The following is a 136,895-nucleotide window of genomic DNA, read 5'->3' as shown; positions in this document are numbered from 1 at the left end:
GCGATAGTTGCAGAGAGAGCTGAGCCTCTAGGTGTAACTGCAATGCCCCCGTTGCTCCTAGAGACTCATTTGCATATAAGAAAACATCATTGTAAGAAATTAAGAATTATTGGAGGAAAAAGTGAAGATCTTTTGAAGAGTAATGGTGTTTGTAGTCTTGGCTCACAAGATAACCAGCTTTGATATCATCCCAGGATATCTCTACCGTAGAGGAAAGGACGCAAGGAAGGAAGGACACAAAAATATTTGGATTAATAGTACTACTGCATATAACTTTGTAGAGTGTGTTGTTTGGTTTTTTTCACCTTCTTAAAGTACTGGGCGGGCTATGACATCTGTCCAACTTCCTGTTTAGGATGACAATCATCTAGTAGTCACAGGAAGTTCTACCTGCTGTACAATACACTGCCTTTTCCGTGCTGCACAGACTTGTTTCGGTCTCTTCCTAAAAGGCAGTAGGAAATGAAACCGTAGAAGACTAACATGCAGGAATAAGAAGGATTACTTGCTATGTCTGTACTGATAAGAAGACTTGAGTGTGATCTTGTGTAACAAGTAGGCTTTGCTATGTTATGTTGATGATATTAAGTTAATATTGGGCTAAAGGCCTCAAAGGTTTGGTAGAAAGTCGCTGTTTAGTTGCAGTTGCCTTGTACAGCAGGTGCCATTTCCTTGGTCCAGTTCACATAGTTGTTCTATTTTCTTTTCTACCACAAACCCTCCTTTCAGTCTGTTATTACCGTCCTCTGAACGGATCTTCCTCTTGACGTACAATAAAAATGTTTGTGCTTGTCAACAACAGACTCGCTGTGATCTTCTTCTCTTATTAGACAATGCTGGTTTTGTATTCCTGCAGAATACACTGCGGGCGCTTCTTGTGTCAAAGGAAGCAATCGACAAATTGAAGTGGAGTTTTTAAAAAAAAAAGTACTTAGAAAGGCTCTAGAATAAACTGCAAAAGGTTTGACACTTTAAAAAAAAAAATTTGGGTTTAACAACATGAATACTCGGTTTCCTGGTAATACTGAGGGATAAATTATATATTTTGTTCCGTGTCTGATGGAAGATCTGAATAGAGGCTCCATGGTCACAGCTACGTAAGCAGCAAGCAGAAAGTCTTTCGAACTGTTGGTTATTTTCATCATTATGAAGGCCACCATTTGGGATACTAATACTCTCTTAGCTATAAACCAAGTAACCAAGTCTTTATTATGAGACTTGATTAGTTGATCGGCCAACCATCTCATGTTACCTCTTCTTAACACCACCATGCCTACCAGCCTATTCTTCCATTGACCATATCACTTACAAAAGAAGAACCCTCTTAGGTTAGGAAGCCAACTGGTCAAACCCCTTAACATCTTTTCACAGTATTAGGCTACGGTTAGATTTACTGGACAGTCTTGGAGCCCATGAGTGCAACCTAAAAATCACAGCCAACCATCTCCTGTTACCTCTTCCTAACACCACCATGCCCGCCAGCGTATTCTTCCATTGACCATATCACTAGCAAAAGAAGAACCTTCTTAGGTTAGGAAGCCAACTGGTGAAAGGCCTTAACATCTTTTCACAGTATTAGGCTACGGTTAGATTGACTGGACGGTCTTGGAGCCCATGAATGCAGCCTGACGTCACTAGGAACCTTAGTTAGTGCATCCAAGCATTTTGGGATGTTTGTAGAGCATTAATCTTATATGTGGACTTTACCACTAGATTTGAGTTGGCCATGAGTGGTACTCTTCCTTGATTCCCTATTTAAACTGTTCATCTATTACAGACTTTTATGGTGTATCAACTGAATATGGCATAACGATTTGTTGAATGGGGGGTCTAATCAGGGGAAATGGCAATGGTCAATAAAGGAGGACCAATGCCCAGTCCTAGTGGAGAAATGGGCATGAATGCACTCTGTGACCAATGCAAAAGTTAAAAAAACAATCACACATGGTTCATCTAATTGCTACCTGGACTCCCAATCTTCCATAAATATTATATCAAGGAGGGTTGCTGCTTTGAGTTGCTGGGTTGATCCTTTGGGCGAACTAGAGAAAAATATTCATCTTCCAGTTAGGGAGAGGAAGTGCTGTCCCCACTTCGCCATATAATGACAATTATCTCGTACCAGCAAAACCATAGACACCCATCAATAGACAGTACTATTTCAGGGTTTTTGCTCCTCATCAGTGAAGAGCAAGCTTCTGGTTGGCTGGATGAGAGGCCTTGAGGTACCTATACATCTTCAATCACACCCATACACCTTCAAACAGCTATCTCTCTTGACTCCCCCATACACGCCAAGCATATGTGTGTTCAAATCGTTAGAGAGGAACAAAATCGTGGGTTCAGCCGACAATAGCGTTATGTGTATGGGGGCCTTTAGATGCAGCTTGGAGTCAGGGGGTCTGTTGATAAACAGTTTCCTCATTGAGCCACATCTAAGGCCTCTTAAAACAGCCAACCAGTACCCTGCTCTGTACTGAAGAGGAGCAAAAACCCGAAACAGTGCTGTCCACAGATAGGTGTCTCTGGTTTGGCTGGTATGAGCTAATTTGCATTGTGACCATGAGAAAAAAAGTGAGCTAGACCCTCTTCTTTATGCGATCCCATTGCCGACACACAATAGAAGAATTAACCCCCAACAGCTATTCGTCCTCTACTCTCAGCTTCAGTTGGGGTTGTCCACTTGGTCTCTAGTGTGGCTTGTCATATATCTTCTATATAAAAAGAATCTTCATATGCAAAAGAGGATAAAAAAACATAAAAATTATATTATCCTTCGGGGCGGACATAAACACGCCTCTAAGTTCTTTTTATCGGGTATCTTAATTTGATTTGTGCAAGCAGTGAAACAAAGGGACAATTATATATGCAAAAATATATATTAGTTTATTATAAAAACAAAGAATATAAAAATCAATACAATTGCAAAACAAATGATGAAGTTACAAAATGATACCCAAAATGTACCACACGGTGATGTTAACACACCCCTATCTGATCAGCACAGTATGATTTCGTGATTTATGACAACTAGTGTCATACTTTTAACAGACTCATATGCCAAGAGAAACTTAGGATCTTCTGTTTATCAAACAAGCTATAACAATAAAACACGGAATCATACAGGAAAATAACTGTTATCCCTTGACTCTGTTTTCCTATGACCAATCAAAGATATATGATATTAATATGATAAAATATGCAGCTCGGCAATCAGACTATGGAAAATAACTTTCCAAGGGTTTTAGTCCTCTTTTCAAATAATGTCAGATCTTCCATTAACAATATGCATCTTTGCTAAGAGAATAATCAGCATTATGGAGGCACCTAACACTATATATTCCCACAGTATGGGAACTCTTGGCTATATACCGAGAGAAATATCTTATTAATATCATGAGTAGTAAACAAAATATACGTTACCGGGTCAAAGGTAGACAGAGTTCAGATGAGACCAGTTCTGAAGAACTTTCCTAGTAATCCAAAAAAATAATCCAAGTTTCTTCTGGTAAAGTTTTCTTTTTGATTGAATGAATGGATGGATGGATCTATGGATATATTGATCTATATGGATCTCCCTTGCTGCTCAGCACATGAGTATTTATTCCCCCCCTTATCTAAGAACCATCCCCTTAAGATTAGGGATTCCCAAGCAGGTAAGGTGGGTGTATTCACATGCTAATAACACCATGATGTCATATTAACTCCTAATATGGTATAGAACAAATAATGAAATAATATAATATTGTCCATCTGCCTCCAGATGGCACTGCGGTACTGCAGATGAACATCACAACTTTTAAGCATTAAAATCAATATCTAATAAAAACGTTCACATGACCTTGTTGACCTTCTTAATATAAATCATTGAGGAAGGTCTTTTCCTGACACTTTTAATTACCTATATCCTGGACTTGTTGGAGTTGGCTGTCTTCTCCTATCTTTTTGAAATATAGGTTGACTTGATGAAAATGTTATATAACGGCTTTGATGCTTGGCATCAGAATTTGTACATTTCACTTATCTACATCCATGAATAACTATTGTTTTGAAATAACATTTACTCTTCTCAGAAATCCAATTAACATAAACTTACTTCAATGTTTCTGTACATTCTAAATGATAAATACATGGTATAATATCTATATAAATCGATACATTGTTACACATAGATAACACATTATATGAATTATTGATTAAAATATGTTATAAACTAAATATACCATACAGAGATATATAGAATATAATTATGAATATATAAATTGAACGTCATACAGAAGGTGTGCCTCAAGGATATGAATCCTTATCACGTCATGGCTTATCCATGAAACAACCTTGTTCCCTCCAGACAGACATGTCTTAAGAAGTTGGTTTACTCCTTACAGATAATCCCATATCTTTAGTAATAACTTTTAAATACAATGTCCGTTCATGTTCACAATTATTTTTATATAAACTGAACTTGCCATGAACTCATCTTAGCTTCTTCAGCCACATAATAGAACTTTGGTTCAGGCTGATTTTATTCTTAAAGGCAATGAGATGAGCATTCATTTTGATTATAATGTCATTAGATAATATTGTATACGTATGAAAATGCACAACAGGCTGTGCCCTATTATGATGATAGATCCCATTGGAGGATCCTTTGGTCTGTCAACATCATTTTAATGTAAACTGGTCAGCTTTGGTAAGATCAAGAAGCCAGTTTTTCATTACAAAAATAATAAAAAATAACTTTTGATGGTTATCAAGTAATAGGAAATTCAAGCCACATCCTGACTAACAAACCAAGTTTTACACCAGTGGTATCACTAGCACCGGGTACCAGAAGCTTTTGCACCATACCTTTTATTTAGTGCTCCAAGGTGCTTGGCCCTGAGACCTCCACTCAGACTGGGATTGGACTGGTCCAACAAAACATCTTCTTGTTAGTCCAAAGGGGCTCAAATGGCTCAGCAGAAGACAACTCCATGTGGTGCTGTCTTATACCCATCACTTGCTGTTAGGAAAAATTCCCACTGGTTCCATTCACAAATAAGATCGATGCTACTCCACTGTAGACAGAATCAACCCTGTAGGGCAGGGGTGCACAACTTTTTTTGGTCTGAGGGCCACATTGCTATATTGTACCACTAAAGGGGAGTTGCAATCTGAGAAATATCAACAGTAACACTAGCAGTATACTCAAAAAATATCTGATTTCATATCTGGAACCTCCACTTGTGATAAAAATAGAGACCCGGGGGCCCATTTGGCTCTCTAGAGAAAAGCTAAAGAGGCCACGCATAAGCGTGGCTATCTCCATTTTAGTTTATGGTGTGAGGGGGGGTACCAGGGATGGCTGGGGACTGCACAGAATAGCATGGTGGGCACCTCTGCTTCAGAGTCTTCACATTCAGGACCATGATGCTACATGATAAGGTGTTACCTGGCCTAGGAATGGGGTGCAAACGGGCATGGGCCATGAGGGGACGCCAACAAGTCACTTGGGCCAAAACACTTGGAAACAGGGTGAAACTTTGCCCTGGGTGAAGGAAATCTTCTGTCTCTGGGTGTTGCATCCAAACTTCTTATGGAGGGATGTTCTACTCATATTAAACAAAGACATTGTAAAAAAAACAACAACATTATATTCCATATTCCTTCCCCCTCCCCCCTCCAAAATTATGTATTTTGACATAGGCCTCCCTGTATGAATACAGTCTGGGGTGGATCTCTTTGGTCTTGCTATCATCTAACAATAAGACAAGGCCCGGCCGCCATACTGTCCATCTGTTACCGGGCTCCTCCTTAGTAAATAAACCTTTTCTGCTTCAAAGATCTAAAATAAGAATCCCTGCAGGAGGCAGCTTCCGTCTGGGCAACAGATGGCTGCGGAGAACACAGAAGGAATATTCAGCTTTATGGAGGCCACGTCTAAGATCTGCAGGGCTTTTTATCTCATGGTGCTGTAATAAGAGGAATTTGAGAATCTAGGCCGTAAACACTAAGGTCACACAGACGTAGATGAGGAAAGAAAATGGATCCTTCTGCCTGCTGTGGGGACGTAAGACCTTGTGAAGACGTCTTACGTGGAAGGGGAACGCTCAGTATAATTATGGATAAGGCGGTGGATTGTCTCTCCTGGGCTATGTGAAAAGCTCTGTCAATTGCCATAAATCAGCCTGCAAATCCTTAATCTTATTTTGTAGAGGATAATCTGTGAATATTATAAGGATTAATGCCGAGAATTGTGGGCTGGAGGGAGGAGGGGACGGTTTTCTTTTTGTACATGATGATGTCCACTCTGAATCCAATTCCTGTGAAGTGTTTTTTTCTCGGCGGGAATAAAACTGGCCAAACATATTAGATCGATGGCAGACAAACCCACCGATTACAATGGGGATGTCCCGATTTTCTCTATATGAAGGATCAGGCTGTTCGATTTCAATATGCCTGATTTCAGAGGGGAAAAGCCACTACTCATACATCTGCCCATGTATTTCAGAGGGGGGAACTTGGGAGAGATCTAAAAGTGTATGGCCCATACAAAGCTATCGGACAAGCTATCTCTCCTGCTCCCCTCCCTCCTATACATGCATGCTCAGCCAAGCAGGTATGTGTTTTCAATGAGGAGAGAGGAGAAAGCTGTTGCCGGACGCCTCATCTCCCAGGAGGACAAATGGATCAGGCATTTAAAGGGATTGTCCAACAAAATATATTCAGCACCATGATCTGAATACTTTTGTAATTGGATGCAATTAAAATTTTTGGATAGCCAGTGAGTTATTCAATAAAATGCATCTGTATAGCGCCACCTGCTGTTTGCTCTTTCTTATTTCTCTGTCCTGCTCACTGAGAAGGCCGCACATGCTCAGTTTCATCCTTCAACTGCCTCCTGAGCTGTGATTGGGGGAGAGCTCCAGCAGAAAGAACACGCCCCCTGAGCTGCAGCAGAAAAGCAGCTTGATATAAATCTAGCAGAGTAATGAATGGGGAGATCTCTGGATCCATGTGAGGTACAGGGCTGGTTCTAGCTTTGTTAGAAAGAGATTGTCGGTGGCCGAGCCAGCATGGAGTGAGGAAGCAGGATTGCAGTGCTCCTACAAAATCCTGTGAAATATCCTTTATACACCTGGCATAATCGGGGTTTTTTGAGCGCATTCACTATATGTTGGACCCCTTCATACTTGGGGACACTCTGCCCGGAGCTGGATTGCTGAGTTTTGGCTGTGGTTCTGTGGATGCCGACGGATTGAGGGAGAGGAGCAGAGGGACGCAAACTGAGGAGAGTGTGGAGTGAGGCCGGGACACGATCCACCACAAGGTACACAGTGCAGGTACGGCTTGCTGAAAGTTGCTAACAACTTACCTTGGACTGCTGCCGATACCTGCTGGAATCTTGAGCCGAAGACCGAGGGGGGAAGAAGCCGCGCGGTGGGCGCCATCTTGCCGTTAAGTGTATGTGCAGCGGCGCTCCTCTCTGCCCCAGCAAACGGAGTGGATCGGCGAAACGCTCTGTATCTCCCTACTTCCACTATTATCCTGAAGTCCTGCAGTGGTAATCCTGTTAGGAGTCCTTATATATGAAAGCTGCAGAGTTCACCACAGTTTATATGAAAGTTTAGTGGTGGTGCTGGTGTACTTATCCCCCTCCCCCCTGAGGAATGTAAAGATATCTGGCAGTCTACTTGGCTGTGTGGCAGGACTTGCTGAATTTAATAAAGCCTCATCTTGATTTGCTGCATGAGTGACAAACCCCAGCAGATCTTTAAAGTGTCTGTGGACTATTTCTATGGGCCGCAAAACTTCTTCTGTGGCTCCATCATCTGTTAAACGATTCATGGACGCCATGAGTCAAACTGAACAGGAAAGTGAGGGGTCTCCTGTCCCTGGTTCTTCTGCTGAAGCCTCTCAAATTATGAAAGCTATAGCTGCCTGTCAAGCTGCTCTTACATCAAAGATAGACCATCTACAGTCTGACCTTAGCTGTTTGCGACACGATTTTGACAAAATACGTGAAAGAACATCTGCAGTGGAGCAAAGAGTGAGTGATGTGGAAGATGCGTCCAGAGCAGCTGTAAATGAAACCAGGCAGCTGCTGCAACAGGTCCAGATGCTGCAAGCCAGGGCGGAGGACGCTGAGAACCGCAATAGACGTAACAACGTCCGTATCCTGGGCTTACCGGAGCGAGCAGAAGGGTCTACCCCAGAAATTTTTGCGGAACAGCTCATAAAAGAAGTGTTACATCCCATCTCACTTTCCAGTTGCTTTGTTATAGAAAGGGCACATCGGATTCCAACCAGGCCCTTACCGCCGGGATCCCCTGCTAGACCTTTCATCATGAAGATCCTGAACTACAGGGACAGAGACGCTATTTTGCTAGCTGCTCGGCAGAAGGGGAATGTCAGCTATGAGAATGTCCGTTTGTCCTTTTACCCGGACTTTACCGCAGAGGTCCAGAAGAAAAGGAAGCAGTTCACTGAGGTCCGAGCGCGGCTGAGGGACAAAAATGTGAAATATGCCATGATCTACCCTTCTCGCTTGAGGGTGCAGGATGGTGAAACAGTCCGTTTTTTTAGTACTCCTGAAGAGGCTACTGAATGGATTGAGAGAAATCTAAATGCAAGGCCTCACCGCTGATGGTTTATACTATAGTGTTGGCAGCTGAAGCATATAATACATGATTAAATGTTAAATTGTTTTGCTGACAAGATGGTTGGGGGAGGGGGGGGGGGTATCTGGTTTAAATGCACCATTATTACTCCTGTTAGATTCCCTGTTCTTTGACTTTGTCTATTGATCAGATGTTTAACCCCATATTGGTATGCTGGGTGGCAACACCCAGTATGACTATGCAGTGTTGTGGGTAGACGTATATACTTGCTTCCTATCACCAACGTACCTATATGGTATATATGTTCTAATGAGTTAGGGTAGGTTATCGTACCCAGGAGTTGCTAGTTTGGGGTGTCAGGCTCAACCATGTTAGGAAGGTTTGGGCAGGGTGGGTTAGGGAGGTTGGGAATGGGTGGGTTGAAGAGAGTTTCTCTGTTGAGGGGTTCTTTGATGTGGATTGTGTGTGTGCGTGAATGTGCCTTCATTGGTCGGAAACTATGGAGATGTTATCTTTGGAAGAATAAATGGCGGTAATTAAGCTACTTTCGTGGAATGTTCGGGGTCTAAGTGATAAGATTAAACGGTCTTTAGTGTTCAATTATCTGAAGAGGTATAACCCTGACATAATGTTATTGCAAGAAACGCACCTGCAGGGCCAGAAAGTACTAGCTTTGCGGCGCCCATGGATAGGCCCCACATATCATGCGGTTTACTCAAACCACGCTAGAGGCGTGTCTATTTTAATTGCTAAAAGTCTTCCATTTCAAATACTATCTGTGCAGCTAGACCCTTATGGTAGGTATGTGATTTTACATGCTTGTGTCAGAGGCCTGCAGTACCTATTTGTGGGACTATATATTCCTCCGCCATTCCGCAGGGAGGTCCTAGACTTAATTACAGCTAAAATAGCAGGATTTCCAGCAATACCTTATATTATTATGGGTGACTATAATGCCACTTTAGATCCTATACGGGACAGAAGGGTTCCCCAGGCCTCACACAACAATGTCCTATCACATTGGGCTAATACTTATGATTTAGTAGAGACGTGGCGCTATTTCCACCCCACAGATGCGCAATTCTCTTGCTATTCAGCTTCTACTGGCTCACTCTCTCGTATAGATCTGGCCTTTGTCAGCAGAGACTTATCCCCCTATATCAAGTCTAGTGATTATCTACCGAGAGGAGTTTCAGACCATGCCCCCCTCCTTCTGATACTGTCACAGCCGCTGGCTTCGACCGATAAGCAGTGGCGGTTAAACCCTATGTGGCTCGAGGTATTACCCGTGGTGAGCGAGAGTCTAGATGCAATGGGGAACTACTGGGCAGAAAATGAAGGGTCTACGAATCCTCTGGTAGAATGGGATGCTTTCAAATCAGTAATGAGAGGGGCATTGATTGCTGCTATTGCAACTCATAGAAAGGAACTGAATATCAAACGGATAAAACTAGAGACGGAACTAGCTGATAAGGAGAGGTTATATATACTAGATCCGTGCCCTGAGAAGCAGACTTTGTGGCTTGAGGCGCAACGTAGGTTTACTTTGCATTTAACTGAATATACTGAGAAGAAACTTTTAAATCAGAGGCAAACAATTTTTTCAGATGGTGATAAGTGTGGCAGGGCCTTGGCGTACTTGACTAGATCTGAGACACAGCAAACGGTGGTGGCGGGAGTTCTGAATGACCAAGGGATCTTATTGAGGGAGCCTAGAGATGTCTGCCGACAGTTTGCCTCCTATTATGAGACATTGTATGCCCCCAAGATCACGTGTACTTCGGAGGAAATTGTCAATTTCTTAGCAGGTATTAATATTCCTTCTTTGGACAGAGATGACAGGGGAGCCCTGGCGGCAGACATATCTGACCTGGAGATTGAAATGGCCATTAGTTCCTTAGCAACCAAGAAAACCCCGGGACCCGATGGATTTCCTGCTGAATGGTATAAGCGATTTTCTAAAGACCTGGTTAGTAGATTTGGGAAGCTGTTGAGGTATGCACTGGAAAGTGGTTCGTTGTAACCGTCCTTTCTGGAGGCAACGATAGTAGTGTTATGGACTATTAATACAAAATGGATACTTGCTTGTTGAGGACTATGTTTAGCTAAGATGGCGGCCAGGCATTCAGCCAACACCTATAAACTAGAATCTTACTTTGTGTTTTATCATGTGTTTCTTTGTGGTTTCCGTTCAGCTCAAGCAAGCAGTTACAAAGAGGTTTCCGTTCAGCTCAAGCAAGCAGTTACAAAGAAAAGAAGAAGTAACGGTTTCTCCCACGAGCAAGGGGGGAGGGGGGAGGAATTTCTTCTGGCCGTCAAGGTTACAGAAAAGTACAGAGTTTGTAGCCAATAGAAAAGATATACTCTATCTTTCACCCCCCCCTCCCACTTCTTCATGTCGTAAAACCTATGCTGTTTTCAGAAATAAACCAGAGATCCTGTTTAACTCCTTGCTGTGGGTTGTCTCAGTCTGATCTCTCCGTGCACGTACATTAATTAATTTGGAGCAGTACATCAACCGAACTGGCAGCTTGGCCAGAACCAGAACAATTTTGGCGCCCAACGTGGGGCTCGAGGATTGGACCCTCTGTTCCCGTACCCCCAGAGACCAGACGAGGAGAGGCGCACTAACGGACACCGGGATCGCAACCCGTGATATGAGGTAAGAAAATTGAGTCATCTTGCCCATAAAGTGTCCCCTGGTGTAGCCTCTTGGAGTTCGTCTGAGGGAGGGGTGCGGAAGCAGTCTGGGACGTCCTCGAGGGCATGAAAGTAAGAACCCCATATGTTTTTTTAAAGTCTTGATGTACTGTGTTGTGCCTATAAGTTGTGAAGACCCTGTTGACAAGTATCACTGACTGAGACACGGAGTTCTCCTGTGTGCCTGTATCGGAGTTCAGCCCGGCGTCTGACTCAAATCTCCATAAAGGGGACGATCACAGATGGGTGGAGAGCGGTTCGGGGTAGCCCAGAGTGTGCTGCCGGGACTCAAAGGTCTTCACGTCCAGTGATTACTCTATACAGAGGTCTTTAGGCGGCTCCAGTAGGTGCGAGAGACGATTAGACAGTACGCAAGGGTTCTTCCTTGATGTATTGTGGTTTATTGTTTTTAATGTGCGACCCTTTGTAATGGAAACACAGACTGATAGAAACCCAAAGGTCTCCTAAAGTGCCTGTGTCAATCGGTCACCCTGGTGTTGTGACCGAGAGGCGACAGAAGGGAGGAGACCGGCCAGTGTCTACCCAGAGTGTGTGGGACATTAGGCTCAACGTGTTATATCGGGTTTCTGTGTTGTCCAGAACAAGGTGAAGGATCCAGAAGATTTGAAATGAGGAAAGTGTCCCGAAGGGCTACTGTTTACCCGAACAGTACGTGGCGGACAGGAGAAGCAAACGTTTCATAAAAGGATTAACTAAGTTGGAGAAGAGTTATAGTGTCTGTAAAGGAGGCATCCTTTGTAGTGCCACCTGGCAAGTGTTATTAAACGAGAAGAGGGGGAAGTTAGAAGATGATAAATTGACAGACATGGTCCGTGTGTGGTTGGACTGTAGTAAAGAATTTGAACAGACGGGGGGGAGAACAAAATTTTGATGAGAAAAGACAGAGATATTTCTGTAAACCTGGTGTTGCATTGATACATGACTTGCCAACACCCTATAATGGCGCCGGGAAGAAAGCAGGTGGGTGGACCTGCAAAACATGTGGTCAACAGAATCCCTCCTCCCGAAATACGTGCCTTGCCTGTGGGGCTCCCCACCCACAAAACCACACCTTGGTAACTACTCCCCGGCACGTCCCATCACTTCCCGTGTTAGCTACAGCGCCATCTTGTCCCCAGCCAACGCCCATGAACGGACCTTTAATATCATTCGGTCCGGACCCACCCGTCACTCCTATGTCACCCTTGCCCCTTCCTACTACCTTGTACCCCATGGTTAACCCGGACGGTACATTCATGCTACCACACTCACCTGCCACCCTTACTCCTATAATGGTAGGGGGGCAACCTGATGAAGCAGAACAGGGGGATGCAGACGGTGCTGCAGAATCCACAATGGGCATACAAAATGCACCGGGTAATATGCAGACTCCTTCGCGGGGTACCCCGACAGACTACGGTGATCCGCCAACTTTATCCCTGGCACCACAGTGGACTGTGCCCATGGTCGTGCGCCCATCACGACGTTCACAAGATCAAATACTGCAGGGTCAGATTACAGAGTTACAAAAGAACTTACAGAAAATTGAGCAGGGAAACCTTGAGACACTGAAAGAAGCCCTAGCACTTAACCGGCCACAGGGACCACCAAAATATGTGTCTTTCACCCCACAACAGTTATTCACCATAGTGAATTTACTGCCTGACCCTGAGACCCATCCCATGCCCTTTTTCAGGAAACTGTCCCAAGTGCATCAAACCTATGGGTGCACATGGTCGGACCTGCAAAGTATAGTGGAAAACAAGACAGGTGAATACTCCACACTGATAATGGATCAAATCCACATCCCTGAACTTAAAGGTGCTAACTTTGACCCCCGGGATCATGAGTCTGGAGAATTCTTTATAGAACAACTGCAGAAATGGGCGAAAGCAAGATTAGCAGATCATTCCACCACATTGCAGGACAGCTACGGGGGATCAGTTGACCCCCACCTTTTTTCTTTTCACAGAAATGTTCGTTTCTGTGTTAAGATCCTCTTTCTGATAAGAAACTGTCTTGCTTCTTGGTCTTTGTGGTTTTCACTCAAATTATGTGACACCCACGGCTGCTGGATGTCTGACAATAAAATTCTGCACTGATTCATATGAGCAAGGGGATTCGCTGCAAACCATTTTGCACCTCATCCCCGATACTCTCTGGGCCAGAGGACCCCAGGATATCGGATGCCTCAATGTCCTACCAGTCACTGTGACCCTGAAGGATCCCAAGGTTCTGCCATACAAAGCGCAATATCCGCTTTCTATCTCACAACAGGATGCTATTACCCTCCAGGTGCAGGCCCTCCTGCAGAATTGGGCAATCAAGATCACTACTTCTCCCTGTAACTCACCCCTTTACCCAGTACGGAAGAAAAGGGAGAAAGGACAGCCTCCAACGTACCGCATGGTGCAGGACCTCCGAGCTGTCAATGAGGCTACTGTTCTTGAGACACCTATTGTCCCCAATCCGCACACACTCCTTGCTGGCATTCCACCCACTGCCACTACCTTCACTGTCATTGATCTGGCCAATGCATTCTTTTCTGTTCCCTTACATGAGAAATGTCAGTTTCTTTTTGCTTTCACACATGCAGGCAAACAGTACACCTGGACTGTTATGCCTCAAGGGGCTCAAAACAGCCCTTCCTGCTTCAGCAAGGCTATGTCCTCTGTTCTGCAACCCTGGCAAGCAGATCACCCGGATGTGGAACTCCTCCAGTATGTGGATGACCTTCTCCTCTGTGCGCTCTCTCCCCAAATCTGCATGACAAAATCTGTCTCACTTCTCCAGTTTTTAGCCTCTGCTGGATGTCGAGTCTCACAAGCCAAACTACAACTGTGTCTCCCCAAAGTTGTCTTCCTAGGTCATTGCATCTCTCAAGGTCACAAGCACCTAACTGAGGCGAGGAAGAAGGCTATCTCTGACATCCAACTCCCGGACACTCCTCATCAGCTGCAAACCTTTCTGGGACTCATCTCCTACTGCAGGCCTTGGATATCTGATGCTTCTGTCCTCATGCAGCCGTTATATGACTGTATACCTCGTAATGCTGCTACTCCTTTCCAGATGACAATAGAGGCCGGAGAAGATTTTCAGTCATTGAAGGCCGCCATTGCATCTGCCCCTGCTCTTGGCCTCCCCAACTACAACCTTCCTTTCCGGCTGTATGTCATGGAACGCCAAGGTCACGCCACTGGAGTCCTCACTCAAACTCATGGTGGCCGCAATCGACCCTTGGGTTACTATTCTAAGCGTCTTGACCCGGTAGCCAGAGCTGCCCCTTCCTGTGTCAGAGCTATCCATGCTGCCAGCTCTCTTCTAAACGTCACATCTGACGTTGTGCTGGGTCATCCCCTCACTATTCTGGCTCCCCATGACATTTCTGCCATCCTCCAGCAGACTCAACCTAAACACCTCACTGCACAGCGCCACCTCCGGCTTCAGTGTAGTTTGCTTCTGCCAGATAATGTCACCATTCAGAGGTGCCACATCCTCAATCCTGCTGCACTCCTTCCTCTTCCAAGGGGGGAGTATAATGGAGATTCTGAAGATTTTATTGATCTACATGCTGAAGAGGATCTTCAGGAAGAAGAACTATGGGCCTCAACCGACTCTCTTTACAAGGAACAAGAACATGATTGCATCACAATGATGGAAGCTGAAGTAGGGACACCACCATCAGTCCAAGACACTCCTCTGACAAACCCTCATTGGATTCTCTTTGTGGACGGCTCAAGGTACGCCGATGACAAGGGGAAGTTCCATACAGGCATGGCAGTCACAAGTGAACATGAAGTGCTGTGTGCAAGACAATTGCGCCCAGACCAGTCAGCACAAGAAGCTGAACTCATTGCCCTCACTGAAGCCTGCCTCATGGCAAAAGACTCTACCGCCAATATCTACACAGATTCTAGATATGCCTTTGGAGTGGTTCATGACTTTGGACTAATATGGAAGGCCCTGGATTACATCACAGCTGCAGGAACCCCGATTAAGAATGCTGCAGCAGTAGCAGCCCTAATGGCAGCAGTACTCCTGCCCAACCAAGTGGCAGTGATCAAAGTAAAGGCCCATACTCGAGCTGACACCCCTGAGGCCAGAGGAAACGCCCTAGCTGACCAAGCGGCCAAGGAAGCAGCAGTGAAAGAGGAAAGAGTCCAGTCAGACCAGATTATGATAACACAGGAAGACCTGGAACAAGAAGAAATCACATGGGACCTACTGAAACAAATGCAGAAACAGGCCACTCCCAGGGAAAAGGAAATCTGGCTGAAAGAATCAGCCCTCGAAGAAGAATCTGGACTCTGGACACAAGGAAAGAGAGTCTGCCTACCCAGAGCTCTTTATCCCCTAATAGCCTCAGTGGCCCATGGGCCCACCCACCAATCCAAAACCATCATGAAAGAACTAATTGACAAAATATGGGTGGCCCCAGGGATAACCCCTGTCCTGGTGAGACATACCCAAGCGTATCTCATCTGTGCAGAGTGTAACCCCGGCAGAACCGAGCCCACTCCCAGAAAATGTCTCCCGAAAGCCTTATATCCCTTTCAGAGGATACAAATCGATCATATCCAGATGCCAATGTGCCAAGGGTTTCAATATGTGCTAGTAGTGATAGACTTGTTCTCTGGGTGGCCAGAAGCCTACCCCGTCCGAAACCAGACAGCAACCACTACTGCAAAAAAACTGATGCAGGAGCTTGTCTGTAGGTTCGGAGTACCTGAGGTCATTGAGAGTGATCAGGGCCCAGCATTCACTGCTAGTCTGACCCAAGAGGTCTGGAAGATGGTAGGGTCACACCTGGCGTATCATACCCCATACAGGCCCCAAAGCAGCGGCAAAGTCGAAAGATTGAACGGGGTGTTAAAATCTAAAATGCTGAAGATGACCAGGGAGACAGGGCTTAATTGGGTTCAGTGTTTGCCTATAACCCTCTTTTCAGTTAGGCATACACCAAGGCCCCCACACAAACTAACCCCATATGAGATCTTATTTGGAACAGGGCCAAGAATGGGACAGTATTTCCCACAACAGTTACAAATGCATTATGAATCTGTTGCAAAATATGTGATAGCCTTGAGCAAGCAATTGTCTAATATACATGCACAAGTTTTCTCTTCCATTCCAGATCCTAACTCCCTGGAGGGAAGCCACACTCTCAAACCTGGAGAGTGGGTGGTGGTCAAGAAACACGTCAGAAGCACCCTCGAACCACGATACGAGGGACCTTACCAGGTGTTGCTGACCACCCCAACCTCTGTGAAACTCGAAGGGAGACCCACCTGGATCCACGCTTCACATTGTAAAAGAGTGAAGGCTGTCCCACCGTCCCAGGAACCATAAGCCATGAGGATTCACATACTGATCATGACTTTGACAGTGGGCATATCTGCAGTATTCACGCCACTGGGTGATGAATGGGACAATTCACTGATACGGCACCATCAAATTTTAGTCCAGGGGTTGAAGGAGACTGAAACTCTGAGAGATTGTTGGATCTGTACCCACAGTCCCGTGAGTTCAACCAGTATGCCTTATTTTGCAATACCCCTGGACCTTTCTGAACTGATTGACCTGTCTAATTCTACCATCTTTCTCACTAGTATACACCAAGTTAAATCCAGTACAAACAAGGACAGGGAAGTAGCCTTACCTGTTGCAGGGTGGGCAGATGCCCCATGGCTCATGATAAACAGATCAGGACCCTCGGTAGATTATAGCTCTACTCCTTGGCAAGAGGGACACTGGGCTAATGTCACATGTTTTCCTAGCTGGACACACTGTTATTGTCTCCAAGTACAAACCAAAGGTATGACATTTAGTCCGCACATACACTCAGGTTGCAATGATTCAAAAACGGACAGCCACGTGCAGTGTATTGGTGTAGATGCTGTGAACGGAAAGGATCTGCCCTGTAACAACCGTACTGTACAGGATCTCCGGACAGATATATTAGCTAACGACACCGAAAGTCAGTCAAAAGGATATGAGTTGGCGAAAGGGACACAATTAGCCAAACTAATTACCCGATTATTCAATGGCACAGCAGTAGCAGTTCCAGACGACATATACTTAGTTTGTGGACACAAAGCATACAAATGGTTATCCGAGAATGTCACAGGACTGTGCACCATCGCCAGGCTTACTCCTGCTACCTTTATAGTACCACACTCTGAAATTGACATAAATGCAGTACCTAAACACACCTTGTATCGTAGGGCCAAAGATAACACACCCAGACCAAATGGCAAGCCACATGTAGTAGAGATGAGCATTACCAACAAAATTGTTAGTTCCATCTTCATATATCCCATGATAATGCAGATGTGGGATCATCTGGTAGTAGCAACAGACTACCTGGATGACCAAATATGGGAGGTGATGAGACTTATGAATACCTCAAACATTGTGCAAAACCAGTTAATCATCGTCACCAACCAACACACATTAGTTCTAGATTATGTTACAGCTAAAGATGGAGGTATGTGCCAGGTTGTGGGACCCTCTTGTTGCCATTACATAGACCCGCAGGGTAATTTGCAAGTTAAGGTGGATATAGAGAAGATGGCGGATTTAAGAGATAAATGGCTGGATGCACATAAAGCTGATAAAGATACATGGTGGTCTGATACCTTCTCTTCCCTTAACCCCAATAACTGGTTCAAAAGGTATTGGGGGTTGGCTCATGGGAATTGTCCAAGTAATATTGCAGGTAGCCCTAATAATATTGGTGATATATGTAGTGATTAAGCTCGTTCTTATTTGTGTGACCCGCTTTTCAAAAAGAATGAAGAAAACTGATGAACGACCTATTATGCTCCTCTACGATGAGGAAGGACAGAAGGAAACATCGTTCAACACAGCTCCCCCTCCTCACAATGATGCCTGGCTGAGATAGGGTGAGATGAATCCCAGGGTATTACCACAAGTCCGAGCAACCGGGAGCCTACCTATAAGGGGTAGGTTGTCGCCACTGCGGGTGAAGAGGATACGAATGGTATGCCCAGGGGATTCGCTAGGCGAAGGGAAAGTCTACAATCAAGTTTCCAAGGGGGGACTGTTATGGACTATTAATACAAAATGGATACTTGCTTGTTGAGGACTATGTTTAGCTAAGATGGCGGCCAGGCATTCAGCCAACACCTATAAACTAGAATCTTACTTTGTGTTTTATCATGTGTTTCTTTGTGGTTTCCGTTCAGCTCAAGCAAGCAGTTACAAAGAGGTTTCCGTTCAGCTCAAGCAAGCAGTTACAAAGAAAAGAAGAAGTAACGGTTTCTCCCACGAGCAAGGGGGGAGGGGGGAGGAATTTCTTCTGGCCGTCAAGGTTACAGAAAAGTACAGAGTTTGTAGCCAATAGAAAAGATATACTCTATCTTTCACCCCCCCCCTCCCACTTCTTCATGTCGTAAAACCTATGCTGTTTTCAGAAATAAACCAGAGATCCTGTTTAACTCCGAGCTGTGGGTTGTCTCAGTCTGATCTCTCCGTGCACGTACATTAATTAATTTGGAGCAGTACATCAACCGAACTGGCAGCTTGGCCAGAACCAGAACAGTAGTGATTCACAAGTCGGGGAAGCCATCTGACCAGTGTAGCTCTTATCGACCTATCTCACTTCTGAATCTTGACGTCAAAATCTTTGCGAAGGTACTGGCATTAAGATTGCGGGGGGTAATTCTCTCCTTGGTTGGGGTAGATCAATCGGGTTTTATGCCAGGGAAAACCACAGATATTAATTTAAGGCGATTGTTCACTAATCTTCAGGTCAAACATGATAACAGAGGTATGAGGGCTCTTGCGTCCTTAGACAATGAAAAAGCATTTGATTCAGTAGAATGGGAATTTATGTGGGCAGTGCTGACTGGGCTTTCCGGAGAAATTTTTGTGCTGGTTACAAATGCTTTATAGATCCCCTTCGGCGAGAGTCAGGGTGAATGGGTACACATCGGACTCCTTCCCCTTGGGTAGAGGCACTAGACAGGGCTGCCCCCTCTCCCCCCTGTTATTTGCATTAATTATGGAACCTTTGTCGATACTCATATCCTCTAATTCAGGTATAGAAGGCTGGGAAATAGCTGGAATATCAGAAAAGCTTTCATTATATGCTGATGACATGCTGGTTTACCTAGCAGATTCAGGGAAATCCTTGGATACCCTTTTAGGTGTTGTTGATCAATTTGGGGGTTTCTCGGGTCTCCGTGTGAACTGGGCTAAGTCTAGTCTATGTCTGGTTGATGATGTTGACCCAGCTCGCATTTCGGTGAACAATAAGCTTCAGATTGTGGAGCAATTTACATATTTGGGGATTATTGTTCATAAAGAAGTGGCAAAATTTTATGATTTGAATGTTGCTCCTACAATGCAATCCATTACTCGAAAGCTAGAGGCTTGGGAAAACCTTCCTTTAACTCTGATTGGGCGTATCAATGTGGTAAAAATGATTCTTCTCCCAAAATTGCTATACTTATATAGGGCTGCCCCAGTGTTACTCCCCAAGAGACATTTTGCTACTTTGGATAGAATAATCGCTCCCTTTCTATGGAATAAGTCTTCTCCCAGAATAGCGAGATCCACCCTCCAGGCGTCTTACCTGCGGGGGGGTCTTGCCTTGCCAAACCTGTACATGTACTATGTAGCGGTGCAGCTGAGCTATGTGGCGTGGTGGGTACGGGCTGACTCAGGTAACCCGGTGGTAGTGTTGGAGGCAGCTTTATTGGGGTCCTATGAGGCACTTACGAACTTGGCGTATAGGAGGGGGGCTAGGTCTACAATACACTACACCCAATCGATGGCTGCTGCAGTACAGATGTGGGTCAAATGGGGTCAGAAATGTAACCCTGATGAGAATGATATTACTTGGTCGCCATATTTGCCTTTGTGGAGAAACAGAGTGCTTCCGGAGCTGTTCTCATTACTGGAGTTTGAATTTTGGCCTCAGAGGGGGGTGCGCTACCTTACCCAACTATATGATAAGGGCCTATTTAGAACCTTTAATAGTTTGAAACAGGAGTTTAATTTGCCCCAGCGTTGTTTGTACAGATATCTTCAACTCAGGCATGCCTGTCAGGCTCAGTTTGGTAGAGAACCTTTAAAGCTGGAGTGTGGTACAGTTGAGGCAGCGATTAGGAGGGTTCCGTTGGTCAAACCAGTGTCGACCCTGTATGCGTCGTTGATGGCGTTGCAGGACTCCCCCCTAGACAGGGCATTTGTTAGGTGGAAAAGGGACATTGAAGGTTTGGAAGATGTTAATGTTAAAGAATCTAGCTGTACATGGAGATCTACAGTGGTAAGTGCTAGGGATCAGTTGATTCAAGTTAAATGGCTTCATAGGATTTATTATACTCCTGTGAGACTATTTAAAATAGGTAAATTGCCGAACCCTCATTGTACAAGATGTGGACATGAAAACGGTTGTCTTATACACATGGTTTGGCAGTGTCCGATTATTCATGGCTTCTGGGAAGAGATCCATAAATATTTTAATGACAAACTAGGCTTTCCTAACGTCTGTACTGAACTCACTAGTCTGTTGGGAGTAGCCAACGAGATTGTTCCAACCAAATTTGGCAGGAAGCTGTATAGAATACTCTTATATTATGCTAGGAAAACTATCCTTCTCAACTGGAAACCTCCTAAGAATCCTACTGTGCAACAATGGGTACATCTAGTTAATGCTGATCTTGAATTATACAAGTATGTGTATGAGAGAAGAGGGACCCCTGATCGCTTCATGAAGATATGGGACCCCTGGATTGGAGCCCAGACTCTAGTACCATAGATGACTGAAAGACTGTTCTGACCAATGAAGGCGTGTGTGAATGTGTGTGTGTGTGCAGTACTTTTAATCTTCCTTAGGATTGATATGTTGGGTACTGTTCATCCTGAAAGTGATATCTTTTTCTTCTGTCCCAAACTTGGGTCATGAGGAACTGTTATGATTGATCCCATGTATTTGATTTGTACTGGACTCAATTGATGATTGTCTGTATTTGATGTGTTTGTTATGCTTTTTGCTAAATTAATAAATAAAAAGATACTATTAAAAAAAAAGAAAGAGATTGTCATGTACTATGTGAAGTGCTGAAGTGCACTGAGTAGCTAGGCCACACCCCTTGGTGCACTCAAACCCTCATTTGCATGAAGAATAAAAGTCATTTTTTTTTGTCCAGAATCTAGTCAGTTTTTTTTTTTTTTTTTTTTTTTTTTTTTACTAAACAGCGCCACTCTTGACCCTAGGCCGTATCTGACACTGCAGCTCAGCCTCATTCACTTGATTAGGGCTCATGCACACGACCGTATGTATTTTGTGGTTGGAAAAATCAGTGTGATGTCCATGTTGCATCCGGTTTTGGATCCATTGTAACAATGCCTGTCCTTGTCCGCAAAAACGGACAAGAATAGGACATGTTCTATTTTTTTTGCGGAACAGACATGTGGACATACAGACACAGAAGGCACACAGAGTAAGGGCTCATGCACATTACCGTATGTATTTTGCGGTCCGCAAAAAACGGATCCAAAATATGGAATGCACACGGATGTCATCTGTAGATGTCATCTGTATTTTTTGCGGATCCATTAGTACAGTACAGTAGAACAGTACTATCCTTGTCCGTAATGCGGACAGTAATTGGACATGTTCTATTTTTTTGCCGAACGGAAATACGGAAACGGAATGCACACGGAGTAACTTTTTTTTTTTTTTTTTTGAGGACCATTGAAATGAACGGACACGGAAAGAAAATGCGTTCGTGTTCATGAGCCCTAATTTCCATTTTTTTTCCAAGCTCCATTGAAGCGAATGATTCTGCATACGGACCTGTAAAAAAACGGGAAAAAAATACGTTTCTATGCATCAGCCATTAGGCTAAGCTGCAATACCAAACACAGCCCATGGACAGGAATGGCGCTGTAGACCCACCCTCTTTTCTAATCCTGGACAACCCCTTTAAGCGTAAAGGCCCTTTTAAACAGGCAGCCGATCGGGAACAAACGTTCGTAGGCATGTTCGTTCAGCTGATCATCAGCAGGACTAAGAAGCCGACAAACAGCAAATTCTGGGGAGGCCTCTGAGTAATTTGAGCCCCTCATTTTACTTTATTCTCCAAGAAGTCAATGCACAGCTATAGGCCTCATGCACACGACCGTTGTTTTATTCCGTGTCCGTTGCGCCGTTTTTCGTGATTTTCAGCGGACCCATTGATTTTCAATGGGTCCGTTGAAAACTCGGCTAATGCACTGTTTGTCATCCGCGTCCGTGATCCGTGGTTCCAGTCTGTCAAAAAAATATAACCTGTCCTATTTTTTTCACGGAAAACGGTTCGCGGACCCATTCAAGTCAATGGGACTGTGAAAAAACGCGTAGGCACACCCGATTGACATCCGTTTTATTTCTATCTTTTGCCATGGCAAAACTGTCTGCCAAAACTTGAAAAAAAATATATATATATATACAGGAAGTTTAAGGTCACAGGTTATGCTAATTGCTAGGCACCTGTGCCAAAAATCAGTAGTGTGGTGTGGCAGTCATTGCTGATCTATTTTCTGTCAAAATGCCACGCTGGAAAGTCGAAAAATTTATAAATTTGGTACAGGAGAGGCCCGAACTATGGGACACTCCAATTCCTATCAGGACCGAGTCCGTAAGGAGGCTGCGTGGGAACAAGTGGCCCGTACCATGAGACGGGCCGAATGGGCCAAAGCAGATGGCCAAGGCCGGGCAGATTTAGGTTAGTGCTAGCAATGTAGTTGTACTGTCCTTGCCCTGTGTGTGCCAAAATGATGTAGCTAAAAAATTCCATATATTTTGTGGCCCAGCTTCATTTTGCATAAAGGCCTGTACATGGTTTTTAAATGAGTCGTGCACTAAATACCATACCCCACCATTTCTAACTTCAAATGCCTGTCCCTCCCTTTGCTACAGCATACAGTACTCATGTATAATAACATGTATGGGCACTTTTTATTTGGTGACACATGTGTCCCTGTTGTAATTGAGCATCTTATAGTTGTCACCCTCACATATTCTAAAGTATTTTAGTACAAATGGCTTGCACGACTCGTCTCCTCCTTCCTGAACTTGTACACACCTGCAGTCCTGTACCATGTGCTGTATAATCTGGCCAATTCAGACATTTCTCTCCTTGATCTAGGTTAACATTTGCACTTTTGTTATTTGTCTAGATTTTTTATTTTGTTTTTGATTCTATAAAATTTTTAGCAATTTGTATATTATGTCATTTATTTACAGTCAAACAGACTAAAACCCGGTGGTCTAGTTGCCGGGATCAATTTCGTCGGGAGGTTACAAACAAAGGCCGGAGTGGGGAAGGAACCTAAAAAAAAAAAGAAAGGCCCTATCTGTACACTGCCCAGTTGCAGCTTTTGCGACCAGTTATGGATTTGAGGCCGTAAGTATTTTTGATGTTTTATTTTTTTAAAATGTTGGTTACAATTAGTTTCTAATCTTGGTGAGCAATAGTGGAAAAGAATGGAATGGGTTGTGTTGCGTTGTACTATTGATGACCTATCCTTTGTGTAGGTCAGGCATGTCCAAACTGTGGCCCTCCAGCTGTTGCTAAACTACAACTCCCAGCATGCCATAATAGCTGTAAGCTATCCAGTCCTGCTGGGAGTTGTAGTTGTGCAACAGCTGGCGGGCCACAGTTTGGACATGCCTGGTGTAGGTGATCTCCATCAATTTTGTGGGGGAGTCCCACCAGGCACCACCGCTGATGAGCTGTATGATGAGACGACACGTGGCGCCTCCCCTCTCTCTTTTTTTCCTGTGAAGCAATATTTTCACGGTCAAGGAACATAGATGTTTGCAATCAGAGCAGGAATAGAGAAGGGAGATGGCACATGCTCACTGCACGCATTGTCTCCTCATACAGTTGATCATCGTGTTTGCCGGCTGTTGGTCACACACCAATATAATCTTGTGTACCTATCCTGTGGATAGGTCACAAATCTCAAAAGGTTGGACAAACCCTCCTTTTTTTGGGAGGGCCTGAATAGTATAGCTATTTGCGTATGTTTTGGTTGGTTATATATTTTTCCTACATACCTGCTATCTTACTTTTGTCTGTTTTAGAATTTGATACCCATTCTGTAATGTCATTGTCATTTACATAGGTTAAATGGTATATTACAAACCACAACATGGATTCCTAAAAGTTCCCATATATAAAGTGCCAATTACATAATCCAATGATAATGGAGTATAATGATGCTCCAACTACGTCCGATTTTAAACTACTACTCCCACCATGGGCAAGTGTTGCCTGGTACATGTTGTTTCTCAGGAAATGATGTTCTATTAGGTTTACATTACATCAAGGATGTCTGGATGGTGGAAGCAGGCCACATACAGACGAGATGGACTGAATATCAGCACTGGTTTTGGTCCTTGAATGAGTAAACCTCTTTTGGTGCTGGACAGCTCAAAACGCCAAACAATGTATTCCAAATAGTTTCACATTAGGCCTTTACATCAAATATCAAAATGTTTTTTAATTTTTTTAAATATTTTTATTTTTATTTAGAAAAATTCACATCGAAGGTGTTATTCCTTGTTAATATTTAAAACAAATATGTGATGTATGCAGCCTCACCGTATATATTGTACACACACGGCTGTTTTAACTTAGTAAAAATGATGTACTTTTGCAATGAGGTAGTCAAATGATTTAATATATTTTTTCTTGTTTCTTTCAAATACAGTACTGTGGACAGTCTGGATGCCTCAGATGACTCCGAAACGGCGGGAAGTGAGACACCGGCTGTTTTTTTCGCCCGCAACAAGTCTAGCCCCAACGCCAGCGGAGGAGCCTGAAGAGTCGTCACTGGCCCAGCCCACCCTAGCAATGGCGAGCCCAGAGAGAGGCCAGCAGCCGCAGCCCAGGCGTCGCCGCCATGTCCCTCCCTCTTCCTCTGGGCAAGCGAATCGTGAAATGATTGATGCACGAGTCATAGAATTCCTTGCCCAGAGAAGGAGTGATGGCATGGAGGAGGCAATGTTAAGGGGACTAGGGCCATTAATGAAGCAGGTCACGCCGGAAAATTACCATGAGTGCATGGCTTCTCTGGCTCTAGTCATTAAAATGTATTCCTCCCCTTACCAGGGAGACATACACTCAAAAATACATTTATTAAAAAATGAAATATTAAATTCTGCTCAGCAGCTGCAAACGCGCAGCTACCACCAGCCTCCCCAACCAACTCAAGGGCCATCTTTCCCCCCCAACCACCATACCACCATTCCCAAGACCCGACACAACATGTGGGTCAGCCAAATTACCCGGCCACTTTGGCAACTGGGGCCACACAACAGGCCCATGTACGGCCACGCTCTTCATATGGTCCTGGGTCATTTACCTTTGAACTTTGAGATATGTTTCAAAATGTTTTCTTAGCACTTTTTGATTATGTGTTTATTATTTATGTACTTTGGTATGGTTTTTGGATTTGTGATCCACATATTTTATTTAAAGTTTGTTTGTGAAAAAACATTTGGACTTGTGTTAATTTATTAAATACACAGATCATTTATTAAATACACATCGACACGCACTACAGCTCACAAATCAACACTTTATTTTGAAGAACAACATCTGTATTTTTGGATAATGTGATCATGAGGTATTAGAATTTTTTTTGGACCATATAGGCAAAATACTAAAGATGTTAATGTCAATTAACATTTTGTAGAAAACATCTTTAATATTTATTTATATGGAGTTTATACCACTCAACTACCACAATAAATTTTGATTAGCTATCTAGAAAAAAAAAAAAAAAAACTAACGAGGCCAGAAGATATCAAACACTGCCACGAATAGCGTCCCTCTGCCATGGCAAGGACCCCGCTGGGCTGTAAAAGTAGTCTGCATAGAGTTGCCGAACTGCAATGCCTGCAGTCCCAGGTCGTCTATGCAGGGTCCTTTCCAAACCCAAATCTGATGACGTAGGAAAATCTTCCATGTCAACAGAAGAGGAAGCCTCATTAATCCTGGTGAAGTTGTGTAGAACAACACAAGCTTGAATCCCCAGGGTAGCATTCTCCGGATCCATTTGTATGGATGACAAAAACACCCTCCACTTGCTAGAGAGTATCCCGAAAGCGCACTCAACATACCGACGGGCACGAGTCAACCGGTAGTTGAAAATACGCCTCCTGACATCCAAACCACGCTTTGGAAAGGGCCGCATAACATGGGGAGTCAATGCAAACCCTTCATCCGCCACGATGACAAATGGAGCAGGCGGACCTGCATATCCGGGCAGTCTTCTGGACTCGGGCAGGGCAAGCTGGTTGGCACGAAGCCGCTCACCCATTCTAGAAGCACTAAAGATGCGAGCATCCGCAGTGCTTCCATAGGCCCCGATATCAACCATTATAAACCGGTAGTTACTGTCAGCAACAGCCATCAGCACTACCGAAAAATAGTGTTTATAATTGAAGAAACGTGACCCTGAATGAGGAGGCTTCTTCACACGGATGTGCTTGCCATCCATTGCCCCGATGCAGTTTGGAAACTGCGCAGAAATATTGAAGCCCTCAGCGATCCGAACCCAATCGTCCGCCTTGGGCTGCGGCATCACCGTCTCTCGAGGTTCCTAAAAAAAACGTCGAGGTTCCTAAAAAAACCCTCAAAATGCAGGGATGCAAAAGAGTTCCCAGTTGCCAGGAATCTGTAGGAAAAAATAAAAATAAAAAAATCTTTAAGCAGCAAATCAAAGGGAACATCAGATACATGATTCGCCTATAATGTTGTATACAAGACATGATTTAAAACTATCTATGTCCATTGTCGATAAGTAATTTTTGTGTGTATGAACCAAACACTACCAGCTATTGGGGTGTGGGCAGTACTACCACAACTAAGTTACAACAACTGTGTTTAGACCCTTGACATGCTGAAGGTTATGGGCGACTTAAGAATGATGTGAACATTATGCATGATGATGACGTTAGCTGAACACAAATTGCAAACCTGCTAAAAAGAAACGACGAGCTTTAATATTGCCATGTTATGTGTCAGGGATTCTAGTTAAAAATAAAAAAGGACATAACAATGTTCGCAAAATATGGTGCCATATGATCAATTACTTAACTAGAACAAATATTCTCTAAGGCCCCTTTCACACAGGCGAGTATTCCGCGCGGATGCGATGCGTGAGTTGAATGCATTGCACCCGCACTGAATACCGACCCATTCATTTCTATGGGGCTGTTCACATGAGCGGTGATTTTCACGCATCACTTGTGCGTTGCGCGAAAATCGCAGCATGCTCTATATTCTGCGTTTTTCACGCAACCCAGGCCCCATATAAGTGAATGGAATTGCGTGAAAATCGCAAGCATCCGCAAGCAAGTGCGGATGCGGTGTGCGATTTTCACTCATGGTTGCTAGGTGACAGTCTATTCACTGTATTATTTTCCCTTATAACATGGTTATAAGGGAAAATAATAGCATTCTGAATACAGAATGCTTAGTAGGTGATCAATTGAGGGTTAAAAAAAAATAAAAAAAATTAACTCACCTTCTCCTCTTGATCGCGTAGTTCCCGGTCTCTTCTTTACTTCTTTAATGATGAACTACCGGCTAGGACCTGTGGTGACGTCAGATCACATGCTCCAATCACATGGTCCATCACCACGGTGATGTACCATGTGATTGGAGCATGTGATCTGACGTCACCAAAGGTCCTTTAGCCCACAGCTCATCATTAAAGAAGTAAAGAAGAGACCGGGAACTACGCGAACAAGAGGAGAAGGTGAGTTAATTTTTTTATTTTTTTTAACCCTCAATTGATCACCTAACTAAGCATTCTGTATTCAGAATGCTATTATTTTCCCTTATAACCATGTTATAAGGGAAAATAATAACATCTACACAACACCTAACCCAAACCCGAACTTCTGTGAAGAAGTTCGGGTTTGGGTACCAAACATGTGTGATTTTTCTCACGCGAGTGCAAAACGCATTACAATGTTTTGCACTCGCGCGGAAAAATCGCGGGTGTTCCCGCAACGCACCCACACATTTTCCCGCAACGCCCGTGTGAAAGAGGCCTAAAGCTTAACGTAACTAAAATAAAACCCCAAACCAAGTTGTGGTGAAAAATTGGCCGTGGTCCTTTATTAAGAGTTACATAATATAATACTGCTGATAATAATAACCATAAATAATTAAATAACCAATCAATACATACTCATTAAATATTTATTAAGTCCACAATTGTCCCCCCAGCAAAGCTGGGTGACTAACCCCCCTCTAATCCAGGACCACGACTTCTTACAAAGGGGGAGGGCGGGAGGGGCGACGTCCTCTTCTTCCAGGCTCCGCGGCGGACAAGCTCCGGACCTGATGAGACCGTCCTTAACCACTTCAGCCCCCCTAGCTTAAACACCCTTAATGACCAGGCCACTTTTTACACTTCTGCACTACACTACTTTCACGGTTTATTGCTCGGTCATGCAACTTACCACCCAAATGAATTTTACCTCCTTTTCTTCTCACTAATAGAGCTTTCATTTGGTGGTATTTCATTGCTGCTGACATTTTTACTTTTTTTGTTATTAATTGAAATTTAATGAAATTTTTGCAAAAAAATGACATTTTTCACTTTCAGTTGTATTTTTTTTTTAAAAAAACGACATCCATATATAAATTTTTCTCTAAATTTATTGTTCTACATGTCTTTGATAAAAAAAAAATGTTTGGGTGATCAATGACAGGGGGTGATCAGGGAGTCTATATGGGGTGATCACCCCCCTGTAAGGCTCCATTCAGACGTCTGTATGTGTTTTGGGGATCCGATCCATGTATCCGTGGATCCGTAAAAAACATACGGACGTCTGAATGGAGCCTTGCAGGGGGGTGATCAATGACAGGGGGGTGATCAATGACAGGGGGGTGATCAGGGAGTTTATATGGGGTGATCACCCCCCTGTCATTGATCACCCCCCTGTAAGGCTCCATTCAGACGTCCGTATGTGTTTTGCGGATCCGATCCATGTATCTGTGGATCCGTAAAAAACATACGGACGTCTGAATGGAGCCTTACAGGGGGGTGATCAATGACAGGGGGGTGATCAATGACAGGGGGGGGATCAGGGAGTCTATATGGGGTGATCAGGGGTTAATAAGGGGTTAATAAGTGACAAGGGGGGGGGTGTAGTGTAGTGGTGTTTGGTGCTACTTATTACTGAGCTGCCTGTGTCCTCTGGTGGTCGATCCAAACAAAGGGGACCACCAGAGGACCAGGTAGCAGGTATATTAGATGCTGTTATCAAAACAGCGTCTAATATACCTGTTAGGGGTTAAAAAAATCGCATCTCCAGCCTGCCAGCGAACGATCGCCGCTGGCAGGCTGGAGATCCAGTCGCTTACCTTCCGATCCTGTGAACGCGCGCGCCTGTGTGCGCGCGTTCACAGGAAATCTCGCGTTTCGCGAGATGACGCACGGATGCGTCCAGGAGGAATGAATCGACCGCCTCCAGGACGCATCCGTGCGTTAGGTGGTCGGGAAGCGGTTAAATACTTAAATTTCCCGCCCAAGAACATTATTCACCAATCAGCCACTGGCAGAAAACAGGTACCTCAGCAACAGGTAGGCAACCAGGTACCAATCAGAATCATTTGTCAGAATTACCTCAGAAACACTGAAAAAGAACACACGTTAATATAGAGAAAAGGCGGGAAAAAAGGGGGTGAGGGAAAAAATGGAAATTAAACCCACGATACTCAATGCCACCATGGTGGGCCTTCAGTATACACTTCCGTGCCCACTATCATTATGGGCAAAGAAAGGTTACTTCAGCAAACAGTAGCGCAAGTCTAACAGCAGCCATTTCCAGAAACATGTTCCTCCTGACAGAAGCAGGGCACATTACTGCTGAAACTAGAAACGTAAAATATTGCTTACCTCAACGTGACGATGAGCCTTTCCTCTGGAGAAATGCTGCGCCTCATATTGGTGTCCATGAAGGTAAGAACAGTACGAAGAGACGACAGCAAGCGATCAAATGTAGTCACTGACATCCGACAGAAGGAAAAATACTTCTCAGGATGCAGGCGCAGATCTTGGTAGAGGGTATGAAAGTGTCCTTTCCGGTAGCGTTGTGAAACAATCGGATGGACCCAAAATCGCCGCCTTCTACTAGGTTCCTCGTCCAACAAAAGAGCACGCTGCCCCCATCGCCAAGAAATAAGCCAATGCAGTACGACCTCTTCCTCGGAGTCATCCGCCATGGTGAAACAGCAAAGACAAGCAACCAAAAGAACCTCTGTACCAGGGCTTTTTTTCTGGCGGAACGCACCGAAACGGCGTTCCGCCACCTTTTGACATCGCAGCCTGCGATGTATCAGCGGGGAGGGACTGGGAGGAGAAGCTGGGGGCCGATGCGTTCACTGTGCTCCGGCCCTCAGCTCCAGTACAGTTATAGAATGTGTAAAATGAATAATGATTCTATTCATGAGGCCCCCTCTGTAGTAGAACATTCAATATATCCATCCTACTCACAGGGCTGTTATCGTAATGCAGGCCGGCCGGGCAGACGAGCGGCAGCGTCACTGACTGACGTCACGTGCCTGCCCGGCCTACTTTATGAATGAAGCAGGCGGCGCAGGCACGTGACGTCAGTCAGTGACGCTGCCGCTCGTCTGCCCGGCCGGCCTGGATTACGATAACAGCCCTGTGGGTAGGATGGATATATTGAATGTTCTACTACAGAGGGGGCCTCATGAATAGAATCATTATTCATTTTACACATTCTATAACTGTACTGTAGCGGCAATGGGGGGGGGGGGGGGGTCTGTGGATGGCAGTGTTAAGGGGGGGTCTGTGGATGGCACTGTTATGGGAGGGGGGGTCTGTGGATGGCACTGTTATGGGAGGGGGGGTCTGTGGATGGCACTGTTATGGGGTGGGGGGGTCTGTGGATTGCAGTGTTAAGGGGGGGTCTGTGGATGGCACTGTTATGGGAGGGGGGGTCTGTGGATGGCACTGTTATGGGGTGGGGGGCTGTGGATGGCACTGTTAAGGGGGGGTCTGTGGATGGCACTGTTATGGGGTGGGGGGTCTGTGGATGGCACTGTTATGGGGTGGGGGGGCTGTGGATGGCACTGTTAAGGGGGGGGTCTGTGGATGGCACTGTTATGGGGTGGGGGGTCTGTGGATGGCACTGTTATGGGGTGGGGGGGTCTGTGGATGGCACTGTTATGGGGTGGGGGGGGGTCTGTGGATGGCACTGTTAAGGGGGGTCTGTGGATGGCACTGTTATGGGGTGGGGGGGGTCTGTGGATGGCACTGTTATGGGGTGGGGGTCTGTGGATGGCACTGTTAAGGGGGGTCTGTGGATGGCACTGTTAAGGGAGGGGTCTGTGGATGGCACTGTTAAGGGGGGGTCTGTGGATGGCACTGTTAAGGGGGGGGGTCTGTGGATGGCACTGTTAAGGGGGGGGGGTCTGTGGATGGCACTGTTATGGGGTTGGGGGGTCTGTGGATGGCACTGTTATAGGATGGGGGATCTGCGGATGCTATCCCCAGATCCCCCATTAACAGTGCCATCCCCAGATCCCCCATTAACAGTGCCATCCCCATCTGGGGGGTTTCTTTGCTGGGCTGGACTTTTATAGCCCCCCCAAATTTTACTTGCATCCCTGTTCTCTAAAGGGGCGGTTTTAGGGGGCGGTCCTAGGGGTGGGTAGGGGCGTGGCCAGGGGAGGGGGCTGAGTTCCACCACCTTTTCTCTGAGAAAAAAAGCCCTGCTCTGTACCCTGTAAAGACTACAGAAAATGGCCACCAAACCAAACTCAGGTGACCTGCATATATACCAGTATCCTGGGTGGAGATATTAAAATAAAAATTTTTACACCCTTCCTTGCTTTCTGACGGTCCGCAAAAAAAAACGGAAGACACACGGAAACACAACGGAAGCAAAAACGGACACAGATCACGGAACAACGGAACCACATTTTGCGGACCGATAAAAACAATGAGGCCATAGAGTGAGAGTGGCAGTGAACTGGCACAAGAAATGAGACAGTTCCCTTAGGCCTCATGCACACGACAGTGTTTTTTCACTGTCAGTGATTTGGCTTCAGTGGTCCGTGTCCGATTTTGTTTCAGTTGTGTTTCCTTGTGTCTTCCTTTTTTTTTGTCTGACAGGGGGGAAAAAAAGCAAGGTTAATGAAAAGTGTAATTTTATTGCACCAAGGTCTTGTAGAAAAAAACGGACACGGACGCGGACACGGATGACATACCAGTTGTACATCCGTTTTTTTTGATAGACCCTTTGACTTGAATGGGTCCGTCCTCCGTTTTCCACTGACAAGGATAGGACAGGTTATATTTTTTTGACGGACTGGAATCACGGATCACGGACGCAGAGAAAAAACGGAGGACTATCAGTTTTTTTCACAGCTCCATAGAAATGAATGGGACCTCCGCTAAACTGGGAAAAATAACGGAACGGACGCGGATGCACACAACGGTCGTGTGCATGAGGCCTTAGCACGAGATTTCATAAATTCTGCAACTTAAAGGGGTTGTCCCCATAATATTCTACAGTTTTCAAACCAGCACCTGGATCTGAATAATTTTTTCATGAAATCTATCTGTACAGCGCCCCCTGCTGTTTGCTCTTTTTCTAATTTCTTTGTCCTGCTCACTGAAAAGGCCGCACATGCTCCGTTTTGTTCTTTAACTGACACTAGTTGCTCGCCCTCTGAGAAAGGACACCCCCCCCCACCCCCGAGCCTCTAGCTTGAAATCATTCTAGCAGAACAATTGGAGCAATGAATGGGGAGATCTCTGGATCCATGTGAGGTGCAGGGCTGGTTTTAGGGTACTTTCACATTAGTGTTTTTCTTTTCCGGCATAGAGTTCTGTCACAGGGGCTCAATACTGGAAAAGAACTGATCAGTTTTATCCCCATGCATTCTGAATGGAGAGTTAGGGCCCTTTCACACCTGCGTTCTTTTCTTCCGGCATAGAGTTCCGTCGTCGGGGCTCTATGCCGGAAGAATCCTGATCAGTTTTATCCTAATGCATTCTGAATAGAGAGAAATCAGTTCAGGATGCATCAGGATGTCTTCAGTTCCGGACCGGAAAGTTTTTTGGCCGGAGAAAATACCGCAGCATGCTGCGCTTTTTGCTCCGGCCAAAAATCCTGAACACTTGCCGCAAGGCCGGATCCGGAATTAATGCCCATTGAAAGGCATTAATCCGGATCCGGCCTTAAGCTAAACGTCGTTTCGGCGCATTACCGGATCCGACGTTTAGCTTTTTCTGAATGGTTACCATGGCTGCAAGGACGCTAAAGTCCTGTTTGCCATGGTAAAGTGTAGTGGGGAGCGGGGGAGCAGTATACTTACCGTCCATGCGGCTCCCGGGGCGCTCCAGAGTGACGTCAGGGCGCCCCACGCGCATGGGTGACGTGATCGCATGGATCACGTCATCCATGCGCATGGGGCACTCTGACGTCATTCTGGAGCGCCCCGGGAGCCGCACGGACTGTAAGTATACCGCTCCCCCGCTCCCCGCTACTACTAGGGCAACCAGGACTTTAATAGCGTCCTGGCTGCCATAGTAACACTGAACGCATTTTGAAGACGGATCCGTCTTCAAATGCTTTCAGTTCACTTGCGTTTTTCCGGATCCGGCGGTCACTTCCGGCAAATGGAGTACACGACGGATCCGGACAACGCAAGTGTGAAAGAGGCCTAATCCGTTCAGGATGCATCAGGATGTCTTCAGTTCAGTCATTTCGACTGATCAGGCAAAAGATAAAACCGTAGCATGCTACGGTTTTATCTCCAGCCAAAAAAACGGAAGACTTGCCTGAATGCCGAATCCGGCATTTTTTTTCCATAGGAATGTATTAGTGCCAGATCCGGCATTCAAAATACCGGAATGCTGGATCCGTCCGCATGCGCAGACCGAAAAAAAGGTGAAAAAAAAAATGACGGATCCGGCATTTCAATGCATTTTTCAGACTGATAAGGATCCTGATCAGTCCTACAAATGCCATCAGTTGGCATACGTTTTGCAGGATCCGGCAGGCAGTTCAGGCGACGGAACTGCTTGCCGGATCTCTCTGCCACAAGTGTGAAAGTAGCCTTAGCTTTGTTAAAAATAGGTTGTCGTGGACTAGAGCAGGGATCAGCATGCTTAGGCACTCCAGCTGCTGTGAAACTACAACTCCCAGCATGCACAATTCCTTGGCTCTTCTTGTAACACCCACAGAAGTTAAAGGAGGATTCTGGAAGTTGTAGTTTTAGAACAGCTGGAGTACCGGAAGTTGCTAATCCCTGGACTAGACTATGTATGATTTTCATTTTTTACATTAATCATGGGATATCCCCTTTAATTCATTCCTATAGGTGTAACCACTGAATGACGCTGGATACCACTGCTCCTATGGAGGTGTGTGTGCAAAATGCAAGCAATGGCCTCTCCCACATGATAAAGTGCTTAAAACGTGTATTTTTCATTTAGGCAAATACTAAATCTGTGATCATCTCAATTATTACAAAATCCATGGTAATGCTGCAATGTTCTTTTATAACATGAAGTTCAGCAGTGTGTCCACCAGAGGGCAGCAGTTCTCTATCTAATGCAGGGACACTAATGGAGCAGAGTATTTCTGACACAGGACATGGTCCATGTTGTCACCTATGCTGCGATAAAAAATAGGCAAAATTATAATTCGCCATTTCACATTTGATCTCATGTTGAGCATGCTACCTACATCTCTTTCTATAGGAATACACATGCTTTCATATGTCAAGGGACGCGCCAGAAAATTATATCTAAGGCATACTGGCGAAAATGAGAATTAGGCAGGTTGGATCTCAACCTATCCAATCCTATTCCCTGAGATAAGCGGCGCCAACTGTCTCTTGTAAACGCTTATCTCCCTATGTAATTGGGAAGAAAGCTGCAGATTAAACGTTGACCATAGTCCATGGTCATGGCATGTATTCTGACATGCTCTGGGTCTGTAGGGAGTGCGAGGGATCATGTGATGATTGTATTTGATTAAAGGCATCTGTTCAATGTGTCTTCTGCACATTTGGGTGACATCGATAAGTGGCGCAGGGCGGAACTGCCTGTAATTGCACATTTAAAGGGGTTTTGGGAGCTGAGCTGTAGTAACCAGGTATGGCCACTACACTTTGAACAGCGCTATGCTTCCAGTTCCATTCCAGGTGCTAGTTCCAGGCGGGGTGCTGACCCTCACTGATTGGATATTAATGACCTATTCTGATGATAGGTCATCAATATCAGGAGCCTGGAAAACGCCTTTAATCATATCCATTGACTAGCAGTGTCACTACTTACAATATCTGTCTACATAGCTAAAACCATTACCTGTACGGTAAGATAAAGTACATATAGACCGTACATGACCGATGCTAGATTATCAAATATTCTGGAATATTAGGCATACTATCGACATAAAATGCAAATATAAATCTTAGGATTCGAGACTTATACATTTTGGTCGGCTTCACACAGGGGTTTGGAGTACAAGTACATCAGTTTTTGCACATACTTGTTTTATGGAAGTTGACAATTCCAGAACTAATCACCTGCTTGCTGACAGGTCATGGTACAGACCATTAAGAATTAACAATATTTTCCATTTACAAGTATTAAAAAATGATCCATTGAAATTATGACATTTACTTACATAGTATGGCACCACCTGGTGTTCAAAGTGTGCAGCAACGTGCACGTCCACCTAATAAGTGGAGTGCTAGTGGACATGCATGCTCAGTCAGCCGAATCCTCATGCCTATTATCAGCGTAGTGAGCTTCGGGTTAGTGAATAGTAACTTATTCAAAGTGCTTGTACCCTGCTTGTCAGAAAAGGACCAGGACTTCCGCAGTTACATAGCAATTTTCTGGGGATCGACACGTGAGTAGCAAATGCTATTTATTTGCAATGCCCCAGTCTCCATGGAACAATGAGTATTTATCTGCAAGGGACTTACTGGGGACTATATTTATTGTTGCCAGAAGGGGAAGGAGATTGACTAAGTAATATACTAGGGGCTATATTGACAGCTACTAGAAGAGGAAGGAAACTGACTAGGTAAGGCTATTTTAACACTAGCATTAAAACTATCCAGCAGGCTGTTCCAGCAGGGAAGCAGCTTGCCAGAGATCATCGTATTAGGTCGGAGCACTGCCAGGCCCCGATGACTATAATGGGACCCAGTGGCGGTCTGGACTATTTCCAGAGTTATTGGCGAGATTCAGCAGGACAAAAAAACGATGCTTGCACTGCTGGCTGAATCCCAGCAATAATGCTAGAAACAGGGCCACATACTGGGGACTATATTCAGATCTACCAGAGAGGGAAGAAGACTGACTAGGAATTTATTGGGGACTATATTTACAGCTGTCAGAGGGAAAGATGTCTGGGAACTTTCTGGGGTCTATATTTACAGCTGGCAGAGGGGGAAGGAGGCTGATTGGGAATTTACTGGGGACTATATTTACAGCTGCCAGAGGGGAAGGAGACTGACTGGTTGTGATGTGAAGCAGGGGGTAGTGAAAGACTTGGCATCAACATTTGAACTCTGCATGGACACCCTGTTATGTGACCAACAAGAACACATTGATAGGAGAGGAGGTCACGTGACAGGACATCCGTGTACAGAATGGTCAGCTTGCCGATGCTGCCATGGCAAACATTTGGAGGTCACACCCCCTTCTATAGAAAAATGGATTAGATAATAAAATAAGATTACGTAATCACTATTTATTCCTGTCATATCAGCGCAGACAGATCCCTTTTCGACTCTATAAAGTGAGTTGTTAAATAAACCTCCCCACAACCGTCTGCGGCGTGACTCACATACCAGGAGGGCAGGCTCGGGCAGCGAGCAGATTTTGTATAAAATGAAGGGTGTGGTCGCCAAGGCAGAAAATAAAGTAGCCCAGGTAGGAGGGATGTAACAGCTCAACTGAAAACCAGATACAACGCCATAGAGAGAGGCAAGATTCGATTTCCGTAATGTCAAAAATGGTTTTAAGATGAACTTTCCCTTAGGTTTAAGTTTTTCTCAAGACCCGATGCAAAATGATTGGGAGTGAAGGACCACTTCGATGATCGTTCGTCCCCCATTTACTTTGCTTAGAGTTGGCGGCACATCCGGTTACACAGGGGAAATGGGCTGCCGAAAAACGGCGATTTTAGGTGCCACATGAAAGATGCGATCCCTGACAAATGATTGTTTCTTCAAGTGATCGGTGGTACCTGTAGGCTGTTCACGCCGTGGTTTATGCTGCCTGAATTTTGTTACTTGCACATTTTGTCGCAAATATGCCCTAGTTCTCCACCTTTTGCATTGCAAAGGGTGAAATCTGCACGGAAAATCCGCAGAAAACGGTGACATGCTGTGGATTTCAAAATCCGCACCGCAGGTCAATTTCCCCAAGGAAAATTTTTTGAGAATCTCATCTACTTAGCTGCCACTGTTTACACGAAATTCAGATCGTAATAAGCACTGGGTGAACATATCCTTAGAGTCAGTGTCGGACTGGGGTACTTAGGGCCCACCAGTGTAACTGATTCTGGGGGCCCATAGAAATCATTGGGCCCCATAGCAAGAATCTGAATTGGGCCCCCCTAACTCTGCCCACTACCCACCCCAGCCCATCCCACCACCCCCGTTGTATTCCTACTGACCCAGAATATGAAGGGCACAGGTCAGTTTTTCCACAAAGGGAACACCGTAGGAACAAAACCCATAAAACGGTGGAGGAATTGTTTTGTTTTTTTCAATTCCACACCATTTGGAATTTTTTGCCTGCTTCCCACTACATTGTTTGCCATATTAATGTACAACTTGTACCACAAAAAATAAGCCCTCATATGGATATGTGAACGGAAAAATAAAAAAGTTATGGCTCAAGGAAGATAGGGAGGAAAAATGAAAATACAAAAGATGAAAAAACCTTCGGTATCTTAACCCCTTAAGGACTCAGCCCTATTTCACCTTAAGGACTTGGCCATTTTTTGCAAATCTGACCAGTGTCACTTTAAGTGCTGATAACTTTAAAACGCTTTGACTTATCCAGGCGGTTCTGAGATTGTTTTTTCGTCACATATTGTACTTCATGACACTGGTAAAATGAAGTCAAAAAAATTCATTTTTATTTATAAAAAAATACCAAATTTACCCCAAAAAATTAAAAAATTGCAAATTTCCAAGTTTCAATTTCTCTACTTCTATAATACATAGTAATACCTCCAAAAATAGTTATTACTTTACATTCCCCATATGTCAACTTCATGTTTGGATCATTTTGGGAATTATATTTAATTTTTTGGGGATGTTACAAGGCTTAGAAGTTTAGAAGCAAATCTTGAAATTTTTCAGACATTTTCAAAAACCACATTTTTAGGGACGAGTTCAGGTCTGAAGTCACTTTGCGAGGCTTACATAATAGAAACCACCCAAAAATGACCCCATTCTATAAACTACACTCCTCAAGGTATTCAAAACTGATTTTACAAACTTTGTTAACCCTTTAGGTGTTCCACAAGAATTAATGCAAAATAGAGATACAATTTCAAAATTTCACTTTTTTGGCAGATTTTCCATTTTAATAATTTTTTTCCAGTTATAAAGCAAGGGTTAACAGCCAAACCAAACTCAATATTTATGGCCCTGATTCTGTAGTTTACAGAAACACCCCATATGTGGTCGTAAACCACTGTACGGGCACACGGCAGGGCGCAGAAGGAAAGGAATGCCATACGGTTTTTGGAAGGCAGTTTTTGCTGGACTGTTTTTTTTGACACCATGTCCCATTTGAAGCCCCCCTGATGCACCCCTAGAGTAGAAACTCCATAAAAGTGACCCCATCTAAGAAACTACACCCCTCAAGGTATTCAAAACTGATTTTACAAGCGTCGTTAACCCTTTAGGTGTTCCACAAGAATTAATGGAAAATAGAGATACAATTTCAAAATTTCACTTTTTTGGCAGATTTTCCATTTTAATATTTTTTTTACTTTTACAAAGCAAGGGTTAACAGCCAAACAAAACTCAATATTTATGGCCCTGATTCTGTAGTTTACAGAAACACCCCATATGTGGTTGTAAACCGCTGTACGGGCACACGGCAGGGCGCAGAAGGAAAGGAATGCCATACGGTTTTTGGAAGGCAGTTTTTGCTGGACTGTTTTTTTTGACACCATGTCCCATTTGAAGCCCCCCTGATGCACCCCTAGAGTAGAAACTCCATAAAAGTGACCCCATCTAAGAAACTACACCCCTCAAGGTATTCAAAACTGATTTTACAAGCGTCGTTAACCCTTTAGGTGTTCCACAAGAATTAATGGAAAATAGAGATACAATTTCAAAATTTCACTTTTTTGGCAGATTTTCCATTTTAATATTTTTTTTACTTTTACAAAGCAAGGGTTAACAGCCAAACAAAACTCAATATTTATGGCCCTGATTCTGTAGTTTACAGAAACACCCCATATGTGGTTGTAAACCGCTGTACGGGCACACGGCAGGGCGCAGAAGGAAAGGAATGCCATACGGTTTTTGTAAGGCAGATTTTGCTGGACTGTTTTTTTGACACCATGTCCCATTTGAAGCCCCCTGATGCACCCCTAGAGTAGAAACTCCATAAAAGTGACCCCATCTAAGAAACTACACCCCTCAAGGTATTCAAAACTGATTTTACAAATGTTGTTAACTCTTTAGGTGTTCCACAAGAGTTATTGGCAAATGGAGATGAAATTTCAGAATTTACATTTTTTGGCAAATTTTCCATTTTAATCTATTTTTCCCAGTAACAAAGCAAGGATTAACAGCCAAACAAAACTTAATATTTATTGCCCTGATTCTGTAGTTTACAGAAACACCCCATATGTGGTCGTAAACAGCTGTACGGGCACACGGCAGGGCGCAGAAGGAAAGGAATACCTAATATGTATACTTTTTTTTTTATGTAAGTTTTACACAATGATTTCTTTTTTGAAGCAAAAAAAATCATGTTTTAGTGTTTCCATAGTCTGAGAGCCATAATTTTTTCAGTTTTTGGGGGATTACCTTGGGTAGGGTATGATTTTTGCAGGATGAGATGACGGTTTTATTGGCACTATTTTGGGGTGCGTGTGACTTTTTGATCGCTTGCTATTAAACTTTCTGTGATGTAAGGTGACAAAAAATGGTTTATTTAGCACAGTCTTTATTTTAAATTTTTTACGGTGTTCATCTGAGGTCATGTGATATTTTTATAGAGCCGGTCGATACGAACGCGGCGATATTAAATATGTATACTTTTTTTAAATTTATGTAAGTTTTATACAATAACAGCTTTTTTAAAACAAAAAAAATGATGTTTTAGTGTCTCCATATTCTGAGCCATAGTTTTTTTATTTTTTGGACGAGTGTCTCAGGTAGGGGCTCATTTTTTGTGGGATGAGGTGACGGTTAGATTGGTACTATTTTAGTGGGCAAACGCCTTTTTGATCGCTTGCTGTTGTACTTTTTGTGATGTAAGGTGACAAAAAAATTGTTTATTTAGCACAGTTTTTATTTTTTATTTTTTACGGTGTTCATCTGAGGGGTTAGGTCATGTGATATGTTTATAGAGCCGGTCGATACGGACGCGGCGATACCTAATATGTATACTTTTTCCCCCCCTATTTTTTCCCAACTTTTTTTTAACTTTATTTGGGGAAACTGACGTTTTTGTTTATTTTTACTTGAAACTTTAAATTTTTTGGGGGGAAAACTTTTTTTTGTGTTCCGTATACGGAACCATTCATTTCAATGGTTCCGCAAAAAAAACGGAATGTACTCCGTATGCATTCCGTTTCCGTATTTCCGTTTTTCCGTTTTGTTGAAAGATAGAACATGTCCTATTATTGCCCGCAAATCACGTTCCGTGGCTCCATTCAAGTCAATGGGTCCGCAAAAAAAACGGAACACATACGGAAATGCATCCGTATGTCTTCCGTATCCGTTCTGTTTTTGCTGAACCATCTATTGAAAATGTTATGCCCAGCCCAATTTTTTCTATGTAATTACTGTATACTGTATATGCCATACGGAAAAACGGAACAGAAACGGAAACACAACGGAAACAAAAAACGGAACAACAGATCTGTGAAAAACGGACCGCAAACTGAAAAAGCCATACGTTCGTGTAAACTAGGCCTAATGGAGCAATTTACATCTGATAATTGTAAGTTGTGTTCCACTTGGGGGACCTAACAAAAAGTAAAAAAAAAATTAAAAAAAAAAGTTTAGAAAATATAAAAAATACCTTCAAAATTAAAATCACCCCCATTCCCCAAAATAAAAAGAAACAAACAAAAAAAATAGCATTATGGGCATCACCGCATGCGAAAACGCCTATACTATTAAAATATTTTAAAAAAGTTAGCCATATGGTGAATGGCGTGACAGAAAACTATTTAAAAAAAGGCAGATTTGCATTTTTTTCATCACTTTATCGCCCAAGAAAATTGAATAAAAAGTGATCAAGTCATACACACCCCAAAATGGTATTGTCAAAAATGACAGATCGTCCCACAAAAAATGAGCCCCCATACATCTCCGTAGACATAACTATAAAAAAGTTAAGAGGGTCAGAATATTGCGATGAAAAGAAAAAAAAAACTTTTTATGAAGTGAGTCCTGTGTATTTAAGTTTTATTTAGACTCTATTTTTAAAATGTTTCTGTGGGAATTTGAACTCACAACCATCTACATTAAAGGCAAGAACCTTAACCACTGGGCTATAGAGCTCGTGCTAAGTCATTGCTGAAAAACCTCATAGAAGTTTCTCTTGTAAGACACAAGAGAAACATCTATGAAGTTTTTCAGTAATGACTTAGCACCCTTGCTAGTGGTGCTGTATATTTCCCTTTATAAGATGCACTGCATCTTATAAAGGGAATACTAGTGAGTGCTTCTATAATGAATGCTCTCACTAGTCTGCAGGAGGAGGGGGAGAGAAGGGCTGTGAGCGCTGTACAGTACTTACCCCTCCTCCTGCTCGCTCTTCGCGGGGCCGGTGCTGCTGTGTCCTGGCTGCCTGCATAGCGTACATAGCGCACTCTGACCTGACGCTGCAGGAGGTCAGGTGACTGCAGCGCGGGATCTGAGAAAAGATGAGAGCCCAGGAGACAGCCTGACCGGAAGAGGAGCGGCAGAGCAGGAGAGGTAAGTTTGTTTATTTATTTTATAGTCTGATCTGAGGTCTGATATGGGGGTCTAAAGGGTCTGATTGGGGGTCTGAAGAGTCTGATTGGGGGTCTGAAGAGTCTGATTAGGGGCCTGAAGGGTCTGATTGGGAGTCTTGAGGTCTAATGTGGGCCCGATTGGGGGTCTGGAGGTCTAATAGGGGTCTGAATGGGTGTCTGGAAGTCTAATGAGGGTCTGATTGGGGATCTAGAGGTCTAATGGGGGTCAGATATGGGAGTTTGGAGGTAAAATGGGGGTCTGGAGGTCTGGTTTGAGGTCTAATGGGGGTCTGGAGGTCTAATGAGGGTCTTATATGGGGGTCTGGAGGTCTAATGGGAGTCTTATCTGAGGTCTGACATTGGGGCAGCATCTGACATTGAGGTCTAATGGGGGTCTGATATGGGGTCTGACAGAGGTCTAAAGGGGGTCTGGTCTGAGATAGGGGGGTCTTATCTGGGGTTTAATAATGGGGGTCTGATCTGAAAGGTAAGGGGGTATTTTTTTGTACTGTTTCCACAGTATAGTTTTGGGGATTTGGGGGGGGGGGGGTGTAGAATGGGGTGTTGAGAAGGTGGGAGGATGATGGAAAAGTAGGAAAGTAAGATGTCTGTTTGTTAAACTCTGCAGAGACGAGGCACGGCTGAAAGAAGTCACCATGGCGGTCTGGTCTGATGGAGAAGATGAGGAAAGAGAATATCTACATCAGAGGAGACATCACTGGATGTAAGAGGTACAGATGTGTGGCTGTATTACCCTGTATGTTCTATAGCGCTGTATGTAATGTTTTCTAAGTATGTCTTTAAAGGGGTTGTCCACTTTATTTTTCGTACGAGCGCTGCCTTCTCTGCTCTGTTTACCTGCTCACCACTGCAAATGCTGCGGTGAGCAGGTGCATAGAGCAGAGAAGGCAGCTCTCATATCAGCACTGCCCTCTCTTCAAACAGCTGATCTCTCGGCACACCTGCCCGGTCTGATACTAGTGACCTATCTTTAGGATAGGTCGTCAGTAGTAAAAAGAGGACAACCCCTTTAACAGTAGGACTGGAGAATTTGGCATGGGGGATGGGGATGTTTCAATTTTTGCCTCGGGCACCAGAAAGGCTAGGTGCACCCCTGCCCCTTGCCATAGAGCACTGAGGGAAGGTGGTGGTGGTGGGGGGCCCAAGCTGACCTCCTGCACCAGGGCTCATGAGCCTTTAGCTACGCCCCTGGGTTTCCAGTATCCATAAATCACGCGCCCAGTTGCTCGCTATGGACAAAACATCTGCGAATGACAGCGGTGATCACCATGGACATAATATCATAGTGAGTGCAAATTTGGCGCTAAGGGGGCCAGAGTGGAATCTTCTGCAAAATGGAGACATGGGTGATGAATAGGGTGTCATTTCGCTAGAACCTCGTCTTATCCTATGACTATCGGTTACTCGTCGGTGCTGCCATTATCTAAGGTTACATTACATCAGAGAAATCGGAAATGACTGTCGATTCGCTTGCCGTGTCACAGCTCTGCACGAGGCGGGAATATACTAAACGTCCAGACATATGAAGAAGCCCTGAATTCTGGGGAATGGCCTACGTAATCTTCCTGCCAGACAGGACTGACTGTGCAAGGCATCTTCCCCCGGAGTCTCCTCCTGCATCACTTACATTTTTTATTTTTTTTTGCATTTTTCCCCTTGAAATCACATAACTGTGGTTCCTTTCCTCAGCCTCTACCCCTTTTCCCATCTCTCTATCTCCTCCCTATGCTCACCGCCTGCCTCACCCCCCCTTCGCTCTCCTCCTCCTCCTCCTCCCCCCTCTCTGCTCAGCACAGCATAGGAAAAGCAGCCAGGAAAGCGAGAAGAGAGAGAGAGAGAGAGAGAGAGAGAGCGGCCTGTCTGTGTACTGGTGTGAGGCCCCTCATGTCTGGCCAAAGAGAGCTGAAGCCTCCTGTGTGCACCCCTCACCACCAAGAGAGGAGCACCCCAACCTGCTGCATAGACAGCAAGCGACCGGAAACCAGGCACTGAAGCAAAACCCTAGCAAGAAGAGGGATCCAGAAGGGGGAAAAAAAGAGACTGCAATTAACATCTAGCACCCTCCAAAAAAAAGAAGGCAATAGCTTCATCCTTTTGGTTTTTCTGCATTGACTATGTCTGGCGTGTCCTGGGAATACTGGAATATTTTCCTATGAAAGATGGACCCCCCACTGCCCCCCCTCCTTCCCAACGTGGATGGAATATAACATACATTATTGTCTCCCTCAGGGTTCACGATTGAACTGCTCCTAAATATTTCAGGAGGAAAGAGATGATCTACTGCAGGTTCCTCGGTGTCTTCTGGCGTGTCTTTGCTACACGTTAATGTATGGACTGCATTGCCTTACTCTGGTGTGGTCCGTCTGCATCTGGAGATATCTGCTTTCCTGAATGACTGTATTTAGCTGCCAGAACAGGGAGACAGGAGAGGCTACTTTGCATGGAGGCGCAAGTGAGTGCTACCTCAGGCAGGCTGGAAGCTGTCAAAACCCTTCTGTTAGTCTGCAGCTAAAGGTTAGGAGGGGGCGGTAGTGTTCCTGGTGGAGGTGGTGGTGGTGAAGGGGGTGTGAGGTGGAGAAAGGAAGAAAAAAAAAAAGTCCCAGGAAAACTATATATCGACAATATGGCTTCCCCTGTGAACCAGCAGCTGCTGCATCATACGGAGGTGAGGTGTGATGGCAGCGGGGACAATACTAGTGTAACTGTGAAAATTAATAGGCAGCACCACCAAGCACCTTCAAGGCGTTGCAAATACAGCATATCATCCAGCTGCAGCTCTGGGGAGTCTGGAGTAAAAAAGGGTGGAGGAGCCAGGGGTGCTCGAAAAAAGAAGAAGCTCCCTCAGCTTTTTGAAAGGTCTATGTCCAAGTGGTGGAACCCAAAATTCGATTCCAGTAACCTGGAGGAAGCCTGCGTGGAGAGATGCTTCCCACAGACGCAGCGCAGGTTTCGCTATGCTCTACTGTACCTCTCCGTGTCTGGGCTCCTGTGGAGCATCTACTTCGGTGTCCATATGAAAGCCAAACTTTGCTACCTTGTACCAACCCTGTGCTTCCTTGTGGTGTGCCTAAGCTTTTTCTTCTTTACCTTCACCAAATCTTATGCTCGGCACTGCACGGCCATCTCCTTACTTGTCACATTGCTGGTCTTTGCCTTGACTTTGGCCTCTCAGTTCCAGGTTTTGACCCCTAAAACTGCCCACCATGACCTATCAAACCTTACTTCCCTCCGAGCTCCAGCTTCAACTTCTTGCATGTCCCAAGTTGGCAGTTTCTCAATTTGTGTGGAGGTTTTGCTCCTTCTCTACACAGTAATGCACTTGCCCCTGTACCTCAGTGCCTGTCTTGGGGTAGTTTACTCTATACTTTTCGAGACCTTTGGATACCACTTTCGTGACGAAGGATGTTTCGCTCCTTTGGAAGATAGGATGGCTCATTGGGAACTACTAAGCAAGGCGCTATTGCATGTCTGTATTCATGCCATAGGAGTCCACCTTTTCATAATGTCTGAAGTCCGATCACGCAGCACTTTCTTAAAGGTTGGCCAGTCCATCATGCATGGCAAAGATCTGGAAGTGGAGAAAGCCCTCAAAGAAAGAATGATTCACTCTGTCATGCCAAGGATTATTGCTGATGACCTAATGAAGCAGGGGGATGATGAGAGTGAGAATTCAGTAAAACGCCATTCGGCGTCAAGCCCCAAAAGTCGCAAAAAGAAGTCCTCTATTCAAAAGACGCCAATTGTCTTCAGGCCCTTCAAGATGCAAAGAATAGAGCAAGTAAGCATACTGTTTGCCGATATTGTAGGATTCACCAAGATGAGCGCCAACAAGTCTGCCCATGCCCTTGTGGGACTTCTCAATGACCTGTTTGGCCGTTTTGACCGGCTCTGCGAGGAGACAAGATGTGAGAAGATCAGCACCTTGGGTGACTGCTACTACTGCGTGGCAGGATGCCCCGAACCGCGGGCAGATCATGCCTACTGCTGCATTGAGATGGGCCTTGGCATGATTGAGGCCATTGAGCAGTTCTGCCAGGAGAAGAAAGAGATGGTCAATATGCGTGTCGGTGTACACACTGGTACAGTGCTATGCGGCATCCTTGGCATGAGAAGGTTTAAGTTTGACGTGTGGTCAAATGATGTCAACCTCGCCAATCTCATGGAGCAGCTTGGAGTTGCGGGCAAAGTGCACATATCTGAAAAAACGGCAAAATATCTGGACGATCGCTACATGATGGAAGACAGTTTGGTGGTGGAACGCGTTGGACAGATTGTAGCGGCCGATCAGCTGAAAGGTAAGACCCGTCCATCGCATTAGTTGTTAGGCCTATATCTAAATCCTATGATCAGAAATGATCACTTTATGTACAGCCATGTGAATTTAGAAACAAAAGTGACAGCGGGTCACCTGGCATCCGATTATAAGGAAGCCAAAGCTACCACAATCATAATTGAATTACCAAGGATTATTTTTTTATGGCTTAGATCTTAGACAAACTTCCTGTAGTGTGACGATAAGTTCTCCCTTTGAACGTTGACACTTTTGATGTTCATAATTTGCTGTGAGGAGGTCATGGAGGATTAGATGTCTGTCTCGTGCTGCCTGTCCTGTTCATTTGCATTCATTAGATGTTATGTAATATTCAGCACCGTCTGATCCCATCCTGATAATAAGGAGGTCATTATGTATTACTATAACTGCAGCTGGGAAATCGTGATATAATCATTTATATTGTTTGACAATGATTTATTATACGACCTTCTTACTCTCCGTGAAGGCTCCTCGGAAAAAAATGGGAGACCTCCCAGACTCCTGGAAGAGTAGTCTAGTCATCCAGGTTTCCAGTAAAGACATAAGTGGTGCAGGGAAAAACAGGCCTATGCTTCCATCACTAAACCACTGATGACATCATGCCAGCGGCCCCAGGGGCTCGGTGGCTGACACGTATAGAGATGGTGTCGGTTCTAGCATGTGAACTGGGTCTGTTGCCTGGTGTTCCTGATCTCTTGGCATCAGTGATCAGCAGATTCGGTGGTACCACTTGTGCCCCTGGTATCTTGAGAGTCCACCAACACCCTTGGTGACTGGCACTGATATAGTGGGCACTCATGTAAAGGAAGACAAGCATACCTTTTGTGGAGCTTTTTTTTTTTTTTTTATCAGGAGTAGCGTAAATAAGAATTCTATTCTGCCAGATTCTGCTCCTGCAATTGCCCAGGAGGCAGAGCTTCACTGTGAAGTGCTCTCTGCTTTGACCTGCTTCATAGCCCCTCCTCTTAGCATCCAACCAGGGGACCACTACTGCTGTCACTTAAAGCCAAGGGATGGGGCTATGAAGAAGTCAAATGCAGATAGCACTTCACAGTGAAGCTCTGCCTCCTGGACACTTACAAGAGCAGAGTCTGGCAGAATAAAACTTCACATTCTCACTACTCCTAAAAAAAAAAAACTCCACAAAAGGTATGTTTGTCCCGCTCTCTCCCCAGCTCCTATCTAGGGCTGTCAGCAGTTTATCATGGTTAAAACTGCTCACTCACTCCCTTTAACCATATAAGTTCCTGGAACTAATAAAACACTGCCTGTTAACCCACGGTATGCAGACTGCAGCAAAAAATAAAATAAAAAAAATACTGGCATCTATGCCAATAATCTGGCCGAACTCATCATAGTCAGGGATGTTGAATCAAGTGATTCCGTTCTTTGGCAAGTAGAGAATACTGGAATTTTGGTGCAAATGTGAACTTAGCCTTAGGCCCCATGCACACAACTGTATTTTGTATCATGTCCGAGCTGCATTTTTTTCCGATTGCACATGAACCCATTTATTTCTATGGATCCGCATCTGTATGTCCGTTCCACAAATTATAGAACATGTCCTATTGTTGTCCATGTTGTGAGCAAGAAAAAATCAGGGGTGCCCCTAGCCTTTCTGCTGCCTGAGGTGAAAACTGAAATGGCGCCCCACTCCCCAATGCCAATTTCTTAACCTAATCCCTTTGCCACAATGGAAGCACTCATTGCCCGTGGCCCTTCTGCTGTCTCCCTCTTGCCCTTATGTGGAGCTGCCTGAGGCGATCGCCTCACCTGGCCTCATTCGTGGTGCACACCTGGGAAAAATGCAGATTGCACACGGAAGGCTTCCTTTTGTGGATCCGTGGTCTACAGACCACAATATGGACACGGTGGTGTGCACCAGGTCTTAAATCGATTCAGCAGATTACTACATATTATATAGATGGCTAGAACTAATACATTATGATCGGGAGACTTCTTTATATTATGGTACCTCTTGATAATCTAATTATATAGAATGGGTGATCCTGCCTGGTAGTCAACAGTACATTATAGGTTACTAGAACTGATTGCTGCAGATTCGGAATCCAATGAAGGTTATCACAGTATATTAGGAGTTTATAGATCAAAGTACACGGGTGACAGAAGCATAATATGTATGCCAAAAGTGGCACGTGCAAGAATTTTCCTTGTGCTGTTGGGTGGCAGGGTGGGTGGTATGGAGGTTGTGCAGCTCTGGCGCTGCTGAGTCACATCCAGAGCCCAGCTGCACCAACTGCTCTCTTCCTGCCACCGTCCATCAGACCACAGTGATTACATTCTTCCTCCCAGGTACTGCGCCCCTCAAGGGATTGTATTATCAATGTTGTGGGGATTCTGCGGCTGGTACTGTTTTTAGGGTCTCATGGCTATCACTATTATGAGGGTGCTGTGGCTGGCACTGTTATGAAGGTCCTGTGGACGGAATTGTTACGACAGTCCTGTGGCTGGCACTATTTTGAGGGTCCTGTGGCTAGCACTGGCAGTGTTATGAGGGTCCTGTGGCTGGCAGTGTTATGAGGGTCCTGTGGCTGGCAATGTTATGAAGGTCCTGTGGCTGGCAGTGTTATGAGGGTCCTGTGGCTGGCAATGTTATGAAGGTCCTGTGGCTAGCACTATTATGAGGGCCCTGTGGCTGGCACTAATATGAGGGTCTCGTGGCTGGCACTATTAGGAGATTCCTGTGACTGGCACTATTATGAGGATCTTGTGCCTGACACTGTTTGAGGGTCCTGTGGCTGGCATTATTATGACAGTCCTGTAATTGTCATTGTTGTGAGGGTCTTTTGGTTGATACTGTTTTAAGGTCCTATAACAATCGCTGCTATGAGGGTCCTGTGGCTGTGGCTGGCACTATGAGGGTCCTATGGCTGGCACTATGAGGGTCCTGTGGCTGGCACTATGAGGGTCTTGTGGCTGTTGCTGTTATGAGGGTCCTATGACTGGTACTATTATGAGAGTCCTGTGATTGTCATTGTTATGAGGGTCTCGTGGTTGATATTGTTTTAAGGTCCTGTGAATATCACTATTATGAGATCCTGCTGTGGCTGGCATTGTTATGAGGGTCCTGTGGCTGGCATTGTTATGAGGGTCTTGTGGCTGGCACTATTATGAGGGTCCTGTGGCTGGCACTGTTATGAGGGTTTTGTGGCTGGCACTGTTATGAGGGCTCTGTGACTAACACTGTTATGAGGGTCCTGTGCCTGGCACTGGTATGAGGGTCCTGTGCCTGGCACTGTTATGAGGGTCCTGTGCCTGGCACTGGTATGAGGGTCCTGTGGCTGGCACTATTATGAGGGTCCTGTGGCTGGCACTGTTATGAGGGTCCTGTGGCTGGCACTGTTATGAGGGTCCTGTGGCTGGCACTGTTATGAGGGTCCTATGACTGGCACTATTATGAGGGCCCTGTGGCTGGCACTGTTATGGGGGTCCTATGACTGGCACTATTATGAGGGCCCTGTGGCTGGCACTGTTATGAGGGTCCTATGACTGGCACTATTATGAGGGCCCTGTGGCCAGGGGTGCACCTAGCCTTTCTGCTGCCTGAGGCAAAAACTGAAACGGCACCCCAAACCCCCAATGCCAATTTCTTAACCTAACCCCTTCCCTCCAGCCCTACTGTTAAAGCCATACTTGGAAAACATTACATATGGAGCTACAAAACATACAGGGTAATACAGTGCCACATACTGTGCCCATTGTGCTTCCCAATACTATACTGCAGAAACAGATAACCCCCCTTCGGCTGCCCCCCTCTTGCCCCTACCTGGTGCTGCCTGAGGCAATCGCCTCACCTGGCCTCATTGGTGGTGCGCCTCTGCCTGTGGCTGTTATGAGGGTCCTATGACTGGCACTATTATGAGGGTCCTCATGATGTGATAATATTCTAGATATCAGACAATCCCCACATAGAGCAAAATGATATTAACTTTAAAAAGCTGTAATTCTGCCATTCAGTGCCCATGTAATACCGCACACCAGCTGAGACTAAGACAGTACCCGGAGAAAAGTTTAGATATGGTTGTGTGCAGTGAGTACAGGCTGGCGGATGCCCCCAAGTCAGTGAGGTGCCATTAGGTGCACTTTGGGACGGTGTAAACCGGATCCACCTTAGCACTGGGCATGTCATGTTAAAATAGTGGTGAACGGACAGGGTTAAACGTCCTGCGAGTGCTTCACGTCTCGTCCATCCCGCGCTCTATGTATTTAGCTCCAGTGATCTCAGCTCTCACAATCCCTTTACTTGTGGTTATACCGCAAGTTATATATTTTATGTTTCTCGTCCGGGATTAGCAGGATTTTAAAGCAGAATATTTCTCAGATGGCGAAGACTGATTTGAAATTGGTATGAGGAGGTTCTATTTATAACGAGCACTGTATGGCGGTAGTATTGTGTGGTATTTGTGAACTATATGGCAGTTTTTGAAGGGCAATAGTTGGCACGAGGATGCAATATTTTGCATAGCGGGCTTCACAGTGATCATATCCAGCCAGAGCTAGATGATAAGTGGCTGCCATACACGTTTGTTGCCTCTTATCTCAGAGAAATTTGTGAAAATCAATCTAGTATGTTCACACGTGGCAGATACACTGTGGATTTTCTGCCACGAAACAGTGTATAAGTGCATGTTCACCTGGTGGACTTTTAATGAGCATTTTTCATGTCAAATTACACAAAAAAAAACACCTAAAACTCTCATCATTTTTTTTATGGGAATCTGATATTCTTACGCAAATGGGACTGAAATCTGTGCAATGGATCTGTCCGTTATTGCCACGGATTTCATCCTGAAACCACGGCCGGTGGCCACATTGAAATCCTTGTGCAGATCCGCGATGTTTCCAAATGCAAATCCCCAGTAGAAATCCTCGGGACAAAAACCTCAGCTGCGTTAAAACGCCCTCACCAGCAAAGAGGGTGCGATTTTGCAGAATCTCTCCCACACACCGCAGAAAAATTCACCTACCGTGCGGATTTTAAAGGCGTTTCACCTTTGTGGAGCTTTTTTTTACAGACCATCCAGCGTGGCCAGACCTGCAGTGGTAATCATACTTACCTGATCCCTGCCGCTGGGTTCCTGCTCTGAACATCCGGTTTGATGCCGCTGCCGCCAATAACTGTCCACAGCAATGACGTATCACCTATGCATCAGGTGACCCAATAACATGACACATGGGTGACACCTGACCACTGCCACTGGTGTCACACCAGATGTTTACGCGTGAAGACCCAGGACCTTCAGAGCCGGCGGGGCAGAAGTGGAGCCAGAACCCAGCGGTGAGGATCAGCTAAGCATGTGCAGCGACGCAGTCCGCAAGGGCACGGTAGGCCGATGGGGGTAGTAGTCAATTTACTCACGGTTAGCGGAGCCTCCCTGGGCCGGCGTGCAGTGATGGGAAGGACAGCACCAGTTCCTTTGGGGCACTCTCTGTTTGTCCAGGGAATCCCGCCAGATGGTGTTTGAGGTGCCCTGAGCGGAATGGGTTTTTGTTAGAGTGCCTTGGCGGCAGGGTCCCTGGTGTTCGTGACGCCAGCACCGTTAGGTCCAGACCTTGTGTGAAGTTCAATAACAATTTTACTTTGGATAGACGTTTCTCCAACAGTTTACAGGCTTTATCTTGGTTCCAGCAGGCGTTAGCATTAACTCTGGCAGGCAAACAAACTCAATTCTGCTACATCTGTTGCTCTCTGGCTCTGCTGTGCTGACAGGCTGAAATGGAATCTTTGCTTTCTGCTTTAGGCTGCAATTTCTCTCTCTGTAGTCTGACTCTAGATTAATCCAGGGAACTTTTCCTACTGGCTTCAGAGGCTTCAGGCGTTGGCCTCTGTGTCCAGCAGAGCTGAAGGTGCTCTAGCTGACTTAGGCAGGACACGTCCAGCAGGGACGTGCTCCTGCTGCACACCCTACCTTGGCAGGTGTAAACTAAGACTGACCCTAACTAACTAGTCCCTCCTCTCTTCCTTAGAGAGGGAGTGTAGAATGGAAAGAAGGGTTCCATCCTCTGCAAAGTAGCACTGCCATGTTTGCTGCCACCTACTGGTGAACCAGGCACATTACATGAACAATAACAGTTTCAAACATAGGAATGCACATTGTGAAGGACCTGAAATAAATACACAGATGACATGGAATTAGCCTATAGGAGACAGTAGCGGGGTGCGGAAGTGGTAATGGCACTCTGGGTCATTACATATGATTACCACCATAGGTTCGGCCACGCTGTGGGGTCTGTAGAAAAGGTCTTCATTCGTGAACAACCCCTTTAAATCCACAGATTTCCATGACGGATTTCATCCTTTGCAAAGCAAACCCAAATGTAACGTGCAGATTTTGATGCAGATTTGTGGCTAGTTTCACTGCGCAGAATCCATTGCGTGTGACTGTACTCTAGGTATATAAACATACGACATGTACGTGTAGCGGACTCCGCGGGGGACGCTCAGATTTCCCCCAAGGAATTTTCTGTTTCTTGGACGTCCTATGGCAGCACAGCTTTCTTCGTGACTGTGCTGCCTATGGACTACAGGAAATAAAAATTTCAGGTAAATCCATTTTTGTTATTCCATGACGATTCCGTGTCGATTCAACAGGGCTAGCTACTGGCTGCAGTTTCCAGAATACGAATTAAGAAGGGATAGGTCATTTCTTTTTGGGAAGACACATCTTGTCGGTGGATTTTGCGTGGATTTTGGCGCGGTATACGCCTGTGTTTCATGTCAGATTCCGTAGTGAATTCCTTCGGTGCTTCCGCTTCTTAGGATTTTCCACACCTGACTCTATCTTTATGTTACCCTTTTCCGGACCGGAGAAATTGCGGGAGGAAGTTATGGACGCAAATAGCAACCTTCTTGCATTTTATCACTTCACCCGCCATCTTGTGTATCATCGGTTCCGGTTTTTCGCCTTTGCCATGGTTTCGTTAATTTTTTTGTTAAGTGTTATCACAACACAGAAGTGATTTCCATAATTGCTGCCCGGGTTTAGGAAACAAGCGGCAGGCAGCGGCGCTCTGCACAAATAAGGCTGCGAGCGCGCCGTCTGTTTACCCAACATGTCACACTTAAAAATGTACCTCGAGTGATGTGCGAGGAGAAGGGACTCTCAAGACGCCCGTGACCTTGCGCCGTGCAACTAATCTTACCGGTTGTATTGTTTTGCATTTCCATTGCGATATTTTACAAAAAGGATATCTTAAAGAGGAACTCACTTTCGGCTGTTCCTCTGTTAATCCTCCTGGAATTGAAAGGTTATCTCGGTGTTACCGTTCGCCTTGTCGAGAAGGTTTGTCCTTGATCGGTTTGGCAGCACCGACTAGACAATATCAGACACTTTAAGGGGAAGGCTAACGCACAGTCAGCAATTGAGTTATACTTTTCCCAGAAGTACTGCACAATACATAGTTCTGCTGCAGACGGTCACGCAAATGTACGACGCAGAGGGAAGCCACAGATGGTCATACAATAGCCAGATGAATGGGGAATAAGCCGCTGCCAGGCGCCTCAACCGGCAGCTGATCTCCCTTCAGAACAAAGGATCAGGCATATTCAAGTGCAACATGCCTGACCTTTCTGCTGATATCTGGCATCAGGCCAGAGTCGGGAGGTCCTCATACACATTAGAGGGTGAGCCAGTTGTGCTCAATGCAGCAGGTTTGGCTGGCATTTTGATAAATGGCACAACGGATAAATTTGTCGTACTTGAAGATCCAAGGGGCCCCAGTGCAAAATCTATAACAGGGCCCCCACCTGCAGCTGCTGAAGAACCTCTTGTCAAAGGGATTCTGTTCATTTCATATCAGTCAATCACTTATTGGAGCAGGAATTTTTGCGAAAGTGATCTGAGAAGTGAACTTTTTTCCTGTAGAGATAAATGGCGCCGCTTATCTCGGAACGATCTGACATCAGCATTGCTGACGGACATTCAATTGGAAACCCGTGTCATTTTTCTTGTAGCCTCTGCCTGTTCAGATTAAGGCCCCATTCGCGTAATCGCAGTGCCACAAACCGCGGGTCCGCAAAAACACGGGCACCGGCCTTGTTAACTCCACACCACTGACTTCAATGGGCCAGCGATCCACAAGATGCGGTGAAAGGTAGGACATATTCTATCTTTTGCGGCATGGAGCCACGGATCCCGAAGCCCACTGAAACATATGGAAGCCCTTCCATGTGTTTCCGTGCCTCTGCGATGCAAAAGATAGAATATGTCTTATCTTTCACCGCATCTTGCGGATTACAGACCCATTGAAGTCAATAGGTGCTGGGTTCAAACGGTCGGTGCCCGTGTTTTGCGGGCCAATGGTTTGCGGTCTGCAACAAAGGCACGGCGTCGGCGGCACTACGGTCGAATGAATAGGGCCTTAGGGTATGATCGCATGGGGAAGATTGTCACTCAGTTCTGCAGAATCCGAGCTGCGCCCTGGACATAACAAAAGGGCGAGATCCGTGGAGGAAATCCACAGCGTAAGTGGACATGTTAGGGATTTAAAATCTGCACCAGAGGTCCATTTTTGCGAGGCGGAAAATCCGCAACATATCCGCCGCAATGCACTAAGTGATAAAAGTGAATGATTCAGCATGAGGCGGTCGGGGGAGCGCCGTGCCGCCTGTTTTCGTGCTCTCTTGCCCAATGTCGTAACCGTGAACACATGTTGATATTTTTCTCCCGGCCAAACATGTCTGTTATCTGAACCTGTCTCAGGGGCCGTCACGTGAGCTATAAAGGGTGAGCTCACCTTTGATGAACCTATCTGTCCCTCCAGGGATACAGTAAGTCTTTGTGATCCGTCGCCGCGTCCGTTCACGGCTGGATGGGGCACGCTCGTTCCTCTTTTCTGTATTTGTGTTGTGGTTTGGAGGATCAGACCTGATCTCTGTTATTGCTGTAAACATAGGCAAGGAGGGTCAGCGCTCTGCTTGTTGTGTACCCTGGCTGTGTGATAAAGTATACAGCACCTACCTGCTGCACCTACCTGCTGCACCTACCTGCTGCAATATGTTTTGGTTGTCAAGAAGATTCCAAAACCTACATCATGCATCATATCCGGCAACACCATGTGCAACTTCTAGAACCAGGGTCCTCTTATGGGACATAAAAATGTCTGCCATACAGTATAGCACCAACATGACAGTAAATACCATCATACAGTGCTCATATAAACCACCATACAGTGCTCATATAAACCACCATACAGTGCTCATATAAACCACCATACAGTGCTCATATAATACCACCATACAGTGCTCATATAAACAACCATACAGTGCTCATATAAACCACCATACAGTGCTCATATAATACCACCATACAGTGCTCATATAAACCACCATACAGTGCTCATATAAACCACCATACAGTGCTCATATAAACCACCATACAGTGCTCATATAAACAACCATACAGTTCTCATATAAACCACCATACAGTGCTCATATAATACCGCAATACAGTGCTCATATAAACCACCATACAATGCTCATATAATACCGCAATACAGTGCTCATATAAACCACCATACAGTGCTCATATAAACAACCATACAGTGCTCATATAAACAACCATACAGTTCTCATATAATACCGCAATACAGTGCACATATAAACCACCATACAATGCTCATATAATACCACAATACAGTGCTCATATAAACCACCATACAGTGCTCATATAATACCAACATACAGTGCTTATATAATACCGCAATACAGTGCTCATATACTACCACCATACAGAACTTATATAATACCCCAATGCAGTGCTCATATCATACCAACATACAGTGCCCATATAATACCAACATATAGTACTTATATTCCACCATACAGTGCTCATATAATACCAACATACAGTGCTTATATAATACCAACATATAGTACTTATATTCCACCATACAGTGCTCATATAATACCAACATACAGTGCTTATATAATACCAACATACAGTGCTCATATAAACCACCATACAGTGCTCATATAATACCAACATACAATGCTCATATAAAACCACCATACAGTGCTCATATAATACCGCAGTACAGTGCTCATATACTACCACCATACAGAGCTCATATAATACCCCCATGTAGTGCTCATATAATACCACCAGTGCTCATATAATACCAACATACAGTGCTCATATAATACCACCATACAGTGCTCATATAATATCACCATACAATGCTCAAATAATATCAACATACAGTGCTCATATAATACCACCATAGAGTGCTCATATAATAGCACGATACAGTGCTCATATAATACCAACATACAGTGCTCATATAATACCATGCAGTGCTCATATAATAACACCATACAGTGCTCATATAATACCAACATACAGTGCTCATATAATACCAACATACAATGCTCATATAATACCACCATACAGTGCTCATGTAATACCACCATACAATGCTCATATAATATCAACATACAGTGCTCATATAATACCACCATACAGTGCTCATATAATACCAACATACAGTGCTTATATAATACCACCATAGAGTGCTCATATAATACACCATACATTGCTCAGATAATACCACCATACAGTGCTCATATGATACTACCATACAGTGCTCATATAATACCACCATACAGTGCTCATATAATACTACCATACAGTGCTCATATAATACCACCATACAATGCTCATATAATGCCACCGTTCGTTGACCACATAACAGCCCCACCATCAAATAACCTAATCAAAGCACTACACAAATAATGTTAAGACTGTAGGTGGTCATAAGATTTGGCTGCCAGGCTGATTCGCCCCCCGGGGGGGAATATACAGGCTGCATACCCCTAAGGCCTGATTTGCTCTCTGGATGCAAAAGTGACCTTTACATTCACTATAGTCAATGACCTCCTTGACAGTGTTGACAAATCCCTGACATACACCGTAGATGTACGATTGGCAGGAGGGGGTCAACTGCATGGACCAAAAACATATCACTTTGACTAGGGCCAGCCTTAAAAAGGAGGGGTCAGCCCCTTCCCCTTCCTATGTAATAACAGTTCTGGAGCATCTATTCTTCTGGTTCTATGATGTGCCATTTCTCTATTATTCATGCTATAAGTTATGAAAGAATTGCTAGAAGATGGGAGTTGCCGGTTGGGGTGTGTCCCTGCACAGTCTGAGACTATCCAATCAGTGTCAAACTGTGCAGGGACACATTCCCAACTGGGAACACCCCTCTGGACCTTCATTGCAAACTGTTAGCAATTTATTCATAACTTCCAGCAGGAATAGTAGAGGAATGGTTCAACATAGCTTCATAAGAACAGATGCTCTAGAATTGTTATTACATGAGGAATGCAAGTACTTTCTAAAGCAGACATGTCAGGAGAGGGGACGCTGGCCATACACATTACAGGTATGTCTGCCCTATGATTTTGGTTCTCCATCTAACGTGTATGGCCGGGAAGCTCAAACTGCGGCTCTCCAGCTGTTATAGAACTACAACTCCCACCATGCTCTGCTGTAGGTTGATAGCTGTAGGCTACCTGGGCACGCTGGGAGTAGTTTTGCAACAGCTAGAGAGCTTTAGGTTGGGCATCGCTGGTGTATGGCATTCTTCAAACTTCCAGGGAGATAAAGGTTGGGCATGTTGGATTTTGACCGCCCGATCCATTTGTTCTAAGGAGATAATCATCTGCCAGAAGTGTAGTTGCCTTTTCTATAGGATCTTACAAAAATGGAGGTGTGTGTGCGAGGTTAAGGTCAGTGCCAGTGGCACCTCTTCCAGTAAACACAGATGATGCGCCGCATCCAACCGCGCAAGCCACAAGCCCCTTAAGCCATTAGTCACATTTAGGGTTGCAACTATTAATCAAAGTTATCGATAATATTCGATAACGGGATTTGTTGTCGACGAATCCCGTTACCGAATAATCGGCCGATTCGTTGCTATGCGGGCGGGAGCGGGCGGTCAGGCGCTATGCCTGCGGGTTATTAACCAGCAGTAGCTTTTACTTTAACTTTAAATCAGCGCATCTTTATTACCTTACAATGAAGCTTCAGTAACAGGCAGAGCGGGCGGCGGCGTAACGTCACTTACTCACATGACGCGCCTGCTCCGCCTGCTTCATTCATATAGGGGGCGGAGCAGGCGCGTCACGTGAGTAAGTGACGTTACGCCGCCGCCCGCTCTGCCTGTTACTGAAGCTTCATTGTAAGGTAATAAAGATGCGCTGATTTAAAGTTAAAGTAAAAGTTACTGCCGGTTAAGGAATACTGCTGTGAGCGGCGGGGCCGGGGCTGTTATGGGGAGGGGGATCTGTGGATGGCACTGTTATGGGGATCTGTGGATGGCACTGTTATGGGGAATCTGTGGATGGCACATATAGCATAAGATGCTATATAGTGTCATCCATAGATCCCCCCCATAGCATGGTCATCCACAGATCCCCCTCCCATAACAGTGTTATCCACAGATCCCCACCCATAACAGTGCCATCCACAGATACCCCTCCCCATAACAGTGCCATCCACAGATCCCCCTCCCATAACAGTGCCATCCACAGATCCCCCATAACAGTGCCATCCACAAATCCCCCATAACAGTGCCATCCACAGATCCCCCATAACAGTGCCATCCACAGATCCACCCCATAACAGTGCCATCCACAGATCCCCATAACAGTGCCATCCACAGATCCCCATAACAGTGCCATCCACAGATCCCCTATAACAGTGTCATCCACAGATCCCCATAACAGTGCCATCCACAGATCCCCCATAACAGTGCCATCCACAAATCCCCCATAACAGTGCCATCCACAGATCCCCCATAACAGTGCCATCCACAGATCCCCCATAACAGTGCCATCCACAGATCCACCCCATAACAGTGCCATCCACAGATCCCCATAACAGTGCCATCCACAGATCCCCCATAACAGTGCCATCCACATATCCCCCATAACAGTGCCATCCACAGATCCCCCATAACAGTGCCATCCACAGATCCACCCCATAACAGTGCCATCCACAGATCCCCATAACAGTGCCATCCACAGATCCCCCATAACAGTGCCATCCACATATCCCCCATAACAGTGCCATCCACAGATCCCCTCCATAACAGTGCCATCCACAGATCCACCCCATAACAGTGCCATCCACAGATCCCCATAACAGTGCCATCCACAGATCCCCCATAACAGTGTCATCCACAGATCCCCATAACAGTCCCATCCACAGATCGTCCATAACAGTGCCATCCACAGATCCCCCCATAACAGTCCCATCCACAGATCGTCCATAACAGTGCCATCCACAATTTGTTTTAATATGGCCTTTGAACATAATTTTTCAAGTAAAATCTTATAAACCCCTTTTTTTGTCATTTTGGTGTTTTTTCCCGATTAATCGATGAAATTATCGACAACTAATCGATTACTCAAATAATCGTTAGCTGCAGCCCTAGTCACATTAGTGTGTGGCCATTGGATAAAACACAGGACATAGGAGGAGTTTCATCAGAAGTGGGGCGGGGAGGAGAAAGGAGTGCCGTTGCCAATAGCAACCAATCACGTTGCTGCTTGCATTTTCCAAAGCAGCCTTTGTAATATGAGAGCTGGAATCTGATTGGTTGCTATGGGCAACTACTCCACGTCTGATAAATCCACCATAATGCATTTTACCTTCAATCTATGGGTTTACGTTGTGTTTTTTTTACGCCTTTTTTACGCCCCCAGAGCCCTGGGTATTAATTACCCTGCGTTATTTGGCGGTGCTGATAACCTCTCACATCCCCGCTATCGTACGCACATTACCTGGCCACAATCTTGTATGTTTAAGATAAACCATATCGTCTTTAACTGGAAGGCAAATTCCAAGGCGGCAATCTGTATACTTCAAGTGGCCAGACTTGTATGACCTCGATTATGGTGATGACCTACCTTAAAGGGAAACGCCATCTTAAAGGGGGGTGGGGGGTGATTTATCAAAACTGGTGTAAAGGAAAACTGTCTAAGTTGCTCATAGCAACCAATCAGATTCCAGCTTTCATTTCTCAGAGCTCCTTTGGAAATTGAAAGGTGGAATCTGATTGGTTGCAAGGGGCAACTAAGCCAATTTTCCTTTACAACAGTTTTGTTAAATCTCCCCCTTATAAGCACATGACCGTTGGATGTTTTGCGGTCTGCAAATTGCGGACCCAGAAAACACGTATACCAGCCGTGTGCATTGCGCAGTTTGTGGAATGGAGTGGCCGGCATCTAATAGAACAGTCCTGTCCTTGTCTGTAATGTGGACAATAATAGGACATGTTCTATTTTCTGGCAGAACGGCCATGTGGACATGGAATGCACACAGAGTAATTTTATTTTTATGGCCCCATTGAAGTGAATGGTTCTGCATACAGGCTGCAAAAAAAAAAACAGAACGGACACAGAAAAAAAATAAGTTTGTGTGCATGAGCCCTAACTGTCCCAAATCCTTCACTTTGGATTAAAATTGCAAGCGATTTCCCTTTTATTCCTGTCTAAAGCTGGATTCCATTGCTTCCCGTTACCAGCGAGCAGTGCATTATGGGAAAGATAAGACGTTAGGTCACATGAACGACAGCGGGGTGGAGATAAAGTCTTGTCTGTTTCCAAGGGCAACCAGTAAGATATTTAATATTTTTCCTTTATGTATGGAGAGAAATTAAATTAAATTAAATCAAAATTGGTACAAAAACAGTAAAACAAATTATTTTATTATTATTTATTATTATTATTATTATTATTATTATTATTATTTTATAAGTTCAGAGATTTTTCAGAAGGTTTAAAGAGGCTGTGACAATACCTGATATAAAACGGACACCCCGTGATAAGCTGGGAAGGGGTGGACATGTATACAGTTCTTATGCAGCGGCCCAATGGAGGCCCAGGTCCGAGAAGGGGAGCAACTGGTACTTATCTCAGTAGTCACAAATTTTGAGGAAAGTGTCCGATAGATAGATAGATAGATAGATAGATATGAGATAGATAGATAATAGATAGATATGAGATAGATAGATAATAGATATATAGATAGATAATAGATAGATAGATAGATAGATAGATAGATAATAGATAGATAGATAGATATGAGATAGAATCTAACCAAGGACAACATCTGCATGGAGTTTGTATGTTCTCCCCGTGTTTGCGGGGGTTTCCTCCGGGTTCTCCGGTTTCCTCCGGGTTCTCCGGTTTCCTCCGGGTTCTCCGGTTTCCTCCGGGTTCTCTGGTTTCCTCCCACACTCCAAAGACAGACTGATAGGGACCTTAGATTGTGAGCCCCATTTGGGACAGTGAGTGACGCTAATGTCTGTACAGCGTTGCGGAATATGTCAGCGCTATATAAGTGAGTATAATAAATAAATAGATCATATTTAGATAGATAGCCGTGCTGTGTTTTCACAGGAATTACCTAATTGATTTGATGTACGGTAAGTATTTCGCCCCTGCTCTTATGAAATGTCTTATTACACAGCAGCTCTGTCCTGGAAACCAGTGGCAGACGACCGCACCTTCTGGATTATCAGAGGCCGGATTAGGGAAATATTACCCTATAGTGAAGCAATGAGATATAGGCCGCTCCTGTGATGGGACAGTGCTGGGTCAGTGGACACGGACTCTCAGTTTGCCAATGTTTCCGGTGATTTTAGCTGAAGGCGGCAGTGGAGCCCGGTGTGACTGCGGCTCTTCACTTGAGAGCAGACATCCTCTTCTTCTTTGGCTCTCTTCTCTCTGTTTAAAGAACCTGAGTGTCGAGTTGTTTATGGAAGGCTGCTCCTTGGCTGCACCTTACAGGGCGGTGCCTGTACGTAGATAGGGTGATAGCTGAAGTGCTGCCAGTTATATATCTATCAGATTCAGCCCAAGTGCTTCAGTAACGCAGGTCGTGTGAGCCGCAGCCAGCGCCAGCGCGCCTCGTCACATCTCAGCCGTGAAAATGGACGACTACGGCACCACGCCCTCCCTGTAAGAAGTGATACGTGTACAATCTGACCGTCAGCAGACAATGTGAATAGCACCAGCCGTCTTATCCCTCGCCGATGTAAGATATTTAGGAACACAGCAGTGTGGGGGAGGGGGGGGGGGGCGGTATTTTGTGCTGCACTGTGGTATCTGGTTCTGCGGGGGTGGTATTTTGTGCTGCACCTACTTCAGTTGCCCCGCCTTCTGTTAATTTGGACCTGCCTACAACATGGGGCCACTTTTAAATTTTTTGTCCAGGGACACTGCAGTCTTAATAAATTCCATCCTTTGTGTTTCACTTCAGATCCCTGTTTGCTGTCAGTGAACAGAACAAAAAAAAAATTCACAAAGAAAACTCCAGTCTAATGATCTCAGTTCTGTTACAATGTATCCAGTCCTCACAATCCTGAGAAATCTCACTGGTGTCCTGGGGTTTTGATACAATGTATCAGCGGAGGTGAACACAATGTATTAGTCTGTAGTTCAGATTGTTCAGCTCCACATAGATTGGTTACTAGAACTATCAGCTCTGGAAGAGTTTTCTACCCCCTCCATGGCATATGGGGTGCCCTAAATGGGGCACCTGGATGGGGGTTTGTATGGATGAGACCCCCCTCCCCCCTTTCATGGCGGACACGTGCTCTTCAGGACTGACGTTGCCATGTAGTCTTCAGTAAACTGTTTATCACCTTCAGATTTTCCTTCTTATGACCCTGAATCCATCCGCCTTGGCCTGACAGACAAAATACCAGAATAATGATACAATGATTTCCCGCCTGCTCCCGCTGGGTGGTGACCGATGAGAATTTGGAGGATGTGCCACTCATTACAAACCAATGACAATTTATTGTTTTTAAAGGAACACTCCAGAAAAAACGAATATGCTGTGTTATACATAGTGCAAGGCCTAGGGGGTCAGTATATGACATCTCTTTGGTGTTCCCTGTATCCCTGGGTCATGCTACGTCCCCTCAGGCCCTGCAGTAGGTATAACAGAATCAAGTGTTCTTTTAAAACCTTACTGACATCATGTGAAGCTTCCAGGTTTTGCTCCACTGCATCACCAAGTGCACTTCTCACATACTCCACATCTCCGTAAAGTGCTTAAAATCCTGAAGGAGGCTGGGTCACCTGGATCAACCCTATTAAAATAAGCATATTCACTGGTAAGGTTGATTCAGTTGAGTAAAACAATATATTTTTTTTATTTTTTTTGTGCAGCCGTTTTTGAGAAATGTACACTTTTATTTTTATCCAAATGAGGCACTGGAGCACCAGGAGGCGGGCTTATGCGGTCTGAGCACCCCTTCAGCAACGCCCCTGGTGCTCATTACATCGCGTGCACATGACATGAAGTCTAGCGCTGTCAATCTAAGGGAGAAGGGTGTGTTTTTAGCAATGGAGGCATCTGTACTGAGCACAAGGGGCGTCGATGGAGGGGTGCTCAGACCACATAAGCCCACCTCCTGGTGCTCCAATGCCTCATTTGGATAAAAATAAAAGTGTACATTTCTCAAATCCATCTGCACCTAAAAAAGAAAGAAAACCATTATTTTACTCAGCTGTATCAACCCTACCAGGCTATATGCCTGGTTTAATAGGGTTGATCCTGGTGACAGAGCCTTTTGAACAGATGAACTGTACAAACTGGTAAAGACCAAATTAGTTCCTTTGTACCAACGCATTCAATAAAATACACTGCTCAAAAAAATAAAGGGAACACTTAAACAACACAATGTAACTCCAAGTCAATCACACTTCTGTGAAATCAAACTGTCCACTTAGGAAGCAACACTGAGTGACAATCAATTTCACATGCTGTTGTGCAAATGGGATAGACAACAGGTGGAAATTATAGGCAATTAGCAAGACACCCCCAATAAAGGAGTGGTTCTGCAGGTGGTGACCACAGATCACTTCTCAGTTCCTATGCTTCCTGGCTGATGTTTTGGTCACTTTTGAATGCTGGCGGTGCTTTCACTCTAGTGGTAGCATGAGACGGAGTCTACAACCCACACAAGTGGCTCAGGTAGTGCAGCTTATCCAGGATGGCACATCAATGCGAGCTGTGGCAAGAAGGTTTGCTGTGGCAAGAAGGTTTGCTGTGTCTGTGAACGTGGTGTCCAGAGCATGGAGGCGCTACCAGGAGACAGGCCAGTACATCAGGAGACGTGGAGGAGGCCGTAGGAGGGCAACAACCCAGCAGTAGGACCGCTACCTCCGCCTTTGTGCAAGGAGGAACAGGAGGAGCATTGCCAGAGCCCTGCAAAATGACCTCCAGCAGGCCACAAATGTGCATGTGTCTGCTCAAACGGTCAGAAACAGACTCCATGAGGGTGATATGAGGGCCCGACGTCCACAGGTGGGGGTTGTGCTTACAGCCCAACACCGTGCAGAACGTTTGGCATTTGCCAGAGAACACCAAGATTGGCAAATTCGCCACTGGCGCCCTGTGCTCTTCACAGATGAAAGCAGGTTCACACTGAGCACATGTGACAGACGTGACAGAGTCTGGAGACGCCGTGGAGAACGTTCTGCTGCCTGCAACATCCTCCAGCATGACCAGTTTGGCATTGGGTCAGTAATGGTGTGGGGTGGCATTTCTTTGGAGGGCCGCACAGCCCTCCATGTGCTCGCCAGAGGTAGCCTGACTGCCATTAGGTACCGAGATGAGATCCTCAGACCCCTTGTGAGACCATATGCTGGTGCGGTTGGCCCTGGGTTCCTCCTAATGCAAGACAATGCTAGACCTCATGTGGCTGGAGTGTGTCAGCAGTTCCTGCAAGACGAAGGCATTGATGCTATGGACTGGCCCGCCCGTTCCCCAGACCTGAATCCAATTGAGCACATCTGGGACATCATGTCTCGATCTATCCACCAACGTCACGTTGCACCACAGACTGTCCAGGAGTTGGCAGATGCTTTAGTCCAGGTCTGGGAGGTGATCCCTCAGGAGACCGTCCGCCACCTCATCAGGAGCATGCACAGGCGTCGTAGGGAGGTCATACAGGCACGTAGAGGCCACACACACTACTGAGCCTCATTTTGACTTGTTTTAAGGACATTACATCAAAGTTGGATCAGCCTGTAGTGTGTTTTTCCACTTTAATTTTGAGGGTGACTCCAAATCCAGACCTCCATGGGTTGAAAAATTTGATTTCCATTTTTTTTATTTTTGTATGATTTTGTTGTCAGCACATTCAACTATGTAAAGAACAAAGTATTTCAGAAGAATATTTAATTAACTCAGATCTAGGATGTGTTATTTTTGTGTTCCCTTTATTTATTTATTTTTTCCAAATCTCTTTATTGAATTAAGAAATCACTTGTACAATAGTGGGTTTTAAAACTATACAATACAGAAAAATTGTATCAAAGCATATTTGTGCATACAGTTTTGAAAATATGATTACTCAATTCACATTTTACCTTTTTATGCCCCAACTCCCCTCCCTTCCCTCAACCCATAACCCTATCCCCCCCCCCCCCCTCTGAACACCAATCTAAGACTTTCAGACTTGAAGTGACATCGGTACAGTGCCTCGCCCTCCACCTTGAGTGATTCGCTCACCTAAGAGCTGAATTAACAGGCCAGTCTCCCTAACCTATCTGCCAGCTGAGCCTCTAAATACCACCCAGTAAGTTTGAATGGGGCTATGAGTTCCTGAATTTCAATATCAGAAAGTTGTTTCTCTATAAACCTCCTCCATTTTTTAATAAACTTCTCAACCAAGCGTTCCTTATCCTGTTCTACCTCCAGTCTTTCCAAGTAAAGAACATTTTTCATCATCCCTATGACCTCCTCCCACACTGGTACTTCCTTCTCTAGCCAGTGTCGTAGGAGAGACTTCTTAACCGACATCAGTAGGAGATGTATACATGGCTTAGCAACCAACGATCCTATTTCCTCCTCCTGGTTTTTAGGTATATAGTGGAATATGCATTGCTGTGGTGTGGTACCCACCGTATCTCCCCAAATGTCATCAATAGATTCTATGGCCTGCTTCCATAACGGTTGCACTTTAGGGCATTCCCATATGGCATGTAATAAACCTGCTTTCGGGAGGCTACACTTAGGACATTCACGTAGATAATGGGCAGGGGCATCATGATAGGATAAATTAAAGGCATACGTCGCTCTATGCATGAGTCTTAATTGTGTCTCTCTCCACTGTTCATTATATGTCGCCCGTCTGACCAATTCCATGCCTTCCCTCATCTTTTTTGTTATATTTGGGTCAGATAACTCTCTCTCCCAGGGTTTGTAGGCCCCTTTTACCAAGCCTATTGTCTGAATGCTATGGAGTCTACGTTGTAATTCAGACAGGGGCATGTGAGAGCCATCATTGCCTAGCAAGGCCGCAAACCATGCTAACCTATCAGAATCACCAACGGAATTTGCCTGAGCATTACAATACCTTTTAATTTGCTGATAGGGAAGATAGTGAGCATCTTGAAAGTCAAATTGTGCTTTGACCTGGTCCCAATCTAGCCAGTGGAGACCAGAAGTTTGTAGTAGATCTTTGAGTCTCAATATATTTTTTTCCCTCCACGTCTGGAACATACTATTCTCCCTACCTTAATTCCCTTTATTTTTTTGAGCAGTGTACTATTCTCTCTTTAAAGGAGTCATCTGAGATTCTGATATTGAAGCTTAACCTCAGGATAGATCATCAATATTAGACAGGACCCCCGCCAATCAGCTGTTTGAGGAGGCCGTGGCACTGTGTTCAGTGCTGCGCCCTCCTCTCAGCTTGCCAAGCACAGCGCTGTACATTGGATAGTGGCTGTGCTTGGTATTGCAGTTTAGCCCCATTTAAAGGGAGTCTGTCATCAGCATTTCACCTTTGTAACCCTTCCCATAGCATCCTTACAGTTAATAAAAACATTACCTTTAGCATCAATCCTGGACTTATAAAACCGTCAAAAAACATCTTAGTAGCATATGCAAATGAGGGCTCGCAAGTGCCCAGGGTCGGCGTTACCCTCGTAGGTGCCCTGCTAGCTCAGCCTTTTCTTCGCTTCCCCCCGCCCCTTCCTTCCCTCCGCCCGCCCATCCTTTCCCTCTGACCGCCTATCTACTAACTTGTTGTTTCGCCGAGATCCCGTGCCTGCGCACTCAGTTTGTTGGCCGGCGCATGCACACTGCGATGCCCATTCCATGTACGGCATCACAGTAATTAATGCGCATGCGCTGATGGACCGCCTCCTTTGTGGTGTTTTCGCGACGTTAGCCGGCGCATGCTCAATAGTTACTGTGATGCCATACAAGGAATGGGCATCGCAGTGCGCAAGCGCCAGCCGACGAACTGAGTGCGCAGGCGCGGGATCTCGGCGAAACAACAAGTTAGTAGATAGGCGGTCAGAGGGAAAGGATGGGCGGTCAGAGGGAAAGGATGGGCGGTCAGAGGGAAAGGATGGGCGGGCGGAGGGAAAGATATTTTTTGCCGGTTTTATAAGTCCAGGATTGATGCTAAAGGTAACGTTTTTTATTAACTGTAGGGATGCTACAAACCTATGGGAAGGGTTACAAAGGTGAAATGTTGATGACAGACTCCCTTTAATTGAATGGGACTAGAGCTGCGCCTAGGTCATGTGACTGATGGACATGCCATCACTGGCCTAGGAACGGGCTGCAGCGCTCACTAGAGTACTGCAATCTCTTCAAGCAGCAGATCAACATTGGTCTGGGAGTCGGACCCCCACTGATTTGATATTGGTGACTTATCCTGAGGAAAAGTCATCAATATTAAGCACTGAGACAACCCCTTTAAATATTTGAATTGGTTTAGAAATTCAATGTAATCAGTCCATGCTCGTCTGTCACTGCAGGACCTCTAGGCTGCCCATGTACGAATTAGATTTTTGGAGGATCTCACCCCAAACATATACTGTATCTAATGTGTGTATAACAGTCCCATTGTTTTAGCAGAACGGTACTGGGGGTTCTGTCAACTGGCCTGTTGACTATTTCCAATAACAACAAGCAGAACTGTGAATGCAGCTCTGGAGTATAATACGCAGGATCAGTACAGGATACGTAATGTAATGGGGATTGCTTCCTTTTATGACAGGATGTAGCTGAGTGACCTGCAGGGGATCTGTGAAATTCCCAGTAGCCATGTAGGTTAGTAGCATTTTTATTAGTGATCGGGCAGCAGCATTATATTAGTGAAATACTTTAAAGGAGTTCTCCGGGAATTACGAAAATGAAAATACTTCATTATAAATATATTACCAAATACCTTACACTAGTTATAATGACTTGTTTTGTCTGGGGAGCAATGATTAGGAGAAACAAAATGGCCGCTGTCCTATTATTACACATAAAACCTGTCCTGATCACACAGCAGGAAAAGTTACTTCACAACACTGAGGTAAAGAGCTGCCTCATCCTCCTCTCTGCTCTGCTTGTCAGGGATTATGATCCTGAATACAGGTGATAAGATCTTTAGCTGAATCTCTGTTGGAATAAAGTTCATGAGCAGATGTGGCTAATGAGCAGCAGCACTTGTATGCAGTCTCCATTACCGCAGTCCGTCCTCTCTGTACTTCGTGTCTCCTCATGAACTCCATTCCTACAGAGATTCAGTTAAATATCATATTAAACTGTATTCAGAATCATAATCCCTGACAAGCAGATCAGAGAGGAGGATGAGGCAGCTTTTTACCTCAGCGTTGTGAAGTAACTTGTCCTGCTGTGTGATTAGGACAGGTTTTGTGTGTGCTAATAGGACGGCGGCCATTTTGTTTCTCCTAATGATTGCTCCCTAGACAAAACGATCCATTATAACTAATGAAAGGTATTTGGGAATATATCTATCATAAAGTAATATTTACATGTTTTCATTTTCTTAATTCCCAGAGAAACCCTTTAAAGGGAACCTGTCACCTGGATTTTGGGTATAGAGCTGAGGACATGGGTTGCTAGATCACCGCTAGCACATCCGCAATACCCAGTCCCCATAGCTATGTGTGCTTTTATTGTGTATAAAAACCGATTTGTTACATATGCAAATTAACCTGAGATGAGTCAGAGCTTGAAAATATGACTCTTCTCTGGTCACACAAGTAAGATATGACTCTTTTATGTTAATTTGCATATGTATCAAATCGGTTTTTATACACAATAAAAGCACACAGAGCTATGGGGACTGGGTATTGCGGATGTGCTAGCGGCCATCTAGCAACCCATGTCCTCAGCTCTATACCCAAAATCCTGGTGACAGGTTCCCTTTAACTACTGGTTATTGCATGATAAGCGATTCCGTGTATAACGATGTTGTAATCTCTGCAGACAACTGTGTACAGAATACAGGCGTCATTTACAGCAGCTTGTATTCTGTAAAGGGCGCTCCCATAGGGGGTCACCACCTCTGATGATGATGCAGCAGCTTCTGTTAGCTCATTATTGTGCAATTTGTCCTTAAATTTAAGAATTTAAACATAAAATTATATTCTCGGGGATAAAATATTTTCTGAATGAAAATAATAGCACAGGTCATTTTTCAGCTCAATGAAAGGCATCATCTGGACCCTGGAGGGGGTCGACCGGTGGAGCACATGCTTAAAAATAAACCGTTGTGTGACAGGACTGTATCCGCTGCTCTATTCCAGGGCAAGGAGATTTTGGCTTCACTCCTGTCAGGGAGACACCAGCCAGTCATTCCTCTACTATTCCCCCAGTTATTCGTCGCAACGCCATAGGTCCATTGGTATGATGTAAGGCTTCTATGGTAAACATAGTTCACCATGTCTGTTCCTGGGAAAGATGGGTGGCAACTAATTTGGTCACAGATACAGCTCCTGTAAGGATTGTCATCATGCACTCTCAAATGGCAAATTTAGGGATTTACCGGAGCTTTAATGGCAGCCATTGGTGGTCACCCAGCTTTCCCAGATACAGATAGAACTCATAGATTTCGATTTTGATGCTGATTTTTCTTATTTTTGGTTGACCCATATCAGACATTAAAGGGGTTATCCAACCCCTATAATGCCCCCCAAAATACCAGGGCACCTCATACAGGTCATACGTACCCCGCTCCCCGGCACCGTGTCACTTCTGTTGGCCACACGGCCGCCGCTGCATCTCCCCGTCGTGCAGATCAAAATATCCGGCGACGGGGTGGGGGTGGTCATCCGATAGCAGGCCCGCAACGGGAATGAGCCTCCCTAGCGTCACCATCATGGCTTGCTATTGGCTACCCATTACCGGATGTTTTGATCCGCGCAACAAGGAGATGCAGCAGCGGTCATGCGGCCAACAGAAGTGACGCGGGTGCCCGGGCATTTTGGGGGGGGCATTATAGTGGTTGGACAACCCCTTTTATGGCGTGTCACTAGGATATGCCATCCATCTCTGTGACTTGCTCCTATTTCCAGAACGGGTCCCTAAAGTAAAGAAGAGCGCACTGCGCAGGCGCGGCGTGCTCTCTATTCACTGCTATGGGAGTTCCGAAAATAGCCAAGCAGTTATTTTTTCGGAAATCCCACGGTGGTGAATGGAGAATGCACCACGCAACCCACGGCCACCGCTCCATTCAGCGTTATGGGACTGCTGGAAATAGCGGAGCCAGCGTTCAGCCATTTAAAAAAACTCCCATTGCAGCAGCGCTTGCGCAGTGCCCTCTTCTTAACTTCGGGAGGCCTGTCCTGGAGACAGGAGTGTGTCCTAGTGATATGCCATTCATGTCTGAGATGGGAAGACCCCTTTTAAGCCTGTTGATATTTCAACCTGACTAGGGAAATATGTCTGAAAGCAGAAGGCAAGGACTGTGATGAGTCAGTTGGGGAGTGCCTAAGTCCCCCTTCCCCCCCATAGTCTTCTCCGCCGGGCTGGAATGTGGTGCTGAGGTATATTTAGAAAACCCTGCCCGCTCACCCCGTGGGAGACAGGGCCCTTAGAGCTTGGAACCCATCCTGCAGAGCCTAAGAGGCTCATCCATGACTGTAATGATTCCCACGAGAATCTTTAACCTCTTCTCGCCTGCAGAATTGCATTTTTATTTTAAAAAATATATAAAATCTTCATTTGCGTCATAGAGAGTTGTTCTCGACCGCCCAGTTCCGGGTCTGGCTCCGACTCGTCTCTGACTTTTAATACTTCTCTCTTCCCTAAGTCTCCACACCATGTAGAAATAGTAGCAGAGCTGAATTTGTCGTTGAACTCTTTGGGGTTGTATTGTACCGCTGTGATATGATTATGAGCCTGGTCAAAATTATAAACTCGTTTCTGCTGCTTCTGTAGGTTAAGGGAAACAGTTTACGCGCCCTGCTCTCCGTTAATCTCCGGCTCTTCCTTTGTATATAAATATATAGTGAATATTGGACTTTATGTATAGTCTATTCCTCTACTACGTGGAATAGTGAGACAGCCACGATTAATATGTCTGACATAGTGTCTGGAAGGGGAATACCTTACGAATGAGAGGAGACCTTTATGAGAAAACTGCCTAGCGCCATACATTATATAGTGGCTGTGCTTGGTATTGCAGCCCAGGCCCATTCACTTGAATGGGACTGAGCTGCGCCTAGGCCACGTGACCACTGAACGGGACGTGAATGCTTTGGAAGAGAGGCCGCAGCGCTCAGTAGAGCACTGCGGCCTCTTCAGTAAGCTGATTGACAGGGGTGCCAGGAGCTGGACCCCCACTGATCAGATATGGATGACCTAAATAACACAGCAGCACAAAGTATTTAAGGAAATGATTGAGCCGAGCTTGTAGGAGGTGGTCCATTCACATGATTGGCATGATACGAACCATTTTTCGGTCGCACGCGACACCGATGATTGCTACGTCGATAATTGGTCCTTATTATGGGCGGCAGTAAACCATCGGGTTGATCCTGCTGATTAAAACTATATCTGTGTTGTAAAAATTGTGGTTGTACTGCGGGGGGGAAAAAAGTATTATTTATGCAAATGAGGGCTTCAGTGCACTGAAGGGCAGTTTTCTAGTGCTGGCCACATCACTCGGTGCACTGACGCTCTCAATGATATAAAGAATAAAAGTATTTCTTTCTCAGGAACGCCACAGACGATTTTCACAAGATATGTATAATTTTAATCAGCAGGGTCAACCCTATGTCTGGTTTAACAAGGCTGATCCTGCAGACAGGCGCACTTTCCATAATTAGAAACAGCGCCACTTCCGTCCATAATAACCTATTGCAGCTTGTATTGCAGCTCAGTCTCATCAGCGCCAGAAATTAAGTGGCGTCTCTCCTGCGCAGCAGCTTTGCCGGATCGGCTTTCGACGTGACATGGTTGCGGCAACATGTTGAATTGAGTATTCTCAATACCCTGGAGCAGGATGTAAATAAAAGATTAGACACGACTTATGGTAACTTATCCCGGCGTGAAATCGCGGGATCTTTGTGTGATGAACAGGATAGAAGTGATCTCATGGCTGTGAATCCCGGCGCGCAGAGCTCGCTGTGAGGACTGACAGCCATTACCCCCAGGCACATGGGCCTGTTCTCTCTGCACATGCGTCTTATAATGACCTAGATATCTTCAGAGACATTTACTTCTCAAATATTTATAACATATTATAATTCACCCTAATTTATTACGCAGAGCAAGCCACGTAAAGAAAAAAACGTACATTCCTATTCTCCTACATCCAAGAGTCTTCCACAGCAGAGCCGATCACAAAATCTACTGGCAGCCATCACTGTATATGTATAAAGTGGGCACTAGTTAACCCCCTAGCAACTTAAAGGGGTTAGCTCATCTCATACATTGGTGGCATATCTTGGGCCCCTCTCCTTCACTTTGCAGGCTCCATTCCAGAGATACGGTAGGTGTGGGTCCCAGACATTGGGGTCAGCCCCTTTAAAAGTATCCATCACCTCTCCTGACACGTCTTGTTTTAGTAACTACTTGCATTCCTCATGTTATAACAATTCTGGAGCATCCTGTTTTATGACTCTATGTTGTGCCATTCCTCTATTATTCTTGCTAGAAGTTTATGAATAAAGGTCCATCTGGGTGTTACCAGTTGTCTGATCAGTGCTGCCAGTGTAATACTGTGCAGGGACACAGCCCCAACTGGTGACAACCAGAAGGACCTTTATTCATAAACTTTTAGCAGGAATTAGGCCCCTTTCACACGGGCGAGTATTCCGCGCGGATGCCATGCGTGAGATGAACACATTGCACCCGCACTGAATCCGGACCCATTCATTTCTATGGGGCTGTGCACACGAGCGGTGATTTTCACGCATCACTTGTGCGTTGCGTGAAAATCGCAGCATGCTCCTCTTTGTGCGTTTTTCACGTAACGCAGGCCCCATAGAAATGAATGGGGTTGCGTGAAAATCGCAAGCAAGTGCGGATGCGGTGCGATTTTCACGCACGGTTGCTAGGAGACGATCGGGATGGGGACCCGATCATTATTATTTTCCCTTATAACATGGTTATAAGGGAAAATAATAGCATTCTGAATACAGAATGCATAGTACAATAGGGCTGGAGGGGTTAAAAAAAATAATTTAACTCACCTTAATCCACTTGGCTCGCGCAGCCGGCATCTCTTCTGTCTTCTTTTTTGCTGTGTGCAGAAAAAGGACCTGTGGTGACGTCACTCCTGTCATCACATTATCTTTTACCATGGTGATGAATCATGTGATGGACCATGTGATGACCGGAGTGACGTCACCACAGGTCCTTTTCCTGCACACAGCAAAAAAGAAGAGATGCCGGCTGCACGAGCAAGTGGATTAAGGTGAGTTAAATTATTTTTTTTTAACCCCTCCAGCCCTATTTTACTATGCATTCTGTATTCAGAATACTATTATTTTCCCTTATAACCATGTTATAAGGGAAAATAATACAATCTACAGAACACCGATCCCAAGCCCGAACTTCTGTGAAGAAGTTCGGGTTTGGGTACCAAACACGTGCGATTTTTCTCACGCGAGTGCAAAACGCATTACAATGTTTTGCACTCGCGTGGGAAATTAACGCATGTTCCCGCAACGCAATGGCACAACATAGAATCATAAGAAAGAATGCTCCAGAATTATTACTTGAGGAATACAAGTAGTTACTAAAACAGACACATCAGGAGAGGAGATGAGTCCTCTTTTATGTCTTAAACACATGGCACTATAAGTTCTCGGCAAAAACGGATTTGTGGCATGTACCACCCTTTATATGGCAGCCGGTGAGAATACAGCATAAGAGGAGCGTGACCCCCTTTTTTCCCACCATTCTGCACACTTTAAAAAAAATATCTGGGACGCAGTGGATCTGGCAAAGCCATCTTAATGACATAGTACGCACACATAGGAGAAAGTTTGTAATATACTAAAAATTCTGAAGTTGAATAGATCGGCCTCTCAGGAACCCAGTCACGTGAGGCTTATCTTCTGAAAGTCCAGCTTCTGCTGACATCACGTCCTTTACCAGGTTTCCAGCCGGAGCTATGGACGGGATGTCACTCCCGCTGTGGATGAGGCCAGAACTATTCCTCTCCATGGTGCATGCGCAGATGAGGTGGATTCAGGAGTTTGTGCATGCGTCGGGGAAGGAATAGTTCTGGCCCCATCTACAGCAGAAGTAAAGTCTCCGTCCATAGCCCAGGCGGGAAACACAGTAAAGGACGTGACGTCCTTTCAGAAGAGGAGCGTCACATGACTAGGTTCCGCGTAAGCTGATCTTCACAACTTTGGAATGATAAGTATATTACAAACTTTCTCCTACAAGTGTGTTATGTGTAGTTAAAGGGGTTGTCCTACGAAAAATATTCAACGGTTTTCAAACCCGCATGTAAATCTGAATAATTTTGTAATTGCGTGTAATAAAAAATGTATTATAGCTACTGAATTATTCAATGAAATCGATCTGTACAGTGCCACCTGCTGTTTGCTCTTTTTCTAATTTCTTTGTCCTGCTCACTGAGATGGAAGCACATTCCTCAGTTCCATTTTTCACTAGCTGCAGAAGAAAGGACACACCCCTGAGAAAAGCCGTGCCCCCTGAGCTATGATAGGGCAGGGGTAGCGCTGCAGCAGAAAGGCCACGTCCCTGAGAAAAGACATGCCACCTGAGCTGTTATAGGGATAGAGCTGCAGCGGGAAAGGCCACGTCCCTGAGAAAAGACATGCCCCCTGAGCTGTTATAGGGATAGAGCTGCAGCAGAAAGGTCACGCCCCTGAGAAAACACATGCCCCCTGAGCTGTGACAGGGATAGGGCTGCAGCAGAAAGGTCACGCCTCTGAGAAAAGACTTGCCCCCTGAGCTGTTATAGGGATAGACCTGCAGCAGAAAGGACACACACCCCGGGAAAGGACAGGTTAGGTTTGGTCTTGGAAAACCCTTTTAACATTCATCATGCCCCAGGTAAAACAAAGAGCTTACCTTCCCGCTGCCATACTCTATGATGCCATTTTCCTTTTACTGCCCTGCTAAAACTACTACTACTCCTAACTTGCTTTATCATGCTAGGCCCCCCCTTACGTCTTTTCAGGCTTATTCCCTCTTCGCCAATCAGTTATACTGCTCCTGTCACAGATGGTGTTGCAGAAAACTGGAAGTTATAAATAAACATCCGACTGACTTGATCCCAAACTAAGGAACATATGGATGAGCCCTATAAAACCCCTAGAGCTCTCCCTGACTGCTATGCCCATGCAAAGGTCTTTATGGTAGACGATTGCACTTAATACGGATGGAGTCAGGGTCACCTAGAATCAAGCCAGCAAGGAAACACAAATAAAGGAAAAAAAGACTTATCTGAGGAATCAGCAGTTGCAGCCTCCAGCAGTGAACACAATCCAGGAAGTAATATAAACCGCAAAGTGAGGCAGTATGGGAGGGAATATAAAGGGAGGCAATCAGTGTAAATAGATGAGACTGGGAGAAGGAAAGGAGATGACAAAGTGAAACCAAAACAAAGAACATCATGCAAGAGGTACAGAAGAACATCTGCCAGACCTTCTCAGAGAGCTGGCAGTGACAGCTCCATTCGACTTCCATGCAGTGAGCTCCCCCTAGTGGCGGCTGCTGCCAGATATAATTTTATCCTTAATGGCTGGATACATTGCAACAAAACCGCAGCTGTGAGATGTCTTTCTTTTCACAACAATGTTTTTATTCACTGACAACAAGCATCTCTACAGATTGTAACTGGTCAGATGCGACATTGCTCAGCGTTTTAGCTGCTCTTTGCACCCTTATATTTTGCTGGAGGGCACGCCCCATGAAGCTTCGCAAGCCGTCTAAGGTTTGGCATTCCTGCTGGGGAACTTCCTCAATACTCTAGTGTTTCAGGCGGGCCTAATTTGTCGCACGTATTGCTTGGCAACTTCACAGGAGATTTTACTGACTGATTGTTGACATTGGAGGTAGTTGAAAGGCAGATTTGGGAGAATGAGGGAAAGTACACGTATGTGCTGGTAAACCCGCACTGTAATTAAAAGTGAACGTTTTACCGCCCTATAAATGTATTCCAGAATGCACATCCTCTAAAAGCTTTGGCCTCCAGCTGCCCGGAAGTTGCAAAACTACAACTCCCAGCATGCACTGACTGCCGCGCAAGTTGTAGTTTTGCAATTGCTGAAGCACCACGGGTTGGAGGCCATTGCAAAATCACCACAATGTTAATAAAGTTTATTGAAGAGATGACAGGACGTGGTCACACTTTGTATAATAAAGGACTCCAAGATGTCAGCTCAGGAAGGGGGGGGGGGGGGGGGCGGCGTTGCACAGTATAGCTATGGATAACAGATGGCAAACATGGCACCCTATAGCTTCGTACATGTTTTTCTATGCCCCAGAGAATCCCTTTAAGGAGCCGCCACAACCTAATGCTATATTCACACATGGGTTGGCAGTATAAGTAATACCAGTGTTGTGGATTATCATTTGGTGGGATGTAAAAGTGACAACTCCATCAGACTGGCATTTTGAGTGGTTGTCAGCAGTGAGGGGTACCGTGCTGGTCTGGACGCCCATTCGGCAAACATTTCTCCCTCCGGACTCCGACGTACATGTGCCTCGGCCAAGCATACATGTATTTTCATTGTGGAAAAGTATGAGCCGTTGTCATCTCTGTCTGCAGCTTGTCTCTCATGAAATTCAGCATGCCCGATCCTTTTTTTCTCCTGAATCTGTTAGGACACCCCCCACACATGACAGCCATCTGGTCACCTTGAGAAGACGGGAGGGGGGGGGGAAGGGGGCTCCGTCATACAATCTGCTGCTCCTCGGAGGAGGAGGGATCGGTCACCTCTCAAGCTGTCATGTCTTTTTTAATAACGACTAATAACAACTCTGGAGCATCTTTTCATTTAACTCGTTGCATCATTCCTCTAGTATTCCTGCTAGAAGTTATGAATGAATTACCGGCAGAGTGCCATAAAGGTCCAGCTGGGTGTTACCCGTTGAAACAGTCTGACACTATCCAATCAGTGCTCACTGTTCAAGGACACGCCTCCCACCAGAAACACCCAGCTGGACCCTTCTAGTAGGAATAATAGGGCAATGGCACAACATAGCGTCATAAGAATAGATTATATGCCAGGGATGGCTAACCTGCGGCTCTACAGCTGTTGTAAAACTACATTTCCCACCAGTCAGTCTGGGCATGCTGGGAGTTGTAGTTTTGCAACAGCTGGAGAGCCGCAGGTTGGCCATCCCTGTTATATGCAGTACAGTAGGGCCCCCGTAGGTGCCTTATTTGGGTACAGAACAATATGAAGGTTAGACAGCGCCGTAAAACACAGTGGTGGGCATGGGTGCTATTAACCCTATAAATCCTGTAACGCTGATAAAAGTAGAGCTCCCCTTTAAATGCTCCTGCAGGGAGCTTTTTTACTCTCATTGCGGAGGTTTTCTGGAAATCTGGGCCCCCATACATAGTTTATAGAAATGAATGGCGGTGATGGAGGAGTGCATATTTATATACAGGGCTTGGCGGCCACGTATCCGTATATACCAGGGATACGAATTCCATGGAGGCCTGCTTCTCCCCATAACCATAAATTAGGAATACAATGTGGTAGCGCCTCTCCGGGACCAGGTACATATTTGGAGAGGAATTTACATCTGTATATACTTTGGTGTGTGTCTTATAAATCAGTATATAGCTGGTCCTTACCCAGAATTCCTGGCTGTCAGGTATATACCGCACTGCGTGGCAAGGGCTTCGGCCTAGTAGAGCCTACAAGGGCATAGGGTATAGGGGGTCCCTGATTACTCTCTGGAGGGGGGATGATATTAAATGTGGGCGGAAACTGGCAATGCAGAGCATCAGTCTAATCCCTGCACGGCATCACCACCAGCCATGTCTCCACCTCATCGACCCTATTGATTTCACATAAGGGGCTAATAATGACCCCATATTTCCGGAGAGATTGATTAATGCTCATGCCTTCACATCCCTAATGATCCCATCTTTCTGATGACCCCTCCATGTGCCTGCAGCATCCTTCCTCTATTAACCCCCGCACTCTCCTGCTGCAGAATACAGGGATTTTCTCCGACTCAGGCAGGAATCGCAGGGTGTTAAATAAAATGGTGGACTCCCCCCGCCTTCCCAATTCCTCATCCAACTCTGCGTTTCCTCCTCTCACCTTGACATCTTGGGCCATAAAAGGCAGAGCGGATCCTTTCCTGCAGCTGGTGAGCAGACTCCCTCTATGGGGGGGGTTCCTCTCAGCCGGATGGGCATGTGCGAAAATTAACTCTTACCATGCAAAGCGAAGAACGGACTGTATCGGAGACTTCGACAAAAATTAACCCTTATTAACTTTTTGCATATACATACATGTTTGTACTTATGTTCTGTACACTGTGTACAGAATTATTAGGCAAATGAGTATTTTGACCACATCATCCTCTTTATGCATGTTGTCTTACTCCAAGCTGTATAGGCTCGAAAGCCTACTACCAATTAAGCATATTAGGTGATGTGCATCTCTGTAATGAGAAGGGGTGTGGTCTAATGACATCAACACCCTATATTAGGTGTGCATAATTATTAGGCAACTTCCTTTCCTTTGGCAAAATGGGTCAAAAGAAGGACTTGACAGGCTCAGAAAAGTCAAAAATAGTGAGATATCTTGCAGAGGGATGCAGCACTCTTAAAATTGCAAAGCTTCTGAAGCGTGATCATCGAACAATCAAGCGTTTCATTCAAAATAGTCAACAGGGTCGCAAGAAGCGTGTGGAAAAACCAAGGCGCAAAATAACTGCCCATGAACTGAGAAAAGTCAAGCGTGCAGCTGCCAAGATGCCACTTGCCACCAGTTTGGCCATATTTCAGAGCTACAACATCACTGGAGTGCCCAAAAGCACAAGGTGTGCAATACTCAGAGACATGGCCAAGGTAAGAAAGGCTGAAAGACGACCACCACTGAACAAGACACACAAGCTGAAACGTCAAGACTGGGCCAAGAAATATCTCAAGACTGATTTTTCTAAGGTTTTATGGACTGATGAAATGAGAGTGAGTCTTGATGGGCCAGATGGATGGGCCCGTGGCTGGATTGGTAAAGGGCAGAGAGCTCCAGTCCGACTCAGACGCCAGCAAGGTGGAGGTGGAGTACTGGTTTGGGCTGGTATCATCAAAGATGAGCTTGTGGGGCCTTTTCGGGTTGAGGATGGAGTCAAGCTCAACTCCCAGTCCTACTGCCAGTTTCTGGAAGACACCTTCTTCAAGCAGTGGTACAGGAAGAAGTCTGCATCCTTCAAGAAAAACATGATTTTCATGCAGGACAATGCTCCATCACACGCGTCCAAGTACTCCACAGCGTGGCTGGCAAGAAAGGGTATAAAAGAAGAAAATCTAATGACATGGCCTCCTTGTTCACCTGATCTGAACCCCATTGAGAACCTGTGGTCCATCATCAAATGTGAGATTTACAAGGAGGGAAAACAGTACACCTCTCTGAACAGTGTCTGGGAGGCTGTGGTTGCTGCTGCACGCAATGTTGATGGTGAACAGATCAAAACACTGACAGAATCCATGGATGGCAGGCTTTTGAGTGTCCTTGCAAAGAAAGGTGGCTATATTGGTCACTGATTTGTTTTTGTTTTGTTTTTGAATGTCAGAAATGTATATTTGTGAATGTTGAGATGTTATATTGGTTTCACTGGTAAAAATAAATAATTGAAATGGGTAGATATTTGTTTTTTGTTAAGTTGCCTAATAATTATGCACAGTAATAGTCACCTGCACACACAGATATCCCTCTAAAATAGCTAAAACTAAAAACAAACTAAAAACTACTTCCAAAAATATTCAGCTTTGATATTAATGAGTTTTTTTGGGTTCATTGAGAACATGGTTGTTGTTCAATAATAAAATTAATCCTCAAAAATACAACTTGCCTAATAATTCTGCACTCCCTGTATAGCTATATCTATCTCATATCTATCTATCTATCTATCTATCTATCTATCTATCTATCTATCTATTTTACCTTCCCTCCTTTCTTTCTTTCTTTTCATTTCTTGGCATCTATCTATCTCATATCTACACTGAACAAAAATATAAACGCAACACTTTGGGTTTTGCTCCCATTTTGCATGAGCTGAACTCAAAGATCTGAAACATTTCCTACATACACAAAAGACCCATTACTCTCAAATATTGTTCACAAATCTGTCTAATCTGTGTTAGTGAGCGCTTCTCCTTTGCCGAGATAATCCATCCCACCTCACAGGTGTGGCATATCAAGGTGCTGATTAGACAGCATGAATATTGCACAGGCGTTTCAGAGAATTTAGCAGTACATCCAACCGGCCTCACAACCGTAGACCACGTGTAACCACACCAGCCCAGGACTTCCACATCCAGCATGTTCACCTCCATGATCGTCAGCATACGCACCGGACATGTCACCCATTGAGCATGTTTGGGATGCTCTGGATCGGCGTATACGACATCGTGTTTCAGTTCCTGCCAATATTCTGCAACTTTGCACAGCTATCGAAGAGGAGTGGACCAACATCCCACAGGCCACAATCAACAACCTGATCAACTCTATGCGACTGAGATGTGTTGCACTGCGTGAGGCAACTGGTGGCCACACCAGATACTGACTGGTTTTCTCAAGTAAGGGAAAACTGTGCACATTTCAGAGTTGCCTTTTATTGTGGGCAGTCTAAGGCACACCTGTGCAATATTCATGCTGTCTAATCAGCACCTTGATATGCCACACCTGTGAGGTGGGATGGATTATCTCAGGCAAAGGAGAAGTGCTCACTAACACAGATTTAGACAGATTTGTGAACAATATTTGAGCGTAATGGGTCTTTTGTGTATGTAGAAAATGTTTCAGATCTTTGAGTTCAGCTCATGCAAAATGGGAGCAAAACCCAAAGTGTTGTGTTTATATTTTTGTTCAGTGTATCTATCTATCTATCTAATATCTATCCATCTCTCTCATATCTATTTATCTAATATCTAATATCTATCTATTTTCTTTCTTTCTTTTCATTTCTTGGCATCTATCTATCTATCTATCTATCTATCTATCTATCTATCTATCTATCTATCTATCTCATATCTATCTATCTATTATCTATCTATTATCTATCTAGATATATATCTATCTATTATCTATCTATCTATCTATCTATCTATCTATTTTCTTTCTTTTCATTTCTTGGCATCTATCTATCTATCTATCTAAAAGCAGAAAAATGGCAGCACCAGAATGAAACCGAAAAAACAACATAAGTGCACGCCTAAAGGGACAAGACTAGTGCCCAAAAGTTAAAACTGCAAACAGGCAGCACTGTAAGAAAATGGAACCATTATCTTTGAGTGCTGCCTGTTTGCATTTCTATCTATCTATCTATCTATCTATCTATCTATCTATCTATCTACCTTCCTACTGCAATGTTGCTCCCATTTAAAGGGTTTATCCAATTCAAAAAATGCCCCCCACAATGCCCGTTGCCCCTCCTATAGATCATACTTACCCCGTTCCCCTGCACCCACGTCACTCTGGATCCCTGCAAGTATGATCTATAGGAGGGGTCTGGGCATTGTGGGGGTCATTTTTTAGAATTGGATAACCCCTTTAAGTAAACGGGAGCAGCCCTGCAGTAACCAGTTTTGTCCTCTACACAAGAGCTGGAGCTACTCTTAAACAGCTGATCATCCTCACCGCAATTGTAATGTTTAGGGTCCAGAGGGTCATTTTCATAAAGCGTCACATAGCATTTAGTATCCTTCTAGATATCTTCTTTAACCACCATTATAACAGCTAGCCACTGACTATCACTTTTCAATAAATGCCCACCCTTTTTTTGGATTACAGTTTTTCCAATACAGACCCCAAGATACTAGGCATGGACATAAGAGATACAATTCTGACTTCCTACAGCCACCACTAGAGGGAGCTCACTGCATACAGCTAATACACTAAACTCACAGTATGCAGCAAGCTCCCCCTAGTGGTGACTGTGGGCAGATAGGATTCTATCATTTAACAAGCTCTATATTAGATCCAAACACTATGAAGACTTACTAGGAAATGAAAGAGCAACAAACTCTGGGTTTGGCGTTAAACGGCGGGCGTTCATATGTCAGTACTGCAAATAAATTTCCACTGGCACCAATGGCAGGCACGTTACTTGTTGATCTGATTTAATTAGGATATCAGTCAGCATCCTGCAAAATATGACCCAGAGGCACGGAAGATGGAATACCCCTTTAAAGGGCTTCTGTCACCCCACTAAACCGTTTTTTTTTAATTTTGTTTACTAATAATCCCCACACTGCGAGCTTTGCATACATAAGTTAAATAATCATTTTGGTTCAGTAGAATTTGATAAAAAGCTATTTTTAAAATATGCAAATTACCTTGCTACCAGCAAGCAGGGCGGCTACTTGCTGGTAGCAGCCGCATCCTCCGACCCTAATGACGCCCCCTCCGCATTGTGATTGACAGGGCCAGGGAACGGAATTGTTCTCTGCTGGCCCTGCCTGTTAGCATTCAAAATCTGGCGCCTGCGCCGCGGCCGTACCTATCTTCAATCTGCACAGGCGCACTGAGAGGCGGCCACTTGCTCGGCCGCTCCATCCTCAATGCGCCTGCGCCGATGACGTCACATCTACACCTGGCGCAGGCGCATTGAGGAGCGAGCGGCCGCCTCTCAGTGCGCCTGCGCAGATTGAAGATAGGTACGGCCGCGGCGCAGGCGCCAGATTTTGAATGCTAACAGGCAGGGCCAGCAGAGAACGATTCCGTTCCCTGGCCCTGTCAATCACAATGCGGAGGGGGCGTCATTAGTGTCGGAGGATGCGGCTGCTACCAGCAAGTAGCCGCCCTACTTGCTGGTAGCAAGGTAATTTGCATATTTTAAAAATAGCTTTTTATCAAATTCTACTGAACCAAAATGATTATTTAACTTATGTATGCAGAGCTCGCAGTATAGGGATTATTAATAAACAAAAAAAAAAAAAACGGTTTAGTGGGGTGACAGAAGCCCTTTAAGTGCAATGCTGCTGATACCCTTTTTACCCAATCAGGCCAAATTTTTCTTGTTATTTGCACTAACACAGCCTGCTGACACATAAACAAAATCTGTGTAATTCCCAGCATGTGCAGGGAGCAGACATATTACTGAAAAAGCCAGGGACTTGATTACAACAGCAAGCATGCAAACCTTTTCTAATGGATTTTTGGCAGACAGTCTGTCAGACCTCAAAGCCCCGATATTTTATTCCCGCTTGTTGCCTGCGCAGTATTTGTCATTAGTCAGACGGAATTCGCTGTTCCCACACATAAACCAGTCACTTTAATCTGTTTTCCACAGGAAAGCGAAAAAAAAAATATGAAGGGGGGGGGGGGGTGAGCAGGTAACGCTGCCACGCGGCTCCATCTGTCACCAAGACAGATTTCTTTGTATCACCGGATTCGGGATGTTGCTTAGCAACAGGATATGCTGCCATTGGGGTGACAACGCTGGATCTCCAGGCCCTTGTGGAGATCTGGTCTTGGATAGCTTGAATCTTGAGTGCAAACCTACAAGGTGCCATTTATGCCTACCTGTTTGGCAGAGGGGTACCTTCTGCATCCATGGCTGCCAGGGCAGGGAAGATGGCGGCTCGGAGTGAGACAGTGATGGATCATGGCCAGGTTCGCATCTGCAGCATGTTTTCTGGTGCAGGGACTGAAAGGCGAAAAAAAAAAAAAAAAAATGTTAATTCCGGATCCGTGATATGATTGTTTTTTTTTAAGGTGCAAAAAAAGAAAAAAAACACAATAGGAAAAAACATATCTCAAGGGTGAAAAAAAAGGCACAAAAAAAATAGACTTCCAGGAAACATGTGGAGACAGCGTTTTTTTTTTAATTTTAAGAAATGCCAGCGGGAAAAAATGGATAAAAAAATGCAGACCCCTCAAAAACACCAGAAAAAACACCAGCCTTAAAGGGGTTGTCCAGATTTTATTAAAGCAACCTTCCGGTTCAAGAAACAAAATTTGCATTAAATGGGAAACGAGCTGATCCGTCAATTCCTGTGCTCCTCTACTGTCATCCAAGATGGCGACACGGCTTCTCAGACTACCTGGTGTATACTATGCATTTGGTGGCATCATGCTGCCCTTGGATTGGCCATCACTGCTCACGTGATCGGTGCTGGCCAATCCAACACAACAGCGGGACTGGACAAATAGGAAGTGGATTGGGCTAACGATGCACAGGGTGCAGCCATCTTGGATGGCAAAAGTGGAGCCAGAGAAGGGCCAGGAGCCAGGAAACGTGTTCTGTTGGTTCCCCAGTTAATGTGAATTTCTTTTTATCCTTATAATAGGCCAGTGATGGCTTACCTCCGGCACTCCAGCTGTGGTGAAAGTACGACTCCCAGCATGCTCCATTCATTTCTATGGAGTTCTGAGACCAGCCAAGCAAGTGTACATCTTGGGAGTTGTAGTTTTACCACAGCTGGAGTGACGGAGGTTAGCCATCACAGGGATAGGCCGTCACTTAGTTAAAACTGGACAACCCCCTTAAGGAAAAAGTGTGGAAAACGCATGGAATTTCTAACACCAATTCCGCATACTAATAGAACGGTGTTTCTCTGCACTTATGGGGCTGGTGGTCTCAGTAGGACCATCACTAGGATGTGCCTTCAGTGGAAGTGGGCACCAAGGGGACAACGTTTAGGCTACATTTGTTGAACAAAATGAGGGAAAAATGCCAAAAACGTTTGGCGCCAATTTACGCCTGCGAATTCCTCAGTGCTATAGCTGAGGATGGCCGTCTCTGATACAGAATGTTGGCCATTGCTGGTTTTCATGTCCCAAGAAGCAACTTCCAGAGCGTTCCTCAGTAGAACAGAGAGTGCCTGAGAGCGGGTTGTATTGCTAAATGCTTTCAGAGCGAGCCAAAAGGTGTCAGGTTATGCCAAGGAGGAGGTTGAGAGGAACGTGCGCTCGCCTGAGGCAAGAACAATAGGCTACTGAGCAAGGGCTGTAGTAATTACATGGCTGTGTCCCCGAGGCTGGCGCTCTGCCACGCTGTCACCCGGGTAGAGGGAGGATAGCAGTGGATTGTAAGAGTTTACTTCGAGGATAATTCTTACTTCAAGGAATCTGTCTCAGCAGAATATAAAACCTCTGCGTTTCTTATCTTTTCTTCTCATGCCATTTAGGATCAAATCAAGATGGCGGAGAAGCTAGCTACTTCCTCCTTCGCTGATGTCACCACTGAAGTCCTTATCTTAAACTTAAGATGTTGTAAAAGATTAGGGTTGAGATGCATATGAGGGCGCTCTGGGTGACAGAAAAAGCAGCCTAATGTAGGGCAATATGGCAGACAGGAAGTAGCTGTCTATAGTAGAACAACTACTTCCTGTCCGCCATATTGCCTTACAACAGGCTGATTTTATTGACCAGAACTGTATAGACAATGTACAGGTCGTCTACCTTCTTGGAAAATTAATAGGTGGACATAATAGTGGTGGCAGCATAGGCCACATATTATTTATAGGCCAGTAACCTGTGCATCAACTGTATCATATATGTGGAAAACGAATTTCTTCAACTCGCCCCAATCTCAAGGGTTTGGTTCCTGGTTCTTGTTGGAGAAGTAGGTGTACTCCATTAAAAAGAATAGTTAGCAGGTGTGGTGGCCGTAATAGAGGGTGGTCTCAATTGGAAAACCCTTACAGGGGTAAACTCTTCTCTTAACAAAAAATCTCAAAACCCTGGGCACACATTTAGCATTAGATGGACATGGCTGAGCCGAGCCCTTCAGAGTAGGATCCACTTTAACTTAGGTTGTCCTGAGGGGGATCATTCTGCTGTCTACAGTATGATTAAAAGGGGTTGTTCCATGAAAATATTCTACAGTTTTCAACCCAGCACCTTTTGTAACTGCATGTAATTAAATATTTAGTATAGCCTCTGGATTATTCAATAAAATGTATCTGTATAGCGCCACCTGCTGTTTCTTCTTTTCTTATTTCTTCGACCTGCTCACTGAGAAGGCCGCACATGCTCAGTTTCATCCTTCAACTGCCTTCTGAGCTGTGATAGGACAAAGCATGGACACGCCCCCTTAGCTGCAGCAGACAAGACACTCCCCTTGAGCTGTCAGCTTGATATAAATCTAGCAGAGCAATTAATAGGGAGATCTCTGGATCCATGTGAGGTATAGGGCCGGTTTTGGCTTTGTTAGAAAAAAATTGTCATGTCCTGTATGATGTCAGATTTAAATTTTTTACAATAATCATGGGACAACCCCTTTAAGGATATATTCACATGAAAATGAAAAACGGACGCGTGACGGCCGTTTTCAGCACAATGACCTATGGCTGTATTCACACCTCTGTTTTTTTAGGACATGTCCCATTTTTTCCGACAGCCCCCATACAATTGAAGTTGGCCGTTTTGAATGGGCGTTTTTCAGAAAGGCATCCATGAAAAAACAGTTGTTAAAAAAGGACAGTTTTTCCGTTTTTTAAAAGCAGGTTTTTTTCACTGTTGTGTGAATAGACCCTAAGGGTCTGTTTATCCTATGCACTGGGATTTCCTGCCACATATGGTAAACAGACATTAAATTGGTTTGCGTGTCATGGGTTTTGCTATAAGGGATGCAGAAGTAAAAGTCACCCTCGGGCCTTGGGGAGGGTTCACATCACCTTTTATGCCTCCGTTTGAGGAATACATTAGAAAAAAAAGGATACAAAAACGCAGCACACCACGTTCTTGTATCCTGCAAACGTATACGTTTTTCTTTACAATGGAACTCTATGGTGAACGGATGCCACTGTATGGCATCAGTCTGAGGCATCCGTTTAACGTATACATTTTTTACGTGATGTGAGCCCAGCCTTAGTGCCTCAAGGGGCCGCGCCTGCCTTATAACGAGACGGCAGTATTATAAAAGGCACCTGGCAGATTAGTGGCCCTATCCTATCCTATATATATATATATATATATATGGGCATGTAAGTACGTAGAATGGGTGTTAATATGTCGTACAAATGTCATAAGCCCCGCTAATCGCTCATATAATAAACCCCGATGTATAAATGACCCTTTCATCTGTCTTCATCCTGGTCCCACGTCTTCTCTTCTGCCAAAAGAAAATCCATCCGTCACTATAAAAAAAAGTGTGGTAAGCGTGACTGGGAAGACTCTGCGTCTTGTTCGGTGGCCAAGGTCTGCAGTGTCACCTCTGTCAAGCAGCCACCTGACCTCACACACGCGGCCCGCTCCCTCGGCCGGTCACAGAACAGCTTCAGGCTGAAAGCTTTCATGCAGAGTTTTTTTTTGTAGTTTTTATTTCCTTTTCTGTATCTCCCCATCTGGCAGTAAATCGGTTAAAAGCCAATGATAAATTATTTATCAGTATTGATTCATTTATTCTGCAGTGAAGGTATTTAGTAAAAAGGTAAAAAAAAAAAAAATACACCGTGCATTCTGCACACAGATCCATAGACCCGTGTGCAGTTTTAAACCCGTGTTACCTATAGTAATTATATTTTATACCCCATGGCACTTAACCTATTCAGTCTCTACCCCCAAAGGCGCTCAACGGTCTATTGTATATGCAGCCATATGACTAAATAACAGGGAAGTGGATCCATTGACAGCAACTTTCTGATGGTTTCCATGGTTTTAATGTTTTAATAGTTTTCATTTGCTGCAAGACAGCTCTAAAATCTACCCATTCAGGCAATAATCATGTTACAATATAGATGTCGATGCAGAATGTTTATGATATTGAAGGCAATTTACTCCCTCCCTAACCCCCAGGCACATATGGTAAGCATTAGCCTGCACTAGGCACTTCTTAGATGACCTGGCGCCAACTGTGAATGTTAATAATAATATAGCACTGCTATATTAGATGATGTATTTATAGAGCTGGTGTTTGGTCACAGCATGGTGGTATTATATGAGTACTGTAGGATGGACATTGTGTGGCAGTGCAATTTAGGGCCCTTTAATACTAGCAGAATATTTAGGCCAATTATTAGGAGCGAACGTTTGTCCGAATTCTTGTTTCTGGTAATTGGCCCATGTAAAAGCTTATTTATCAGCTGATTGGATCACTTATTTGGCATGAAAATGCTCAATGGTCGGCAGCACGTTTCACATAAACAGGGTATGAGCTGCCAACACGATGTAAAAAGTATGGGGGATGAATGATCACAGTAATGACCATTTATCCCCCTCGCTGTTTCCTTTGATAGGTGTAAAGGAGCCCGTCTGTCCCTTGATATTTCGGTGGACACAGTGGTATGGGGACAGCCTGTCTGCCCCTTTATATCGGTGGATACAGTGGTATGGAGTAGGGCTGCAATGAATATTCGAAGTTGTCGATAATATTCGATAACGGGATTTGTTGTCGACGAATCCCGTTATCGAATAATCGGCCGATTCGTTGCTATGCGGGCGGGAGCGGGCGGTTTACTTTAACTTTAAATCAGCGCATCTTTATTACCTTACAATGAAGCTCCAGTAACAGGCAGAGCGGGCGGCGGGGTAACGTCACTTACTCACGTGACGCGCCTGCTCCGCCTGCTTAATTCATAAAGTGGGGGGAGCAGGCGCGTCACGTGAGTAAGTGACGTTACGCCGCCGCCCGCTCTGCCTGTTACTGCAGCTTCAGTGTAAGGTAATAAAGATGCGCTGATTTAATTTTAAAGTAAAAGTTACTGCCGGGCCGGGGCTGTTATGGGGAGGGGGATCTGTGGATGGCACTGTTATGGGGGATCTGTGGATGGCACTGTTATGGGGGATCTGTGGATGGCACTGTTATGGGGGATCTGTGGATGGCGCTGTTATGGGGGATCTGTGGATGGCACATATAGCATAAGATGCTATATAGTCTCATCCATAGATCCCCCCATAGCATGGTCATCCACAGATCCCCCATAACAGTGCCATCCACAGATCCCCCCCATATTAGCGCCATCCACAGATCCCCCATAACAGTGCCATCCACAGATCCCCCATAACAGTGCCATCCACAGAGCCCCCATAGAAGTGCCATCCACAGATCCCCCATAACAGTGCCATCCACAGATCCCCCATAACAGTGCCATCCACAGATCCCCCATAACAGTGCCATCCACAGAGCCCCCATAGAAGTGCCATCCACAGATCCCCCATAACAGTGCCATCCACAGATCCCCCATAACAGTGTCATCCACAGATCCCCCCCATAACAGTGTCATCCACAGATCCCCCCATAGCAGTGTCATCCACAGATCCCCCATATAACAGCGCCATCCACAGATCCCCCATAACAGTGCCATCCACAGATCCCCAATATAACAGCGCCATCCACAGATCCCCAATAACAGTGTCATCCACAGATCCCCCATAACAGTGCCATCCACAGATCCCCCATAACAGTGTCATCCACAGATCCCCCCTATAACAGTGCCATCCATAGATCCCCCCATAACAGTGTCATCCACAGATCCCCCATAACAGTGTCATCCACAGATCCCCCATATAACAGCGCCATCCACAGATCCCCCATAACAGTGCCATCCACAGATCCCCATAACAGTGCCATCCACAGATCCCCCCTATAACAGTGCCATCCACAGATCCCCCATAACAGTGTCATCCACAGATCCCACCCATAACAGCGCCATCCACAGATCCCCCATAACAGTGTCATCCACAGATCCCCCATAACAGTATCATCCACAGATCCCCCCATAACAGTGCCATCCACAGATCCCCCATAACAGTGTCATCCACAGATCCCCCATAATAGTGTGTCATCCACAGATCCCCCATAACAGTGTGTCATCCACAATTTGTTTTAATATGGCCTTTGAACATAATTTTTCAAGTAAAATCATATTAACCTTTTTTGTCATTTTGGTGTTTTTTCCCGATTAATCAATGAAATTATTGACAACTAATCGATTATTCAAATAATCGTTAGCTGCAGCCCTAGTATGGGGACAGCCTGTCTGCCTCTTGATATCTTGGGGGAGGGAGTTTAGCCTACCCGCTACTTTGTTATCCTGAGAGATAGAAGTCTGGCAGCCCCTTATCTCCTCTCGCTTATTGTAATAACATATTCTCCTGCTTGAACCAAATATGCATGTTTATAGGGAGTCAGGGAGCCCAGCGGTCGCCCCCACAGGGAGGGGTGGCAATGTGAGAATGATGTCTGGTCTGCAATCTATCAGATGTGGCTTGTGGAGCTATGCAGAATAAATGACTGTGCCCCGGTGTATGGCATGCCTCCCCCGCTGCCCTTCACACACCCATTTCTGCGGCTTTCCTGTCTGTGTGTTTTGGCTGCAGGCCTGACACTGGCAGCTGGGTCGCTAATCAAAGACGACTCAGTAGGCAAGTCCAGACTAAACTGGCAGAAGCAGAACTCTTCTCGTGGAGCGCTGGTCTGCGGAGCTTACACTCTATGATCCTTTGTTCCTTAGGTCTAATGTTGTACGGCGGGGTGTCTCTGAATTCCCTAAGCACATGTCATATGGACAAAAGAATGAACTAAAGGGACTGCATGGGCACCGGGCACAGAACAATCCGCAACCCACCCACATACGTTCCCTTGGCTTGATGTCCATAGCTGCTCTAGGTTACCACCCAGCACAGCTGGTCCCTGTCAATCAAAGTGCAGAGGGTGCAGAAGTTGCAGAGAGAGCAGAGTCTCTAGGTGTAATGACAACGCCCCCGTTGCTCCTAGAGGCTCATTTGCATATATTAAAACATAATTTTTCTCAGCAATGCGGGCACATATGAACATGGGACCAACACAGATGCCCTCAGCTGCCAAGTGCACATGTAACAGGTCAGCCAGTGTCATAGGTACAAAACTGCTGACAGATGCCCTTAGTCCCTCACTTTCTCCAAAGAACTGATCCGTCCTCCTCTCGTTCCTCACATGCTCCTTTCTCCCCTTCCTCCTGCCTCGTCCCTCTGCTTTTCGCCGGCTCTCTCCCTCTCGCCCGCTTCTCCTTGGCTCCCTGCCATCCCCTCCCTCCTCATTACTCATGTATCTGCTGAATGCTTAAGCTTTGTGAAATATACATGAAGACACAAGTGTTCCTTTCACACCAACAGGTCTCAGTGACACAAGGCCCTCGCCTGCTCCCAGCTGTCACCTCCATCTATCCAGCGAATGCTCAGCTGACAGTACACATTAAATGCAGATATGACGTGGTATATGTCGCGGCGTGTACGCCACACGGGGACCGCCAGGAGATCTTATAGGCTATATCTTCTCAATAGCATAATATATGATTACATAATATATCCATAAACGAGTTTAAAAAAGGGCATTTCCCCTTTAAATATCAAGGGTGATCGGGGACCGTGGATATTGGTCTCTTGGCTCCTGACCTACCCCTGTAGCCCTAAATGCATGCCATTATGACTTAAAGGGTTTCTGTCACCCTGCAAAACTCATTTTTTTTTTTTTGGATAGTTAGATTCCTCATAGTGCGATATAGCAGAATATAATGCTGTTACTTACTTTGATGCGGCCGATTCTTTATAAAACGAACTTTTATAATATGTAAATGAGGGCTCTACCAGCAAGTAGGGCGTCTACTTGCTGGTAGCTGCTGCAGAAATCCGCCCCCTCGCCGTCTTGATTGACAGGGCCAGCCGTGATCTCCTCCTCCGGCCGGCCCTGTCAGTAATTCAAAAATCGCGCGCCTCGCGTCATTCGGCGCAGGCGCTCTGAGATGAGGAGGCTCGTATCCTCAGCACTCCCTCAGTGCGCCTGCGCCGATGACATCACCGAAAAAGAAGACGTCATCGGCACAGGCGCACTGAGGGAGTGCTGAGGATACGAGCCTCCTCATCTCAGAGCGCCTGCGCCGAATGACGCGAGGCGCGCGATTTTTGAATTACTGACAGGGCCGGCCGGAGGAGGAGATCACGGCTGGCCCTGTCAATCAAGACGGCGAGGGGGCGGATTTCTGCAGCAGCTACCAGCAAGTAGACGCCCTACTTGCTGGTAGAGCCCTCATTTACATATTATAAAAGTTCGTTTTATAAAGAATCGGCCGCATCAAAGTAAGTAACAGCATTATATTCTGCTATATCGCACTATGAGGAATCTAACTATCCAAAAAAAAAAAATGAGTTTTGCAGGGTGACAGAAACCCTTTAAAGGGAACCTGCCGCCATGAAAATGCAGTGTAATCTGTAGGAAGCAGGTTATAGAGCAGGAGGAACTGAGAAGATTGATATATATTTTTTGGGAAAAGATTCATACACATGCATGCTCAACCTGGTTGATTCCCCCATAGACATGCATGCTCAACCTGGTTGATTCCCCCATAGACATGCATGCTCAACCTGGTTGATTCCCCCATAGACATGCATGCTCAACCTGGTTGATTCCCCCATAGACATGCATGCTCAACCTGGTTGATTCCCCCATAGACATGCATGCTCAACCTGGTTGATTCCCCCATAGACATGCATGGTCAACCTGGTTGATTCCCCCATAGACATGCATGCTCAACCTGGTTGATTCCCCCATAGACATGCATGCTCAACCTGGTTGATTCCCCCATAGACATGCATGCTCAACCTGGTTGATTCCCCCATAGACATGCATGCTCAACCTGGTTGATTCCCCCATAGACATGCATGCTCAACCTGGTTGATTCCCCCATAGACATGCATGCTCAACCTGGTTGATTCCCCCATAGACATGCATGCTCAACCTGGTTGATTCCCCCATAGACATGCATGCTCGGCTCTTTTGAGCATTTCTTTGTTCTCAAGAGAGAGAAGGAAAAGACACCTTTGGCAGTGGCTTAACTCCCAGGAGAAGAAAGGATAAGGCATGTTGAAATCAACACGCCCGGTCCTTTTTACCCTCAACATCACCTGTTGGGGGAGAATCACACCCCCCAATCACTGGGATCCACTTTAGGAGTATGGGCACCTTTAGGACCCTTTCACGCGGGCAAGAATTCCGCGCGGGTGCAATGCGTGAGGTGAACGCATTGCACCCGCACTGAATCCGGACCCATTCATTTCAATGGGGCCGTGCAGATGAGCGTTGCGTAAAAATCGCAGCATGTTCTATATTCTGCGTTTTTCACGCAACGCAGGCCCCATAGAAATGAATGGGGCTGCGTGAAAATCGCATAGCGTCCGCGGGCAAGGGCGGATGCGGTGCGATTTTCAGGCATGGTTGCTAGGAGATGATAGGGATGAAAGCAACCCCGGACACCATTAAAGTGTATTCCCTGTATTATTTTCCCTTATAACACTGTTATAAGGGAAAATAATAAAAATCTACACAACACCGAACCCAAACCCGAACTTCAGTGAAGAAGTTCGGGTCTGGGTACCACATTCAGTTTTTTATCACGCGCACGCAAAATGCATTGCACTCGCGTGGAAAAAACTGAACAACGCAATGCAATCGCAGTCAAAACTGACTGAAATTGCGTGTGCACCCGCGCGGGTTTCCCGAAATGCATCCGGAGTGAATCCGGGACGCCTGTGTGATAGAGGCCTTAGAGTTGCATCCCTAACCTTGCCCGATAACCTGACAAATGTGACCATCACAAATCTTAATATTAGGCCTCATTTCCGTTTCCGTTCCGTTTTTTGCGTTCCGTATACGGTCCAGTTTCAATGGGTCCGCAAAAAAAAAGGAATGTACTCCGTATGCATTCCGTTTCCTTATTTTCGTTTTTCCGTTTCGTTCAAAGATAGAACATGTCCTATTATTGACCGCATAACGGACAAGGATAGTACTGTTCTATTAGGGGCCAGATGTTCCGTTACGCAAAAAACTGAATGCACACGGATGTCATCCGTATTTTTTACGGATCCGTTTTTTGTGGACTGCAAAACACTGAAAAAGCCATACGGTTGTGTGCAATAGGCCTTAGGCTACTTTCACACTGGCGTTTCTGGGTCCGCTTGTGAGATCCGTTTCAGGGCTCTCACAAGCGGCCCCAAAACGGATCAGTTCAGCCCCAATGCATTCTGAATGTATAAGGAGCCGTTCAGAATGCATCAATTTGGCTGCGTTTGGTCTCCATTGCGTTTTTTAGACGGTCACTAAAACACAGCTTGCAGCGTTTTGGTGACCGTCTGACTGTGCGGAGTCAAACGGATCCCTCCTGACTTACAATGTAAGTCAACGGTGACGGATCCGTTTTTCACTGACACAATATGGTGCAATTGAAAACGGATCCGTACCCAATTGACTTTCAATGTAAGTCAAGACAGATCCGTTTTGACTTAGACTTTTTTTTTTTAGGAATAATGCAAACGGATCCACACAAAACGCGAGTGTGAAAGTAGCCTTAATTGGTTAGCGGTAACATTTACAGTTAATATTAGGTTATGTACAGAGCTTTTATTTGGACACTATATGTTGGTATTATTTGAGCACTGTATGGCGGTATGTACAAGACCTGGCATTGTGGCACTATACAGTATAATATTATTGCAGTATATGAGGTGACAGTATAGGAAGTGCAATTTGGCGAACATATGGCACTGTTATTTGGGTATTTCCTGTATGATGCTGAAAGCGGGATGGTGCTCAATGCAGGGACTTATATTTTTCCGACTATGACGACGGAGGCCATGCAGTCAGAGTTTATTTCAGTTTTCTGTACTTTGGACACAACACAGACTTTCTAGCTCCATGATGGATCGCCATGGAACAAAGTTTTTCCCAGAAAAAAAGTCATCTGTCATACATAAATCTTTAAAGATGTCGGAATGTCTAAAACACCATTAAAAGATACTAAACCTCAAAAGCTTCACAGATGAACCATTACATTACAGTGATCTTTCATCCTTGAAGCTACTCTTCAAGAAGGGTTCGAAAATTGCATAAATAGCAATCCCTATTAGCTATTCTTAAAGGGCATCTGTCAGCAGTTTTGTACCTATGACACTGGCTGACCTGTTGCATGTGTGCTTGGCATCTGATGACATCTGTGTTGGTCCCATGTTCATATGTGCCCACATTGCTGAGAAAAATGTTGTTTTAATGTATGCAAATGAGCCTCTAGGAGCAACGGGGCGTTACCGTTACACCTAGAGGCTATGCTCTCTCTGCAACTGCAGGGCCCTCTTCACTTTGATCGACAGGACTAGGTGTGGTGATGTTTTCACTGCCTGGTTCTGTCACTCAAAGTGCAGAGGGCGCAGCAATTGCAGAGACAGCATAGCCTCTAGGTGTAATGGTAACGCCCCCATTGCTCCTAGAGGCTCATTTGCATATAATAAAACATCATTTTTCTCACCAATGCAGGCACATATGAATATGGGACCAACACAGATGCCTTCAGCTGCCAAGTGCACAAGTAACAGGTCAGCCAGTGTCATAGGTACAAAACTGCTGACAGATCCCCTTTAAAGGTGATGTATGCAAAATTGACATTTAACACATATCCATAGGTGGGTTATCACTGGGGGCCACACCACTGGGACCGCCCCACTGATCACGGTAAGGAGAAGTTTTAATAGAGTGGGGGTTGAGCATGCATGTTACCGCTCTATTAAAAGCCCATAAGACGAACAAAGATAGAGGTTGTGCATTGAGGAGAAATGGAGAAGACGGGAACCTTTTCTTGTGATTGATGGGGGCCCCAGAGATGAGACACAATCTCCTTTCCTATAGATATATCATCATAGTGTAGTGACGCCTGGAAAAAAACACAATAGGATTCATCAACAGCAGCTTGTTGATTGCTTCCATACATATTTTTCTATACTGAACTGCGTCCTATGGTAAGGGGAAGCATAATGGGCCTGCACTCTGATTGGCTGCGGTGGAGACATGCTTGCCAACTCTCCTGAATTAAGGGTAGACCTCCTGGACTGCGGGAAGAGTTGGCAAATCTCCCGGGAACCGAGGAATCCTCCCGACACCCCCCGGAGATTAGCCCCTATGTCACAGGGTTCCGAAGGTGCACTCGGTCCCCCATTGCCCGCAGAACTGTTGCTTAGCTTTTGGAATGAGGTTCTGTGTTTGACCTCATTCCCAGGGCGGCTTTACTAGCTGGGTGGCTTCTTGCTCCTAAGTCTGCCTTGAGCGCCGAGCTGATCACTCGGTGCTCGACTGGTTGGTCTGTCAGTCATGTGACGCTGGCCACGTCACATGACCCTCACTCCCCACTATAAATACAGGCAGCCTGCTGGCTACAGGTTGCCTGTTAATTTCTAGGTTCCTGGTATTTGTTGGACTGCTGAATACTTACCTGATCCTGTTCCTTGACCATCCTTTTGCCTGATCCTCCCGTACTGCGCATCCGTCCTGGTATTGTGACCTCGGCTCCCACCTGACTACTCTCTTAGGACTCCTCTTGTACTTCTCTGCTCTCCTGGTATTTATGACCCCGGCTTCTCCTGACAATTCTCTGCTTGCTCCATTTGTACTTTGCAGCTTTCCTGGTATTGACTCGGTCCGTTCACGTCCTGTTGTTTGTCTGTCTGTCATCCCTGCACTTACTCCAAGTTAGGGATTGCCGTCCAGTTGTCCCCTGTCATTAGGACTCGCGAGGCAAGTAGGCAGGGCCAGGGGTAAGGGTGGAGCGCAGTGGTCACTTCCCTCCCCCCTGTGTGTGTGTGTACGCGACCGTTACAGATTAACAGGCCCAATAACCACTGTATTATGAATCCTCTGGTGACCCTGACTGACTATGTCTCTAATCTGACGCAGATGGTGCAGGAGTTAGGGGAGAAACTCAGCTCTTTTGAGTTAGGGCAAGGCTCTTCCACTCCTCAGGCCTCCAGTCCGCATTTTGAGCCCCAGATTAAGCTCCCAGAAACCTTTTCTGGAGACCGGAAGAAGTTTCTCTCTTTTAAGGAGAGTTGCAAACTTTACTTCCGTTTGCGCCCCGTGTCCTCTGGCCCCGAGAGTCAACGCGTGGGCATTATCATTTCCCGATTACAGGGTGATCCCCAGGACTGGGCGTTCTCTTTACCTGCTGGCGCCAGTTGTTTATATTCTGTGGAGGGGTTCTTTCAGGCCCTAGGTACCCTCTATGATGAACCAGACAGGGCTCTAGTAGCCGAGACGGCTCTAAAGGCACTGGTTCAGGGCAATTTACCAGCGGAAGATTATTGCACCCAATTCAGAAGGTGGTGTGTCCCCTCAGGATGGAACGAACCAGCCCTGAAGAGTCAGTTCAGGTCAGGTCTGTCTGATAAATTAAAGGATCTTCTGGTCAGTTATCAACTTCCAGAGACCTTAGAGGAGATGATGACCCTTGTTGTCCGACTTGACCGACGGGTTAGAGAGAGACGACAGGAACAACAGTTCTCTTCCCAGATGGTGGTCCAGCCAGAGGCCTATCCCAGAGACAATGCTGAGGTCTCCACCGAGGAACCCATGCAGGTTGGCATGACCCGAGGGAATCTTCGCCGCAGACATGGAGAATGCTTTTACTGTGGAGATTCTGACCATTGGATCAACCAGTGTCCTAAGAAGGTCCTCTCTGTCAAGTCTCCTAAGGCAAGGCAACCTAAAGACCAGGTACACCCTGAATTTTCTAAATGTAAGCTTTCGGTACCCATTACGATTTCTCTGGGAGTAGATAAATGGGCGGGTAAGGCCTTTATTGATTCTGGCTCAGCGGCCAGCTTTATTGACTCTGAGTATGCTGTTAGATTGGGTATTCCTATGTTTGCCTTACCAACTCCTATCCATGTTATGGCTATTGATGCTACTCCTCTTATTGGTGGTACGGTGAGCTTATGTACCTCGGAGATTTCTCTAACCGTGGGTGTGTGCCACTCAGAGAGATGTTCGCTTCTAGTCCTGGAGAACCTACCTGCTGAGGTGGTACTAGGGTTGCCTTGGCTCCGACTACATAACCCCACTATAGATTGGTCCAATGGGGAGTTGGTGAGATGGGGGCCTAAGTGTGACTCGTGCCTGTCCGTGGTACAGGCTGGGGTCTCAGTAAAGTCTGATACTTTACCCTCTGTTGTTAGAGAATATTCTGATGTATTCTCATCACCAACCCCAGAGGTTCTACCCCCCCATAGACCTTATGATTGTACCATAGAGCTAGTAGAGGGGGTCACGTTTCCTAAAGGACGAATTTATAATCTTTCTATGCCCGAACGCAAGGCCATGGAAGATTATATTAAGGAGAGCCTTGGTAAAGGGCATATTAGACCTTCTGTCTCTCCTATGGGGGCGGGGTTTTTCTTCGTTAAGAAAAAAGATGGTGGTCTTAGGCCATGTATCGATTACCGGAGATGAAATAAAATCACTGTCCAGAATAGATACTCCCTCCCATTGATTCCGGATTTATTTAACCAGGTCCTGGGGGCAACCTGGTTTTCCAAAATTGACCTGAAAGGGGCATACAATCTAATCCGAATCAAGGAGGGAGACGAATGGAAGACGGCGTTCAATACTCCGGTAGGACACTTTGAATATCAGGTGATGCCTTTTGGACTCAGCAATGCCCCAGCTGTGTTCCAAAACTTCATGAATGACATTCTTAGGGAATTCTTAGGTAAATTTGTTATTGTCTATCTTGACGACATTTTGATATTCTCTCCTGACTTCGAATCCCATGTGTCTCATGTTAGACAAGTATTAGAGGTGTTGAGGGAGAATCAGCTATCCGCTAAACAAGAGAAATGTGTCTTTGGTGTGCAGGAGATTCTGTTTCTAGGGCATGTTCTGACTCCTCACGCCTTCAAGATGGATCCTGGTAAGGTACTAGCAATTAAGGAATGGGTAAGACCTTCATCCTTAAAGGCCTTACAACGGTTCTTAGGTTTCGCCAATTACTATCGTAAATTTATTATGAATTTTTCCGTAATTGCTAAACCGTTGACCGACCTTACTAAGAAAGGGGCGGATTTGGAGAATTGGTCTACTGAGGCCATTTCTTCATTTGAAAAATTAAAAAAGGCATTCAGTAGAGCTCCCATTCTGATCCAGCCTGATCAGGAGAAACCTTTTATTGTGGAGGTGGATGCGTCCGAGGACGGCGCAGGAGCAGTCCTTTCACAAGGTCCTGCCAGCCTCTCTAATCTGAGACCATGTGCCTTCTTCTCCAGGAAATTCTCTCCCACGGAGAGAAACTACGACATAGGGAATAGGGAGCTGCTGGCCATTAAATGGGCATTTGAGGAGTGGAGGCATTTTCTGGAGGGGGCAAGGCATTGTGTAACTGTTGTCACTGACCATAAAAACCTTATGTTTCTCGAGTCTGCTAAGAGGTTGAATCCCCGTCAAGCCAGATGGGCTCTGTTTTTTACTCATTTTAATTTTTCCATCACGTTCAGGCCGGGAAGTAAAAATGTGAAGGCGGACGCATTATCTCGGAGCTTCCAGGCTTTTCAACCTACTGAGGTACCACCTGAATCCATCCTACCAGCAAAAATCTTCTTAGCAGCTCTTACCCAGGATATCTCGGCTCGCATTAGGTCGGAACAACATCTGGCACCGGTATCCACCCCAACAGATAAGTTGTTTGTTCCCGTACAATTTCGTCTCCAGCTGTTGGGTGAGTGTCACGATTCTGCCTTTTGTGGACATCCGGGTGTTGAGGGCACTAAGGATCTGGTTTCTAGATCTTATTGGTGGCCCACTCTAACTAGGGATGTCAAGTCCTATGTGTCAGCCTGTGAGGTTTGTGCCAGGTCCAAGACACCTAGGACTCGCCCTGCTGGTAACCTACGACCCCTACCCATTCCCAGTAGACCCTGGTCCCATATCTCGATGGACTTTATAACTGACCTACCGCTGGCGGAGGGTAAGACTGTAGTGTGGGTAGTGGTGGATAGGTTTAGCAAGATGGTCCATTTCATTCCCCTGTCTAAACTCCCGAATGCCAAAACCCTGGCGTCTATTTTTGTGAAAGAAATTGTTCGATTGCATGGTATCCCGGAAAATATTGTTTCGGACAGGGGTGTGCAGTTTGTGTCCAAATTCTGGAGGGCCTTCTGTCAAAGATGTAAAATTTAGTTGTCTTTTTCTTCCGCCTACCATCCTGAGAGTAATGGGCAGACTGAACGCCTTAATCAGTCTGTGGAACAATTCCTGAGGTTGTATGTTGCTGATGACCAGCAATTATGGGTCAAATTCCTTCCGTTGGCTGAATTTGCTCTGAATAACCGTGTCAATTCTTCTGCTGGGGTCTCCCCTTTCTTTTGTAACCATGGATTTCATCCCCGTTTTCATTCTGGGTCGTCCGTCTCCTCCTCTAACTCTGAAGCTGATAAACTCTCCTCCGAACTGTGCACAGTTTGGGCCCGGGTTCAATCGAACCTAGAAAAGGCTCAATGTTCTCAAAAACTCAAGGCCGATAGGAGACGTTCAAGGGGGGTAAACTTTCAGGTTGGGGATAAAGTATGGTTGTCCTCCAAGAATCTATCTCTCAAGGTAACTTCTAAAAAATTTGCTCCTCGTTTTATTGGACCATATAAGATCACGGAAGTGATTAACCCGGTATCTTTTAGGTTGGAGCTGCCTGAGTCATTCCACATTCATAATGTGTTCCATAAATCTCTGCTTAAAAAATATTTTGAACCGGTAGTACCATCAAAAGCCTCGCCTCCGCCAGTTCTTGTTAATGATGCTGTCGAGTATGTGGTGTCTAAAATAGTGGATGTCAGGAAGGTGCGTAATTCCTTGCAGTACCTGATTCACTGGAAGGGGTATGGACCTGAAGAGAGATCTTGGGTACCTGCCAGGGAGGTTCATGCTCCTAGACTTGTTCGTAAATTTCATTTAGAACACCCTGAAAAGCCATCGCCTGAAGTCTTGGGTCCGGTGGCCCCTCGTAAAAGGGGGGGTACTGTCACGGGGTTCCGAAGGTGCACTCGGTCCCCCATTGCCCGCAGAACTGTTGCTTAGCTTTTGGAATGAGGTTCTGTGTTTGACCTCATTCCCAGGGCGGCTTTACTAGCTGGGTGGCTCCTTGCTCCTAAGTCTGCCTTGAGCGCCGAGCTGATCACTCGGTGCTCGACTGGTTGGTCTGTCAGTCATGTGACGCTGGCCACGTCACATGACCCTCACTCCCCACTATAAATACAGGCAGCCTGCTGGCTACAGGTTGCCTGTTAATTTCTAGGTTCCTGGTATTTGTTGGACTGCTGAATACTTACCTGATCCTGTTCCTTGACCATCCTTTTGCCTGATCCTCCTGTACTGCGCATCCGTCCTGGAATTGTGACCTCGGCTCCCACCTGACTACTCTCTTAGGACTCCTCTTGTACTTCTCTGCTCTCCTGGTATTTATGACCCCGGCTTCTCCTGACAATTCTCTGCTTGCTCCATTTGTACTTTGCAGCTTTCCTGGTATTGACTCGGTCCGTTCACGTCCTGTTGTCTGTCTGTCTGTCATCCCTGCACTTACTCCAAGTTAGGGATTGCCGTCCAGTTGTCCCCTGTCATTAGGACTTGCGAGGCAAGTAGGCAGGGCCAGGGGTAAGGGTGGAGCGCAGTGGTCACTTCCCTCCCCCCTGTGTGTGTGTGTACGCGACCGTTACACCCTAGTTGTATATGATACCAGGGCTGCGTTATCCGGCACCAGATACACAGTAAGGGGTGGTCTCAGGGCACATAAAAGGCTGTGTCCCAAAAAGGGGGTGCGATTTGTTGAAAAGGATGTGTCTAAGGCCTCTTGCACACGACCGAATGTATTTTTCGGTCCGCAAAAAACGGATCCGCAAAAAAAACGGGTGAAATCCGTGTGCATTCCGTATTTTGCGTAACGGAACAGCTGGCCCCTAATAGAACAGTACTATCCTTGTCCGTAATGCGGACAATAATACGACATGTTCTGTATTTTTGCAGAACGGAAATACGGCAACGGAATACACACGGAGTAACTTCCGTTTTTTTTTTTGCGGACCCATTGAAGTGAATGGTTCCGCATGCGGTCCACAAAAAAAACGGAACGGACACAGAAATAAAATACGTTCCTGTGCATGAGCCCTAACACTGAAAATTTTACAAGCACCACACACCCTGCCTTCCTGGGGGCGTCAGTACTGTTAACACACTGCGCACCGTTTGTCCAGGGGTCATCCGATTTTGACAACCCCATTTTTGTTAGGCTACTTTCACACTTGCGCTCTCCCTAGCGGGGGGAACGATTCAGTTTTGTCCCCTTTCATTGTCAATGGGGACAAAACAGAACTGAAGGGAACAGAATCACCAGAATACTATTCCGTTTCATTGCGTTCCCATGACGCACACAAAAGCGCTGCAATCAGCGTTTTTGTGTGCGTCATGGGATACTGATCAAGACGGATCCGTCATGTCTCACAATGTAAGTCAATGGTGACGGATCCGTTTTCTCTGACACAAAAGAAATCGGATCCGTTCCCCATTGACTTACAGTGGTTTTAGTGACGGATCCGTCTTGGCTATGTTAAAGATAATACAACCGGATCCGTTCATAACGGATGCAGGCGGTTGTATTATCAGTAACGCGTTTTTGCTGATCCATGACGGATCGAGCAAAAACGCTGGTGTGAAAGTAGCCATACACATAGCATATGACCGTAGCTAGACTCTATGTGATCAGCAGGGAAAGCGCCCCCTGCAGGCAATGTTCATATAGGTGCACTGCCACTTTAAGTATTCTTTCATCAATTGCCTGGCTCAGTCCCAGGTACGAATCACCTGTACTTCATAATAGAAAGTTTTTCAGGTTGCATGACGTGTACGGTTGCTAGTCTACGCACTATAGAAACACCGCGCCGTGCCGTAGAGTTTTCTACGATATTGTCTGTTAATCTCGGTGGGATTAGTCAGGACTGTGCGTTTCTTAGCATGAAAGGACTCATCACACATAAATACGCAGTGTTGCTGGGTATCTGCGCTGCGGGACACAGAGATAACTCACATCCTACATTGTAGGAAGGACGGAGCTGATAACACAGAGATGGAGTCCTCAAACCACCCATTGGGGGATGGTCAAGCCCTCTGTCAGAACAGTCATAAATGGTTTTAGGGTTGACCATACATGGAGAGAGACTGTGCATGAAAGATACACTAAATACCATGTGAGGAAATGTGTATATGCATTACTGATCCTGTACTGATCCTAAATCGCATCCTGTATTATAGAAACATAGAATGTGTCGGCAGATAAGAACCATTCGGCCCATCTAGTCTGCCCAATATATCTGAATCCTATGGATAGTCCCTGGCCCTATCTTATATGAAGGATAGCCTTATGCCTATCCCATGCATGCTTAAACCCCTTCACTGTATTTGCAGCTACCACTTCTGCAGGAAGGCTATTCCATGCATCCACTACTCTCTCAGTAAAGTAATACTTCCTTATATTACTTTTAAACCTTTGCCCCTCTAATTTAAAACTGTGTCCTCTTGTGGTAGTTTTTCTTCTTTTAAATATTCTCTCCTCCTTTACCGAGTTGATTCCCTTTATGTATTTAAAAGTTTCTATCATATCCCCTCTGTCTCTTCTTTCTTCCAAGCTATACATGTTAAGGTCCTTTAACCTTTCCTGGTAAGTTTTATCCTGCAATCCATGTACTAGTTTAGTAGCTCTTCTCTGAACTCGCTCTAGAGTATCTATATCCTTCTGGAGATATGGCCTCCAGTACTGCGCACAATACTCCAGATGAGGTCTCACCAGTGTTCTGTACAGCGGCATGAGCACCTCCCTCTTTCTACTGCTTATACCTCTCCCTATACATCCAAGCATTCTGCTGGCATCTCCTGCTGCTCTATTACATTGTCTTCCCACCTTTAAGTCTTCTGAAATAATTACTCCTAAATCCCTTTCCTCAGATACTGAGGTCAGGACTGTGTCAAATATTCTATATTCTGCCCTTGGGTTTTTACGCCCCAGGTGCATTATCTTGCACTTATCCACATTAAATTTCAGTTGCCAGAGTTCTGACCATTCTTCTAGTTTTCCTAAATCCTTTTCCATTTGGTGTATCCCTCCAGGAACATCAACCCTGTTACATATCTTTGTGTCATCAGCAAAAAGACAAACCTTACCATCGAGGCCTTCTGCAATATCACTTATGAAGATATTAAACAAAATCGGTCCCAGTACAGATCCCTGTGGAACCCCACTGGTAACATGACCTTGTTTTGAATGTTCTCCATTGACTACAACCCTCTGTTGTCTGTCACTCAGCCACTGCCTAATCCACTCAACAATATGGGAGTCCATGCTCAATGACTGCAGTTTATTGATAAGTCTTCTATGTGGGACAGTGTCAAAAGCCTTACTAAAATCTAGATATGCGATGTCTACTGCACCTCCACCGTCTATTATTTTAGTCACCCAGTCAAAAAAATCTATAAGATTTGTTTGACATGATCTCCCTGAAGTAAACCCATGTTGTTTTTCATCTTGCAATCCATGGGATTTTAGATGTTCCACAATCCTATCCTTTAATAGGGTTTCCATTAATTTGCCTACTATTGATGTCAGACTCACTGGTCTATAGTTGCTCGATTCCTCCCTACTACCTTTCTTGTGAATAGGCACGACATTTGCCAATTTCCAATCTTCCGGGACGACTCCTGTTACTAATGATTGGTTAAATAAATCTGTTAACGGTTTTGCCAGCTCACCACTAAGCTCTTTTAATAATTTTGGGTGTATCTCATCAGGCCCCTGTGACTTATTTGTCTTCACCTTAGACAGCAAACTTAGAACATCTTCCTCTGTAAAGATACATGCATCAAACGATTTATTAGTCATTCTTTCTAGTGGAGGTCCTTCTCCTTTTTCTTTTGTAAAAACTGAACAGAAGTATTCATTAAGGCAGTCGGCTAGCCCTTTATTCTCTTCTACATACCTTCCGTCCTTTGTTTTTAATTTAGTTATTCCTTGTTTTAATTTCCTTTTTTCATTTATATATCTGAAGAATGTCTTATCCCCTTTTTTCATAGACTGAGCTAGTTTTTCTTCTGCCTGCGCTTTAGAAGTTCTTATAACTTGCTTGGCCTCTTTCTGCCTAATCTTGTAGATTTCCTTATCTTCATTGCTCTGGTTTTTTTTATAATTACAAAATGCTAGCTTTTTATTTTTAATGATTTGGGCCACTTCTGCTGAGTACCACAGTGGTCTCCTCCTTTTTTTGCTTTTACTGACAAGTCTAATGCAATTTTCTGTTGCCTTCAATAATGCACCTTTTAAGTAGTCCCATTTCTCCTGGACTCCATGTAATCTGTTCCAGTCTGATAAGGACTCATTTATGGCTAATTTCATTTTTGAAAAGTCTGTTTTTCTAAAATCTAAAACTTTTGTTTTTGTGTGGTGGGACTCTTTCACAGTTCTTATATTAAACCACACTGACTGGTGATCACTAGATCCCAAGGTTTCGCCTACAATGACATCATATACCGAATCCCCATTTGTGAATACCAAATCCAAAATGGCCTCCCTCCGGGTTGGCTCCTCAACCACTTGTTGTAGAGATAATCCCAGTAGGGAATTTAGAATATCTGTACTCCTGGTAGAACTTGCTATTTTGGTTTTCCAGTTTATAACTGGAAGATTGAAATCTCCCATAATGATAACTTCTCCTTTCATTGTCATTTTAGCTATTTCTTCAACTAGTAGATCATCTAGTTCTTTAACTTGACCAGGTGGTCTATATATCACACCTACACGAGTTACTGCATGGTTAGCAAACTGCAACGTAACCCAAACTGACTCTATGTTGGCCTCACCAACTTGTATTAGGTTAGATTTAATGCTATCTTTCACATACAGGGCCACTCCTCCTCCTTTCTTGCCTTCTCTGTCTCTTCTGTATAAAGAGTACCCTGGTATGGTTATGTCCCAGTCATTTCTTTCATTAAACCATGTCTCCGTAACAGCCACTAAATCTACATTCTCAGATGCCATTATTGACTCAAGTTCATTGATTTTTTTAGGACAGGACTCTGAGCTTATCATTTCTTAACCTCTGTGCTATTATACTCCAGAGCTGCACTCACTATTCTGCTGGAGGAGTCACTGTATACATACATTACATTACTTATCTTGTACTGACTCTGAGTCACATCCTGTATTATACTCCAGAGCTGCACTCACTATTCTGCTGGTGCAGTCACTGTGTACATACATTACATTACTTATCTTGTACTGACCCTGAGTTACATTCTGTATTATACTTCAGAGCTGCACTCACTATTCTGCTGGTGGAGTCACTGTGTACATACATTACATTACTTATCCTGTACTGATCCTGAGTTACATCTTGTATTATACTCCAGAGCTGCACTCACTATTCTGCTGGAGAAGTCACTGTGTACATACATTACATTACTTATCCTGTACTGATCCTGAGTTACATCCTGTATTATATTCCAGAGCTGCACTCACTATTCTGCTGGTGGATTCACTGTGTACATACATTACTTATGCTGTACTGATCCTGAGTTACATCCTGTCTTATTATCCAGAGCTGCACTCACTATTATGGCGGTTAAGTCACTGTGTACACAGTACTGTGTACTGATCCTGAGTTACATCCTGTATTATACTTCAGAGCTGAACTCAATGTTTTGCTGGTGCAGTCACTATGTACATACATTACATTACTTATCCTGTACTGACCCTGAGTTACATGCTGTATTATACTCCAGAGCTGCAATCACTATTCTGCTGGTGCAGCCACTGTGTACATACATTACCTTACTTATCCTGTAGTGATCCTAAATGACATTCGGTATTATACTGTACTCAAGAGCTTCACTCGCTAATCTGCTGTGTACATACATTACATTACTTATCCTGTACTGATCCTGAGTTAAATCCTATATTATACTCCATCAGGAGAATATTGAGCGCCGCGCTAGAGTAAAATACATGATTTAACTCAGGATCAGTACAGGATAAGTAAGGTAATTTGTGTACACAGTGACTTTAGCGCCAGAATAGTGAGTGCAGCTCTGGATAATAATACAGGATGTAACTCAGGATCAGTACAGCATAAGTAATGTATGTACACAGTGAATCCACCAGCAGAATAGTGAGTGCAGCTCTGGAGTATAATACAGGATGTAACTCAGGATCAGTACAGGATAAATAATGTATATACACAGTGACTGCACCAGCAGAATAGTGAGTGCAGCTCTGGAGTATAATACAGGATGTGACAGGATCAGTACAGGATAAGTAATGTAATGTATGTACACAGTGACTCCACCAGCAGAATAGTGAGTGCAGCTCTGGAGTATAATACAGGATGTGACAGGATCAGTACAGGATAAGTAATGTAATGTATGTACACAGTGACTCCACCAGCAGAATAGTGAGTGCAGCTCTGGAGTATAATACAGGATGTGACAGGATCAGTACAGGATAAGTAATGTAATGTATGTACACAGTGACTCCACCAGCAGAATAGTGAGTGCAGCTCTGGAGTATAATACAGGATGTGACAGGATCAGTACAGGATAAGTACAGTAATGTATTGTATGTACACAGTGACTCCACCAGCAGAATAGTGAGTGCCCAGCTCAACGTCCTAAAATTCAGGTTCATAATTCTTTGCAATAAGGGATGGCATTTTAATAAAATCTCTGTTCCCCTCTCCTCCTGTGTGGGGGAAGGGAACTGACAACCTCTTGTCTCCTGGACAATTACTCACTGTGATCGGCTTTTGCGGTGCCGATGATGCAGATGTGATGGGTCTATATGTCCCTGTAACACATGCGGATACAGCTCCTCACTGCTCAGGGTTTAGATTACATAAGAAGGATCCTGCAGCACAAGACATAATTACAGGGATGCTGACTGCTCCCAGGCGGAGACATCACAGGCAGCTTTGTAATATAACAGAGCATGACACCCTTCACTTGTAGCGGCCCATGTAGAGGCCTGAGACTTGGCTGTTGTCCGCTCTACTTTATCCAGTACTTTGAGACTTCAAAATCTCTGCTTGCTGCAAGGTGCATTTCTGTTCAAACTTGAGGCTGAAAACCCCTATGGTATGGACCTAATACATCTCAAAGCTGAAGGTTTGTTACAATTGCAACCAGTCTACACAAACCTCTGTGAGCTAAGGCTACTTTCACACTAGTGTTTTTGTTGGATCCGGCAGGGTTTGGCAAAAACGCTTCCATTACTGATAATACAACCGTCTGCATCCATTATGAATGGATCCGGTTGTGTAACATAGCAATGATGGATCCGTCATGAACACCATTGAAAGTCAATGGGGGACGGATCCGTTTTCTATAGTGTCAGAGAAAAAGGATCCATCCCTATTGACTTGCATTGTGGCTCATGACGGATCCGTCTTTCTCCGCATCCCAGGATGGAAAGCAAACCACAGCATGCTGCGGTTTGCTCTCCGGTATGAGAGATTAAGGCCCCTTTCACACGGGCGAGAATTCCACGTGGGTGCAATGCGTGAGTTGAACGCATTGCACCCGCACTGAATCCAGACCCATTCACTTCAATGGGGCTGTGTACATGAGCGGTGATTTTCATGCATCCCTTGTGCTTTGCGTGAAAATGTCAGCAAGCTCTATATTGTGCGTTTTTCACGCAACGCAGGCCCCATAGAAGTGAATGGGGCTGCGTGAAAATCGCATTGCACCTCACACATTGCACCCGTGCGGAATTCTCGCCCATGTGAAAGAGGCCTAACAGAATGCATTTTGGAGCATTCCGTAAAGTTACGCTTTATCCCCATTGACAATGAATGGGTACAAAACTGAAGCGTTTTTTCCGGTATTGAGACCCTATGACGGATCTTAATACCGGAAAATATTAACGCTAGTGTCAAAGTAGCCTTAAAGGGGTTCTGCACTTTGTTTAAACTGATGATCTATCCTCTGGATAGATCATCAGCATCTGATCGGCGGGGGTCCGACACCCGGGACCCCCGCCGATCAGCTGTTTGAGAAGGCAGCAGCGCTGCGGCCTTCTCACTGTTTACCGCAGGCACAGTGACGTCACGACTAGTATCACTGGCCTGGGCGCGGCTAAGCTCCGTTCCCTTGAATGGAGCTTAGCCCCGCCCAGGCCAGTTGATACAAGTCGTGACGTCACTCAGCCGGCGGTAAACAGTGAGAAGGCCGCAGCGCTGCTGCCTTCTCAAACAGCTGATCGGCGGGGGTCCCGGGTGTCGGACCCCCGCCGATCAGATGATGATGATCTATCCAGAGGATAGATCATTAGTTAAAACAAAGTGCAGAACCCCTTTAATTCTACAAGTCTGGACCCAAGATTGATACATTTGACCTGTACTGATACATTGTAGCAGAATGGGGGGGGGTGCCGATGTGTGTAGCTCATGCTGGATTGTCCTGATTGACACATTATAGAAAACCTCTGGTTGTGCGGAGACAAAGCAAAAATATTTCCATTCACTGCTAGCAAGCAGAGCTCAGCAGAACATAAGGAACGGAAACCCACAGCTTATTGGAAAGTTGCAGAACTTCTCAGTTGCATAAGATTAGACAGCAATTAAAGGGGTTCTCTGAGACTGGGAATACCCATTTGATAAGGTCAGGCAGGGTGCAGGGACTTGCCTATCACCAGTGCTTCGATTTCAGCAGCAAGCTCCCTTCTCTTCTGCTGGACCGGAAGTGTGCACCCTGCCTGACCATATGAAAAGTGGACTCTCGGTCCCAGAGAACTCCTTTAAAGAATAACTGTAGGAATACCAAGGCTCCCCTGGACTATGGGCCTACATGGGCTCAATTGTAAAAATCAGACGGGGCCCAGTTTGGCCACAAGAATCTGCTGGATCCCTTTCCATGACCCTTGGCCCAGTTCCCCTCCCCTTGCTAACTACACGGTTCCTCTTTGAAGGGGCGTCCTGTGCAACCATCTTGCTAGCGCCACCTTGTGGAAGTCAAAATCCAAATTTTTTAACAAGCCTGGTCCAAATAGTTTGTCCATTTTCCCAAGGCTTCTTAAAAAATTGGATTTTGATAGGGAGCTACTTCCACAAGGTGGCGCTAGTGAGATGGTTCTCTTTCCTTTGGAGGTACCTCTTTGCATATAGTTTTCCCATGGACCATTGCCAACAAGTCTCTATACCATGGAGCACTTCCAGTAAGTCTTCATACAGGGCTGGTCTCTTTAAAGGGATTGTCTCACTTCAGCAGCATTTATCATGTAGAGAAAGTGAATACAAAGCACTTACTAATGTATTGGGATTGTCCATATTGCTTCCTTTGCTGGCTGGATTCATTTTTCCATCGCATTATACACTGTTTGTTTCCCATAGTTACGACCACCCTGCAATCCATCAGTGATGGTCGTGCTTGTGCACTATAAGAAAAAGCACCAGCATCTCTAGTGGATGGGACAGTGGGAACTCATAACCAACATAGGCTGGTGCTTTTTTCCTATAGTGTGCAAGCACGACCACAGCTGCTGGATTGTTTGGTGGTCGTAACCATGGGAAACGAGCAGCGTGTAATGTGATGGAAAAATGAATCCTGCCAGCAAAGGAGGCAATATGGACAATCACAATACATTAGTAAGTGCTTTATATTATCTTCCTCTACATAATAAACGCTATTTGCTGAAGTGAGACAACCCCTTTAAGGAGAGCTAGTACCCTGACTAAGAGGGGAGTCCTGCAAAGGTACTCTCTGCCCTATTGCAAAGGGGCCTTGCCCCAGCTCTCTCCCTCCAAGAACCCCATAGCAGCCATAATGGCTTCTTCTATGGCACGTACGGGTACGGCCAGGGGTGCACCTAGCCTTCCTGCTGCCTGAGGTGAAAACTGCACCCTCTGCACCCTCTATAGTTACGCCCCACGGGCTTTGGTGTAGTCAACATAATGGCTGGAGAAGGCTTTGTTAGGGAGCCTTCCATAACCCATCTTCATCTGCGGTCCCCTTTAAGACAGCAGCGTGCAGCAATGAGAAGGTCTGAGCGTTCCTTTGGCACCCGCGGGCACCGCCGTCCAGGTTTTTCCCTTGCGTCGGCTGCATTTCAGTCACGAGTATGTAATGGAGGGATGAATGCCCTTGAAGACATGATGCCATCTATTATAATCTATGGGACGAGCCGGCTGCATCTGAGGGGCACCAGTTGGGCAGACTTGCCTTAAAGGGGAATATCACTGGGGGATAATAAATGCAGGGCTGTGTCCCCACATTTTTATAGTGTGTTGTTAATTGTATTATTACTTATTTTCTATAATTTATATAGCGCCGACATATTCCGCAGCGCAATACAGAGATGACAATCATTCACGACAATGCCATACTAGGGTCCATTTGAAGGGTTTTGTCTCAATATGACAATGACTTTATGAAATGAAAATGACCCGGCGATCAGGTCCACCTTCTGAAACCTCTGAAGGAGTGTTCGACCAAACCTATCAGAATGTTTTTTTGGGATGGTGGAAGGAAGGGAGGCAACATGGAGTAGTCGGGGAGAACATAAAAGATGTTAACCCTGGTCAGATTCGACTCCAGAGCTGCAAGACATGGGGGAGATTTATTAAAACTGATGCAAAGGAAAACTGTTGCCCCTAGCAACCAATCAGATTCCACCTTTCATTTTTCAGAGCTCTTTTGGAAAACATAAGGATGAATCTGATTGGTTGCTAGGGGCAGCTAAGCCAGTTTTGATAAATCTCCCCACTGTATGTTACCACGTCTTCTCCTGGGTTAGTCTGGCAGGATGGGGGGTTATGGCTCTGTCAGATGTTGGGGGGGGATGTCTGAATATCGAGAAACCATGAAAACAAAGGCTGTGACAATGACCCTGATCAGTGGCCAGGCCAGAATACACTGCCCTAGCCTAGACAATGCGCCATGCTTGGGTGACTGCAGGAGCAGCAGACGTATTTGTGCATGTGCTGCCACCTGCTGTTTATTGTGTGCGGCAGCGCTCGCCCCTGCACAGCTGCTGTGCCACAGTTTACTGGATGTGCATGTCTGGACCTCACATTGTCACGCACGCCCCGCGCTGAGGCTGTGTGTCCTGCAGCTGTTCTGCTAACAAAGCCGGCAGTGTAGGGCGGCAGCACCCGCGCCATCCACTTTCCTCATTATTAATACACTTGTGGATAATTCTGAAGATAATCTATCTAAGGCTACTTTCACACTTGCGTTCGGAGCGGATCCGTCTGGTGTCTGCACACGGATCCGTCTGTCAGCATTATAGTTCACAAAAAAATCTAAGTGTGAAAGTTAGTCAGACGGATCCAGACTTTGCATTGAAAGTCAATGGGGGACGGATCCGTTTGAAAATTGCACCATATTGTGTCAACTTCAAACGGATCCGTCCCCATTGACTTACATTGTAAGTCTGGACGGATCAGTTTGGCTCCGCACGGCCAGGCGGACACCCGAACGCTGCAAGCTGCGTTCGGGTGTCCGCCTGCTGAGCGGAACGGAGGCCAAGCGGAGCCAGACTGAGGCATTCTGAGCGGATCCGCGTCCACTCAGAATGCATTGGGGCTGGACGGTCGTGTTCGGGGCCGCTTGTGAGAGCCTTCAAACGGAGCTCACAAGCGGAACCCCGAACGCTAGTGTGAAAGTAGCCTACTCTATCTATCTATCTATCTATCTATCTATCTATCATTTATCTCATATCTATGTAATCTATCCATCTGTCTGTCTGTCCATCCCCATCCATCCTACCTACCTAATATAGCTATCATCTATCTATCTATCTATCTATCTATCTATCTTATATCTATCTATCTCATACCTCCCAAATTTTTGGACGTTCAAAGAGGGACACTTATGGTTTATTGCGCGAAAAATTCATTTTTCTTGTATATCTATACACTTCAATAGTTTTTTCTTACAAAATAGTACAAAAATGATTAGAATATAGAAATTTCTGAAGTTTAAATTGCATCAAATAATGAAATAATATACAAGACGGGCTCTAATCTACAGATAAGAACCAATTCCTGGATCAATACTGTAAATATAATAATGAAAATCCATACCTCAAATCAAAAAGAGGGACACTTGGGAGGTCTGCTATCTATCTATAATATATCTATTATCTACTATCTATCTATCTATCTATCTATCTATCTATCAAATCAAATCAGCTTTATTGGCAGGACTAAATACATTTTAGCATTGCCAAAGCAAGTGGGAAATAATTGGGTAGGGTTGGGGGATGGGGACATATACAGGGTGGGGGTATAGGAGTCCATGGTATATCAGGCTCCTCTCAGTCTATGGTAGGCAGTAATATATTGTGCTGCTATGGCCGCTGTGTTCTCCTCTTCCTCCAGCAGTATGGAGAGTCTCTCTTCCTCCTCCATGGAGGTGAAGTCTGGGCAGAGATCAGACAGTCTCCTGAAGTCAGTCTCCCTCACTGCTGAGTATTTGGGGCACCGCAGCACGAAATGAGCCTCATCCTCCACGGCCTCCTGGTCGCACTGCTGGCACAGTCTGCTCTCCCTGGGCTTGTACCTCTGTCGGTGACGCCCGGATTCAATGAGCAGGCTGTGGGCGCTCAGTCTGTATCGGCACAGGATCTGTCAGTCTTTTGGATTGGGGAGTTTCTCCAGATCTATCTATCTATCTATCTATCTATCTATCTATCTAATATCCATCTACCTATCTCTGATTATAGCGGTAACGTTGCCTTGTTTTCTCCAGGCCTGAAGACCTTTCTGATTTCTGGGCGCAGGCCGTGTGTCCCCAGCTGCAGCTGCTCCCAGACTTTGCTGCCATTACAGGAGGGATCAGACCCCAGCAGCGGCTCACAGACCCTCCATGGCATGGGTGGTCTCGTTACAGACAGCGCCAGTGAATCTCTTCTTCATTGCTCTCACCTGGAAAGACTCAAGGTGAGTAACCCTCAGTGTGACTCACAAAAACACCGCCAGGCGTGGGGGATGGGGATTATCGTACTCTGCACACACAGGGTTAATGACGCAAATGTCATCCGAATTCTGTAGCTGATAGAAAAGCATTAATGGTTTGATCTCTGCGGGATGCTAAGAGATTGTCCCCAGGAACAATCCCCTGCCACCCTTTGTCCTCATTAGCAGCAATTAATTATAGCACCCCCGGGTCCTTCTCCCGATGGGTATGTGGAGGGAGAGCAGCCTTAATGAGGCTCTCATTGAATCCCAATCTATTAATGTCCCCAGGCCTCCTGCAGAGAGCGCGGCATAACATAAGCAAACATCACATGTTCAGCATTATTGGACAGGGTACAGTACATCGCCATCAATGGCACAATCCACTTAATTTATTACAGCGACTCTCATTGACACTTTTATTATGTGGTATAAAAGTCGCAGGAGGGTGCAGAACAGGATACATGCTTGATCTAGCCCTTTACATGGACAGCCAAAGAAATGGAGGGGGATTTTCTACTAACATTTCCACCTTGTCCATCAGATGTGTTATTTAGTACATTACAGACAGAATCTTTTTGGCCATGAGTGGGACGTGCGGTTTCCCAATCTAGGATGGTGGAAGAAAACAGGCAGACGCAGAAAACTATAGCTTAACTGGTGTCACTTGAGGCAACAAGATTGGTGGTTGTGACATACACAATTGAGGTGTACAGGATGGCTTGGTCGGCTTGTCAGGTATCTAGCTTCTTCAAGGTGCAGGAGCTAGAAGGTAAAAGTTAGCTACTCCTGCGCCAGCACACCCCTCTCCACTGGTGAGGGGTAGGCTGGCGCAGCCTAGCGGTAAGGAACTCTGGCGGGTGAACAGCCTGTCGGATCCGTTCTGCTAGTGCACGCGTACCCCCTGGACTACCGCTCCGGCCCCATTGACTATAATGGGGGCGGTCCGGAGGTCCGGCGGCAGCGCGGCAAACATGCCGAGAGGCGGCCGGAATAAAACGACAACATTTTAAAGGGTTTTTCTGATAAAGTTTTTTTTTACTGATGACCTATTCTATACGTCATCAATATCTGATCGGTAGGGGTCCGGCAATCAAAGCCCCTGCTGATCTGCAGTTTGAGGAGGCATCGGTGCTAGTGGTAGCGCCATGACCTTCTCTCAGCTCACAAATCACAGCGCCGTACATTGTATAGTGACTGTGCTTGGTATTGCAGCTCAGCCCCATTCACTTCAATGAGGCTGAGCAGCGTCTAGACCATGTAACCGATGAACGTGACGTCACATGGCCTAGGTTCAGCTGAAAAAGGCAGTTTTTACTGCGAGGACCTCTGCCTTCTCATACAGCTGATCGGCAGGGGTCCCAGGAGTCAGAACCCCACAGATCAGTCGAAAACTCTCGGAAAACCCCTTTAAGCAGTGACATAACCTTCATAGAGGAAGACAACATGACCTCTGTGGGGGCCGAAAGTCAACTGCTTCTCTTGGTCCCCAACACACAGTCGTATTGTTTTTGCCTGCAGTCATCACTAGGGGGAGCTCATTGCATAACGATTTTTATACCTCTGAGTGCAACTATATGCAGTGAGCTCCCCCTAGTGGTGGCTGCAGGCAGCTAGAAGAGGAAAGCAGTGAAAAATCAGTGGACATTAAACTTTATTTAAAAAAAATTGTACTTTTGTCAGGGCTCCCAGTGAACAGGGGATCCATTCCAAGTTATGCTAGTTGGGTAGACTAATTTTAAGTATTTTTTTTAATACTGGTATATTTTACTGTTTATTGACAGAACTGTCCTTCATGTGGAGAAACTGGGGTCCGCGATGGAGTGGAGGAAGGAGCATCAGCTGTAAATGGTACCCCTGAAGAATGGAAAGGAGGAGGCAGCCGGGTAAGTGTAATTAAGCCAGGAAACTGCATAACCAGCAATACCCTAATTATCAGATTCCATCAAAGGCACCAACTGTAAAATGCAAGGAGTCCACCAAACAGCTCCACATATCTCAGTTTCTAGGCCCCAGGTGATAAGGGTTACCATGAAAGTGTAGCGGAGTTAGGCCCCTTGCAGACGAGCTTGTCCGGATAAGGTCCGGATGCGTTGCGGCAAACCCGCGCGAGTAGGTACGCAATTGCAGTCAGTTTTGACTGCGATTGCGTTCTGTTGTTCAGTTTTTATCGTGCGGGTGCAATGTGTTATGCACGCGCGTGATAAAAAACTGAATGTGGTACCCAGACCCGAACTTCTTCACAGAAGTTCAGGTTTGGGTTCAAGGTTGTGTAGATTGTATTATTTCCCTTATAACATGGTTATAAGGGAAAATAATAGCATTCTGAATACAGAATGCATAGTACACTAGGGCTGGAGGGGTTAAAAAAAAAATATTTAACTCACCTTAATCCACTTGTTCGCGCAGCCGGCATCTCTTCTGTCTTCTTCTTTGAGGAATAGGACCTTTGATGACGTCACTGCGCTCATCACATGGTCCATCACATAATCTTTTACCATGGTGATGGATCATGTGACGAACCATGTGATGAGGGCAGTGACGTCATCAAAGGTTCTTTTCCTGTGCACAGCAAAGAAGAAGACAGAAGAGAAGCCGGACTGTGCAATCAAGTGGATTAAGGTGAGTTATATTATTTATTTATTTATTTTAACCCCTCCAGCCCTATTGTACTATGCATTCTGTATTAAGAATGCTATTATTTTCCCTTATAACCATGTTATAAGGGAAAATTATAATGATCGGGTCCCCATCCCGATCGTCTCCTAGCAACCGTGCGTGAAAATCGCACCGCATCTGCACTTGTTTGCGGATGCTTGCGATTTTCACGCAGCCCCATTCAATTATATGGGGCCTGCGTTGCGTGAAAAACGCAGAATATAGAACATGCTGCGATTTTCACGCAACGCACAAGCGATGCGTGAAAATCACTGCTCATGTGCACAGCCCTATAGGAATGAATGGGTCCGGATTCAGTGCGGGTGCAATGCGTTCACGTCACACATTGCACCCGCGCGGAAAACTCGCTCGTGTGAAAGGGGCCTTAGACTTTAATTATTGCAGAACAATGCGGAGGGGGAACTGGGATTTTAGGGGTTAATTGAAATAATGGGAGCACCAAGGAAGAGAGTAATATGAGAATATGGGTATGCATTTTACATGCAGGTAAAAGAAGTCAAAATCTGATTTCCTTCCCCTCTTAACAGTAACTTACACCCATTCCTCTGTCACAGCCCACAGCCATTGGACGTCATTTAAAAACCCAGAATGGACTTCTAAGTCCACCTCCAGAAGATACCTTGAACAACAGCCAGGCCTCCTTGTATGAGATGCTTCAAGAAAAGGGTCGCTGGTGTGGGGTCAGTATGGACCAGTCAGCTCTCCTCCCTCTTCGCTTCAAAAACATCAGGGAGAAGACTGATGCTCATTTTGTGGAAGTAATTAAAGAGGACAGGTAAATTAATCTGTTTTTTAAGAGATTTAATTAAGTGTGAGTGATCCACTTAAGAGCACCTTAGGTTACCTACTGTGTGAGTGTACCGGGCATCTCAGTGTGTAGATTCAAGTTTGGGTGCTGTATGCTGTTTGTTAGCTTCATTCACTGAAATATAAGACAGAAAAATAAAAGACTTACATTACTGCAGCCCTTTACTTTCTCCCTGCTGATAGATAGATAGATAGATAGATTTCAAGTTTGGGTGCTGTATGCTGTTTGTTAGCTTCATTCACTGAAATATAAGACAGAAAAATAAAAGACTTACATTACTGCAGCCCTTTACTTTCTCCCTGCTGATAGATAGATAGATAGATAGATAGATAGATAGATATGAGATACTAAAAAATTTGAATATATTACAAATAACTCAGATAATTACAAGCTGCTCTTTATAAGGGTTCAATCACATGGTCAGGTTTCTGTATGCAGTACTGGAAGCCAACACCAGAGATGTCATATATGTATACTTTCTCTCCTTTTATGATACATTCTTGAATTTGGTTTCAAAAACTGCATGCAGAAATCTGACTGTGTGGTCGTACCATTAAGGGAACTTGCAAGTTAATATAGTCCTGTGATTACAGCAGCATCTACACTTATTAAAGCAGTTTTAGAGTATAGGAATGGCAAAGGCAACGTCAACTAGGTGACAGTGACCAGGCAGCATCTGCGCTGTCTCTGTAGCATGGCTGACAATGATAACAACTTCTTGTTAGTGAATGATGATGGACAGATCTGCAGAACAAACTCTGAAGGAAAAGGCTCCAAAAGGTCACGGCACATAACAATCTAAGAGGACTCTGAAGTTTACCTGCATAGGTCTAGGAATGGTGATTTGTATTAGGAAATTAAGGCACTCCGAAAGGGAAAGAGGTTTATGTTGAAGGGGGGTGTAAGTACGTAATGAATTAGACAAATTCATAAAAACAACTTTAAAATAATTTGAAGAAGTAGATTGCATTGTGGGAGCCAAGACTGGAGAAAATCTTGACCCATCAAAGACATCTCACTTTGACCTATCTTTTCCATCTAGCTTAATGAAGGATTACTTCTTCAAGCCACCCATCAACCGCTGGAGCCTGAACTTTCAAGACAAGGAGCTGGAAACCTCATATAGAGCCAGTTACCAGGAGGAGGTAGTAGTTTGTGCAACCTAAAGATCAAAAATGGCTATTAATCTGGTCCAGTCCAATCAATATGCACAGTTGACCAGGATGGACACTTCTTACCATCAGGTTCTTATTATTTGTCTCCAGGTCATGCGCATGGCTCCAGTGAAGACCTTCGCCAGTGCCACATTCAGCTCCTTGCTTGATGTGCTCCTCAGCTTCTTCATCTTCGTCCTTCTTTCCATCACCTGTTTCTTGAAGCCAGGCAGAGTCCCTGTATCTCCCCCAACGCCGGCTCTTGTGGTGCTAGCTGTGTGCGGCTTTCTGGGGTTCCTCTCCTTGCTTGTTTCCATCAGGTGAGCCAAGAGGACAACAGCTTGTTCCTCCAAGTCATTAAGACAGATTCCTGTAGGGATAGTGGGTGTACATTTTTATTTATGATAAAACAATGGAAAGATTTCATTGTTTTGTCCCCCTCTTTCTGCTCACCTTGTAGGATGGCCTTCTATCTCGAGGACATGTTCGTGTGCACCAGACAGCTCCTGGAGATCATCTCTGGTTGGCTTCCGCGACATCTAATTGGCACTGTGCTTGTGTCTCTCCCCGCAGCTGTCGTTTTCTCCTACTTGACACAGGACTTCCACAACAACGCACACGTATGAATACAAAGTTCAGAGCTTGACCACACAGTCGCACGTGAACTATATGATATTACCAAGGGCCGGCATAGAGGAAAGGGGCCCCATAGCAAGGAACAATTAGGACGCAAGGGCCTGGTTCAGGTTGCATTTCTCATGATTCTTGTTCCCCTTCCCAGTAACAGTCGCTATGTTAGCTTTGGGGACACTGAGGCCAGTTGGGCTATGAGTGGTCATTGTGGCTCAGTTATGGGGGTACTCTGATTGTATTAATGGGACTGGCTATAATGCGGGCACTGTTCTTTTCTGATTGAGGCACTGTTAAAGGGGCTGGCTATGGAAGTGGGATACTGTGGCTATATTAACAGGGCTGGCTGTGTTATGGAGGCACTGTAGCTGTTTTATGGGGCACTGTGGATATATTAATGTGGGTGGCTATTTTATAGGGGTATGGTGGCTATACTAATGGGGGTTGCTATTTTATGGGAATACTGTGGCTATTCCAATGGCGATGGTTGTGTTACGGAGGCACTGACTGTTTTATGGGGCACTGTGGCTACAGTATATTAATTGGGGTGTGTGTGTGTTATGGCGATATTGTGGCTAGCAATGGGGCTTGCTGTGTTATGGAGGCACTGTAGCCGACTGTTTTATGGGGCACTGTGGCTATATTAATGGGGGTACTGTGGCTTTATTAATGGGGCTGGCTGTGTTATGGAGGCATTAACTGTCTTATGGGGGTTGGTGTGTTATGGGGTAACTGTGCATATACTAATGAGGCTGGCTGTGTCACAGAGGCACTGACTGTCTTATGGGGGCACTGTGGCTACAGTATATTACTGGTGGGTGTGAGTGCTATGAGGGTACTGTAGGAATACTAATGGTACTGGCTGTGTTATGGAGGCACTCTAGCTGGCTTTTATGGGGCACTGTGACTATATTAATGGCGATAGCTATGTTATGGGGGGTACAGTGACTATACTAATGGGGTTGTGTTATGGGGGCCGTATGGCTGACTCCGCGCTGAAGAATTGCTGCCACTCCCCTCACATAGAGGACCTGTGTTTTTGTGATCTCTCTGGGCCCCAGCAGTGATCAGACACGTCCCCTATCCTGTTGTTAGGTGGAAACCCCCTTTAAAGAACCAGAGGTCCTAGTCGGTCCATACATGTCATATTTTGTGACCACTGGGATGTGATGTCATATGGACGAGCTTAGCCAGCCGCCATATTGTTTACCTTTTGTCAAGGATAATGTATAGAAGAGACCAATGATAGAGTTGATGCCCTGGCATCCAAAAAAAGTTTGGTGGCCTCAGTGCGCCCTGGCTCTGCTACATCTCTGCTGTATGCCTTTAATTCGTAACTGATGGCATGATTACTTGGACCTGACGCGTGCTCACAAGGTCCATGAGGACGCCCAATACACACATGGCTGCCAATGTCTTGAACCTCAAGGGTGAGCGCCAGAGGTTTAATAAATGGAGATGACTGTCCTGGAAATGTTCTTGTATCAACAAAACTACACAAAAATATTCGTCCTTCCCCTCAGTCCATATTTCCCAAGCCTTATCCATTAATATAAAAAAAAAAAAAAAAAAAAGATAATGAAATTAAATCAGAATTTTGTGATGGGAAATGTAGAGCCGTGCGGTTCTCAGCGACAAATCATACACCAGGTCAGAAACGAAGGGTCCATAACAATTAGATTAAAATGTGGGTAAACCCCCCCGGTTCCACGTCCACAGCGGGGGCCCAACCTTCCCCGATGCAGTTTTTCTATTCCAATCCGATCCAGTTGTCACGTTGGCATGAACAGCTGTACTGTGTATGGCGGGCTTAAAGGGGTTGTCTAATCATGACGACCCCTTTGTGTAGCAAATGATCCTGGCAGTCAGCTGATTGCTGCAGGTCTGGCATCAGAAACCCTCGGCGATCAGTCTGATTGGCCATACAGCGGCCACTGCTGGGGAAATTTAGTATTACAAGCTGGCCATTCATGTAATGCTGCTGACTGCAGTCATATTACTCCACCCTGTCTAACAGAGGGGGGTCCTGACCGTAGATCACCGCCTGCATGATGTTCATTTGTTCTAATACAGGGATCAGCAACCTCCAGCAGCAGCTGTGAAACTACAAATCCCAGCATGCACACCTACTTGGCTGTCCTTTGTAACTCCTATAGAAGAGAAAGGGCCGGGGATTCTGGTAGTTGTAGTTTCAGAACAGCTGTAGTGCCGAAGGTTGCTAGTCCCTCTAATAGGACCTATAAAAAAAGGCTGTCTTGATTAGCCAACCCCTTTAATACTCCACGGCAGCTCTGGGTCCCATGGAGAGATGAGAGCCCCAGCGTTACAGGTTGGTCTCCTTCTCATTTTAAATAGCACCCGTGTTCTGTCCTGACATGTCTGTTTTAGAAACTACTTGTAATAACATTTCTGCAGCATCTATTCTTAGGACTCTACGATGTGCCGTTCCTCTATTATTCCTTCTAGAACTTATGAATGAATTGCTAGCAATTTGCCATGAAGGTCCAGAAGGGTGTTACCAGTTGGGGTTGTGTCCGTGCACTGTCTGACATTATCCCGTCAGTCCTGCCAGACAGTGTCAGACTCAGAATGTATAGGGGCATATGCCCAACTGGCAACACCCAGCTGGACCTTCATTGCAAATTGCTAATAATTTTTTCATAAATTTTCACAGGACTAAAAGAAGAATGGCACATCACAGAGTCATAAGAATGGATGCTCCAGAATTGTTATTACATGGGGAACGTAAGTAGCTGCTAAATCAGATGTGTCAGGAGAGGGGACAGGCTGGGGCGAGAACCTGCATAGAGCTTTGCACTCATCAGGTACACCGGGGCATCCAAGGTGATTCAGAGCTTGGTGGTGTCAAGCAGCACCTGAAAAGGATCTTATTGCTACCTTTGCTGCGGGGCTTACTGTTCCCCGTGTACGTCATGCTATGACTACACCGATACATTAATAAAGTAATAAATAAATAAATACTAACTGTGTAGTGCGCTCTGCAGTGCCCTCTGGTGGTCATTAACTGTCTCTGCACTTCTTACAGTACACCATGTTCCTGTGCTCGGCTCTACTGATACCCATCGTCCAGTACTGTAACTTCTGTCAGCTCAGCTCCTGGCTGCGATCCTCTCTTGCTACCCTGGCAGGGGCGACCCTGTTGATTCTGCTATACGTGCCGCTCTTTCCGGATGAGTAAGTCCATGCCAAGGCTTTAAGTGAGTCCCCAGCAGATCTTTTATTAGTCTGATCTTGTATATTTTTTCTAGGCCCCCAGGGAGACTGGAATCAGATCCAGCGACAAATTTCAGGTGAGGAGCTGATGCATTTAGATAAACGGGCAGAAAAATGGGCAAAATACTGTATTTTTTTTTTCAGTGTAAATACCTGTACATTGTCATTGACAACCTGACTCCCCCAAAAGCATGACATTCTAATAGCGCCGGGGATAAGGGGCTGCCAGATATGTGTTGCCACTTATCTATGGGGAAAGAAAGGATCAGGCCAGTAAAATACGAATTGCTGCTTTGACTTGGCTGAGTCAAAGCCAAAAGTGACTCCAGCCGGCAGGGGCGCACCACCAATGAGGCCAGGTGAGGCGATCGCTTCAGGTAGCACTAGGTAGGGGCAAGAGGGGGGCAACAGAAGGGCCATGTGCAAAGAGCGCTTTCATTGTGGCAAAGGGGTTAGGTTGGAGGGGGGGGGGGGGGGGGGCGTTTCAGTTTTTGCCTCAGGCAGCAGAAAGGCTAGGTGCAGGAGGATGTAGAAGTTCCCCCCACGCTGTACATATAAGTCACAGGAAATATGCAGGTCCTGCCATCTGATGGCATAGTACGCAAACTGCGGGAAATGTACAGTAAGGGCGCATTCACACGACTGTAGTGTCACAAATTGCGGATCCACAAAACATGGATACCAGCCCCGTGTGTATTCCGCAATTTGTAGACCGCACATGGCCACCGCTATCATAGAAAATGCCTATTCTTGACAAAAATAGGACACGTTCTATATGGTTTTTTTTGCGGGGGAACGGATGCGGACCCATTGATACGGTCGTGTGAATAAGCCCTAAAGGCGAGCCATCCGCTTGCTCTGACAGCTGGGGTCAGAGACGGCTCTGATACTGCTCCTTTAACCCCTTAGAGGCCACAATCAATAAGTGGTTAGGCAAGACCTAATAGACTGCAATACTTGTAGAATATGAGAAAGGGAAACTGGATCGCACATCCTCAATGCTGCGCCAAATTTAGAGTAGGTTTCCACTCAAGGAGGGAACCTTGTCGTGGTGAGTGGGCCTATGCTTTTTAATCAAATTGTATACTAATGCCTCGTGTACAGCATGCAACATAGGGGTAGGTATATGATAAATTGAGCAGAGAAGCGATGTTAATTATGCTGAGAAGCAGTTATTAGATTAAAGCATAGTATTGAGGATGTGCGATCCAGTTTCACTTTCTCATATTTTACATAGACTGCAGCATTGCAGTCTATTATATGAGGGTCATGCTTAGGGCTCATGCACACGACCGTATGTATTTTGCAAAAAACACGGATGATGTCCGTGTGCATTCCGTATTTTGCGGAAGGGAACAGCTGGCCCCTAACAGAACAGTCCTATCCTTGTCCGTAATTAGGACAATAATAGGACATGTTCTATTTTTTTGCGGAACTGAAATACGGACATACGGAAACGGAATGCACATGGAGTAACTTGAAATGAATGGTTCCGTATATGGTCCGCAAAAAACCCCGCAACGGACACGGAAAAGAAAATACGTTCATGTGCATGAGCTCTAATACCTGGACAAAAAAAAAGTTTATAAATATATATATATATATAATAAAAGAAAAAACAGAACACAACAAATTTAAGGCCTCTTTCACGTGAGCGTGATGGCTTGTCTCCGGATGCGTTCGGGGTGCGTTCAGTGAAACTCGCACCATTTTGCAAGCAAGTTCAGTCAGTTTTGTCTGCGATTGCGTTCAGTTGTTCAGTTTTTTCCGCGCGGGTGCAATGCGTTTTTCACACGCGTGATAAAAAACTGAAGGTTTACAAACAACATCTCTTAGCAACCATCAGTGAAAAACGCGTTGCATCTGCATTTGCTTCCAGATGCGATGCGTTTTTCACTGAAGCCCCATTCACTTCTATGGGGCCGGGGCTGCGTGAAAAACGCTCATGTACACAGACCCATGGAAATGAATGGGTCAGGATTCAGTGCGGGTGCTATGCGTTCACGTCACGCATTGCACCCGCGCTGAAAACTCGCTCGTGTGAAAGGGGCCTAAGGCCTCTTTCACACGGGCGTTGCGGGTGACGTGCGGGAAAAGATGCGGGTGCGTTGCGGGAAAATGCGCAATTTTTCCCTGCGAGTGCAAAGCAGTTTAATGCATTTTGCACGCATGTGAGAAAAATCGGCATGTTTGGTACCCAGACCGGTTTGGGATCGGTGTGTAAATTTTATTATTTTCCCTTATAACATAGTTATAAGGGAAAATTATAGCATTCTTACTACAGACTGCAAAGTAAATTAGGGATGGAGGGGTTAAAAAAAACCTCACTTCATCCACTTGTTCGCGGCTGGATGAGGTGAGTTTAATTATTTATATTTATTTTAACCCCTCCAGCCCTATTGTACTATGCATTCTGTATTCAGAATGCTATTATTTTCCCTTATAACCATGTTATAAGGGAAAATAATAAAGATCGGGTCCCCATCCCGATTGTCTCCTAGCAACCATGCGTGAAAATCGCACCGCATCCGCACTTGCTTGCGGATGCTTGCGATTTTTACGCAGCCCCATTCACTTCTATGGGGCCTGTGTTGCGTGAAAAACGCAGAATATAGAACATGCTGCGATTTTCACGCAACGCACAAGTGATGCGTGAAAATCACCGCTCATGTGTACAGCCTCATAGAAATGAATGGCTCCGGATTCAGTGCGGGTGCAATGCGTTCACCTCTCGCATTGCACCCGCACGGAAAACTCGCCCGTGTGAAAGAGGCCTAACTCTTTCTACCCCGGGCCAGTTTTCACCCTTCTGCCCAGGCCATTTTTTGCAAATCTGACATCTGTCACTTAAGGCCTCTTTCACACTTGTGTTGTTGGGATCCGGCATGCACTTCCGTTGCCGGAGGTGCCCGCCGGATCCGGAAAAACGCAAGTGTACTGAAAGCATTTGAAGACGGAACCGTCTTCCAAATGCTTTCAGTGTTACTATGGCAGCCAGGACGCTATTAAAGTCCTGGTTGCCATAGTAGTAGTGGGGAGCGGGGGAGCAGTATACTTACAGTCCGTGCGGCTCCCGGGGCGCTCCAGAATGACGTCAGAGCGCCCCATGCGCATGGATGACGTGATCCATGCGATCACGTGATCCATGCGCTTGGGGCGCCCTGACGTCACTCTGGAGCGCCCGGGGAGCCGCACGGACGGTAAGTATACTGCTCCCCCGCTCCCCACTACACTTTACCATGGCTGTCAGGACTTTAGCGTCCCGGCAGCCATGGTAACCACTCTGAAAAAGCTAAATGTCGGCTCCGGCAATGCGCCGAAACGACGTTTAGCTTCAGGCCGGATCCGGATCAATGCCTTCCAATGGGCATTAATTCCGGATCCGGCCTTGCGGCAAGTGTTCCGGATTTTTGGCCGGAACAAAAAGCGCAGCATGCTGCGGTATTTTCTCCGGCCAACAAACGTTCCGTTCCGGAACTGAAGACATCCTGATGCATCCTGAACGGATTTCTCTCCATTCAGAATGCATTAGGATAAAACTGATCAGGATTCTTCCGGCATAGAGCCCCGACGACGGAACTCTATGCCGGAAGACAAGAACAACGCAAGTGTGAAAGAGCCCTTATGTGGTAATAACTTTGGAACACTTTTACTTATCCAGGCCATTCTGAGACTGGTTTCTCGTGACACATTGTACTTCACGACAGTGCTAAATTTGAGTCAATATATTTTTCCTTTATTTATTAAAAAAAACAAACACAAATTTACCCAAAATTTTGAAAATGTCTACATTTTCTAAATTTGAATTTCTCTACTTTTAAGACAGATAGTAATGCCTCATAAAATAGTTATCAATCATAATTCCCCATATGTCTTCTTTATGTTGGTATCATTTTGTAAATGTCATTTTATTTTTTTAGGACGTTAGAAGGCTTAGAAGTTTAAAAGGCATTTTTCAAATTTTCAACAAAATTTCCAAAACCATTTTTTTAAGCACCAATTCAGTTATGAAGTGATTTTGAGGGGCTTACATAATGGAAACCACCCATAAATGACCCCATTTTAGAAACTGATGTTATAAACTTTGTTAACCCTTTAGGCCCCTTTCACACGAGCGAGTTTTACGCGTGGGTGCAATGCGTGACGTGAACGCATAGCACCCGCACTGAATCCTGACCCATTCATTTCAATGGGTCTGTGTACATGAGCATTGTTTTTCACGCATCAGTTCTGCGTTGCGTGAAAATCGCAGCATGTTCTATATTCTGCGTTTTTCACGCAGCCCAGGCCCCATAGAAGTGAATGGGGATGCGTGAAAAACGCATTGCATCCGCAAGCAAGTGCGGGTGCGATGCGTTTTTCACTGATGGTTGCTACGAGATGTTGTTTGTAAACCTTCAGTTTTTTATCACGCGCGTGAAAAACGCATCAAAACGCATTGCACCCGCGCGGAAAAAACTGAACAACTGAACGCAATCGCAGACAAAACTGACTGAACTTGCTTGCAAAATAGTGCGAGTTTCACTGAACGCACCCTGAACGCATCCGGACCTAATCCTTCACGCTCGTGTGAAAGAGGCCTTAGGCTAGGGCTACACGACGACATTTGTCACACCAATGTCGCGCGATAATTTTTATAATGATAGTCTATGGTGTCGTATAGTGGGGTCTGAGGGTCATGTGACGTGGCCAGCGTCACATGATAGACAGACAAGTCGAGCACCGAGTGATCAGCTCGGCGCTCAAGGCAGACCTAGGAGCAGGGAGCCTCCCAGCTAGCAAAGTCGCCTTGGGAACGAGGCCAAACACAGATCCTCGCTCCCGATATGGACGCGGCAATACCTAATATGTATACTTTTCTTTTTTTTTTTTTTTTTTATTACTTAATTATGGGAAAAGAACGTATTTTTTTAGCTTAAAACTTTTAGGTCCCTTTCACACGAGCGAGTTTTCCGCGCGGGTGCAATGCGTGACATGAACGCATAGCACCCACACTGAATCCAGACCCATTCATTTCAATGAGTCTGTGTACATGAGCGTTGTTTTTCACGCATCAGTTCTGCGTTGCGTGAAAATCGCAGCATGTTCTATATTCAGCGTTTTTCACGCAGCCCTGGCCCCATAGAAGTGAATGGGGCTGCGTGAAAAACGCATTGCATCCGCAAGCAAGTGCAGGTGCGATGCGTTTTTCAATGATGGTTGCTAAGAGATGTTGTTTGTAAACATTCAGTTTTTTATCACGCGCGAGAAAAACGCATCAAAACGCATTGCACCCGCGCGGAAAAAACTGAACAACTAAACGCAACCGCAGACAAAACTGACTGAGCTTGCAAAATAGTGCGAGTTTCACTGAACGCACTCTGAACGCATCCGGCCCCAATCCGCAACGCCCGTGTGAAACCAACCTTATTATTTTTATTATGCAAAACTTTATTTTAACTTTTTTTTTTTTTTTTTACAACTTTTGGGGGTTTGATCCCCTGTACAGACTTCTGTGTTGTAATGCATTGGCTGTAAGTGTATTATACACTGTAATAAACTTACAGCCTTCTGCCTGTGAGATCCAGGGGGCTGGATCTCACAGGCTTACATGGAAGGCATCGGGCTGCCTTCCCTGCCATTGGGTCCCCGTCACAGCAGTGCGGGGACCCGATGGGAAAGGGGAGGGAGCTCCCTCACTCCACACAACCCGCGGTCAGCGCTGACCGCGGCATAGTGAGGGTTAATGCGCTGGCATCGGTGCCGGCGCATACAGCAGGAGTCTGGCTAATGGGAACAGCCGGTCCCTTGCAGCTCATCGGGCAGGCGCAGCTCCTCACCCGCCCGATTACGGCGCTGGTCGGGAAGCGGTTAAGGTTATGGCTTCTCAGAATATGGCGACACAAAAACGAAAAAACCAAATGACTTTGGCCCCTTTCACACGGGCGAGAATTCCACCCGGGTGCAATGCGTGAGGTGAACGCATTGAATCCGCACTGAATCCGGACCCATTCACTTCAATGGGGCTGTTGAGATTAGCGGTGATTTTCACACATCACTTGTGCATTGCGTAAAAATCGCAGCATGTTCTATATTCTGCGTTTTTCACGCAACGCAGGCCCCATAGAAATGAATGGGGCTGCATGAAAATCGCATAGCATCCGCAAGCAAGTGCGGATGTGGTGCGATTTTCACGCATGGTTGCTAGGAGATGATAGGTATGAAAGCAACCCCATTAAAGTCTAACATGGTTATAAGGGGAAATAATAGCATTCTGAATACAGAACGTTTACTAAAATGTCGATTGAGGGGTTAAAAAAAATATATATTAACTCCCCTCATCCAATTGGTCGCTCAGCCGGCATCATCTTCTTTCTTCTTCTTTCAGGACCTGCAAAAAGAACCTTTGACGTAATCACGCTCATCACGTGGTGAGCGCGATTACATCATCAAAGGTCCTTTTTCAGGTCCTGAAAGAAGAAGAAAGAAGATGATGCCGGCTGAGCGACCAATTGGATGAGGGGAGTTAATATATATTTTTTCGACATTTTAGTAAACATTCTGTATTCAGAATGCTATTATTTCCACTTATAACCATGTTATAATGGAAAATAATAAAGTGAATAGAACACCTAATCCAAACCTGAACTTCAGTGAAGAAGTCCGGGTTCGGGTCTGGGTACCACAGTCAGTTTTTTCTCACGCGTGTGCAAATGCATTGCCCGTGCGCGGAAAAAAATTAACATCGGAACGCAATCGCAGTCAAAACTGACTGCAATTGAGTGCCTACTCGCGCGGTTTTCCTGCAATGCGCATGCAACGCATCCGGAGCAAATCCGGAACGCCCGTGTGAAAGAGGCCTTAGGCCCTTTTCACACGAGCGAGTTTGCTGCGCAGGTGCAATGCGTGATGTGAACGCATAGCACCCGCACTGAATCCTGACCCATTCATTTCAATGGGTCTGTGTACTTGAGCGTTTTTTTTTCACGCAATTAGTTATGCGTTGCATGAAAACGCAGCATGTTCTATATTCTGCGTTTTTCACGCAGCCCCGGCCCCATAGAAGTGAATGGGGCTTCAGTGAAAAACGCATCTTATCCGGAAGCAAGTGCGGAGGCAATGCGTTTTTCACTGATGGTTTTTACGGATCCATTTTTCCGTTTTTTATTTCAGTAGTGTTTACGGTTCTGTCCCGTTTTTCCGTTCCGTTTTTTCGTATGGCATATACAGTATACAGTAATTACATAGAAAAGATTGGGCTGGGCATAAAATTTCCAATAGATGGTTCCACAAAAACGGAATGGATACAGAAGACATACGTAATACATTCCGTATGTGTTCCGTTTTTTGACTTGAATGGAGCCACGGAACGTGATTTGCCGCCAATAATAGGACATGTTCTATCTTTTAACAGAACAGTAAAACGGAAATACGAAAACGGAATGCACACGGAGACACTTCAGTTTTTTTTTTGCTGACCCGTTGAAATGAATGGTTCAGTATAAGTAACGCATACTGAACTAAAAAAAACGCCAGTATACTGAACGCAAAAAACGTTTGTGTGCATGAGCCCTCAGGCTAGTTTCACATTAGCGGCAGCCTTCTCTGGTGGATCCGTGCTGCCGGTAGTCCGCTCCACTATAATGGGGGTGGGCCGGAGGTCCGGCGGCAGCGCGGCAAACATGTCCTAGTTTTATTCCGGCCGCCTCTTGGCATGTTTGCCGTGCCGCCGCCGGACCTCCGGGCCACCCCCATTATAGTGAATGAGGCCTGAGCGGACTTCCGCTGTTCACCCGCCGGAGAAGGCTGCCGCTAGTGTGAAAGTAGCCTAATATGTGAGGCTAAACTGCGAGCGGGTCAGTGAAATTCAGATTGAAAAAAAACCCGCGTCATTTGCGGCTGATTTTTGCCTACGCAAAATCCACCGTGTGAATGGGGGCTTAATGAAATTCTCCAAATCTCATGGACATGCATTTTTCCATGTGAACATTGACCTGCGGTGGAGATTTTGAAATCCGCAGCTTGTCAATTTGTGCGGATTTTCAGTACAGATTTGACCCTTTCCAGAGATCTGGGGCAAATCTGCCTCAAAATCCGCAAGTAACACAGCGAAACGCACACGGAAAATCCGCATAAGCTACACTGCTGTGTGCATGTACCCATGATAAAAGAAGCATTTAACACTTTTGCCCAGGTTAAAGGACCCAAGTACTAAGATCAGTCCTAAGTTTAGGGGAGTTTTTGAGAACTGGAGCAGATGAGCCCCCCCCCAAAAAAAACAAAAAAACAAAAACAAACTTCCTTTGTACTTGTAGCCTGGAGAATGATTGATTTCGATCAGGGCGTAGAGGCCATTTGTATGTCCAGCTGCCACATCTTCTCCAGTTGTCTGCCTCCGAGCAAAAGCAAATCCTGCACCACAGGCCATTTTTACAGACGCCATTCACAGCCCCTATTGTCTCGGAGCTGCATGGTCCTCGCCCCCACCTGCCCCAAGCATCTGTTTATACGAATACCGGCAACTAAATACGACCATTGATAGCTTTTTATAGCAGCAGGAAAACCTAAGAGCATGGCAGCGCTACAAAATACGTGGCAGTCAGCCATCTTAGAATCTGGTCATTTTTTTTATTCAAGACTTTTCTTTGGGTCGTCATAGACGGGAAGATGTCTCATCGACGGTAATGCTTTGTGGGACATCTGCTCATTCCTGCGCCATCCATCTCCATTCCTAAGAGGCGGCTGGCCATGTTCACAGCACTTACATTTTTTTTCATTTCTTTATAATGGCAGGAAAACTGTGCATATGATATCAGGTTCTGCTGAGAAAGAGACATAGTGCCCTTGGAATATCATATGACTTAAAGGGCAACTGTTTGCAGGATCCACTCTATCAAACCAGGCACACTGCCTGGTAGGGTTGATCCTGCTGAATAAAATGATACCTGTCTTGTGAAAATCGGTTGCACTGTTACTCAGAAAAAAGACTTTTATACTTTATACAACTGAGGACTCCAGTCTACTGAGGGGCGTGGCCTAGACTCTCAGTGCGCCTCTGATTTCCAGTGCTGGCCACGCCCCTCAGTACACTGAAGCTCTCAGCTGCATGTAGAATAAAAGTCTTCTTTTTGGGAGCACTGCAACCGATTTTCACAAGACAGGTATCATTTAAATCAGCAGGATGAACCCTTCCGGACTGTATGCCTGGGTTAATAGGATTGATCCTGCTGAGAGGTGCTCTTTAAAGGAACACTCTGGGCAAATCTTATAAATATGTCTAATGCAGGGCCTGAGAGAGCGGAGCATGACGCAGGGATTCTGTGTTTGCTTATCCAATAGGACAGAGCCATATTGGATCTTAAATCGAAGATCTGAGACAGACTGGTTGCTAGTGACTTTCTGACTGACAACCACACCTAGAAGAATGTAACTTTAAAGCAGCGTACCCATGGCAACCAGGCTGTCTTAAAGGGGTTATCTGTTAATTAGTATTAATGACCTATACTCAGGGTAGGCCATTTATATCAGATCGCCGGGGGTCCGACACCTCTGATCAGCTCCGTGCACGCCATGCCCTTTTCTTAGGCCATTTGACGTCACCGTAAATCGGTCACATGGCCTAGTTGCTGCTCAGGCCCTTAAAAGTTAATGGGGCGGAGCTGCAATACCAAGCACAGCCACGGTACTATGTGTGGCGCTTTTCTTGGAAATCTGCCAGGTGTCGGCTGCGCTCACCATATCTCCCTGTAACAGATGATCAGGGGTTGCCCCTGCTAGTCTAATAATGATGACCTATCCTGAGGATAGGTCATCATTATCATTTCCTGGATAACCCCTTGAAATGACTCAAAGCTTGTCTGGCAGCAGAAGAGGGTAAAAAGCAGCTCGGCATCAGTCATGCCATGTTGACTACCATATGGTGACATGTCTTCTGTCCACTTTCATGCTATATTATCTAATTAGGCCAAAATATGTCTTTTCACTAACAGAATATCTTTTTTTCTATCATCAGCTCGTTCCTTCCACCCGATGTCAACCTGGGTACCAGCAATACCAGTAAGCCATCGTCACAGCTTGGGCAGGAGCTCACCGTGGCCTACTTTCTCCTCCTCCTTTTGGTTTGGTTCCTGAATCGGGAGTTTGAGGTCAGCTACCGTTTGCACTACCATGGTGACGTGGAGGCAGACCTTCACCGCACTAAAATCCAGAGTATGAGAGATCAGGCCGACTGGCTTCTCCGTAACATCATCCCCTATCACGTGGCTGAACAACTGAAGGTCTCCCAGAGCTACTCCAAAAATCATGACGATGGCGGCGTCATATTCGCCAGCATAGTCAACTTCAGCGAGTTCTACGAAGAGAACTACGAAGGAGGTAAAGAGTGCTACCGGGTCCTCAACGAACTCATCGGAGACTTTGATGAGCTCCTCAGCAAACCCCATTACTCCTGCATTGAGAAGATCAAGACCATCGGCGCCACCTACATGGCCGCTTCTGGACTCAACCCGTCTCAGTGCCAGGACAGCAGCCAACCCCACCGTCACCTGCAGACGCTGTTTGAGTTTGCCAAGGAAATGATGAGCGTGGTGGACGACTTCAACAACAACATGTTGTGGTTTAATTTCAAGCTCCGCATTGGTTTTAACCACGGTCCACTGACAGCTGGTGTTATTGGGACCACCAAGCTGCTTTATGACATCTGGGGGGACACGGTGAACATTGCCAGCAGAATGGACACCACCGGTGTGGAATGCCGTATCCAGGCGAGTGAAGAAAGCTATAGGGTGTTAGTGAAAATGGGCTATGACTTTGACTACAGAGGGACTGTCAACGTCAAGGGCAAAGGACAGATGAAAACGTACCTTTACCCAAAATGCACGGACAATGGCGGCCTAGTGCCCCACCACCAACTGTCCATCTCTCCAGACATCCGGGTTCAGGTGGATGGGAGCATTGGACGGTCGCCTACCGATGAAATTAGCAGCCTCGTGACCGGAGGCAAAGGGGCGGTGGAAGCAGGAGGTGGGGAGGCAGGACGCAAGCGGGACAAGACAGAAGACAGAGGCCGAGATGGAGGAGCACGGTGAGGCTGGTGGAGTGGAGAAGGACCATACAAAGCATGTGGGGCCACCGGTGGTGAACGAGACTGGTGGCCCAATAGAGCACGTATGCTCTGCACTGTGCCAGCTCACGGACCTCTTCATTCTAGCCACCGCATCATTCCGCAGCTCAGTCTTATGGTGATGTGGCTTCCAATGGATATCTATATAGATGGCTCTTAAATTCTTCTAGCGCTGGTGGACCTTTGTGTCCTGAGTACATTTTACACTGTCTCCCGCGTATGGTGGGTTATACGGTCTATAGTGTAGAAGAGCGTTGCGGACCACAAGGTGTCCTCGATGGGGTAATTCTTTATACTGTACTGAGTAGCCAAGGTTTGGCTAGTAAGATCAAGAATCCGACTCCGTTGAGGGTACGTCCCCCAATTCGCTGTATGGTGGTATGTCAATGGAGGAGGTCCACCCTCTTCCAGATTGCACAGACACTAGACTTCCCATATTGAAGTTGGAAGACCATTCTCTTAAACCCCATCTCATGCCTCCGCCTCTTCGTCAGCCATACTGAGGATTGAACTAAGTGCCTTCCGCTCTCTCTGGGCCTGTTCCAACCCAGATGAGACGACAGTGACACCTTGCCGCAATTCTCGCTATTACTTGCCAAAAGCATGCGCCTCTCTGGACTGCTGCCCCCCCCCCCTACCCCCCCTTCCCGAAAACCAGTGGAGATGGGCGGGAATTTTCTGAATAAGGAAAATGGGCAGTGAGATGTTTCCTTTCTTTCTTAAGACAATGCGATTGTAATGTGTTTTCGGTAACACTTTAGCTGCCTTCCAGTTCCCATTAGCTGTGATGCCTCCTACAGGGCAAAAGCAGAATTTCAAGGGTATTTTAAGACAAAAAAATCCAGTCTTCTACTCTATATCCCATCTACATTACCACAGTAGAACAATATAATAAGGTACCTCTTGTGCAAAAAAAAAATGGTGTTAAAACACTCAAAACCTTCTCCTGTTCACCAAGCTATGGCGGCCATATTTATGCCAAGACTGGTCTCTTAAAGGGGAAGTATCACTTCTTTTTGTTTTTCAGCAGGCACCTCGGGCCAGGCACCTAATCTATGTGCAAAATTATAGCATTTTAGTTATGAATAGTGAGTTTTTAATTAATGCATTGACCTTCGTTGATGGTTCTCAGCTCTGATCCCAGATTTCATGGGGTATCCTATCTCATTTTTGTCCCCCTTTCTAAATGGTACATCATGGCCACCGCTTTGAATGTATTATATTAATAGTACTGAGAATTATTATTATTTTTTTATATTTTTGGGATATCACATAGAAATATTGTTAAAAAAAATAACGCAAAACTTGTAGACCCTCTTACCGTCCTCCATAGTGTCACATTGAGGTTTTTCTTCATGAGGGAGGGGGCCAAGATTCAATTCACTTCCGTAGTCCTGCATTGAATTACCCTGGTCAAGACAAAGTGGCAGCGCCCCCTTTCCTGGCACATGCTTCTTCATACCCCAATTAACCATGCCTCTGGTCAGGGTCATGTGACCGATCAATGGTATGATACCCCCCAAACCGATACTTCCTCTTTAATACGTATAATACTAACTAATCGTATACATAAAATGTATTGTTATAATGGCAAATGTCGGGAAGTCATATTTCCTGTAGGTTGGGCTTACAATATGTGTACAGAATCTCATGAAATGCAAAAAAAATGTACCCGCGTACATACATGCACATGTTACTCCATAGGGCCAAATTTCGATAGGTTAGGCCAGCGGTCTCCAACCTTTGGCTCTCCAGGGCATGCTGAAAGTTGTAGTTTTGTCCCAGGTTGGAGACTATTGGGTCTCTATTTATTACCCACATGAACCTGTCGACCAGCAGGGTGTGGGAGGTTATCGGTTATTTATGGGTTAAATACGGTCAAGGTAAAAAGCGCCCATGTAGGGTGGGCGCAGAATCGCACCATTATGTCCCCTACCCTAGGCCCGTCTTGGCTCTGATCAATGTAGGCATATAGGTGTACACACATACATATACAGTCATGTCCATAAATATTGGGACATGGACACAATTCTAACATGTTTGGCTCTATACACCACCACAATGGATTTGAAATGAAACGAACAAGATGTGCTTTACCTGCAGACTGTCAGCTTTAATTTGAGGGTATTTACATCCAAATCAGGTGAACGGTGCAGGAATTACAACAGTTTGCATATGTGCCTCCCACTTGTTAAGGAACCAAAAGTAATGGGACAGAA

At 45.4% G+C, this 136,895-nt stretch overlaps 1 protein-coding gene across 1 annotated transcript; it reads left to right on the top strand.

Annotated features, from left to right (window-relative positions):
* The first annotated feature begins 44,286 nt into the window (after positions 1-44,286).
* Positions 44,287-136,664, top strand: ADCY9 (adenylate cyclase 9). The gene is made up of 10 exons (XM_040441811.1): positions 44,287-46,865; positions 114,865-115,055; positions 116,855-116,956; positions 118,304-118,524; positions 119,600-119,702; positions 119,823-120,031; positions 120,172-120,331; positions 123,388-123,536; positions 123,611-123,652; positions 133,567-136,664. Exons 1-10 carry the CDS (start codon positions 45,194-45,196, stop codon positions 134,639-134,641), a joined length of 3,924 nt encoding a protein of 1,307 aa, XP_040297745.1. The 5' UTR covers positions 44,287-45,193; the 3' UTR covers positions 134,642-136,664.
* Positions 136,665-136,895: the final 231 nt, after the last annotated feature.

The sequence above is a fragment of the Bufo bufo genome, chromosome 7, assembly GCF_905171765.1.
Source record: "Bufo bufo chromosome 7, aBufBuf1.1, whole genome shotgun sequence".
Taxonomy (NCBI): Eukaryota; Metazoa; Chordata; class Amphibia; order Anura; family Bufonidae; genus Bufo; species Bufo bufo.
Note: the sequence above shows the minus strand (reverse complement) of the source record. Positions and strands in the feature narration are given on the sequence as shown.

Excerpts from the sequence above, each read along its gene's own strand:
- ADCY9 (XM_040441811.1), top strand. The coding sequence starts at position 45,194 with ATGGCTTCCCCTGTGAACCAGCAGCTGCTGCATCATACGGAGGTGAGG. Across the intron at positions 115,056-116,854 it reads CTCACCTGGAAAGACTCAAG|AACTGTCCTTCATGTGGAGA; the intron begins GTGAGTAACCCT and ends GTTTATTGACAG. Across the intron at positions 118,525-119,599 it reads GAAGTAATTAAAGAGGACAG|CTTAATGAAGGATTACTTCT; the intron begins GTAAATTAATCT and ends TTTTCCATCTAG.